The 144179-nt window shown below is 38.2% G+C and overlaps 2 protein-coding genes across 3 annotated transcripts; one reads left to right on the top strand and one right to left on the bottom strand.

Annotated features, from left to right (window-relative positions):
* Nucleotides 1-34905: 34905 nt before the first annotated feature.
* On the top strand, nt 34906-82415 carry ptprb (protein tyrosine phosphatase receptor type b). Its single transcript, XM_084408192.1, has 29 exons — nt 34906-35164; nt 35285-35573; nt 44229-44492; nt 50585-50854; nt 51473-51745; nt 52092-52358; nt 54598-54858; nt 56991-57254; nt 58027-58290; nt 58758-59021; nt 59165-59434; nt 61242-61505; nt 62413-62661; nt 63071-63340; nt 64268-64546; nt 66959-67108; nt 67228-67489; nt 68667-68773; nt 68980-69085; nt 69165-69245; nt 69332-69413; nt 73421-73511; nt 74163-74239; nt 75148-75282; nt 77335-77457; nt 77990-78153; nt 78253-78388; nt 81487-81596; nt 81928-82415. Exons 1-28 carry the CDS (start codon nt 35111-35113, stop codon nt 81592-81594), a joined length of 5424 nt encoding a protein of 1807 aa, XP_084264318.1. The 5' UTR covers nt 34906-35110; the 3' UTR covers nt 81595-81596; nt 81928-82415.
* Nucleotides 82416-115128: 32713 nt separating this feature from the next.
* trim24 (tripartite motif containing 24) lies at nt 115129-142480 on the bottom strand. 2 transcript variants are annotated; one of them, XM_084408421.1, is made up of 19 exons: nt 142404-142480; nt 141945-142306; nt 138813-138931; nt 138471-138618; nt 136429-136561; nt 132668-132784; nt 131020-131134; nt 129278-129424; nt 128934-129048; nt 124100-124500; nt 122870-123001; nt 122660-122774; nt 122428-122482; nt 119214-119349; nt 118882-119105; nt 117670-117802; nt 117488-117562; nt 116746-116892; nt 115129-115659 (listed from the first exon to the last, which is right to left on the bottom strand). In XM_084408421.1, exons 2-19 carry the CDS (start codon nt 142201-142203, stop codon nt 115327-115329), a joined length of 2904 nt encoding a protein of 967 aa, XP_084264547.1. In that variant the 5' UTR covers nt 142204-142306; nt 142404-142480; the 3' UTR covers nt 115129-115326. The 2 variants fall into 2 exon arrangements, with proteins under 2 accessions (XP_084264547.1, XP_084264546.1); XM_084408420.1 differs by having other exon boundaries at nt 141945-142476.
* Between the last annotated feature and the right edge of the window lie 1699 nt (nt 142481-144179).

Raw genomic sequence — 144179 nt, 5'->3', positions numbered from 1 at the left:
TTTCTAAAACATGCACAGATGTGGAATGTGTCTTCATAGAATACAACGTGGATTATGCCAGTACTAACAGTACTTACAGAGACAGAGGTGCTTGGTGTAGGGGCGCTGGACACTGCTGTGCTGGGCTGGTCAATAACCTGAGACGGTCTCCTAGCCACACTCAGATTTGGCTTTGCAGCAGATATGTGGGACCCACCAAATCTTGGCTTGGTAAACTAAAAAAGGGCAAAACAAATTCAACGAAAAGACAATTTAATGTAACAGCACATTGGCAAAAAATATATTAAAATGTTAAATTAGTAAATGAGAAAATATCTATTCTTCCTATATTTCATTGTATAACTAAAGGAACTGCTTTCATTCTTTGTCTTAATTTTTTTCTGTGTATGACCACCCTCTGCTATTTATACAGATTGAAATAAGCACAGTTAGAATAGAAGAATGTGTGGGAAGGTATTGCTAGAATGTGAGTATATTGTAATTCAACAGGAACCTTTTAAAATGACTTAAAATCAAATCTAGTTTGCTCATAGTTTGTAAGAGAAAGCATTTATTAACAGTAATGAAGGTTACACTTGAAATGGCTACAAAGCAGATGCATGATGACTTAATTAATAATAAGTGTATAATTAAATGTGCATAAGTGGAATATTACCTGAGAGATACAGAATGAAAGACGTAGCTTCAATAGCCAGTTGAAAAAGATCAAGAGAGATGCCATGACGGACGTGAGTGTCCTTTAACCAATAATGGCAGAGCCCAGTGAGAGAGGAAGAGGAGAATACGAGAGCAGAGCTCAGAGAAGAAAGAGAGATCACATAGGTTACATTGTTCTTTCACCACTGTGCTTGATCATGTGACCAAACCCACCTGAGACGGTGAAACTGACCAATAAGCAGACTACAGTCGCCCCTGAACAGCTGGCAGGTAGGTGTAAAAACATACCAGCCATTTCCACTGAACTTAAAGCTTTATACTTTAAAATGCATATTAAAACTACAATTCTTTTTAAAAAATGTTATTACCTTTGACAAACTTGGTATTATTTTAGATGAAGTGGGCTGGGGTGGGAGCTGATGCTGACTCTGCTCCATGACCTCCTGTGCTGGTCCAGTAGTGGCAGACTGTTGTTCCACAACCCTTGGTGCTTGTCCACTAGAGGCTGTGGCCTGCTCAAGACAATCACAAAAATACATAGGATACAATCATTTTTGAACGAGAAAACATTTTTCAGTAAATTATGTATAAAATAAATAAATAATACAAGTTACATCTTCACATTATTACCTTTTGAGTGTGAAAACCACACATGCACTTTGGGACCGCTCCGAGCAAGGTCATCTGGCCGCGAGACTGCATCGGACATCTTTCAATCTGTAAACATTATGACACATTTAATACAGAATACATGCATTTCTAATTTATCAGAATGAATGGCAAATGAATGTATTGTCATTTTCCAGGATGTGTGTCATATTTATTTCTATTCATGTTCTTTGAAGGAGAGATACAAACTGTGAAATTAGAGAGAAAGAGAGAGTAAAGTTTGTATTCTCCTTTAAAAGAACAAGAGAGAAACATCTCACACCTTCAAACCATCCATTCACTTAACTCAAATCTCTGAATCTACCAGTGCAAAAAAAAAAATATCTTTAATGTAGTTTATTAAATAGACTAACATAAATCTCAAATGCCTGCAACATTATCTACATACATATCTATAAATAATAATGCCATTGAATGAATGATTAGAATTTTTACATGAATCATTGAATTATTTAAAAGGAAGGAATAAATAAATGAATAAAATTAATTAAAAAATCTCGGGTGCACATTATTTTTTCTTACTTATTCTGTCATGCAAAGGTGACAAAAGCACACTCACCTTTTGATACACGTCATGCCACTTTTTCTGTCTAGGAGCTGGCCTGTTGCCCTCATTTGATGGCCAAACTCCTGTGCTGGCAAACTTTTTTAGCCTTGAAATCCAGTCAGCATCCGACATGGCTTTATGGGATTTTTTGCCAGACATTTTTCTTTTTTTTTCGGTTTCTTTTTTTTGGGGGGGGGAGGGGGGCTAGGCTAGGTTAAATCGTTTTGGACAAAACTTGTATTAATAAAAATGATTTTCTTAAAAAGAAAGCACACACGGCATATTACATTATGCGCTCTTACCTGTTGTACCGAAAAATATGTTTCGCGGTCCGCCGTTAAAATGATGCTGTCTGACCTCCGTGACAGTGATGCTCGGCGTCTACTGAACTATTTGACCTCTGACACGCCCCCGAGGATTATGTCATTACTTCGTACACCTTCGGCTCAGTTCGGCAATTTGATTGACACTTGGCTAGCTTACTGACTTCACCTAGCGGTGATAAGCGTAAACGTGCCGTCAACATTTCCTTGTACTCTGATTGGTCAAATGTTGAAAATGATAAGAAAATCTTGTACTCTGATTGGTCAAATGTTGAAAATGATAAGAAAATGTTAAGAATGGCGCCCTCTGATTGGCTGCAAATGTTATAGTGCCTCGACGTGATTGGCTGTTGCGTTCAACATTGTTCAACATTAGCCCCATATTGTCGGACTATCCTTCGGCAGCTGGCGTTCAGGTCGCAGTCTCCCCTGGAGGCGTGGGTTCGAATCCCACTTCTGACAAACCCAACCTTTGGCTGCGGGCTCAAGCTAGAGTCTTTAACCCTCTGGCAAGTTTACCCACAAATGCATGAATGTTGACCAAGCACTGCGTTCCAGTTCATGCTAGAATTGACCAAACATTGCAGTAACACGGACCTGCGTCACATGGACTTTAAAGTAACACTTTAGTGCAACGAATGGGATTCTATGGCATTTTCGTGCAATTCTCTTGGAATTTCAAGTCATGACATTTCATGAATTTAGACATGTTTATAGGATGGAATTCAACGGAATTTCATGGAATACCATGTTGTGATGTTTACCGGAAGAAGAACCTGTTTATGAAAGGCTATTCGTGTTTTTTTGGGGGGTGGGGGATGCAATGTGATTCTGGGAGTTTGACTGTGATGTCATGGGCTGAAGTTTTGGGGATGCAGTAGAATTTCCTGGCAAGGATTCTTGGACATTTTCTTGGAATGAAATGTCATGGGTTTTGGGGCATGGGGTGGAGTGTCATGGCATAAGATTCAAGGAATGTCATGTAAAACATTACATTAGCATTGACAAGACATGTCATTAGAATGAAAGAATTATATTAGCCTTAACAAAACATTGTGACGACACCGACACATATTACATGAATATGAGAGCAATACTATTACTGCATTTGTTCAACATTAGTCCTACAAAAACACTGGATTTCAATTACATTGCATATGAAGAAATGAACAAACGCACAAAAGGGAACACAGAAAGCAGCTCTTTTATTTACACGCTCCCCTGTATCAAAAAAGCACCAGACTGCCCCGTGTGAGGGTCGAACTCACGACCTTCAGATTATGAGACTGACGCGCTGCCTAACTGCGCCAACGAGGCATGCGCTGGGACTCGGGTGAGCGGTGAAGCACTAGCTTCTAGATCATCTGCCATCCGGGGCAGCTCCAACAGTACTGCCCAACCCTTAGCTGTGGTAAGATCCAATTGCAGTTTTAATAGGGTAATCCGTAATCGTAATCCAGTCAGGCAAAGGGTCAAAATCCATATAACGACAGGTCAAAACAAGAAACAAACAAGAACAGAACATCAAAGTGCAACGTGACATTAAACAAGGACTCCATGACAATGACTGAACAGACAGGGTATATATACACACAAATACTAACAAGGTGACGGGAAACAGCTGTGTGCAATGATCAATGAGTGACAGAACAGGATGATGGGAAATGTAAGTAAGTAAGCTTTATTTCTATAGCACTTTTCACAGACAAAAAGGTCACAAAGTGCTTCACAAAATTAAAATATACACATAACAGATATACACATACACATAACATACAAATATACACAAAAACATATTGCTAATTAAATGCTTGTCTAAAAAGATGCGTCTTAAGGCGTTTTTTAAAAGCTTCCACAGAGTCCAAAGCTCTCAAGGCTAATGGAAGAGAGTTCCAGAGCCTTGGAGCCACCACACAGAAGGCTCGGTCACCTCTTGTTTTAAAACGTGTTCTAGGAACAGTTAAAAGGTCTTGGCCTGAAGACCTCAAAGAGCGACCAGAAGTGTATACATGCAGTATATCCTGGATATAAGAGGGAGCCTGATCATGCAAGGCTCTGTAAGTAATGGTTAAAATTTTAAACTGTACTCTAAAACTAATTGGAAGCCAATGTAGAGCCTTAAGTATAGGTGTAATATGTGTTCTCCTGTTGGTCTTATTCAAAAGTCTTGCAGCTGCATTCTGTACCACTTGCAATTTGTCCATGGAGGATTTGTTTAAACAAGTGTACAGTACATTGCAAAAGTCAAGACGAGAAGAAATAAAAGCGTGAATAAGCATCTCCATCTCTTTTTTAGAAACCACAGATCTAATCTTAGCGATGTTCCTGAGATGGAAAAAACAGGAACGAACCACAGATTTAACATGACTGCTAAAACGCATAGATTTATCAAAAATGACACCCAAATTTCCCACAACATTACAGTCCGAGGATGATTTAGCTCCAATTGCCTGCCTAATCCTAGGAATAATGTTGTCCGGTGCAAAAATCAGCACCTCAGTTTTGTCTGGATTTAGTTGCAGAAAGTTGTCTGCCATCCAATTTTTAATGGAGGCTAAGCAATTGTGCAACAAGGACAGTTTGTCCAACCTATCAGGGCTAAAAGATAAATATAATTGAATATCATCAGCATAACAATGGTATGATATTTCTCCAAAGCTACCAATAATCTTCCCAAGAGGAAGCATACAGGCTGAACAGCAGAGGGCCAAGCACAGAACCTTGGGGCACACCACAGGACAAAGGAGCAGAGTGTGACATATACAGTGAGGAAAATAAGTATTTGAACACCCTGCTATTTTGCAAGTTCTCCCACTTGGAAATCATGGAGGGGTCTGAAATTGTCATCGTAGGTGCATGTCCACTGTGAGAGACATAATCTAAAAAAAAAAAATCCAGAAATCACAATATATGATTTTTGAACTATTTATTTGTATGATACAGCTGCAAATAAGTATTTGAACACCTGTCTATCAGCTAGAATTCTGACCCTCAAAGACCTGTTAGTCTGCCTTTAAAATGTCCACCTCCACTCTATTTATTATCCTAAATTAGATGCACCTGTTTGAGGTCGTTAGCTGTATAAAGACACCTGTCCACCCCATACAATCAGTAAGAATCCAACTACTAACATGGCCAAGACCAAAGAGCTATCCAAAGACACTAGAGACAAAATTGTACACCTCCACAAGGCTGGAAAGGGCTACGGGGAAATTGCCAAGCAGCTTGGTGAAAAAAGGTCCACTGTTGGAGCAATCATTAGAAAATGGAAGAAGCTAAACATGACTGTCAATCTCCCTCGGACTGGGGCTCCATGCAAGATCTCACCTCGTGGGGTCTCAATGATCCTAAGAAAGGTGAGAAATCAGCCCAGAACAACACGGGAGGAGCAGGTCAATGACCTGAAAAGAGCTGGGACCACCGTTTCCAAGGTTACTGTTGGTAATACACTAAGACGTCATGGTTTGAAATCATGCATGGCACGGAAGGTTCCCCTGCTTAAACCAGCACATGTCAAGGCCCGTCTTAAGTTTGCCAATAACCATTTGGATGATCCAGAGGAGTCATGGGAGAAAGTCATGTGGTCAGATGAGACCAAAATAGAACTTTTTGGTCATAATTCCACTAAATGTGTTTGGAGGAAAAAGAATGATGAGTACCATCCCAAGAACACCATCCCTACTGTGAAGCATGGGGGTGGTAGCATCATGCTTTGGGGGTGTTTTTCTGCACATGGCACAGGGCAACTGCACTGTATTAAGGAGAGGATGACCGGGGCCATGTATTGCGAGATTTTGGGGAACAACCTCCTTCCCTCAGTTAGAGCATTGAAGATGGGTCGAGGCTGGGTCTTCCAACATGGCAATGACCCGAAGCACACAGCCAGGATAACCAAGGAGTGGCTCTGTAAGAAGCATATCAAGGTTCTGGCGTGGCCTAGCCAGTCTCCAGACCTAAACCCAATAGAGAATCTTTGGAGGGAGCTCAAACTCCGTGTTTCTCAGCGACAGCCCAGAAACCTGACTGATCTAGAGAAGATCTGTGTGGAGGAGTGGGCCAAAATCCCTCCTGCAGTGTGTGCAAACCTGGTGAAAAACTACAGGAAACGTTTGACTTCTGTAATTGCAAACAAAGGCTACTGTACCAAATATTAACATTGATTTTCTCAGGTGTTCAAATACTTATTTGCAGCTGTATCATACAAATAAATAGTTAAAAAATCATACATTGTGATTTCTGGATTTTTTTTAATTTTATTATGTCTCTCACAGTGGACATGCACATACGATGACAATTTCAGACCCCTCCATGATTTCTAAGTGGGAGAACTTGCAAAATAGCAGGGTGTTCAAATACTTATTTTCCTCACTGTATGTTCCTACGGACACAGAGAAAACCAATCCAAAGCTGATCCAGTAATGCCAACGGTTGTTTTCAGTCTATCAATCATAGTGCAGTGATCCACGGTATCAAACGCTGCACTAAGATCTAATAGAACCAGCACAGAGCATTTACCCCCATCAGCAGCCATCAAAATATAATTTGAAACCCTAAGGAGGGCAGTCTCAGTTGAATGATTTTTACGAAAACCAGACTGAAACTTATCAAAGATATTATGAGAATCCAAAACATTATTTAGCTGGTTCGCAACAACCTTTTCTAAAATTTTAGAAAGAAAGGGCAATTTAGAAATGGGCCTGTAGTTTTCAAATGAAGCTGCATCATGATTGTTCTTTTTCAAGATAGGCTGAACAACAGCATGCTTAAAGCAGCTAGGAACCTGGCCCAGCTGAAGAGATCATTTTAAAATTGAAACCAAACATGGGCCAAGATGATTTATGGATTTTAAAAGTAAAGTAGTAGGTAAAATATCAACAGGGCTTTGAGATGGTCTCATCGTGCCCACTAATTTAATGATGTCATTCAGGGTAATAGGGCAGAAAGAGTCCAGTATTGAAGGTCTGTGATCTTTAACTATATGATGGTTAGCTGATGGAACCAAGCCTGCCCTGACAGCTCTAACCTTGTCCGCAAAATGAAACAAAAAGTGATTGCAGTCAACATTTGAAAACACAGGGACAATACATGCAGCAGGAGAAACAATGTTGTTAATAGTTTCAAATAGAGCTTTTGGATTCTTTTTACAGGCAGAAATCAGATTAGTAAAATAAGAGGCTGTAGCCTCTTTAATCATTTTGTGTAAGTCCATAAAGAGTTCTTTAAGAAACAAGCGGTGAACTTGAACCTGAGTCGCTTTCCATAAGCGCTCAGTTCTCCGACAGACACGCCTTAAGCTGCGAATGGCATCATTCATCCACGGTGATGTATTGACAGATGAAATTTCTCTAGTTTTAAAAGGTGCCACTTTGTCCAACAACACAGTACAGTGATCATTAAAAGCCTGTGCACAAGCGTCTACATCATTCGAAATAAGAACCAGGCTTGAGTCGAATGCGGCTGAAAGTTTCTCAACAGTACGCTGGTTAATCAAACGTGAACAGGACTCTCGTTTATCAGGGAGAGGATCCTCATCACACACAAGATCAAATAAGATGCAATTGTGATCACTAATAAGTACATCTTCGATACAGACATTATTAATATTTACACCATAAGAAAAGACAAGATCGAGCGTATGTCCCTTGTTGTGCGTAGGGCCAAAGACATGCTGAGTGAAGTTAAAAGATTCAGTAATATTTACAAATTCAGAAGCATTTTTACAAGTATCATCATCCACATGGATATTAAAATCGCCAACAATAATCACTTTATCCAGCTTAATAATAGATGATAGGAAGTCAGAAAAATCAATAAGAAAAGAGGCCGCTGGCCCAGGTGGCCGGTAAACTAGAATACAATAAAATGAATTCGAGCGACCCACCTTAGTCATCTGTAGTTCAAAAGAAGAGTACGTGTCAGTGCTTACTGACTGGCAGATAAAACGTTTTTTTAAAACCACAGCAAGACCTCCACCCCGACCTGTGAGTCTTGGCGTGCTGATAAAATTACAGTCCATAGGACAGAGTTCATTTAAGTGATAGTATTCCATATTCCAAGTCTCCGTAAGCAACATGAAGTCCATGCTTTTGGAAGTAAATAAATCGCTGAGCAGAAGAGACTTGTTTGCAATTGAACGGGCATTTATCAGACCCATCCTGAGCGGTGCAGGAACACCCGAAACAGAGAAAGAGGCTCGTGGCAACGACCTCAGATGCACCAAACACACCACGACCAGAGGTAGAGTTTCTCTGGTACACCGGAACCGCTCTGGTCCCATCATCACATATGCAAATACTTTACAAATCAAATATGTAAAATATATGAATGTGTGGATTTTGCTTTTCCTAAGGAATGCCTGTGATATGAGAGTCATTCGGCTCCTGTGTGAGCATGGCCTAGGCAACAGTCCCACGCGGGTCATTAAACAGCTACGTGAGAACCACAGCGAGGAGTGGCTCCAGCGTCTGGCCCGGGACACCACCCAATGTGTGGACTTCCTCAAACGACCCGGGGTGTTGCAAATAAAATTCCAGGAACCCCCAGAGCCTCCAGTGGTGCCAAGCTGCTGCTCAAATGGCTGCTCACCGTCTATAGCCAAGACATCCTGACAAGGCTGTAAGTATCATATTCTACATGGTGTGATCTTTCATTACATTGCATGTTTCCTGTCATCTACTACAGATCACTAAGAAGCTGGCTGTGACGGCAAGGGGAATGGGACTCTGGCTTACCTCTGTTGGCAATGAGTTTGGTCAGGTGCTCATAAGTGTGCTGACAGGCAGGGGTGCCGCCAGAAATTCTGGGCCCTATGGAAACCAAAATTTCTGGGCCCCCTACATTTTTTACAGATAAAATTTAACCCAATAAACATGCCCTGTATACTTTAAAAAAGATACTTAGCACATTGCGTAGTTAAAATGTCTAAAGATGAGTACAAAGCCTACAAAAACAAGAAAAAAAAATTATATTTATACAAATTTGACTTATAAGTCAAACACACACGTAATAACCATATTATTTCTATTGGCCTATTTAGTTTTCATAATATTAAAATATCTATTTTGTAAACTCCTTATAGCCAATGGTTACTATACAGACACATGTTTTATTCATTTTTTTATATTATTTTTTTCTGGGGCATTTTATTCATATTACAGTTTTTTTGTTCGTTTTGGTACTATTTTCACAAGTTAGGTGTACATTTTCCAAACTCTTAGTGCTAATATCACAACAGATCATCAAAAGTGCACTTTTTTCAAACATTTCATTATGTTTTCAATTGTATAAGTACAATACACAAAATCACAAAGTATCCTTTCCACAACACAAAATAAGTGTTTCATCTACATAAATGTTTCATTCACAGTAACTGCCTTTCATAAAGCTCTTACTACCAAACTTTTGATTTGCATCTCTTCTTGTTCAGTTTAATACATTTGTATATTATTTAATCCAACTGATCTTAATGGTTAATCAATGAATCATTTGGTACACCTATAGATTTCACCTATAGATACCTAAAGATAGTGTGAGAGAGAGAAAGATACAGAGAAATTTGCCATTTGTGAAAATACTGTAAAGCAGAATAGAGTATAAGGGAGAGGAAACAGTCAATGACTGTAAAACATCAGATTGGTCAGAGATGCTTCAGTAGAAGGGAGACAGATGGCATCAAATACAGCATTTTACACTACAGTATGTATGCCATGTGATACTGTAAACATGGTAGAGACATGGTAGTTAGATTACTGTAACTCAACCTTCATCTGTAAAGGTCCACTACAGTAAATTCAGTCAAATAGTCAAAATCATTTAATGTATTCATTGCCAGCAAACTCTGTTCTAGCACAGAACATCATGGCTGTGCTTCATCACACCTTTTGATAACACACTGGATAGATACTATTACAAACATTATGGATAAAATTAGAGTTAGGTTATGCACGTGTATTTTCTAATGTGGCATAGCCTGTATTACTGTAATTAATTCAGCAACAACGGTGATTTGAAACATGTATCTTGCATTGTTTGCTGTTGAATGAGCTGATTGTTAAAAGTACTAAATTGAAAGAAGATCATACTGTTATGTTTCTGTGATTAAACCAAATGTTCTCATTACATATTACAATAATCTTGTGTTTGAAACACTGATTATGTGGACTGAAAACATGTGCAACTGACTGAAAGCATTACATCAGATTTTGAAAGAATGACTAGCTGTGTTACAAGTGTGATCAGTTTGGATTTTTGTACTAAGAGTTTTGAAAATGTACACCTTACTTGTGAAAATAGTACCAAAGCGAATAAAAAAAACTGTAAGAACGTCAAGTTTGACATAATCGATTGTAGCAGCAACACTGTCACTTCACAGAACACACGACACACACGGCAAACTGATTTTGTGATTTTTGAAGCGTAGGCCTATAGATTACTTTTTGTTTTGTAAAGTTATCATCATGTGGCGAACACAGTAGAAGACGTGTTGAGAGGCTTCAATCTTCGTGAAGTTTCGCGCTCAGGCTCACCTTGTTCGGCTGAAGGTTCTTGCACACTGAAGCCGAAATTTTCGCATGCGTTTTTTGTAGGCCTATTTATTTTTTAACGTGCTAAAATATCGGACGCGAATTTCGCACGGGGGGAGAAGGAGGACGTGTGTGTGCAGCAGCCGCTGAATCTGTGTAGAGCTATTTTTTACAGTCTATGGTGTAGAGACATGATAACCCAGAGATGTTATTATTGTTGGATGTAAATCATAATTCAGTAATTATTTTACTAAGCTAGCTAGATAAAAGCAGGTCATGTAGCAACAAAAATAAGTAACTCTGAAAGTTTTGGAATACAGGAATAGGGCAAGATACCTTTCTTTTTGAAAAACTGTGTGACATACTGTCGACTTCAGCGTTCTCTGTCTTCTCTTTCCTTTCCCTTTTTGATGCCCTAACTTTTGATGTGACATGCCTGCGTGTGTCACTGTCTGCGCTGCATCATAGCAAGTGCAATAAGGAAGAAACGTTACACTAGCGATCGTAGCTCGGACAGCGCAGGTGGAATTAACCATTGTAAGGGGGAGGGGTGTGACTGAAACAGTAAATACATTATTTGTTTTTTAAATATTAAATCTATGGTCAAAACGGACAAAATACACATTTAGTGCATGAGGGGCCCTAGCACATTAATGTATGTATAAAAAAGAGAAAAGAAATAAGAAAAGAAAAAGGGGGTCTGCTCTTCTGGGCCCTATAACAGCCTGGGCCCTTAGAATCGTCCTAACCTTCCACCCCTTTACGGCGCCCTTGCTGACAGGACAGGAAGGAGCAGGACTGGACATGATGGTAGATGGTCTGTTGAAAAGGTACCAGCAGGCTAGTGTGGATCCACCTGCTGTTTTGTACGTGGACTGTAGCTGCTGCACTGATGCGGGTGAGACCAAGCTGAAAACCAGATTCAGAGGTTGGCCTGATCTCATGATTCACTTGGACATCTGGCATTTTATGCGCAGGATTGCCATGGGGTGTACAACTGATGCCCATCAGCTGTATCCCATCTTCATGTCACGGCTGTCAGCGTGCATTTTTGAGTGGGATGCGGCTGATGTTTCTATGCTTCGCAAAGCAAAGAGAGAGCTGTTGATATCCCAGGGTTGGCCTGCGCTGACAGATGAAGATGTCATCAAGCATTTTACCAGGGATGAGCTGGCACTCCATTGCCGGAGGAGGACCTGTGGAGAGGAGACTACCATCCTTCTCCTTGAGCGGCTGCTTACAGAGCTCCTGAGCAGCAAGGGCAAAGACTCCCTGGGTGTTCCTCTCCTGGACCGAGAAAGGATGGAGCACATCTGGAATGTCCAGAAGAAGCATGTGAAATGTATTCAAGACCCCCCTGGTGTTGTGCTCTATACAGAGTGGGGGAACGGATTCCGACAGCTGTTTTTTTGCCGTCGGATTCCGTTCCCCCTTTGTTTCTTACACAATAAGGTTCTAATATTTATTAAATTGTAGCATTTTGCTAGCCTCAATAGCCTAGTGGTCAGTCCCCTGATAATATTTCTTTTTAGCTTTGGGGCGACCCGAGTTCAAGTTCCGGGTCATCGAACTTTCTTGATACTATACTTTCCTATCATAATAAAAGGCAAAAAAAATATATTCTTTAAACTGTTGCAAGTTAAGCTCCATCCACATACAAAATAGAATCAGCATTTTTTAAGCCAGTACATCAACACCTCTCAAAATGGGAGTGGGGGAACGGATTCTGACAACTGTTTTTCTTTTTGCCGTCGGATTCTGTTCCCCCCATATTTCCGACACACTGAGGTTCTTATATTTATCAAATTGATGCTGTTTAAGCTCCATACACTCACAAAAATAGAATCAGCCTTTTTTAAGCCATTACATCAACACCTCTCATAATGGGAGTGGGGGAACGGATTCCGACAGCTGTTTTTTTGCCGTCGGATTCCGTTCCCCCTATGTTTCTTACACAATAAGGTTCTAATATTTATTAAATTGTAGCATTTTGCTAACCTCAATAGCCTAGTGGTCAGTCCCCTGACAATATTTCTTTTTAGCTTTGGGGCGACCCGAGTTCAAGTCCCGGGTCATCGAACTTTCTTGATACTATACTTTCCTACCATAATAAAAGGCAAAAAATATATGCTTTAAACTGTTGCAAGTTAAGCTCCATCCACACACAAAATAGAATCAGCATTTTTTAAGCCATTACATCAACACCTCTCATAATGGGAGTGGGGGAACGGATTTCGACAGCTGAACTATTTGCCGTCGGATTCCGTTCCCCCTATGTTTCTTACACAATAAGGTTCTAATATTTATCAAATTGAAGGAAGTTACTAGTCTCAATAGCCTAGTGGTCAGTCCCCTGACAATATTTCTTTTTAGCTTTGGGGCGACCCGAGTTCAAGTCCCGGGTCATCGAACTTTCTTGATACTATACTTTCCTATCATAATAAAAGGCAAAAAATATATTCTTTAAACTGTTGCAAGTTAAGCTCCATCCACACACAAAATAGAATCAGCATTTTTTAAGCCATTACATCAACACCTCTCATAATGGGAGTGGGGGAACGGATTCTGACAACTGTTTTTCTTTTTGCCGTCGGATTCTGTTCCCCCCATATTTCTGACACACTGAGGTTCTTATATTTATCAAATTGATGCTGTTTAAGCTCCATACACTCACAAAAATAGAATCAGCATTTTTTAAGCCATTACATCAACACCTCTCATAATGGGAGTGGGGGAACGGATTTCGACAGCTGGAACTATTTGCCGTCGGATTCCGTTCCCCCTATGTTTCTTACACAATAAGGTTCTAATATTTATCAAATTGAAGGAAGTTACTAGTCTCAATAGCCTAGTGGTTAGTCCCCTAACAATATTTCTTTTTAGCTTTGGGGCGACCCGAGTTCAAGTCCCGGGTCATCGAACTTTCTTGATACTATACTTTCCTATCATAATAAAAGGCAAAAAATATATTCTTTAAACTGTTGCAAGTTAAGCTCCATCCACACACAAAATAGAATCAGCATTTTTTAAGCCATTACATCAACACCTCTCATAATGGGAGTGGGGGAACGGATTCTGACAACTGTTTTTCTTTTTGCCGTCGGATTCTGTTCCCCCCATATTTCTGACACACTGAGGTTCTTATATTTATCAAATTGATGCTGTTTAAGCTCCATACACTCACAAAAATAGAATCAGCATTTTTTAAGCCATTACATCAACACCTCTCATAATGGGAGTGGGGGAACAGATTTCGACAGCTGAACTATTTGCCGTCGGATTCCGTTCCCCCTATGTTTCTTACACAATAAGGTTCTAATATTTATCAAATTGAAGGAAGTTACTAGTCTCAATAGCCTAGTTGTCAGTACCCTGACAATATTTTTTTTAACTTTGGGGCAACCCGAGTTCAAGTCCAGGGTCGTCGAACTTTCTTGATACTATACTTTCCTATCATAATAAAAGGCAAAAAATATATTCTTTAAACTGTTGCAAGTTAAGCTCCATCCACACACAAAATAGAATCAGCATTTTTTAAGCCATTACATCAACACCTCTCATAATGGGAGTGGGGGAACGGATTCCGACAGCTGTTTTTTTGCCGTCGGATTCCGTTCCCCCTATGTTTCTTACACAATAAGGTTCTAATATTTATTAAATTGCAGCATTTTCCTAGCCTCAATAGCCTAGTGGTCAGTCCCCTGACAATATTTCCTTTTAGCTTTGGGGCGACCCGAGTTCAAGTCCTGGGTCATCGAACTTTCTTGATACTATACTTTCCTATCATAATAAAAGGCAAAAAATATATTCTTTAAACTGTTGCAAGTTAAGCTCCATCCACACACAAAATAGAATCAGCATTTTTTTAAGCCATTACATCAACACCTCTCATAATGGGAGTGGGGGAACGGATTCTGACAACTGTTTTTCTTTTTGCCGTCGGATTCTGTTCCCCCCATATTTCTGACACACTGAGGTTCTTATATTTATCAAATTGATGCTGTTTAAGCTCCATACACTCACAAAAATAGAATCAGCATTTTTTAAGCCATTACATCAACACCTCTCATAATGGGAGTGGGGGAACGGATTCCGACAGCTGTTTTTTGGCCGTCGGATTCCGTTCCCCTTATGTTTCTTACACAATAAGGTTCTAATATTTATGAAATTGTAGCATTTTGCTAGCCTCAATAGCCTAGTGGTCAGTCCCCTGACAATATTTATTTTTAGCTTTGGGGCGACCCGAGTTCAAGTCCCGGGTAATCGAACTTTCTTGATACTATACTTTCCTATCATAATAAAAGGCAAAAAATATATTCTTTAAACTGTTGCAAGTTAAGCTCCATCCACACACAAAATAGAATCAGCATTTTTTAAGCCATTACATCAACACCTCTCATAATGGGAGTGGGGGAACGGATTCCGACAGCTGTTTTTTTGCCGTCGGATTCCGTTCCCCCTATGTTTCTTACACAATAAGGTTCTAATATTTATTAAATTGTAGCATTTTGCTAGCCTCAATAGCCTAGTGGTCAGTCCCCTGACAATATTTCTTTTTAGCTTTGGGGCGACCCGAGTACAAGTCCTGGGTCATCGAACTTTCTTGATACTATACTTTCCTATCATAATAAAAGGCAAAAAATATATTCTTTAAACTGTTGCAAGTTAAGCTCCATCCACACACAAAATAGAATCAGCATTTTTTAAGCCATTACATCAACACCTCTCATAATGGGAGTGGGGGAACGGATTCTGACAACTGTTTTTCTTTTTGCCGTCGGATTCTTTTCCCACCATATTTCTGACACACTGAGGTTCTTATATTTATCAAATTGATGCTGTTTAAGCTCCATACACTCACAAAAATAGAATCAGCATTTTTTAAGCCATTACATCAACACCTCTCATAATGGGAGTGGGGGAACGGATTTCGACAGCTGAACTATTTGCCGTCGGATTCCGTTCCCCCTATGTTTCTTACACAATAAGGTTCTAATATTTATCAAATTGGAGGAAGTTACTAGTCTCAATAGCCTAGTGGTTAGTCCCCTAACAATATTTCTTTTTAGCTTTGGGGCGACCCGAGTTCAAGTCCCGGGTCATCGAACTTTCTTGATACTATACTTTCCTATCATAATAAAAGGCAAAAAATATATTCTTTAAACTGTTGCAAGTTAAGCTCCATCCACACACAAAATAGAATCAGCATTTTTTTAAGCCATTACATCAACACCTCTCATAATGGGAGTGGGGGAACGGATTCTGACAACTGTTTTTCTTTTTGCCGTCGGATTCTGTTCCCCCCATATTTCTGACACACTGAGGTTCTTATATTTATCAAATTGATGCTGTTTAAGCTCCATACACTCACAAAAATAGAATCAGCATTTTTTAAGCCATTACATCAACACCTCTCATAATGGGAGTGGGGGAACGGATTCCGACAGCTGTTTTTTTGCCGTCGGATTCCGTTCCCCTTATGTTTCTTACACAATAAGGTTCTAATATTTATGAAATTGTAGCATTTTGCTAGCCTCAATAGCCTAGTGGTCAGTCCCCTGACAATATTTATTTTTAGCTTTGGGGCGACCCGAGTTCAAGTCCCGGGTAATCGAACTTTCTTGATACTATACTTTCCTATCATAATAAAAGGCAAAAAATATATTCTTTAAACTGTTGCAAGTTAAGCTCCATCCACACACAAAATAGAATCAGCATTTTTTAAGCCATTACATCAACACCTCTCATAATGGGAGTGGGGGAACGGATTTCGACAGCTGAACTATTTGCCGTCGGATTCCGTTCCCCCTATGTTTCTTACACAATAAGGTTCTAATATTTATCAAATTGGAGGAAGTTACTAGTCTCAATAGCCTAGTGGTTAGTCCCCTAACAATATTTCTTTTTAGCTTTGGGGCGACCCGAGTTCAAGTCCCGGGTCATCGAACTTTCTTGATACTATACTTTCCTATCATAATAAAAGGCAAAAAATATATTCTTTAAACTGTTGCAAGTTAAGCTCCATCCACACACAAAATAGAATCAGCATTTTTTAAGCCATTACATCAACACCTCTCATAATGGGAGTGGGGGAACGGATTCCGACAGCTGTTTTTTTGCCGTCGGATTCCGTTCCCCCTATGTTTCTTACACAATAAGGTTCTAATATTTATTAAATTGTAGCATTTTGCTAGCCTCAATAGCCTAGTGGTCAGTCCCCTGACAATATTTCTTTTTAGCTTTGGGGCGACCCGAGTACAAGTCCTGGGTCATCGAACTTTCTTGATACTATACTTTCCTATCATAATAAAAGGCAAAAAATATATTCTTTAAACTGTTGCAAGTTAAGCTCCATCCACACACAAAATAGAATCAGCATTTTTTAAGCCATTACATCAACACCTCTCATAATGGGAGTGGGGGAACGGATTCTGACAACTGTTTTTCTTTTTGCCGTCGGATTCTGTTCCCCCCATATTTCTGACACACTGAGGTTCTTATATTTATCAAATTGATGCTGTTTAAGCTCCATACACTCACAAAAATAGAATCAGCATTTTTTAAGCCATTACATCAACACCTCTCATAATGGGAGTGGGGGAACGGATTTCGACAGCTGAACTATTTGCCGTCGGATTCCGTTCCCCCTATGTTTCTTACACAATAAGGTTCTAATATTTATCAAATTGGAGGAAGTTACTAGTCTCAATAGCCTAGTGGTTAGTCCCCTAACAATATTTCTTTTTAGCTTTGGGGCGACCCGAGTTCAAGTCCCGGGTCATCGAACTTTCTTGATACTATACTTTCCTATCATAATAAAAGGCAAAAAATATATTCTTTAAACTGTTGCAAGTTAAGCTCCATCCACACACAAAATAGAATCAGCATTTTTTAAGCCATTACATCAACACCTCTCATAATGGGAGTGGGGGAACGGATTTCGACAGCTGAACTATTTGCCGTCGGATTCTGTTCCCCCTATGTTTCTTACACAATAAGGTTCTAATATTTATCAAATTGAAGGAAGTTACTAGTCTCAATAGCCTAGTTGTCAGTACCCTGACAATATTTTTTTTAGCTTTGGGGCAACCCGAGTTCAAGTCCAGGGTCGTCAAACTTTCTTGATACTATACTTTCCTATCATAATAAAAGGCAAAAAATATATTCTTTAAACTGTTGCAAGTCAAGCTCCATCCACACACAAAATAGAATCAGCATTTTTTAAGCCATTACATCAACACCTCTCATAATGGGAGTAGGGAACGGATTCCGACAGCTGTTTTTTTGCCGTCGGATTCCGTTCCCCCTATGTTTCTTACACAATAAGGTTCTAATATTTATTAAATTGTAGCATTATGCTATCCTCAATAGCCTAGTGGTCAGTCCCCTGACAATATTTCTTTTTAGCTTTGGGGCGACCCGAGTTCAAGTCCCGGGTCATCGAACTTTCTTGATACTATACTTTCCTATCATAATAAAAGGCAAAAAATATATTCTTTAAACTGTTGCAAGTTAAGCTCCATCCACACACAAAATAGAATCAGCACTTTTTAAGCCATTACATCAACACCTCTCATAATGGGAGTGGGGGAACGGATTTCGACAGCTGAACTATTTGCCGTCGGATTCCGTTCCCCCTATGTTTCTTACACAATAAGGTTCTAATATTTATCAAATTGAAGGAAGTTACTAGTGTAAATAGCCTAGTGGTCAGTCCCCTGACAATATTTCTTTTTAGCTTTGGGGCGACCCGAGTTCAAGTCCCGGGTCATCGAACTTTCTTGATACTATACTTTCCTACCATAATAAAAGGCAAAAAATATATTCTTTAAACTGTTGCAAGTTAAGCTCCATCCACACACAAAATAGAATCAGCATTTTTTAAGCCATTACATCAACACCTCTCATAATGGGAGTGGGGGAACGGATTCTGACAACTGTTTTTCTTTTTGCCGTCGGATTCTGTTCCCCCCATATTTCTGACACACTGAGGTTCTTATATTTATCAAATTGATGCTGTTTAAGCTCCATACACTCACAAAAATAGAATCAGCATTTTTTAAGCCATTACATCAACACCTCTCATAATGGGAGTGGGGGAACGGATTTCGACAGCTGGAACTATTTGCCGTCGGATTCCGTTCCCCCCAAGTTTCTTACACAATAAGGTTCTAATATTTATCAAATTGAAGGAAGTTACTAGTCTCAATAGCCTAGTGGTTAGTCCCCTAACAATATTTCTTTTTAGCTTTGGGGCGACCCGAGTTCAAGTCCCGGGTCATCGAACTTTCTTGATACTATACTTTCCTATCATAATAAAAGGCAAAAAATATATTCTTTAAACTGTTGCAAGTTAAGCTCCATCCACACACAAAATAGAATCAGCATTTTTTAAGCCATTACATCAACACCTCTCATAATGGGAGTGGGGGAACGGATTTCGACAGCTGAACTATTTGCCATCGGATTCCGTTCCCCCTATGTTTCTTACACAATAAGGTACTAATATTTATCAAATTGAAAGAAGTTACTAGTCTCAATAGCCTAGTGGTCAGTCCCCTGACAAAATTTCTTTTTAGCTTTGGGGCGACCCGAGTTCAAGTCCCGGGTCATCGAACTTTCTTGATACTATACTTTCCTATCATAATAAAAGGCAAAAAATATATTCTTTAAACTGTTGCAAGTTAAGCTCCATCCACACACAAAATAGAATCAGCATTTTTTAAGCCATTACATCAACACCTCTCATAATGGGAGTGGGGGAACGGATTTCGAAAGCTGAACTATTTGCCGTCGGATTCCGTTCCCCCTATGTTTCTTACACAATAAGGTTCTAATATTTATCAAATTGGAGGAAGTTACTAGTCTCAATAGCCTAGTGGTTAGTCCCCTAACATTATTTCTTTTTAGCTTTGGGGCGACCCGAGTTCAAGTCCCGGGTCATCGAACTTTCTTGATACTATACTTTCCTATCATAATAAAAGGCAAAAAATATATTCTTTAAACTGTTGCAAGTTAAGCTCCATCCACACACAAAATAGAATCAGCATTTTTTAAGCCATTACATCAACACCTCTCATAATGGGAGTGGGGGAACGGATTCTGACAACTGTTTTTCTATTTGCCGTCGGATTCTGTTCCCCCCATATTTCTGACACACTGAGGTTCTTATATTTATCAAATTGATGCTGTTTAAGCTCCATACACTCACAAAAATAGAATCAGCATTTTTTAAGCCATTACATCAACACCTCTCATAATGGGAGTGGGGGAACGGATTTCGACAGCTGAACTATTTGCCGTCGGATTCCGTTCCCCCTATGTTTCTTACACAATAAGGTTCTAATATTTATCAAATTGAAGGAAGTTACTAGTCTCAATAGCCTAGTGGTCAGTCCCCTGACAATCTTTCTTTTTAGCTTTGGGGCGACCCGAGTTCAAGTCCCGGGTCATCGAACTTTCTTGATACTATACTTTCCTATCATAATAAAAGGCAAAAAATATATTCTTTAAACTGTTGCAAGTTAAGCTCCATCCACACACAAAATAGAATCAGCATTTTTTAAGCCATTACATCAACACCTCTCATAATGGGAGTGGGGGAACGGATTCTGACAACTGTTTTTCTTTTTGCCGTCGGATTCTGTTCCCCCCATATTTCTGACACACTGAGGTTCTTATATTTATCAAATTGATGCTGTTTAAGCTCCATACACTCACAAAAATAGAATCAGCATTTTTTAAGCCATTACATCAACACCTCTCATAATGGGAGTGGGGGAACGGATTTCGACAGCTGAACTATTTGCCGTCGGATTCCGTTCCCCCTATGTTTCTTACACAATAAGGTTCTAATATTTATTAAATTGTAGCATTTTGCTAGCCTCAATAGCCTAGTGGTCAGTCCCCTGACAACATTTCTTTTTAGCTTTGGGGCGACCCGAGTTCAAGTCCCGGGTCATCGAACTTTCTTGATACTATACTTTCCTATCATAATAAAAGGCAAAAAATATATTCTTTAAACTGTTGCAAGTTAAGCTCCATCCACACACAAAATAGAATCAGCATTTTTTAAGCCATTACATCAACACCTCTCATAATGGGAGTGGGGGAACGGATTCTGACAACTGCTTTTCTTTTTGCCGTCGGATTCTGTTCCCCCCATATTTCTGACACACTGAGGTTCTTATATTTGTCAAATTGATGCTGTTTAAGCTCCATACACTCACAAAAATAGAATCAGCATGTTTTAAGCCATTACATCAACACCTCTCATAATGGGAGTGGGGGAACGGATTCCGACAGCTGTTTTTTTGCCGTCGGATTCTGTTCCCCCTATGTTTCTTACACAATAAGGTTCTAATATTTATCAAATTGAAGGAAGTTACTAGTCTCAATAGCCTAGTTGTCAGTACCCTGACAATATATTTTTTTTAGCTTTGGGGCAACCCGAGTTCAAGTCCAGGGTCGTCGAACTTTCTTGATACTATACTTTCCTATCATAATAAAAGGCAAAAAATATATTCTTTAAACTGTTGCAAGTTAAGCTCCATCCACACACAAAATAGAATCAGCATTTTTTAAGCCATTACATCAACACCTCTCATAATCGGAGTGGGGGAACGGATTCCGACAGCTGAACTATTTGCCGTCGGATTCCGTTCCCCCTATGTTTCTTACACAATAAGGTTCTAATATTTATCAAATTGAAGGAAGTTACTAGTCTCAATAGCCTAGTTGTCAGTACCCTGACAATTTTTTTTTAGCTTTGGGGCAACCCGAGTTCAAGTCCAGGGTCGTCGAACTTTCTTGATACTATACTTTCCTATCATAATAAAAGGCAAAAAATATATTCTTTAAACTGTTGCAAGTTAAGCTCCATCCACACACAAAATAGAATCAGCATTTTTTAAGCCATTACATCAACACCTCTCATAATGGGAGTGGGGGAACGGATTCTGACAACTGTTTTTCTTTTTGCCGTCGGATTCTGTTCCCCCCATATTTCTGACACACTGAGGTTCTTATATTTATCAAATTGATGCTGTTTAAGCTCCATACACTCACAAAAATACAATCAGCATTTTTTAAGCCATTACATCAACACCTCTCATAATGGGAGACAGGGAACTTAACCAAGGGAGGCGTGCTTCTGAAGACATACAGATGTGCCTCGAGTCCTTTCATTTACACTTGAACCGTTTCATCCCAGCTATGTCTTTGTCACACACACACTGTGCATGTGTAAAGAAAGAGCATTAAGTGTCTTTGGGCCCTATCTTGCACCCAGCGCAATTGACTTTGTACACCGACGCATGTATCATTCCTATTTTGCACCCGCGCACAGCGGACTTTTCCCTCCACAGACGCACGTCGGTAAATCAGGAAATTAACTTTCGCTCCCGGGGGCGGTTCAGCGTAAAGAGGAGGCGTGTTCCGGTGCAAACGTTCCCTGGTGCTATTTTGCAGGTTTAGAAAACAATTCCGCCACTGACCAGGAAAAACCTAGTCTAAAGTCAGTGGCGCGTTGCACATGTTATTCATATGCTATTTTAAGGGCGCATGCTTGGCCATAATCAATGTAGTGTGTGCACAACGCGCATGCACTTTTCTTATCTCATCTACACACAGACGCAGCAGTTCTCATTTTTAGGAAACCATACATTATTACAAGGAAAAATATTAACACACGAGGGAAATCATAGTTGTGTCCATGAAGATGTGAAAAAATAGGCATAAATCTAGCTTACACATTTACCCAAATTTTTATACGCCTGTTTAACCGAAGATAATTTGGGTGGGTTTCTCCCATCCCCATACAATGTCCCTTCTCTGTGTTTTAAGGCCCTGACGAGAACGTCGGTCTCCTTGTAATGAAAATTACAACCAAAAAAAAAATTCATTATAAGAAAATTATATATTTTTATATATTATATATATTATATATTATATAGATTATAGATATATTATAATCAATATATCTCATTACAACTCAATGGGCCTCATTCACCAACCGCTCTTACGAAGAAATGTGTTCTTAAACCCCACTTACACACTTTTTACGAAGATTCTGACATTCACTAATGTTTTCTTATCTTGGATTTGTTCTAAGCTGAGAACAAAATCTATGCACATTCAAGAGCACTCTTACGCACATTTGAGTGATGACAGTTTGCTCCAAATAATTGGTTACTGCATTTTATTTAATTCTACAGTCGTTTACAATAATAGTATTTTACTGTAATGTATTTCTGATCATTTGTTGAAAAAAAAATCATAGTATGCAAAGAAACACTAACACTGCAATTTACATCAGCAATTAAGCTGATTAAATCAAATATTATGCCTCTTTTGGCATTTACCTGTTGCAGTAGAATTTCTATTTCAGAATTACTGAAATTCTTTTTTCGTTTGGTGATCGGTGGTCCACCACCGTCCGTGCGTCTTTTGGACATTCTCCAACTTTTCTTGCACACGGCCCTAAGTGTCATGTCCTTATATAATAATAATAATAATAATAATACATTTTATTTATAATGCGCTTTACTAAACCCAAAGCGCTACAGACAGTAAAAGCAAATAAAATACAGAAGTACAAGAGTAATACAAAAATAATCATTACAGTACAACACAGTAAAATACTAATCATGACAATCTATATAAGCAATTTAAAAAAGATGAGTTTAAAAAAAAAAACTTCTTGAAACTGGCTAATGTGGGAGCATCTCTAACAATAAGAGGAAGTGCATTCCATAACCTGGGTGCAGCAACAGAGAAAGCTCTCTCCCCCATAGATTTTAATCTACAGGGAGGCTGCTGAAGAGTAAGCGAATCAGTAGACCGAAGGGAACGGGAAGGTGCGTACAGGCTAAGTCACAGATATAAGAAGGGGCTATTTCGTGCATAGCTTTGTATGTTAGTGTAAGAGTTTTAAAAGCAATACGCGACTGAACAGGAAGCCAATGCAAGCTATAAAGCACGCCTGTAATGTGCTGACGTGGTGAAGTGTATGTAAGCACACGTGCTGCTGAATTCTGGATGTACTGCAGCTGTTATATAGATTTAGCAGGCAAACCAACAAATAGTGCATTACAATAATCAATCCTGGAAGTAAAAAATGCATGAATAAGCCTTTCAGCGTCAGGTAGAGTAAGATAGGGCCTAATTCTTGCAATGTTTCTGAGATGATGGAATGACGATTTTGTAATACTCTTAATATGAGAGTCTAGTGTTAGGTGAGCGTCAAAAATCACTCCGAGGTTACGAGCATAAGAAGATGGAAATAAAACACTATCATCCATAATAAAATGTAAATTTATCCCTTTGTGAGTAGCCGCAGGTGTGCCAATGAGTAGAATCTCTGTCTTGAAAGAATTCAATTTTAAAAAATGATGGTGCATCCACGTTTTTATTTCCTGCACACACTCCGAGAGAATATTAGAGGTGACAGTAGGATCAGATTTGGAGCTGAGGTAAATTTGAGTATCATCAGCATAAAAGTCATACCCCAAACCATATTTCCTAATTATTTGCCCCAAAGGAAGCATATAAACACTAAACAATATGGGACCTAGGACAGATCCCTGAGGAACACCATGGCGGACTTGTCCAATTTCAGATTTGTTGTTTCCCAAGACAACAAACTGGAAACGATCAGTGAGGTAAGAATTGAACCAGTTAAGCAAAGTACCAGTGATACCAAGCCAGCTCTCCAGCCTATTTAGCAGGATATAATGGCACACTGTGTCAAAAGCTGCACTGAGATCTAACAAGACCAAGATGGTAGAGGCTCCAGAGTCAGCTGAGACAAGCAGGTCATTCATAACACGAACCAAGGCTGTCTCTGTACTGTGTTCCTTTCTAAACCCAGACTGAAAAGCTTCAAAAAGCTTGTTGGATGACAAGTGTTAGTGGAGTTGTGCCACAACAACACATTCCAAAACCTTAGCAAGAAAGGGTAGATTTGAGATAGGCCTATAATTTGATAGGTCTGACTTATCACATCCAGGCTTTTTAAGGACTAGTGTAATAGCTGCAACCTTTAGGGCTTTTGGAACAGTACCAGTTGTAAGAGAGGTGTTCACAATGCTACAAATGAGGGGACTAATTGAAGAGAGACACCCCTTAAGAACAGATGTTGGGATTGGATCGAGGGTACAAGTAGTTGTATTTATTGCCATCACTAATTTTGAACTACAATCAGTTTACAATGCAATGCAGTTTCAGGAAAACAAACTGGATAGGTCTCAGGAATTGCAGAGCAAGGTACCAAACTGATAGACTTATAGATGCTTAAAATTTTATCCATAAAATAAACTAAGAAATGTGTTACACTCCTGCACAGAAGAACAAATTGATGGCATAATTGGTGCAAGAATTGTATTGATAGTCTTAAAAATCTTGTTGGGATTTGCAGCACCATCACTAATAATAGACGAGTAGTACTTTTTTTTAGTACTTCTTGCTGTCTTAAGTGCTTCAGCGCATTGACTCAAAAGTTTATCATACATTAGCTTATTTACATCCTGTTTTCGGTTGAAGTCCACAGTCGATTGTCGAGTTCACGCGCGTGATCATAGGTACTAAACCTATGTGCGTGAACTCGACAATCGATTACTGTGGACTTCGACCGAAAACAGGATGTAAATACAGGTATGTGCGCTGGCTGAATAAACATCATTTTTTATATATTTCTTTCACATCTACTGCAGTCAGATTCACCCGCGTTCACTCAGAAGGAATCACTCACATGACCTGTGCACTTGTAATGACACATCAAGGATGTTAAGAGGCTAAAAGCAGGTTTAAAACTTGCCCCATTGAAGTCAACAGGGTGCAAATTTTAAAACGAGGATAACACGGTGTAGGCAACACCGATTTTTGTCGTTGTTCTCTGTACTGACAGCACTCCAAATGTACAAAAAAATGAGCTCAATGTTAAAATTGACCGGAGTTCTCCTTTAAGGGCCCTAAGCTCAAGGAGATGATTTAACAAATGAAGCAACACGTTCTCTCCTAGGGGCCAAAATGTCCAAAGCAGATGACAAAATAGAATTATAGTTTCAACTGTAGAGTGCTCTGAGATCATACATGAAAGACTTTCAAAATTAATATTCTTGACATTTCTAAAACTAATGACCCTTTTTTGAGCATTTCTTAAAGATGGAACAGTGAAATTAAAAGTGAAGTCACTGCTGTCTAGCTGGTCAATGTCCACCCCAGCAGGACACACCAGATCAAGTGTATGACCTTTATTATGAGTGGGAAATGTCACATGCTGAGTCATGTTAAAACAGTCTAATACCTCCATGAATTCAACAGTTAGATTACTATTAAGATTATCCACGTGGATATAAATGTATCCAGTGAGAATCATTGATGGACAGACAGAGCTAACAGATATAAGTAGTTCTGTGAGTTCATTGAAAAACAAAGAATTAGGTTTTGGAGATTGATAGATGAGTACAATAAGAACAGGAGAAGTACCGTTCATTTTGAAGGCAACACACTCAAATGATGATACGCAAGGAATGGTAATTTCCGTAATAGATATATCATCTCTGTAGTAGATAACAGCAAGACCGCCACCTTTACCACTTAGACGCGGCCTATTGATATATGAATATCCCGGTGGAATACTCAAATTTAAGTTTATGAAGTCATTTGGTTGGTGCCCAGTCTCACAGATACAAAATAAATCCTGTGCATTGTTCAATATGGTATCGTAGAGTAGAGCCGTCTTATTGTTCAAAGAATGAACATTTAGATGTGCAAATCGCGCAGTGTCGGTTGTTCGGATGAGTCAGTTGTGGATAACGCAAGTTTGCATGGCAGGCACCGCGTAAATAATGCTTTTTTGTTTCTGTGTCCATAGACCGAGAGCATAAAGCTTTAATGCCAGTCCCAGTAGTGTGAATGTTCCGCGACCCTCTGTGTAAGTATTTCGGCTGACGTAGAAGTCGAGACGATTTCAGGATCTTTTGAACACAGACATCAGGAAGTAAATGATGTTCCAATGAGAGAAGTTCAGAGAAAGAGTACCTAATCATGATTAAATCCAAATGTTGAAGGACCCGCTCTCCACGAAACCCAGACAGGGTCAAAATTATGATGACAATAGATAGCAGGAAAATCCGCATGATAGGAACAGAAATATCAAATTTGATTTACTTGAGAGAGAATCCAGACATGTTGTGGTCACACAGCAGCAGAGATAGCAGTCATGCAACCCACAGCGTTCCCAGTTGACAGGATCAATGATCCCACGGTGTTAGACCTGATCAAATAGTGGCACGCACATAAAGACTCCACAATTGAACTCCAGTATCATTAAAAGCATTTAAATAAATTAAAATAAAGAAAGCCGGACGGAGAAGCGGCAGCCAACATGCGCCAGTGTTCTCTCCACCGGAAGTCAATAGACAATGGGAATGGGATATATGGGAATTTGCGGGGCGTTTTCTTATGCTAATTAGGAACAACTGGCACGCGCTTTCAATTACGAAGACGTAGGATTCATCAATCCTAAGAACACAGGTGCAAACAATTCTGTTGTTTAAGAACATGTCATGAATCTGACGTAGACTTTTCTTAGGAAGTTTATTAAGTACAAAGTTAAGAAAATTCTTAGGAAGATATTGGTGAATGAGGCCCAATGTATTTATGGGTTGTAACCCTTTTTGCTAAAAATTGTATTTGGTTTATTTATTCATTTTTGCAGTTGGTCTGCTGCTAGCTTCGTTGTTTGCTTGGCTAATTGCTGCTTGCTTTTTTTTTTTTTATAATTGGCTTTATTCCGCCTGCTTCCCGCACATATACACATCGGTACCACTCTTGGTTGAGACTTTCCCTGGCCATACGTACACTCTACTTTAATATGGCTAATTTTGAGTTTGAGTATACAATCACAGTTAAAATATATAACATTTTACCTAGTCAAATCGTTGTATTTTGAGTGTCATAAACTTTTTTGCTTTCTGTGGAACTTACGCCATTATTAAGATTACTCTTTTGATGTGCATGTTCACTAGACATCTTACCAATTACCCCTTCCTAAATTTTAGGTTATTGGAGTACAAGGCGGGGCAACAGACAGATTGCCACAGACAACTATAGCATCCTTTACCCAGAGAAAGCATGTCTACATCCAACAGACATGCTTTCTTGGTGAACCAAGACAACAAGCCATCAGTGAAGCCATTATCAAAGATTTGATAATTGGGTGTTGTCTGTCTCTGTCGATTGTAGTGAATGGGCATTTTTCTGAGATTCTAGATAGTAAGTGCACACCTATCTCTAGAAGAAACATTTCTGAGAAACAGATACCAGTGTTGGTAAGCAGGGTCAAGGAAACTGTTCTAAAGGAGCTGGAGACCCAATCGTTTATGTCATTAATCACTGATCTCTGGTCTGATGATCGCAGACTACGCTCTTTTCTTGGGGTGACTGCCCATGTGAGCTCCAAATCAAATGATTCCTATGCACTCAAATCCTACTCGTTGGACTGTCAACGTTTTACAGACATACTGGGGAACAAATTGCTTCTGCCTTTGAAGAGATCACAGATGAATATGGTATCCATCAGAAGATAATTACATCATCACAGACAATGCTGCTAATATAAAATGCGCTTTTAAAGTTCACATGCCACAGCAGCAATCTGATGACACTGAGAGTGAGCAGGAGAATCTCTTAGATGATGAGAACTTTTGGGAGAACATGAATTCAGTGGAAGACACAGAATTACCCTGGTCTTCAGGTTAACGTCTTTCCTGCTTTGTCCACTCTCTGTAGTTAGTTGTAAATGATGGCATAAAGGAGGTTAGGGCCATCTCTCGCACCATAGCTTAAACATACAACTCTTGTTACATATCAGCTCACAATTCAGAGACAAGTTTGAGGTTATGTTTGACACTAACAAGACTGTTCCAGCAGCAAACACAACTCGTTGGAAAGCCCTCACAGCTTTGGACCACAACACTCTTGACTGAAATGTGCAGCAAGGACTATGAAGATGTGGCAGTGTTTAGTGCTCATGAGTGGAACCAGCTAAAAGTTCTTGCACCATTCTCTGAGGCAACAGACCAGACAGAAGGAGAGAACTCAGTGACCATTAGCATGGTGGTTCCAACAGTCCTGGGGCCTCATTTATAAAACTGTGCGTAGGAACCTTACTAAAAGTGTACGTACGCACAAAAGCCAAAAATGGCGTAACTTAAACGTTATCACGTGGATGAATAATCATATGCAAATGATATAAACGGTACAAGAAACATTACATTAATACAAATCAAGTAGTTATCCTTGCCTTGTTTTTGAATAGCCTACATAAATCAAATAGTGTAAAATACATTTCAGAGAAAGTTTTTCTCAATCTTTTCCACTTGCCGAATTGTATTTTTAATTGATTTATATTTTTAATGGAAACAGATAGGCCTTGGGCATTATTTGCACGAAACTATTTTCTCAGACAATCTGGTATTATCATGATAAGCAATTATCTCTGTGGTTAAAACATTAAAACGCAGCACGCCACAGGAAAAGTGTTCAAAAACAATCGCATCCACAACAAATATTTCTATTGATTGAATTGAATATAAAAAAATGTTGTAACTTTTCAGTATGATTTCATGTTTAAGTGTTTAACTCCATAATTTGAATGGCATATTTAATCTAAATGTTTATATCAGAAGTAAAACATAGTTTAAATCATTATTTTATTTATTTAAACTGCGTCAGTTTCACTAAACGGCCCAACGCGCTCGCTGGCGCGGACATAAGAAGGAATGGATATTTGCTTCAAGTGACAGGCTTGGTGAGGGAAATTATATTTGTATTATCTTTCTGTATTATGTTTAATTTTAATTCTAAATTCTAAAAGTGACCAAAAAGACATTTAACTCCAACTCACCATCGGTGTCGCCAAACTGCTCCGTCTCCAAAATGTGCGTACGCATGGGTCAGAGTTTGCGTGTAGGTGCGCATATTTTCACGTCAAGTTTTTCTTCATAAATCCCACCTTTTGCGCAGGAACTGGCGTACGCATGTTTTCAGCCCCGTTTTGTGCGTACGCAAGCTTTATAAATGAGGCCCCTGGACTTGAATACACATCTCATAAAGATGGAGGAGACATGTATAAATTGCCGGCCATTAATCAAGTCCCTCCGACAGTCTCTGTTGAAATGATTTTCTGGAATCTTTACAAAATTGAATATGGTCAAGAGAGCAGAAGAGAAGAACATTTTAACCACAATGTGTACCTTTTGGCTACCATGTTGGATCCACAGTTTGGCCTAAGTTGGGTGGATCAGGATGTTAACAGTGGGGGAGATGCAACATCAGTGAAGAACTTCAGAGAGGAACGTAAGAAAAAAACTGACAGGTTAGTATACATTTTATCCTGTGAAATAATTCTTATTTACAATACTACAAATCTTAATGTGCGTTGCCCTACACAATTAAAACTACAGAGCTGTGATCATAAAATTAAGCATTTAAATCTCACTAATATTATTGGGAGATATAGGGCCCTATTTTAACGATCTAAGCGCGTGGTCTAAAGCGCACGGCACAAGTCCACTTAGGGCGTGTCCGAATCCACTTTTGCTAGTTTAACGACGGGGAAAATGGTCGGCGCGCTCGGCGCATGGTCTAAAAGGGTTGTCCCTATTCTCTTAATGAGTAATGGGTGTGTTTTGCGCGTAACGTGCTATAAACTAATCAGAGTGTCATACTCATTTCCACTTCCCTTTAAAATCCAGTTGCTCTTGCACCATGGTGGATTGCTATTTACATGGCAGAATTTGCAAACGGAGAGACTGAACTCTTCTCCAGAGAGGAAACGGATCTGCTTGTGTGCGAGGGTAAAGTGTGCAAGCGCACCATCTACGGGACAAGCTGGATTCTACCATATCTTTATGTACACAATATTAATCTTTTACGTTATAATCTTTTTATTTTGAATATTTGGCAGGTTTGTGTGTTGCTGCGTGTCCCTGTGTGTGTAATAAGCAGAGTGTACACGTGTTATGCACCCGCCTATCGGCGTATATTACTAATGTGCCCTAAATAGCAAAAATAAATAAATGCTGCACCATTGACTTTAGACCAGGTTTTTGTTGGTCAATGGTGCAGTCTATTTCAGTTGCCTCAAAATAGCAACGCGCCAACAATGTGCCCGAACACACCTCATTTTCAGACCAGTACGCCCGGCCCATGTGCACACAAATAGGCGCAAATGCATTAGCTATTTAAACAACGTGGCGCAGGACGTGAAAAAGATAACTGTGTCGGGCTGAAACTAGCAAAAAACATTGCTTTGCACCGGGAGTATGATTGGGCCCATAGAGTGACAAATGTATGTGCATTTTATGCAAGCAGTATGCTATAATGTCTCATTGATTTACATCGTAATAAGAACTTCATATATATATCAAATATCTACTATTGTGTTAACATTTTATTGACTAAAAATGCGTTAGAACACGTTCATCTCAAAGACGAGTTCATTCAGAATCAGTTACATATAGCAGGTCGGCTGACTCGATTTCCTTCTCATACATTCCCGCAGCGTCACAGACAGTGCATTTCCCTATTGAAGCCCAGCGTCCATTGACTTCAATGGGGTTGCTTTGAACAGTACGCCGTTCAAAGATGCTGCGATTATGTCCACCAACGGACGCTCAGCGTCTCTGGGGGTGAATGAGGAGTGGGCTGGCCTGGACTGGATGATTGGAGGGTCTGTCGAAAGGCTGCATCTCCTTTTGTTTGACAGCTGTTTCATACAATAAAAAGTAGTGATGGGAAGTTCGGATCATTTTTCTGACTCTCTTCGATCTCGTTAATCAAAATGAACAAATCTTTTTGAGTCATTTCGTTCATTTAAGGGGCTTTAAATGTTATACTTTTAACAGGCAAATTCCCTGAACACATCCACCTACGCAATCTTGATCATATTCTGAATAAAGAAATAATTTCGTTCATTTGTCACGTGACAGACACAATGAACGACTCATGATGCTGAAGCTCGTAGTACGGAGCCCGGGAAGTCACCTGTGGGAGAAAAACAAAACAATCCGTAGCGACGGTTTTGCAATCTGTCCGCTCAGTTTATAAACCGTACTCACGAATTCTCAAACTGTTGTCCCTCGGTTTAACAAATCGTGCCCACGGATTAATAACCCGTACCCACGAGTTTCTAATCCGCGCTCTCAGATTTGTAAACTGTGCCTTCAGTTTTTGCAATCTGTACCCACAAATTCATAAACTGTGCCCACGCTTTCGCAATCCGTTCCCACGGGTTTGTAAACTGAAAAAAATATTTTTTTGGTGAATATACAGTAAAGTGTAATTTATTCCTGTGATCAAAGCTGAATTTTCAGCATCATTACTCCAGTCTTCAGTGTCACATGATCCTTCAGAAATCATTCTAATATGATGATTTGATGCTCAAGAAACATTTATGAGTATTATCAATGTTGAAAACAGTTTTTTTTTTTTTTTTTTTTTTTTGATGATACTATGATGAATAGAAAGTGCAAAAGAACAGCATTTATCTGAAATCTAAAGCTTTTGTAACATTAAACACTACCGTTCAAAAGTTTGGGGTCAGTAAGAATTTAAATTTTATTTTTGGGGGAAAGAAATAAAATAAATCAATACTTTTATTCATCGAGGATGAGTTAAACTGATCAAAAGTTACAGTAAAGACATTTATAATGTTAGAAAATATTCTATTTTAAATAAATGCTGTTCTTTTGAACTCTCTAGTCATCAAATAATTTAGAAAAAAAAATTGTACACAACTGTTTTCAATATTGATAATAATAATGAATGTTTCTTGAGCATCAAATCATCATATTAGAAGGATTTCTGAAGGATCATGTGACACTGAAGACTGGAGTAATGATGCTGAAAATTCATCTTTGATCACAGGAATAAATTACAGTTTAAAATATATTAAAATAGAAAACAGTCAATATTTTACAATATTACTGTTTTTTTTATTGTTTTTTTATCAAATAAATGCAGCCTTGGTGAGCAGAAGATACTTCTTTTAAAAACATTAAAAAATCTTACTGGCCCCAAACTTCTGAACGGTAGTGTGTATATATATTTTGATCTCAGAGGTGGAGAACATAACGAGTGAAGGAGATGAAACGGATTTGGGTGTCATGCATGTGGATCCACCCAGTCACTCGCCACCAATCAATTGCCCACGCCTTCCTTCCCGCTACAAGGCTCACAAGAAGCGCAGCTCAGCACATGATTCATGCATTTCTACACAGATTAACAAATACTTTGATGCCATCCAAGACTCTGACCCTGACATTGCACTCCACAATTTGGCGATAATGGTACTGTTAGTCCCTGCCTCATCAGCACCAGTGGAGAGGATCTTTTGTAGAGGGGGCATTTTAATGGGAACCCATCGTGCACGTTTAGGTCACAGAATGTTGCAGTCTCTAATGTTTCTAAAATGCACCAAAACTTTAGCCTGGCAAGCCAGACCTACATCAAGATGTTAGGTCTGGCAACTCACCATTGGCACGGCTCAATCCGCGGGGCGGGATAAACGGTTGTCTTTCAAATTCCCTCTACACGCAATAGGATAGCGCTACAACCAACCAGAGTGTTTTCCCACCAGCGGAGATAGTTGATAGATTAAACTTTTGCTGTATCTGGTCGGCAAAACTACGAATCTTCCTTTTTTAAGAATGACTTAAAATGTTCTTTGTTCTTTTCTCAAAGAAAAGCTTAACTCCAGGTCCTCCAGAGTCGCGGCCAAAGCCGATTCAAAAGACCGCTGTTCTCCAGCAGCAGATATTCTTCGTTTTCAAGTAGCAGGGAATTCACACGAAACCGTCACAACTCTGTTGTCATTATGTTAAGCCCGCCCACCGACTATACACGATTTGATTGGCCTGACTAGAGTTTGGTTTTTCCAGCTCGAAAGTCAACGGAGAGTTGCTAGACTACCCTGGCTGCAAAATAAATGTTGCTGCCGCTAGGGTGCGTCTAGATTTCTAGGCTACCAAAACTTTACTATAAGCTCATTTCCCATTTGATGTAAGGTCATTTGCTGTAATTTTTGAGGCCATGATTTTATAGTGTTTAGCAACTACCCTCTTCATGAATTTTATCCTTGGTATGCTTGGACTTAGGAGTATTTTGTCAATGTAGTTTGTTCGTCTTGTTTTAAAACAGCTCCAAATCAAAAAAGACAATCAAAATGACAAAACTATTATCTTATGTTGCTTTGAAAACATATAAGCTGAGCTGTTAATACTTCTATTATTATCCTGTTATTGTTTTATTGAAAGTTCACAAACTTCAATATATCTTTGGGTATTTACAGATTTTCTATTATTATCATTTTATATGTTGAATGTTTGGCATTTTTGCGTGCACAAAAATTGCAATGTCTTAGGTGGATGATAAAGCTTTGAATAAAGATGTACATTTTCTTAGTGTTTGTATTTCTTTGCTCATAGAAACCAAAGGAAAATTTCTACACATACGATTCACCTCTGCAACGACTTTTTATTTTACTATGACTTTAGGGTTAGGGTGGATCTTTCATATGAATTTAAAGAGTGCTGATCTGGTGTGGTCTTGACTCTGTCTCACCCTGCCTTGGTCTTGGTTGGGTCTTGATCTTGACTTGGTCTCGGTTTAGGTGGTCTGGACTACAACACTACCTTGACCCTCATTTATATTAGGATTATATTGTTAACTATATTGTAAATTTAATTAAAAAAAAAAAAAAACAATATCATTTAAAAATACAAAATTACAAAATAATTTTAATTTATTTAATTATCCTGATGGAAGAACGTTTACAAGCCTATTATTAGATGAGTTTTCTCTTCAACACATCCTTCTGCAGGAGCAATGAGGACACAGGAAGGAAGTGGGGCTGGGCTGTATTGAGTGTTCATGGAGCCCTCAGTCATTGACATCTATTGTTCCAGCAAAAGTTCCAATTCACTGGCATTTATGATCTAAAAAGCTTTTAGTGGAGGGTGTATGTTGAAGAAATGCATTTTCTGTCGTGAATGTTATGTCAAGTCTTGTAAAGTTAGGGTATTTTAGGCAAGAAAATTGCCAACGGACAGACTGTACAACGCGTATCCACTGGACTACCAAAAACAAAGCTTCTGTAGACTTTTGATTGAGGATATCCTTTGGAGACAGAATTGTTTTCCTTAACACATTCCTGATTGCTGTGGGCTAATGAGTGAAAGTGAGCAGTTCCCACAGAGGTTCTCCAGACTGGATTTTGCAGAAAAGTACTTTAAAAGAACTCCTGGATTATACACCAAGGAATTATGTGACTTTTCCAACTGGATTTCTGTGTATTAAACAAAAACATCAAAAAACCAACATTAACAATGCTGGGAAGCAAAGCCATTCATGTAGCCATTTGGGTAGCATGTGGAATATTGGTAAGTCTAACTAAACTACACTTGATTTCTTACACAAAATATTTTTCTGTATGTGTGACTTCTGTATGCTATATGTATCAGCCCAGTAAAAAAAAAAAAAAATCCACCTTTTGTTTTCAGAGTACCATGGTGGCAGACACATGGGAATGTAGCATCAAAGTTGTGAAAGCCATTTCTACCACAGACTCCATACGCATCATGCTGGATAACGAAGATGTGAAATGTAAATACACAGTTTCTGTCAGGGAGAGGCACAATGACTCGAAAGACTGTCATCAAGACCAGGAACATTTCTCACATATTGAATGCAAAACTGAGAATTTAGATCCTGGAACATGGCATCACCTGGAAATAACGGCGAAGTTGGGTGAAAACCAACAGACTCAACACAATGTCTCCCTGCCAACTAGTAAGAATCCTGCTTCTTTGCATAATTTTCAGTTTGATAGTCAAGAATCACTATTATTGATTTTCACTGAACAAACCTCTAAACAGTAATTATTAAACTTGCATGTGTAATTCCAGACATGAATGATTTCTCAAATCATGTTCTTTATTGAGAAGTCAAGTCAGTCAAGTCAAGATGAAGATCATATATATATCGCTTTTAACAATGTAGAAGAATGTTTTTTTTCCTATGTGACAATACTTAGTGATTAACTAAAGAGATGCGATAAAACAAAATCAAAACACTGGTGACTTTAAAGGAAAGGCCATTAAATCTGAAAACTGAATAATCCATTTAAACATCATAATCCATACTCAAAAACAGCCACGGACCATACTTTCTTCTACTTTTCTTGATTGTAACTATATAAATTAAATACAGCTGTAATTACATACAGGTATTTTTTAATTTAAGTACAATGTAAAAATATATGTAAACAATAAGTGCTACTATCAAATGAATATTAGTACATAGTCGTTAAAGACACTTATAAAGTGGGACCCAATAATTTTTTTGATCTTTTAAAAAATGTCAACGTTTTTAGCACTGTTATAACTCATATTGTTTCTATATTGTTTGTTTAATCCTTCAATATAAATTAAAAAAGGAAGATTAATTCAACAAAAAATATGTATACATAAAGTTTATTTGTTTATGTTTAGTCATTTTGCTTCCACGTTTGTTGTAAAATGAGATGCATCACGTGTATTTTTATTACAGAGATGCATTATATAGAAAACAAAACATTTGAATGCAGATCCACAATGTTTTAGTTGAGAAGTAAAATAAATAAATAGTAGTGTAGAATGAGCATTGCTTTATGTTATTATAATGATTTATAAATAAATAAAAATACAACTATATAATATAATATTGTATGAAATATGTCATACTCCCTGGTGTCCCAACTATTGGGTACACGTACACACCATATAATTCTGCAGTGATTACATATTTTTGTAGGCCAACCCGAAAGTTAGCATCCCCCATCACTCCCTCAAAAAAAGCCAATAGGATTTTTCCATTGGCTTTTGGATTACTGCAGAAAATAAGGTCTGTGGCAAATGTGGCAAAGGTTTATTAGATTCTTATATGTTTTGTTTAAGATGATCTTTTATTAACTTTGAAGCCTAAATACAATTGGCAGAAGTAAAATGTTAAAGATAGGTTATAAATAATAATATAATTAAATGTATACATACATTTATAAATAATAAAATAAATAAGTGTAAGGCTATAAAAATGAAAGGGGTCATAAACTGAGACATTCCCCTGACATGTACAGTATGAGGTGTGATAGATTCATTTCCCCTTTTGTTATATTCTGAGATGATTCAGACACTTAGTTGACTGACTTTTACCAAAGTGTTCTAAACATTTAGGTTTCAAAAGCATAAAAATGTTATTCCTGAAAGGACTGTGATGTCATCTTATCAGATTCAAATAAATATGATGCAGTGCCACTGCCAAATACATTTGATCAGACAGTAATGTCGTAACACACAAGTGTGAGTAACAGTGTTTTTACACTTTATGGGGTTAATGCGTTGGATTATCGGATACGGAAGAAAGCACACAGAGAACACTTCTTTTGTTATTGTTTTGATCTATGCCATTCGTTGTAATCCTGAACAAAAGTTTCACCGAGCAATATCTTCTGTTTTGTCACAAATAAGACATTACAACATGTTTAATTTTATTTAACACACAACACTGCAAATGACAATGTATACGTTTTACACTTGATCAAATAGGATGAATAGGATGGTTTGGCTTGTAAGTCTGCAGCGATCTCCGTTGACTTTGAACTATATAATTTGCATTTACTCACCTGCATTTCTCCTTTTACCATCTGTGTCAATATAAATACCTACATTTGGATTCGATAACATCTCTGTTTCTGAGTCTGGTATTGAAGGCCAGACCAAAACCATGAACCTTGCAGGACCTGACCCATGTACTCAACACACAAGGGGTGCTTGTCAATATCCCTCCTCGTTTCCTCGCTCCTCCGTCCACCATCCTATGACCTGGAAACCGATCGAGCTCAGCCATCTTGAAAGACATCTCAATTCTCTAATTGCACCGCGTGGAGGCGTGGATCGAGGAGTGAGGAGGCTTCCAGAGGAGTTATGAGCGAGGATAGATGTATCCTTTGCGGAAGAGTTTTGTCTACCAAATGTGATGCACGTATCAATTCTCCTCCCCCTTCACGTCGGTCACAATCATTTTAATTTATACTTTACCTTTGCAGTTTATATAAACCACACATCTTACATATTTCAACAGGGTATCTTGCTTTATTATTATTTATTCTGAATTTCATAACCAAACTTTGACAACATAAGGGCTGATCCTTTGAGCGCAGCTGATGACGCAAGGAAGTGATGCTCCAATGATCAAGTATTGCAATGTATAAATAAGCTTTACTTCGATTCCTCCGTCCTCCTTCTCTTTCCTTGCAGCCTTCCCTCGCATCCTACAGGGGGTGGAGCTGAGACACGAGGAAAGGAAATGAGGATGCACAAATAAGAAATGAGAAGCACCCAAGGATCCACTTCTGCACCAGACACCTCCGTCACACACCTGAGTACTTCTTCACCACCTGTTTACACCGCCAGTCCCATGGTCGATCCAGCGCCCTACTCTGGCTCGGCAGAGGACTGGAGCAGGTTTTTAGTCTAGTGTTCGCTTACCTTAGAGATAAAGTCTCATCGTTTCCCCACTGAACGGGCTAACATTTCGTTCATCCACTACTCATGGGAAGAGTGCTGCAATGGGCAGGGGCAGTCTGCCAGCAAGCTGGACCTGTCATTTAATCACAAACCACTTTGTGGGCTTTGTGTAAGTGAAAAACTTTACCAATTACATCAGGAAAAAGTTCAATAACTGACTATGCGCAGAAGTTTCAACCCTAGCAGCATCCTTTGGGTGGAACAAACTCTTCTCACCACTTACTGCCTAGGGCTTGAACCAGCATTGTGGATGCATCTCTCTGCATACGATGACTAAATGAGACTAGAGGGTTTTATCCAATTATCCATCTGAGTGGTGATTGTATGAAAAACTGCCTGGAAGACTCTCCCTGCAGTCCTCCCTATCACACAGCCAGCCAGTTCATCCCGGCACTCAAGACAGCTGACCTTGTCTCTATTGTAGCTCAGGGGGACACATTATTGTGATGAGTCCCAATCGACCACTACACACTCCTAGTTATGTCCTAATGTCAGTACATCTCTGCTTCCCACTTACCACTATTAATACGCTTACGGCCTTTCATATCTTAATTCTCAGCCCTCCTCGACTCTGGGTCAGCCAGCAACTTCATTTCCGGGGAACTCTGCCGTCATCTCAACCTCAAAAAGAGGCCCATTGAAACCTCCAACAAGGTTCAATCCAAAATTGGAAAATCGCTGTCCGTGGCACTGTCTCTTATTGTGTGGGACCCATCCAAATGCAAGTGGGCTGTCTTCACATGGAGAACATCATCCTCCTGGTTCTGAAGAAGTCAATGTCGATGCCGATGTTAAACATCTAATTGCCCTGTAAGAACTCCTGACTGTCTCCATTAACTCCACCTCCATTGAATTCCATCGATTACCGGTCCCACAATCTTCCCAAAGCTGGACTTCCGAAGCTTATGCAACCTCATTGAGATACACAGTGTTGGGGAGTAACTAGTTACATGTAACGGAATTACATACTTAAATTACACAATAAATTTAACTGTAATCTGTTACAGTTTCTGAGAAAAAAAAAAAGTGTAATTAAATTAGTTACTTATGAAAATGAATGATTACAAAGGTGGTTACATCTGAATATTTTCTGTAAAAAGCTCAGATATGTTGAATAATATTATTTTGTTGCTTTGCCTGTTTTTTATGTGCATGATGCCTAAAAAAATGCCTTTAAAATTAAATTATTATAATCATAATTCAAGTGATGAATGATTTAGAAAGTCTGACAGTAATTAGTGTTGAGTACTATAAGGTTAACCCTGTCTGATAGTTGAAAACATTCGTTAGAAATTAGAAAAGTGATAAAAAAATAATCAAATGTAATCAGTTCCATTACTTGAATTAAGTGATTGGAATAGTTACACTACTTATTACATTTTAATGTAACGGTACGGTTAATGGTATGGTAACTGTAAGGGTAATCTGTAACCATTACATTTCCAAAGTAACCTTCCCAACACTGGAGATACGGAAGAGGGACGAGTGGAAGATTGCCTTTGTGACAACTACAGAGACTTAGGGTAAGTCTCTGTACTGGACCCAAGAAGCCACCCACACCTTTCGGCACCTAAAAACAAGCATTCAACTACTACTACTACTCTCTTAGTTAATCCTGATAAATATTTTGTGGTTCATGTGGATGTTTCTACAACCTGCATGGGGGCCGTCTTGTCTCAGCAGCAGGGTAAACCTTCCCAACTCCACCCATGCACCTTCTTCTCCAAAAAATAGCGGAGCAAAATTATGCCATTGGCCACCACCGATCACTGAAATGGAGAGTATCTCTGAGAAGCCATTGACCCCAGACAGGCAAGATGGGCCCTCTTCTTCTCACAGTTTGAGTTCTCCATCTCCTATCGTCCAAGGATGACAAATGTGAAAGCCGTCTCTACTTTCCAGAAGAAATTCCAGAGAATCCTGAAACCATCCTGCTACTTAATGTTGCCGTCAGTCCCATTCATTGGTCCCTGGATGCTAGACTCACTGCAGCCTCCACCACCAAGCCTGCTCCGCCAAGGCCACCCTGCCAACTGTACTTAGGTTCCTACATCCCAACGTATTCCTCTCTATACGTTTTCCAACCTTTCCCGGATACATACAGTACACTCACATTAAGCTGAATGTAAAATATAGCAAATCTCAACTGATTGTTACATCATCGGAAAATATAAACTGAATTATCGCCCAGTGATATATTAAAAGTTGCATATATAGTACTGTATATCCTACTTTACTTGAGTATATACAGTATACTCACATTAAACAATATACACTATATAGCAAATCTTGGCTGGAGATATATGTTGCATATATATTTGTATACAACTTTATCCACATACATACAGTATACTCACATAGAGTGATATATAGTATGTAAAATATAGTATCTCAACTGCTTGATTGATTGTATTGTCACAAAATGTAAACTCCTGTGCATTATTGCCCACCTCTAATCTGCTAAATGCGACTATAATGCATGAATATATTAAGATGTTATAAACAGTAACATCTTGATTTTCAAGCTGCCTTTTGTGAATTGTGAAACACCCTCAAAAAATAGATTGTTTACAAGGACAGATTATAAACACAAAGTAGACTAGTGAGTAGATGAGTTCACCTGTCCCCGACAACCTCTGTAGTCCCATTTAGCAACTTATTAACAACCTCCTTTTTCAAGACAAGTAAAAGCTATTTAAAAAAATCTCAAGGGTGTATTACTGATATATTTTGTTGTAGAATAAAATGTGTTAGCCACAGACCTAATTTCAGACATTTAAGAAATTGACTTCAGGAAGATGGAACAAGAAGTGCTAAATGTTAACTTGTTTATGGGTTTTGGCATTGCAAAATACTTCATCTCTGCAGCACTCTAAACCTCTGAAGTAAAGTAACCCTGCTCTAGAGCAAGTAATGTTTGGAGAATGAATTGCTATTGCGACTTTTGTATCCAGGTATGTTGCATAATCTGCTTTCTGAATAGCTCCCAGGTTAAAACACCACACCCTTAAATCTAGCCAAGAAAGGCTCTCTAAAATGACTTGGGACATTCGTCTGCATTGACCCATTGGAGAAATTCAGTAGTCCATAAAAAGTAGCCGCGTTTCCATTACCCTTCAAATTGCGCAAATTGAAATTCCGAATTGAAAATACGCCCAATGGAAACACGTCAATTTATCGCAAAAAAGTTTTTATGTTCGTGTGAGGTGGTTTTTCAGGCAATTCAAAAAAGAAATATTTTGCAATACTGCAATGGAAACAGTTTTTGCGCATTTACAGTTCACCTGACGTAGATGACGTAGATTCCAAACCTCAAATAAATGCCACAATCAAGACCTCGAAGCAGATATGAGGGAGAAACACCCAGAAACACCTCATATGTGCCGCTCACAAGTATAATAAGGGTCGTTCCTTACCATCAATGCTTGGAAAACACATACATCTCCTTCAATTAATAATAATGGCTAGTGCAGTGGCTGGGATATAGTACATAAACCTACAAACGTTCGTTGGCATGGTTTTTGCCATGATTTTACTTATAGCAAGAGGAAAAAATTAAGTCTTAGTCGCATTACATCGGTTAATGGAAACGCCATCATTTCGCAACAGTTTTTTGTCGACATTTAGAAGAAAAAAAAAATTGCAAAAGATTTGCGCAAATCTGTAATGGAAACGCGCCTACTGTTGCAGTTAACAAAAAAAAAAAAAGGATTTTGTTACACAGTTAGACTGTGCATCAACGGTAGTTATTAATACACCTTTGCGCTTTAAATCTGCTTTATGGGAACAATGCTGTTCGTTGCGTCATGAGGTGGAATAGATGCCATTAAGTAGCTGAAATTGTGAACTATTTTCAGTGGTGAAGTAAATTTAGGCAATACTCTGGCAATATTCTGTTTAAAATGTAAGGTATTCAATGTTAACTTATTTTTTGAACTAGTTTATTGTCTAAAAAGTAATATCTCACTCATCACAATCATACTCTGAATATCAGTGCTGTTATGATTATCTGTGGTCGATTGTATCTGTATTACCGAATCACAGCTGATAGTCAGAACAACAATGCTCTTGATTGTGTGATATTGCTTGATTATCCAATTTTATCAAAGTAAACAACAATGAACAATAATATATTGGATATTTCACTGATGCTATGTAAAAGAACTTTAAACTGTGTGTACACAGATTATGTAAATCTAGAGCTATATGTGCAGGGTAAATCCAAATGGCTAAGTGTCAAAAGCTTCTCTAAATATGAGGAAAGGTTGGATTGCGCTGATAATGTGCCGTTGTATACGTGTCTGGGCTAAATTCCAAAACAGGAGTTTGACTGTAGGTCAGTTCCTTCAGACTTTTCTCCCCCTCCCATCCGGCTTATTGTTCTTTTGTTCTAATATATACAAAGACTCATTAGCTCTCAGAGGTCAGTCTGATTACAGTGACACTTATATAATGTACAGTGGCCCTCAAATTAATTTGGACTCTTAGGCTGTACTTATTATTGCAGTTGAGAACAAAATATCTAAGTTAGTGAGTAAAAATGATGTACAAAATAAAGTGTTACTGTCACACTAAGTAATTGGCAAAGGACCAGATTTACTAACAGATTGCTCCAGCAGAAGCCCTCTTTGGTGTTAAAATATTACTGTCAGGATTTACTAAAGACACACAGTGAGAAATTAGCGCTGAAAATGTGTGGACAGGGTTATTTTTGGGGCTGACCTTATTGCATATGCATTTGTAGGAGTTTCCATTTCAGAAGTATAATTTATGGGAGAAGAGTATTTAAATGAATCACGCATGGTGAATTACTAAGGTTTCCACTTGTCAATTTGCTGGTATTTGTGCCATTATTTATTGCCCAAAAAAAGTCTTAAACCAGAAGCTAATTTGTGATGCTCTTGGTAGATTGCATTGGTCATTATGGAAATGCAATCATTTCCATGATAAAAAAAATATATATTTTCATTTTCTATTTTAGCTATTTAATAGCTATTCTATTTAGCTATTTAGTCTTGAAAAGTGACTTTTTAAATGGGTATGGGTATGTGATCATGTAAAAATCTATGATACACCCATGGTTCTCAAGGAGAAAGAGAGTGAAAAAAGTCATTAGAAGAGGTTGCCTGAATGTGACCTTCAACCTTAATGGTTTCTTATCCTGTTCTCTCACAATACCCTTTCAACAAAACCTCATCAGGAAGAGCTTTCTTTAAAAAAGCAAAGAGCAGCGCTATCGTGTTTTCACATATAGGTTGTTAGACATTCCGCTGCTTTCACTGAGAATAATTCACAGCAGGACCCACTGAGTCCACACCTTTCCTTTCTGCGAAACAGAGTTCTCACAGAGAGCACTACCATATTAGAAGGACTGTTATGATAATGTCTGTCTAAGGCTACAAAGCTGACCAAAGAGACCACAAACTAATCTTGTGTTTATTTGGTATGAGGACCTTATTTAGCTATGTGAATGCAAGATTTAAAGTATACATTTACATTACATTTAATCATTTAGCGGACGCTTTTATCCAAAGCGACTTACAAATGAGGAGAGCAATGGAAGCAATCAAACCAACAATAGAGCAGCAAATATTCAAGTGCCATGACCAGTCCCAGTTAGTCCAGCACAGTAGACGTAGCAATGTTTATATATATAGAATAAATGTTAAAAAATAAATAAATATTGCTTCACTTCATTGTGATAAGTTTAAACGTGTCTTATTTCTCTCTCTCTCTCTTTATATACATACACACACACACACACACACACACATTGCATGAACAGCCCCTGTCTACCACAGACAGATTGAGAAATTTGAATGCAATTAATTATAATTATACATCTACACAGTTGACCGTATTTTATATGTCTTTTGGTTAGGACCTTCGGCAGTGGAAAATCTCGAGGTTTCTGGGGACGTGAACAGCCTGAAAGTTTCATGGCAGCCTGGTCCAGGCAAAACAGAGGGATATCGAATCATGCTCAGAGACAGCAATGGCCTGGGTTCAATCTGGAATGCAACAGTTGCAAGCACGACCACATCTTATACAATAAAAGGGCTTATTTCTGGACGACTCTACAACATCACTATCATTACAGAGGTTGGAGAGCTACAGAATTCAGCATCTAGAGAAGCACAAACAGGTATTTTGTATTGGATCATCAAATAATAAATTAAATAACATATGAACAAATTTGTTTAAAAATGCAGATGCTATGCTCATATATCTGTGCCTATATGAATTCCTCTGCTGTATTTTAAGCAGATATGTTAACACCCTTTCCTGTTTTGAGCACTGAAAGGTCACCTTTGTCCACTTGTGTTATGCCACATTATGTCATGCTGTCTCAATCATAAGACATGTTGCATTAATTATAAATTCCTAAATTTAATGAATCTGTGTGCCGTGTTATTTCACTGACTAAGGCTATGTTCCCACTGTCAGTCCAATTCTGAATATTTGTGTATTTGATTGAAATCTGATCTAAAATTATTGACTGTCCACATTGTGTATTGCAACTCTTCAGATCCGATTTGCGTGTCCACGTCGCTCTTTTGTTTTCCGAAATATCTGCATTGTTTTCTATGGCAATGACGCATGCGTTGGTAGGTATATGCCAAAACAACAACAACAACAACCACAAAATGGAGGGACTTGTACAGATCTGTTGTCTTATTTACAACATGACAATGTGTAGCCACCATGCTTGGCAGAACTGTAGGCGGCTGGTATCCATGGCTTTTTTCCGTGCTCGTCTCCTCCGGTTTCAAAACATATATCTATATATTCTAAATGTGACCCCTAGGGGGCACTCCGACACATACAATTTGAAAACCCAAACAGCGCTCCCCCTTTGAACTATTTAGGCAGGTTGTATCCAATGAAGGGACAGAAATGGGACTGATGTAATCAAATATAATTGTATTAAACACTAGACAATAATATACTGATTGGCAATCAGAACAGACAAATGTTCCCCGCAGGTAACAGTGAACAATTCTACAATAAATAAATCACAGTGAATAAAAGTCTCATAATAAATGAGTTACAGGATATAAAGTCTAACAATACGAATAAAGTCAAATAAATAGACACTGTTCACATACACACTCCAACACTGCAAGAGACACTTCAAACCAAATCGGCCGTGCATACATACACTAACACGGCATTTCACACTTCACACTAGTGAACATTGCAAAATAGACACTGTCCCCAAAGGAGATATTGCACAATGCCCATAGGCCGAATATTGGAGTATAATGATTGCCAGGTGGTCCCACTATATAAAGACGGTGATAAGCATATGTTTACAAATTATAGACCAAGTCCTTGAAAAAAAATTTGAGCAAAATTTAGATGAATTTATTGAAAAAAAAACAGTTGTTAAACGAGAGCCAGTATGGATTCCGTTCAGGTAGATCTACAGCTTCTGCGACCATGAATATAGTTGAGGACATAGTAAATGCAACTGACAACAAGAAACACACAATAGGTGTGTTTATCGATTTAAAGAAAGCATTTGATACAATTGATCATTCAATCTTGTTATTAAAGCTACAATTATATGATGTGAGAGGAATAGTATTGGATTGGTTAAGTAGTTATTTGAACAAAAGACAACAGTATGTTCAGTATAATAATAACAAATCCAATAATATGCAAATTCAATGTGGTATACCGCAAGGTTCAGTTTTAGGACCAAAATTATTTATACTTTACATTAATGACATTTGTGATGTATCTAAGTTATTGAATTTTGTTCTATTCGCAGATGACACAAACATTTACCTCTCAGGAAATGACTTAAATGAATTGATAATTAGTATGGAACAAGAAATGGTTAAAGTGAAGGAATGGTTTGACATTAATAGGTTGTCATTAAATCTCAAGAAAACAAAGTTTATGATTTTCGGTAATAGAAAAAAAGATGAAAGTATTGTACTATCAATAGCAGGAATAAAAATAATGAAAGTTAGGGAAATTAGATTTTTGGGTGTGCTACTAGATGAAGGGTTGACTTGGAAACCACATATCTCACACATACAAAAAAAGATATCTAAGAGTATTTTTGTACTAAATAAGGTAAAACGTGTTAGATTATAAGGCATTGAGAACTTTGTATTGTGCACTGGTGTTGCCCTACATCAGCTACTGTGTGGAGGTGTGGGGAAACACATCCAAAGCAACACAAAGTCACTCTTTCTATTACAAAAGAGAGTCATACGAATTATATTTAAAACAGATTATAGAGAGCACACAAATGCCTTATTTTTTTTGCTCTAAACTGTTAAAATTTAAAGAATTGGTCGAATTACGGACACTTATTGTTATGTTTAGAGCAAAGGATAAAGTATTGCCCATAAATCTTCAACACTTGTTTATCCTTATAGAAAATGAAGGAAGAAGAAAGGGACATTTTAGGTATCAAACTGCAAGGACAACAGCAAAACAAATGTGTACTTCAGTGGTGGGAGTGAAAGTTTGGAATTCTCTGCAAAATGAACTAAAGCAATGTAAAAATATATTTCAGTTTAAAAAAAGATTTAAAGAGAAGACAATGGATTTGTATGAACACTTATAGAAATTGATGATGATGGTTGTGATCATGGTTTGCTTTTGCTTTGGAATTTGTTTTAGGTTGATGTTTTGGTTTCTAGTTTGTTTCATTTGTTATCGTCATGCATTGACGGGGACTTGATATGTTGAGTTTTTTGATATGTTGAGTTTTCTTTTTTTTTTTTTTTGAAGGGGCAGGAAATATAAGATATTCTTCATCCTGCCTCCTTTTCATCATGGTTTTATAAATTATATATATGAGGATGATGAAGTAAGTTTTGTTGGAAAAATATCCATGAATGAAATAAACATAATTAATCAATCAATCAATCAATCAATCAAAACCAAAAAAAACTCCATCCTAGGCCCACCTAGGTCCAGGTCATCACAGAACGGTGGTAGCAGATCCCCAAGACACACACACAAACACACACACATCCAAAGAAATAAAAAGTAGAACCGAATGATTAAACCTAGGAAAAACAGTGGCTAGTGACAGACGAAGGCAATCCTCCTGTAATCACAAGCATAAGTGGTTTATGATGCGATGTTTGATAGCATTGTGACAATTTAAAACAATATTAAATCTCTAATTGGAAAATTAGGACTAAAAAAAGGATTAGATAAACTTACATTTTTCTTTGAACACCAGCCTAGATGAATTAGAGCTATATGCCCCGTAACAATAAAGTTAAACGGTGTGGATGACTAATAGCTGTGCACTCTACCCAGTGTTGCTTGTTGCTGTAAACCCGTATAAAATCACTACTCGCTATTATGTGAGCAAGTTTCTGTAGACTCGTAACTGCTGGTACCATTTACTGGTCACCATACACGCAGACGCCAGACCGAGGTTCTCCCGTTTACACAGCCAATACACCAAGAGGCTCACTCTTCAACTCACACCGCATTAGGTAATGTTTTTCTGTTCATGTCTCACGACACATTTAAAGGGACGCGTCACTCACGCCACCTGATCCAAATAATCAGTGCCAGTGAGCAGGCCTTAAAGGTACACTTCCCATCTCAACCACCCTACCCGCTACATAAACATATATCTCCAATATATTGTCATTTTCTGCTCGTCCGGCACTCTGCAAAAACACAACCTTTGTTTCTGCAGCGACTTTCAGCATGTTTCCTATAACAACTCATCTGATAAACCATGACAAATCCAATCAGAGCAGTAAGACTGAAAAAGATTTCCAGAAATGCCATTTGAATAGGATTTCAAACCACATACGAATGTAGCTCGAAACAGATTTGTAAAAATCACATTTCTGTCAGGACCACTATCGTCAAATACGATTGGCAATTGCATACAGTTTGGATTGGTGGTATGGTTCTGTTCTGGGCAAGAACTCCCTGCGCATCCATGCAGCCTAGCATGCATAAGAGCAGGGAGAACAGCAATAAATAAAAACTTAGGATAAACAGAACAGAACCAACATAAATGTATTGCAGATATCATTAATTCAAGATTTTAAAGCACAACATAATTCAAGAATTTATTCTGATTCAAGGGGAATCAGAATGCCAAATCCTGACTGACGAGAGGAGGAACTGGATTTGGAGGAGGGTAATCAGCTCCCGAGAAACGTGATAGCTGAATAGGGACAATCCTTTTAGACCATGCGCCAGGCGGGCCGACCATTTTTCCCGCTTTAAAGTCCAACTGAAATCACAATTGACCCTATTTACTTTGTTAGCGCATATTACTAGTCTTGTGGTGAACAATTAATCCGTGCAAGTTAAAACACAGAAAACATTTTTTTGGCTTCGTAATCTTTAATCAAAATCTGAAAATGCCCCTCCCCTCTGCATTGGAGGACCTTCCCTGATGACGTAGGTTTGACGGTTTGGTTTGGGAAACGCTTAACCACTCCCCTCAAACCGTTAGTCTGTAATGAGCGAGAGATGGAGAGGAGGAGCGCTAGAGTAAAACCCTGCCCTCTGTTCAATATTCCTTTTCACTGGGAAATACGTCACAGCACTGGAGAAAAGTCGTTTGCAACTTCCGGTTCACGCGGACTTTAAACTAGCGAAAGTGGATTCGGACACGCCCTAAGTGTACTTGGTCATGCGCTTTAGACCATGCGCTTAGATCGTTAAAATAGCGCCCAAGGTGTCAATCAAAAGTGTTAAATGTGTTTCTTATCTACTTATGATCTGGTCGACCAAAACACATCTTAATACAGGGCGTAAACAGGGTCTGTGTGGTGAGCGAACAAAGTCAAATGCAGGAATCTACCACATTTAGAACTAGAAGACCCCTAAACACTGGTCTTAGAGAAAGCAAAAGCCCTTAAAATGTCACCCAAAGAGAAGCTCAGCTCTTCAAGCACTCTCAAATGAGAATAAAAAAAACACAACTCCAAACAAACAAAGGGGAAGTGTGTTTCCTCCCCTCTCTTTCTGCCCGACTCTCCAGCCTTCCATTTTAAAGGTGCATTGCGCAACATTTCATGTTAAAAATACCCGTTTTTCTAACCCATACATGCTTAAACAATTGCCTGATGGGCTGAATGAGCCCTTCTATGGTCACTGCGATTGCCTCTATAATCCTGTACAGTAAAATAAATAAGAGGGATTCGGGTCGGAATCGACTGGGCGTGACGTCATGCGCGTTCACGCTCACCTGGCTATGTCTGGCAGGTTTGTGTATTCGCCGCCATTATCCGCATCAGCGAAGACAACTCAAGCGACTTTTGCAAAAGTAGAAGATGGATTCAAAGAGACCGGCTTCTAGTTCATCCCAAACCCCAACGCAAACTCCATGTAACCGCGTGCACAACTCTGGTTGCAGTTTCGTGTGTCGCCAGAAGGGGGCGAAGAATAGTTCTGCAAAAACTCAGAGACTTGCGCAATGCACCTTTAAACAAACAATTTAAACTCATTCCCCTTTCTTTCTTTCTTTCTTTCTTTCTTTCTTTCTTTCTTTCTTTCTTTCTTTCTTTCTTTCTTTCTTTCTTTCTTTCTTTCTTTCTTTCTTTCTTTCTTTCTTTCACACTGGAGAATAACAAACTAAGGGTGTGTTTACAAGAACAACAATGTACTAAAAACGGAAAGTTTTTTCCTTTGCGTTTTTCACGCATAGACGACAACATTGTCAAAACGATCGCTGTTCACACAGATCCACAAAAATGACTAAAAACGCTGAATTAGTCAGCCAGGCCAATAGTTGCCCATGTCACTTTGTAAAGAAACACTACACGCCTATTCTGAACACATAATAAGCATGCGCATGACGTCACCATTTTCACAAATTTGCATTTTTGTAGTTTACACAGAGACAATAACGGTATCGTTTTCAAAAAGTTGCATTTTTTGAAAATGGGTTTCAAAAAATGCAACTTTTTGAAAACGATACCATTGTTTCCAAACGAAGGCCATTTTCAAAAGTTTGCATTTTCAGGCCCCCAAAACACTATTGTCATGTAAATTAATACATAAAAGACATAAATGCATGAAACTGTGTTGAAAACAGTGTTGCCCCTAAGGATTTTTTAAAGACCTCTTGTTAATATAATTAGAACAATTATTTAATTATACAGATTGTATTTTATTATGTTTATTATTATTATTATTATTATTATATAATTATACTAACTATGTATTATATAGTTTGTAGTTAGATTTTATCATTTGTATTGAACATTGTTTTTTCCCTATTAGAACCAGGGAAGGTGTCAGATCTGGTGATGGAGAATCTGTCGGATCGTGGCTTGCTAAAGATCACCTGGACACTTCCTCCCGGAGAATGGGAGCACATCCGTGTGGTGCTGTCAAATGGAAGTGAAATCCTGGTTAACCAAACTGTGGAAAGAATGGCAAAGGAAATACTCTTGTCAGGGTTACACCTGCAGCCTGGAAGAGTGTACAGCATGGCAGTCAGTGTAGAGAATGGCGGCCTGGCTAATACTGTCTATTACCAGGGGGAAATAGGTAACCATTTGTCAATACTCTCAATAGCTATAAATGATCTAAAATACAAGCAGGAGAAGACACATTAAACCTGTTTTAAAATTGCTTACTATTAATTATAATTAATTGTAATATTATATGCATGCCCCTCAAAACACCTGAACTCCACTAAGTCTTAAATCCTGTTCACACCAAGACAGTGCAATATTCATGGTCTATTGAAAGTAATTTGTTAATACTTTTACACTTAACTTTCCTTTTGATGTTTGATTGTTGAGGGGAATAACAGTATTGCACCTAGTATTTGAAAAGGCTTATAATCATTGTAGTTGCAACTGAGCATTATAGCTAACATGTGAACAAGATCAATGATAGTTGTTTACAGTTCAATGGAAGGTACTCTTATTAATTGCACAGAGCATCATGGGGTCTAGGAAAAAGGTGGATAGATTGGCTTTTTACAATGGCTTTCTGCTTTATTGTAAATTCTTAAAAACTGCTCCATGCAACCTCAATTTTTGAAATTTTGAAAATAATACTGCCTGAAAGAAATGTAGTGTGGTTGTGTGCTATTCCTAACATAGCTTTATTACCAATTGTATTTTGGGTAATGTAACATCTTGGTCTTTTTCTTTTCAGGTCTTCCACCAGTATCTGAACTGCACATCCGTCACTCAGATGAGAGCTCCCTAAGCGCTCTGTGGACTCATGCCTCTGGCTCATCATCCCGTAATGGCTACGTCATTAAGCTTTTCCAAAGCAACACGTCTACAGTTATTCAGACACGCACCTTGAGCCGTGACATGAGAGAGTGCACCTTTAATGTCCTCACGCCTGGTCGCCTGTACGACATTACTGTAACCACCATCACACAGAACATCCATAGTTCTGCTACACTAAAGGGAAGAACATGTAAGGTTCTCTTGCCATTTTCGAAGAAAGATTACTCGTTTAATACTAGAAGTGATAACCGTGTTTACTTTCTGAAGGTCTAGGTTACAGAGGTTGTATGTCTGATGAAACTTCTTTGGACAATTGTGACAAATGTTAAGACATTTTACAGGTTTTCTTGCCTGTACAAAAAAATCTAAAAAGCTAGTTAATGTATTATGAACTAACAACAATTGAAAAACGTATTAACAAAAATATTCAATTTCAACGCATTAACAAATGTTAACGAACAGAACAGTGTCTTTATATTATTATAGGAAATGTTTTATTTAAAGAATCTAATTGTAATCAAATTGTGTGTTCTCAGTGCCTTTAAAGGTGAATCACCTGATACTAAGTAACAAGGGAAATACAGACAGTCTGAATGCAAACTGGGAGAAACCACATGGGGATCTGGATTTCTACCACTTGCTGCTGTTACGGGTCGAACAGACGGTGCACAACGTTTCTGTTTCAGCAAACACAACCTCCACCCTGCTCCCATTCCTCAGACCCGGTGCTTTACACAAGTTAATGGTTACCACAGTCAGCGGATCACAGACCTCCAAACTAGCCGAGGCTGAATGCCGTACAGGTACAATTCCGTGTGAAAGTATGTAAAAACCAGTTAAAAACCTGGTTGAAATAAACATTACTCAAAATAATGCAAGTGTTTAAAAGTGTACAAAAATAAGGTTCACACTTTCCATTGTTAAAATGCACTCCATAAGTTATAATGCATTCTCTTGTTGAGCTGGACTGTTGATGCGTTTTTTAATGCCTATTCTACATTATACTGAGATTCAAATGCATTCATAAAAATTAGTTGAAAAAAATAGTTGTTTATTATTTAAAAAAAATGATTACCACATTATATATTGTAATCCTTTTCTTATGTATTAACCCATATAACAAAAATGAGTTTTTTGTTTATAAAATGTTTATAAAAATTATTTTAAAATTAAGTTATTTCAGAATATACAAAATATGTATTATGTCAAATAAATTGCTAATGTAGATTTTAAAATGGATTTATGTATTTTTGATACATTTTATTTACTTATATTTCCTCATTTATTTTTTGACCATCTTTTTTCCACTAACTACTTTCCCACATTATAATCACAACACCATCTCCGCCAAAACTATTCACAGTAAATACAAAGGGGATTTGTGGAATTTCAGGAAGCTCTGCATAAAAGCAGCAGGTCATTTTAAACACATCCTGCTGTGCTCAAATGATCTTTCTATTTTCAGCCAGTGTTTAATGAACTCTTGTGAAGTGACCCAAACAATGGAAGACAGTTGCACAATCTACTGCAGCTAGACACAATACATATCACATAAAAACATTTTCATTTTCAGTTTTATTTATCATGTAATTGTCATATGCATTCGCTTTTGGAATGTTCTGAGTTGGATTTGAAAGTTTCCTGTGCTTATGGATTTTGAGTTTACCTGGAGATACCTGCATTTCTGTTAATGGAAGTTTCAAGTTTGAAGTATGGATTGAAGTTCATGTTGACTGTTTATTGAAAAGATTGTTCTGAGAAACCTATCACTGGCTTTGATTAGATCGATCCAAGCCTATATTATTTAAGTTTTAATACTTACCTGTTTACTCACCTCAAACTACTTGGGCCCTATCATACAACGTGGCACCAGGTGTGACGCAAGTGTTTTTTGCTAGTTTCAGCCCGACGCAGTTATCCTTTTCATGTCCTGCGCCACGTTGTTTAAATAGCAAATGCTTTGTGCGCCCTTTGTGCGCCCATAGGTGTGATGGTCTGAAAACCAGGTGTGTTCAGGTGCATTGTTGGCGCGTTGCTAATTTGAGGTAACTGAAATAGACTGCACCATTGACCAACTGAAACCTGGTCTAAAGTCAATGGCGCAGTATTTATTGATTTATTTTTGTTATTTAAAGGGCACATTAGTAATGTATTTGGCTACTCTTATTACACACACAGGGGCCAAATATTAAAAATAAAAGGATTACAATGTAAAAGATTATTACTGTGTACATAAAGATATGGTGGAATCAGGCTTGTCCCGTAGATGGTCTAACTCGGACACGAGGAGATTAGTTTTCTCTCTGGAGAAGTGTTCAGTCTTTCCCCTTGCAAATTCCGCCATGTAAATAGCGAATCTGCCATGGCCTGAACACAACTGGCTTTTACAGGGAATGGGAGATGAGACTCTGATTGGTTTATTGCACGTTACGTCCAAAAGACATTTGAGAAAAAAAAAAACATTTTTCCCGTCATTAAACTAGCAAAAGTGGATTCGGACTTGCGCCGTGCGCTTAGAATGTTAAAATAGGGCCCCTTGCCTGTTTCTTTAGTTTTTTGTTAAATGAACTCCCGCACCTTGGGTCATCGCATTTCCCGTGTGTTATGTTATGATATACGGCATATACAGACAAGGCGATACAAGCGTTGCTCCGTTTCTGTTCTTTTTATTAAGAACAGCACAACAGCTAACACAACATGGATGCACTCTGTGTATCGACTCACTCTGTCTACATTATTTACCTTACTTGCTATGCATGTCACAAACAGGTATAAGTCGTTGTATATATTACTATATCCGAAGCTTTCATTACCATTTCATTTCATTCGTTTGTGTGTCGTAATGTGTCATTTCCAAGTTTGATCAAGAGGGCCAGCTATGACTATAAGTTTATTTCTCTAAAAGTGTAACACTCTGACTATAGGATGCTCAAACAAAACATTGATTTGAAAAATAAATAAAATAAGTTTAAAGTACAGTGAGCACCATTATTCGGCTAACCTATTGATCTCGAATATTTATTATCTCTCTGTGGTTTTCAGTGCCTGCTCCGGTTTCTGACATCACCATCACTAACAGTGGTCCAGACTTTCTGAATGTGTCGTGGAAGGCAGCAGAAGGAGATGTGGACAATTACATGGTGGTGTTGAAGCACCAGGAGAAGATCGTACACACACACACTGCATCTAAAGCAACCACAGAGTGTGTATTCAGAAGCCTGGTTTCCGGCCGACTGTACACCATCTCCATCTCCACATACAGCAGCAGTTACAGCAACCAAACGTTTATACAGGAGAGAACACGTAAGAAACAATATTAGCTCTGTTGTATCATATCATAGTTATCAGTTCTTAAATCATTTGCATTTCACTGCAAAATGAAATAAATCTAAAGAAATGATATGTGAATTTTGACTTTTTTTCCATCACAATCAATTGTTTCCCCTAAATCTGCATGACAGTAATGAAAATCATCAATCATAAATTAAAAAGTTGAAAATGTATCATTATTTTCCCCACATTGCAATATTAACTTTACGCTAATGAGAACTAAAAGGACATTAATTGTCTTTCCAAGTAGTTTATTTGATAAGTTTAGGCCCGGTTTCACAGACAGGGCTTAGATTAAGCCAGGATTAGGCCTTAGTTCAATTAGGACATTTAAGTGTATTTTTTTTTTATATATATATATAAATCTGCCTTAGAAAAAAACATCACTGGTGTGCATCTTGAGACAAAACAATGGCACTGACACATTTTAAGATGTGTGACCCTGAACTACAAAACCAATCATAAGGGTAATTTTATTTTTAAATTGAGATTTTATATGTCATATAAATCATATATGAATAAATAAGCTTTCCATTGATGTATGGTTTGTTATGATATGACACTATTTGACCGAGATACAACTATTTGAAAATCTGGAATCTGAGGGTGCAAAAAAATCTAAATGTTGAGAAAATCACCATTAAATTTCTCTAAAGTCCTTAATATTTACTTAATATCCTAATGATTTTTGGTATAAAATAAAAATCGATAATTTTGACCCATAAAATGTATTGTTGGCTATTGCCACAAATATACCTGTGCGACATATGACTGGTTATGTCAGTGGAAGTTGCTGGAAACATGCATTTTAGTCTGGGACTAGCTTAAGCCTTGTCTGTGAAATCGGGGGTTAATATTAAACCTTTTTAAAGGGTTAGTTCACCCAAAAATTCTGTCAGTAATTACTCACCCTCATGTTGTTCCAACCCCGTAAGACCTTCGTTCATCTTCGGAACACAAATTAAGATATTTTTGATTAAATCTGAGAGCAGTCTCACTCCTCCATAGGCTTCAAAGGGAATGAAACTGGCTGGCCCAGAAAAGTTATTAAAGAGATCGTTAATATAGTCCAAGTGACTACAGTGGCTCAATCTTAAGTTTATCAAGTGACGAGAATACTTTTTGTGCGCAAAACGAAGACAAATGGCTCAAAAGGAAAAAATCATTAATATAATCCACAGATGAACACAAGAGAAGCTCAGGGGAAACCACAACCACGTTACATAGACGACACAGAACACAGAACTGAGAAAACTCAGGGCTTAATAACACACAACACCTGAGTAACTCAATCAGCAACTATGGCAACTGATAAGGCAAGGAAAGACTGTCACACAGAAAACAATGAGGACTGAACCAAAACTCAAAAGTAAACTAAACAGTGCATAACCCTGACAGTTATATAATGTCCTAAGTATTTGGCCTCATCACATACTTTGAGAACAATACCAGACAGAGAGAAGTCAGGAAATGATGGTTCCTGCCTCCCCTGCTCCTAACAATCATAATATTACTCTTCTTTGCATTGTATTTACTTTTTACTTTTCTTTTCTTTTTTTTACTGTCTTAATGAACAACTTTAATGTTAATCAGAGAATGCTGTTGCAGATTTATCCACAAAATGAGCGTACTCGAATAAGAAGTGAGGGTAACACTTTATTTTACAGTGTCCTTTTTACATATGTACTTACCATAGTAATAACAGTAAATTATGCATAATTACATGCAACTAACCCTCATCCAAATCCTAATCCTACACTAACCCTATAGTAAGTACATGTAGTTAATATTACTCAGTACTTACATATATAATTACACTGTAACAATGACACCTTAAAATAAAGTGTAACCGTACTGAGTTATATTAATTAACTACATGTACTTGCTATATAGTTATGGTTACTTACTTGTAATTATGCATAATTTACTGTTATTACTATAGTAAGTACATGTAGTAATGTGTAACTACGTCCCCTTAAAATAAAGTGTTACCCATTTAATTACCAGAAATGAACATTAAACATTAAAGATGTCATATGTATTTTTTATGGTATTAATATTTTTGAAAATATAAAAATAATGAAATTGCATTATTCCTCTTTCAGAGCCATCGACGGTCCAGAACCCCACTGCCATCCACTCAGCCAGAGATGACTTTCTGAAGGTTTACTGGAATCATGCCTCTGGGGATTATGACTATTATGAAGTGGCGATTGAGTATAACAGCACACGTCTTCAAAATCAGAAGCTCAATAAGACACAAAGTGAGTGTCTGTTCAGTGATTTGGTTCCAGGACGTCTCTACACCGTGACCATCAGCACTTGGAGTGGGCAGTACAACTCAACAATTTCTATACATGGCCGAACATGTGAGTGACTGTTTGTTTTAGAATCTCTTTTCCCTATTATAAGGGAACAAGCATTGATGTTTTTGCAAACTCTCATTAAAAATCAATAATATCACTGATCACAAATCAGTCATGTCAACACCACTTAACTTTTGAATCAATATAAAATGAAAGTTTTTTGATATACCAAACTATTTGCATGTATCACATCAATAAATCTGACCTCTAATGTACCACATCTTCACAATGCTTCACAATGGTTCCTCTGGTGCGAAAGCCCCTAAAGAGTCAATGTGAAATTTGAAAGGCGAGCTAAAAAAAACTACATTCTTATTAAATCGTTCAGGCATGTTGTTAAAAATAAACTTCAGTCATGCATTTCTAATAGTTTTGGAAGGATATGCACAGTTTTCAGAGGTGCAGTTTGTCTACATCGAGGGACAGGATAACGTTAACGTAACGTCTTACTCAACAGCAGCATCACTCTTGTGATTGATTGGACAGACAGAGTTAAGAAAAATACACCTTCTGAATTAACATACACATGTCAGGGGTGTGTAGAGCAAAATCATTACATCACAAATGGGGTGATTTAAAATCCTTGCCTTTCAGAAGGGGAGTTACCTTTGAAGTTGAGAAAATCAAACTTGCAGTATGATTTTATTGTGACACATTTTGATTGTCCATTTTATGACCCTTATAAATGACATTGTTTTTTACTTTCTAGTATGAGAAAAGATGTAATCAGTGGACCACAATAAAATTAATCTTATGTCACTCTTGTGTTCTTCAGTCCCGGGTGCTGTGGGTAATTTGTCCCTGACGGAGTGTGGTTGCAGTTTTTTGAGGGTGAAATGGACGTCTGCTCCAGGAGATGTTGATAATTATGAGGTTCAGATTCTCTTCAATGACACGCAGGTGTCACCAGCTGTGAATCTAAACAGCACAGTTAGGGAACACCTGTTCTCTACGCTCACACCAGGCCGGCTCTACAAGATGGTGCTGTCTACTCACAGCGGGTCATACCAGCGTGCCGAGATCCTTGAGGGCCGCACAGGTACTGCAAGATTTTTATTGAGCATGTACAACTGCTTGAACGTAATCTCAAAATGGAGCATTCTTTTGCTCCAAAATCAAAAGAATAAAGAAAGTGAAGAATATTTGTGTTGAATTTGCATTGTATGCAAAAAAATATTATTTTGATGAAATAATTTAGTTTGACTTAAAAGTGGAGCAAAAAAAGAATCTGGACATATTTTTGTAAGATTCAGCGTTAAATATAATACGTTTTATTATGATGCTAAATATTATAGCATTGCATTAAGCATGTAAATGAAAAACCAATTCATTTGTGATCAATTTGACCAGAAGAATCAGAGATTTTACACATTACATACACTCAACTAGGTGTTGAACCTGATAGGATTTGAGTCAAGATGCATCATTATCATCATCACCACAGTTGTATAACCTTTGTGTAACAGCTGCTTTCTTTTCTTTCTTTTTTTTCATCGTAACACCCAGTGCCCAGTCAGGTTCAGAGTGTCCATCTGAGCGCTGGCACCGTAGACAGCAGTCTCAGAGCCTCTTGGTCTTCTGGTGATGGAGACATGGACTTCTACTCAGTGTCTCTGTTTCAGGAGACACATGTCAAGGACACCAAACAAGTACCTAAACACATCACACAGACAGAATTTTACAACCTAGAACCTGGTCAACTTTATTCGGTTACTGTGCAGTCGGTCAGTGGAACTCAGACGAACAACAGCACAACCAGTGGCAGAACCGGTGAGAAACACACATATTAATGGTGGTTTGGACAAGAACTTCTAGTGGAAAGACAACACTTCATGAATTTGATTCATTAAATGATATTGTAAAGTGCTTGAAACCAGAAACTACAGTCTAATGTGTGTGTGCGTGTGTTTCAGACCCCTCCGCAGTCACCGGCCTGCGGGCAGATAATGAACTCAGCACACACAGTCTGTTGGTGAGCTGGACGGCAGCTGTGGGTATTTATGATGGATACAGTCTCCAGTTACTTGATGACAGTGACAGAGTGATTGCCAATGCCTCTGTGCCCAACGCCAACAACAGCTACCGGTTTAAGAATTTAACGGCAGGAAGGTGGTACAAAGCACACGTTCAGACAATCAGTGGCACTGCCAAAAGCAAGGACGTCACCACTAAGGGACAAACACGTAAGGCACCTTTTTTGTGTATTACTTTTACAATTTTTATTTGCTTTAGTGGTATTTTCACAAGTGATAGTAATAATTTCACTCTTAGTAAGTTATGCAAATGAAAAGTTAAATAGTATTATGAAAGCTATAGCTACTGCAAATTAAAAGGTTGAATAGATTAAACACTTATCTGTAGTAAAAAGGATGCTTTGTGATTTAGTGTATTGTACTAACATAATTGAAAACATGCTGATATATTTGAAAAAAGTTATTTTTTTATGTTGTGATATTAGTACTAAGTTTCGAAAATGTACCACTGCTTGTGAAAACAGTACAGAAGCAATTTAAAAATATATATATTCTTGGTCCTATTGTGCATATTTTATCACTGCGCATGGTTTTTATCCATAATAATATGTGTAAGATGCTATTTATTTGCAATTTGAAAATGTAATAACTTGAACCAAGTTAATTCCACAGATAAAACCAAACCCTAGCATTTGAAGCACCGATATTACAATTGTTAGGGCCAGATTTACTAACAGCTTGTGCCAGATCTTTTGGTGTAAAAAAGAAATTATGTCAGGATTTACTAAAGACATACAGTGGAAAAAAAGCACAAAAAAGGCGTGGACAGAGTTATTTTTGCGCCTGGCCTTATTGCAAATGCATCTGTTGAAGTTTTCCTTTCAGATGCAAAATTTGTGGGAGGAGAGTATTTAAATGAGCCACGCAAGGTGATTTACTAAGGTTTGCGCTAGTCAATTTACTTGTATTTGCACCAGTATTTAACACCCTAAAAGAGCATGTCTTAAAGTTTGTGTTGGTTATTATGAAAATGAATGGCCGATATTTAAAAAAAAAAAAAAATCATTTTGTCACTGTAACAAATTGCTGTAAAATTTACAGCAACTTACTGGCAATTTTGGTTGCCAGTAAGCCTGTAAAATGTCAAAAAAAAAAAAAAAATGTAACTCATAAACTACAATTATACTGTACAATTATACAGCACACCTGTAAAAACAGCAAAACAAGAGCAGCTGTGAAAGTCACTGCCTTTAAATAAAGCAACATGCAGCACAACATCAGTGTTTCTCTGCTCATCCTGGACTGAAGCACAGGCTCTACTCTCCAGCACAATGGTGACCCACAAAACTCAACAGAAACCCTTTAAATCCCAACAGAACATTAAACACTGACAGATCCTCACTATATCATTATGTGCAAAACCACATGCATGAGACGAAAAACTAAAGTATACAAACACAGTATAAATATGAAATGGCAATTGACCAATTTAAGATAATGGGTTTGCTCAAATGAAATGAGTTTACACAAGTTTTAATTCATACTGTTAAGATTACAGTAAAGAACTGTAAATTCACAGCTGCTCTTGTTTTGCTGTTTTTACAGGTGTGCTGTATTTTTAAAGTTTAATTGTAGTTGATGATTTACGGTAATCTTGTAAAATTTACAGGCTTACTGATAACCGTAAGGTAAGTTGCTGTAAATTTCACTGTCATTTTTTAAAGTGTACATAAAAAAAAAACAGTAAAATCATTTTTAAATCCTAGAAACAATTATATAAACTGAAGTGTATTGAAATGCATTATGTGTAAGATTACTTTTAACTCAGTGTTACATGACAGCAAAGGTAATCTGAATGTAACAAAATGAAAACCGAGCATGCACAGTTGATGATAATAATATACACATACACACACGTATATAAATACAAACTAACACAGAAAAAAAGAGATTCCAAGTCTTTACTGATCAATGATGACAAGACAGTTTACAAAACCTGTTCTCCAAATCTCCTCAGTTCCAGCAGCAGTGACCGGGCTACACACATGTTCCAACACAAGCAGCGAGCTTTCATTCTGCTGGGCTGCAGCAGAGGGCCAAGTGGACGGGTATGATCTTGATCTGTACGATCAGGACAAGACCCTACAGTCTCACATGAAACTGGGAAAAGATGCTCTGAACTGGTCCTTCACACACCTGTTGCCAGGAATTCTGTATAAGATGATGATCCTCAGCAGGAGTGGGAAGCTGAGCAGTCAGTCATCTATATGGGCACGTACAGGTGAATACTGAAGCTCTTCTCAATATTAATGAATTATGAATGTTTCCTAGTTAAAATGCTTCACAACATTTCCCTGCTCTCTCCAAAAAACTTGAATGAGTTTGATTTTTTAGGGACTTTTTTACCTTCATTATAGCACAAGTTTAGCACTTCAGTCAGTAGTTATAACCCCATAAGTGGATCAAATATATTATTAGACTATTACAATAACTAAAATTAGAACTAAAATATATTTATTTAACAAAAGTAAAACTTAATACCAATAGGAGCTTGCAAAAGAATAAAAAAATCTTCAACTGTAAATGTGTGCTAACATATGTATGAAAATGTCTTAGGTTACACATGTAACCCTGTTCCCTGAGAGGAGAACAAGACGCTGCGTCATGACATTGATGCTTATGGGAATGCCACTGCAGGAGCCGATGTCTGAAGTATGTGTCTAAACGCGCCAATCTGATTGGCCAAATGAATGGACGTCATGACACAATATAGTGCGTAACCAAGTCCATAAATAGAAACATGCGTCGACAGATTTAATTGTCTGAAACTTACCACCAGAAGATATTAATTCTGCCACGTTGAAACTGAACAATTCATGTAGATTAAATCCTTAAATTCGAAGAAATCAATCAATCATCTCGACCCTGACATGATGGCAGCATTTCTGGCATCTATTTATGGACTTGGTGACGCACTACGCTGTGTCGTGACGTCCATTCATTTGGCCAATCAGATTGACGCGTTTAGACAGGCCAGATAGTGTCAACATCACGGCTTCAAGTTCCACTCGAAAGGGAACTTATTTTTCAGTTACAAACAAACTAAAATCTAAATCCACACTAAACTAAACTAACTAAAACTAAACTGAAATTCAAAATATACAACAAAATAATTTTTGTTTCCCCAGCTCCTGCCTCAGTCATAGACCTGCATGTTGAGAATCAGGGTCAAATGGACACTCTTCTTCTGAGCTGGACACGTGGCCCTGGAGCACTTACTGGATATTCAGTCTCTGTAGATGGCTTTGAGCAGCATTTGGGTCCAGAGAGCACTCAGGTGGTCTTCCACAGACTAGTGGCTGGTCGGCTTTATCCTGCTACGATTCAGACCTGGAGTGAAAATCTGACCAACACTACGACTGCAGTAGGGCGCACAGGTCAGTGCTGCTGCAAGTCAGAAAGCCCCAAATTAACGTTTCACATTATCTCTTATCTAATGCAATAGTGATGGGTCAATTTCATTTAGAATTTTTAAATATTACTTGATTTAAAACAGTATATCTTCTGTACTGGAAATCCTCTTCTCTTCTCCACCGCACCTCTCCTTTTTTTGTGAATAATTACTTAAACTTGGATCTGATCCTCCCTTAAAGACTTGAAATATAGTGACCAAGTAATTTTAATGAAACTTTAATGACACTTTTATCACATAATCATGCTTATACTGATTTGTGACCTTTTTGGAGCTTTCATCAAATAAAGCAGCTTGGACATTTTGCTAAAACCAAAGCACAAGCAATGTACAACAGGTTTGAAAGCTAAATTACTCCTATTATATCAAAACAGTTCCTGCACCACCATCATCAATGTCCGTCAGCAGCTCTACCAGCTCAGTGGAGATAAAGTGGCATGTCCCACATACAGGAGACTATGATGATTTTGAAGTGACGTGGTTTCCTCAGGACACACTTCAGGTTTCTGGTAATCATTCCACTCAGCGTATCCTGGAAGGACTTCATCCAGGCCGGCTCTATAATATCAGCCTCCGGACTGTCAGTGGGATGACAGACAGTCCTGTGACCTACAGCAGTCCTGTTTACCACACTGTGAGATCCCGTGAGTGTTTATCCAGTTTAATATCATACAGTATTTAAAAAAATAAATAAAAAAAACTTTAAAGTTAAGCATGTGATTAGCCTGATGAAAGAAAACTGTGGGTTTTGTTTTGCATATGGCTCTTTGATTTCAGATTTTTTTTGAATCAGCTCTGATTTTGATTACAGGTTTTCAGAATCAATTCCTTGAGTCAATTCTTTAAATTTATTGTCATGATTCTTAAGAAAAAAAGTAATAATAGGATACACTCATGATACTTAAAAAAAGACTGTATTGATGTACCCAACAAGAGTAACCAAATGAAGCCGAGAATAAATCTTAATGAGTGTTTTTGGTGAACAGAATCAAGTGTCAAGTCACTGGGATGAACCAATCCCATCCCAGCTGTTCTGAAATGTGTAGTAGTTTGGTAAATAAATGTAATGAACACAGTTGATTACTAAGCACTGAAAAATAATCTGTTCTTTGATCGACTTCCAGCCCTAGTATATGGGTCATAGAGCTCAGAAGGTTCGAGTGTTCATTAAAAAAAAGGGTATAAAATTATTGAACAGAAAAGTGTGGGTGAGTTCTGGATTGTGCATTGAGGTTTTAGATACACAAACATGACTTGCAAAGAAATTTACATTTAGCATGTAGTTACATTTACATTTAGCAGACGCTTTTATCCAAAGTGGCTTACAAAAGAGGAACTAAATAATTTAGTGAAAAAGCCAACACTATTTGTGGTTAAGTGCTTGCAGAAGAGGTGTGTTTTCAGATACTTCTTAAGTTCTTATGGTCTCAGCAGTTCGGCTGGAGGAGCTGAGAGGGTGAAGCTTTCAGAGAGTGAAGCTGTGAATATTTGCTAACAAACTCAAATATTAAACTTTGTAAATTGATTTAGATACGTCAAGAGATTAATAAGATATTTCTTTTTCTCTACAGCTCCACATTCAGCTCAGAGCTTCCACTGTTTCCCCTTAAGCTCCACCTCTGTCTCCTGTTCCTGGATACCTCCAGAGTCCGATTTTGACTCTTATGTTGTGGAATGCCACAAACAGGGCTCCAGGACACCAGTGTACTCTTACACACTGGGACACAACTCTCTTTTGCAGCATTTTGACAGGCTGGAACCCTTCAGAAACTACACCCTTTACATCACAGTGATTTCTGGAGATAAGCAGAGTTCAACCTCAAAAAACAGTGTTATCACTATGATCGACAGTAAGTGACAGTAGAACGCAATCTTGCTCATTCTAACTCTCATGAATGACTTTTGTTCACTTTGGTGCATATTACTGTATAATGTGATCTCAATATGGCAGCCCACTTAGTGTAAAATAAAACAGCTGTTAAGGCTGGAAAACACTATACTTTTGCACAGATTTCTACCCTGATTTGCAGTCTAGACGAGTCAATGCTAGTTGCCTAAGGTCAGAGCCAGTTTGCAGGTTTTGGGAAGTCGGAGTTGACATTTCACAGAAAATCGCAGACTTTCATTTTTTACTTTAAGACTATGATTCTGTTCAGTGGAAGGATATCAAATACGTTTGACATTTTGAGTTGTTTTAGAACACATTCCCCTAGTTTCACACACAAGGTTTAAGCCTTAATTGTCCAAGACTAAAATGCATGTTTGAGAAGTTGTCACAGTTGTCGTGCCAGATTGTCACGGTTGGCGGCTGTAATGAAGCAGCCAACAAAGGAGATACTCAAAATAAATCTTTAATCCAAGAATTACATTTATAACCAGGAGCGAAAACACAAACACACTAACATCAAATAACAACAGCAATGCAAGACAAGGAACAAACAGAATCTGAGGGCTTAAATACTTGAGTGCAAACAAAGGAGCTAATGAGTTAATTAATGAGACACACCTGAATAGAATAGTCGAATCAATCAGAAACCATAGACACAAACAGGCACGATGAGGATGACTGAACTACAGTAGACAACAAAGCTATACATGAATATTTGACAATACCCGTTCTTGTCTTAGAACAACTTTGAAGACCTTTTTTGATCCACTTCAAATGTTGACTACTGTAATTAACAAACTGGAAAGCTATGGCTGGGCATACACTGTGCGGTTTTCGTCCTATTTTGAGCCAAATTCTCACTTGTGCTACTCTTTTTTTTGAGTCGTGCAGTGTACAGGGTGAAAAAAGAGGCGATAAACCTCTTCTGACTGGCAATCGGATGGTCGGATGAATTTCTGGCATGTCAGAAATTTTGGTCACCTCTCATGAGGGTATCGCACAGTGTAGCGAGCTACGAACCAATTGCCCTAAACTCAGTGTTTTTTTCCCTCAATGCACCTGCGTGGAAACCGAAGTTAAACCATTTCATCTTTAATGCAGCGAGAAAGGATAAACCATATTGCCCACATCTTCCAAGTCACCTGCGTGCTCATGGCTATACTCCGGCGCCTCTTTTATTAATTTACTTGATCATTAAGATTCTTTCACTTTTCACTTTCACTTTATTTACTCATTTATTTAATATTTGCTTAATTTTTATTATCACGGGAACCGTTGTACATCATCTGGCAATTGGTGATAAAGAAATGTCACGTTGCAATATTGGAAAAGTAATGTGCAAACTTTGCGTAAGAGTTATGCCGGTAAAGAAGACAAACCCCAGTCAGTTATTCACTAATTCATACTAATTCCATCTATTAATTTATTTATTTCATTAGTATATTTACTTCAATCCAAAATAGCATGTTCTACTGTTTCACTTACTCCACATTCTTGACATAAATTTGTTGGATGCAGTGTACTATTTAAACCTGTGAGTCCTATTTCGAGTCTTGATATTAAACACTCTTCTCTCCTATTACCTCCTGTCCTGAACTCCTCCTTTTCCCCACTTGTGATAGGATTGTGTAAAGACGTCTGCCTTTTTGGTCTTCTAGATTGATAAGTGCAGAGTTAGAGTCAGAAAGAAAAGAAGCATTCTCTATCCTCATTTCATGTAAGAAATCTTCCCATACTGTATCACTAAATTTAGACTACACTGGCTACACTACCCCATTCAATATAAGATACTTCTTACCATAATAATCTTTCCGCTCTGTATATCTCTGATCTCATTCTTTCCTACACCGCAGTTTGCACATTAAGGTTTTCTAATTCTGGCTTATTACCTGTCCCACGGCACAAAATAACATCTTTTGGTGGCAGGGCCTTCTGTATATCTGGCCCCACAATCTGGAATTATATTCCCCAACACATCCGTGACCTCACATCTTTACGTGTTTTAAAACCCACATTAAAACATATCTTTTCCCCGTATTTTCCAGACTTTTGCTTTTGATCTTTTTCATATTATGTTTGCTAATCTGTATCTGTACATTTTCTTTATGGTTGCTGTCATGTTGTTTGTTATTTCATTGTAAAGCAACCTTGAGTTTGCAGAAAAGTGCTATATAAATCAAACTTATTGTTGTTTAGGTTTTTTTTGGCAAGGGTATGATGCCTAGTGTTTTAAAATCTGTTCCAATTTTAAAAGACATGTAGTGTATTCAAGCCTTTACAGTATATAAATAATACTTCTAAAATATAACTCAGAAGTACCCAAGTTGCCAAAATGCTACAACAGAATCTCAGCAGGTTAATATATATTTTTCAGGGCCCCCCGTCCCACCGGTGACAGTACGGGTCAGTGAGCGGTCCGCGGTCATCACCCATTTCACCATCGTGTTTAATTTCAACTGCAGCTGGTTCAGTGATGTTAATGGGGCCATTCGTTTCTTCTCCGTAATCGTCACAGAGTCAAATGGTACCAGTCATTTTAATGTCAATTTTCCCTGAATTTGAATTTATGCAATCTATTAATTATCCATGATTATGTCTAAATGTAAGAAACCAAATCCAGTCTCATTTAAGTTTCATTTACAGCTGTTGATAATGTCTTGCCGGAGCAGAGACATCCTCTGCCATCTTACCTGGACTACAGACAAAACCAATCCATCAAAACATACCAGACAGGCTACTTTCACAGCCGGTGTGCAGAGGGATCTGACAGCAAGATCCGTGTTTTTGAGATAAACCTCGGAGCAGGGATGAAACATTTGGGGGGAGCTTGCAAATGGGATCCAGAATCTATCCAGCATGGAACGCATCTTTGTGACGGGCCACTCAAGCCCAGAACATCATATCGGTACTGCTGAATTGTTTTATGTACTATTTGTTGTAGTTTCTGTCTTACATTTAAGGTTGTAAACTGTAAAGTGGTTATTAATCTCATCTTCAATGTGTTTTAGTACAAAGAATTTTATCTTTGCTTGTTTTTTTTGTTTACAATGTAGCGTAACAAGTTTGTCATTTAGCATTTAAATTGCTTTTTTTTTTTTTTTTGTGAATATCACTCCTTAACTGTCATAATTTACTCACCATCATACTTTCCTTCTTCTGTGGAACACCAGAAAAGATGTTTAGCAAAATGTTCATGGTGCACTTTTTCGTAGAGTTAAAGTGAATGGCGATGGGTCCTGTAAAATTATAAAAATTATAAAAAAGTGATTTAAATGTTATATAATTGAGATTTGTCCCCATTCACATTCAGTGCATGGGAGGCGGGCACGCTAACAAGGACACTAAAGATCACAGCCTCTAGCATAAGTCACTAGTACATGATTTTTCAAAACACCTATTTAATTATTTAATGCCTAAATAATTCATTTTAATAAAAATAAATAATATAAAACAATTTTACCGTATTAATATAATTTACTTTTATCTATTATTGTCTCTCTATATTTTAATGTTATAATCAAGTAATGATTCATAAAAAAACATTAAAAACTAGAACCAGCCTAAAATAAACGTTGAAGCAGAAAGAAAGCATCTCTCGTTCAAACTCACTCACTCCCGCTCTTGTGCGCACTCTCTCAGTCCTCTTCACATTGGAATTTGGGGAAATAGTGCTTCAGCGAGTGTACATCAGATGTACGCTCGAAATCAGAGTGCATTGTGGGTGTAAACGAGTGAACGAATGTAGGGAATGAAGTTGTTTGCTTAATCAGACATCACTACAAAATGGCCGACACCTGATATAGTGCACTATATAGTGCACATAGATTTCTATTCAAATGACTGCATTTCGCTAAGCAAGTTGCAACAGTAAATGTGACTGCAACTTAAGAGCAGCCTGAACATTCTGCTTAACATCTCCTTTAATGTTCCACAGAAGAAAGAAAGTCACAGGTCTTGAACAATATGAAGGTGGGTTAATGGTGACAGAATTCAAATTTTTAGCTAAAATAATTGTTTAAGTTTCAATTCAGGCAGGTTTAAGATCATGTAATTCTAAATATATTCACACGTTACTGTCTCAGATTAAGTGTTCGTGCCTTCACTCAACTGTTTGATGAAGAAAACAGAGAATTTGCACATCCCCTTTACACCGACACTTACCTCTCCCTCCCACTATTAACTCTATCAGGTAAGACACTGTTATCTTTATTTATATATGTGCTTTTTAGTGTTTAGAATCGACAGCACAGTTGAGTTGAGGGTTGCTGAGAAAAGAACATGACACAGGCCAGACTCACACCAGGTTCCATGTCTCATTGTGTCACAACTCAAACATATTTTTTATTTTTTTTATTAAATAGTGACATTTTTGTCATTTATGTTTTTGTCACTCAGCACCACGAAATGGCCTCACAGGAGGAATCACGGCTGCTACATTTCTAGTCTCTATGGTGCTCGCTGTGACTGCCTTACTGATGTACAGAAAGAGGGCTCACAAAATGTGAGTACACACACAGACACTTGTTTTAACCCATCTTGTTGTACTGTGCTGATGAGTATTTTTGTCTGTGTGTTTTAAGAGCTGTGCAGGAAAGTCCAGTGATGAAAATGTGCATGTGGAAGGCCTTGCCTACCTCACAGATGTGCCCAGGCATAAGGAGGTACCAAAATACTTCTGTTTATATTAATGATTTATTATTATAAGCATTAATGTTATTGATTATGAATTGTCTCTATTATGTACTAGCCCAGTCCAAGCAGCCCACTTTGAGTCCCATCTTGCTAAACTGCAAGCTGATTCCAGTTACCTTCTATCTGAAGAGTTTGAGGTAATACACTGCATATAATCAAACACTAAATATTAAGTCTATCAAAGCAGTAATGGTACAATTGCAGACTTGGCTTTTGGCTTGCTTAGTTGGGGACATTAAAATTGAATTTAATATTCAACAATAATATTGATCTGCCTGCACTGACACCATTATACACTCACCTAAAGGATTATTAGGAACACCATACTAATACTGTGTTTGACCCCCTTTCGCCTTCAGAACTGCCTTAATTCTACGTGGCATTGATTCAACAAGGTGCTGAAAGCATTCTTTAGAAATGTTGGCCCATATTGATAAGATAGCATCTTGCAGTTGATGGAGATTTGTAGGATGCACATCAGGGCACGAAGCTCCCGTTCCACCACATCCCAAAGATGCTCTATTGGGTTGAGATCTGGAGACTGTGGAGGCCATTTTAGTACAGTGAACTCATTGTCATGTTCAAGAAACCAATTTGAAATGATTCGAGCTTTGTGACATGGTGCATTATCCTGCTGGAAGTAGCCATCAGAGGATGGGTACATGGTGGTCATAAAGGGATGGACATGGTCAGAAACAATGCTCAGGTAGACCGTGGCATTTAAACGATGCCCAGTTGGCACTAAGGGGCCTAAAGTGTGCCAAGAAAACATCCCCCACACCATTACACCACCACCACCAGCCTGCACAGTGGTAATAAGGCATGATGGATCCATGTTCTCATTCTGTTTACGCCAAATTCTGACTCTACCATCTGAATGTCTCAACAGAAATCGAGACTCATCAGACCAGGCAACATTTTTCCAGTCTTCAACTGTCCAATTTTGGTGAGCTCGTGCAAATTGTAGCCTCTTTTTCCTATTTGTAGTGGAGATGAGTGGTACCCGGTGGGGTCTTCTGCTATTGTAGCCCATCCGCCTCAAGGTTGTGCGTGTTGTGGCTTCACAAATGCTTTGCTGCATACCTCGGTTGTAACGAGTGGTTATTTCAGTCAAAGTTGCTCTTCTATCAGCTTGAATCAGTCTGCCCATTCTCCTCTGACCTCTAGCATCAACAAGGCATTTTCGCCCACAGGACTGCCGCATACTGGATGTTTTTCCCTTTTCACACCATTCTTTGTAAACCCTAGAAATGGTTGTGCGTGAAAATCCCAGTAACTGAGCAGATTGTGAAATACTCAAACCGGCCCGTCTGGCACCAACAACCATGCCACGCTCAAAATTGCTTAAATCACCTTTCTTTCCCATTCTGACATTCAGTTTGGAGTTCAGGAGATTGTCTTGACCAGGACCACACCCCTAAATGCATTGAAGTAACTGCCATGTGATTGGTTGATTAGATAATTGCATTAATGAGAAATTGAACAGGTGTTACTAATAATCCTTTAGGCGAGTGTATGAGAACTGAACTGAGCTGGACGATGTAGCGGCTATATAATGAACTAAATTAATAACTTTTTACAACAAAAATTAAACATCACTGAACTTACTTAAGCTGGACTGTGACACAATTTTCTTCTGGAAACAAACTTTGTTGCATTATTTTCCTGTTATCTCTGTAAAGCTGCTTTGAAACAATCTGTATTGTAAAAAGCGCTATATAATTAATGTGACTTGATTTGACTTGAAAGCCCAGTCAAGTCATCATTCCACTTTAATCTACATTTTGTATTAGCAAATAAGCTGAAATGTACAGGCAACTCCAGAATTATTGGCACCCAAAGGTGGCTGTGCAAATAAATCTGCATCGTTTTTATCTTTCATTCCAAAAATTCACAAAATTCTAACCTTTCATTGAAGTAAAACAATTGAAAGTGGGGGGAGAATATTGCCACAAATATTGGCACCCCTAGAAATTCTTATGAGTAAGTTATCTCTGAAGTATATTCCCATTCATATTTAAGTTTTTTTTTTTTTTTTTTTTTTATTGTCCAGCCATGATTTCCTGTTCCACAGGAGTATAAATATGAGGAAACACAAAGGCCAAATTCCCTTAATCATTCATCACAATGAGTAAAACCAAAGAATATAGTTCTGATGTGCAGCAAAAAATTATTGAGCTTCGCTGTAAGAAAATAGCTAAAGAATTGAAAATCCCATTTCCCATTTCCACTGTCAGGGCAATAATTAAGAAGTTCCAAATCCAGTTAACTAAAGATGTTACAAATCTGCCTGGAAGAGGACTTGAGTCTATATTGTCCTAATGCACGTTGAGGAGGATAGTTTGAGTGGCCAAAGACTCTCCAAGGATCACAGCTGGAGAATTGCAGAGATTAGTTGAGTCCTGGGGTCAGAAAGCCTAAAAAATGTATCAAACAACCCCTACATCACCACATGTTTTTCCGGGAGGGTTCCAAAAAAAAAAAATTCTCCTTGTTCATCCAGTAACAAACTCCAGCATATTCAGTTGTCAGACACAACTGGGCTGCGTTCCAGTCCACTTTTAGACACGCACTTGCGAACTTCCCTAAGCACTTCCCCTCGAGGGAATCCTTGCCGCCATTTTGAAGTGTATTCCACTTCGTGAAGTGGACAAGGGAAGTTTATATGGACAGACCCTCGTTCCCTCAATTTTGACCGAGGGAGCGAGTCTACTTCATACGTACACTTCAGGCACCTATATGTCCAGTACGATGCAGTGCGATTGTGACATCACCACAGATCTCGTCTAATCACCACCAGAACCAACTCTATGATATATTACTTATATATTTTTTTATTTAAAACAACCCAAACACACCTATATACATTTGGATGCAGTATTAAACAAATTCTTAAAGGGAAATTTTTTTTAATAATAAATCAACTCCATAGCTGATTCCAAGTGATCAAGGGCTTAGGACGTTCCAATTCAGCCCATTGCAGTTTCCGCTAGTAGTGGGCACTCATGCAACGTGGTGGTGGTGATGGCGCAATGGATAAGACACATGCCTTTGGTGTGAGAGACCCGGGTTCGAATCCACTGTGAGACACCAATGTGTCCCTGAGCAAGACACTTAACCCCTAGTTGCTCCAGAGGCGTGTGACCTCTGACATATATAGCAATTGTAAGTCGCTTTGGATAAAAGCGTCAGCTAAATGAATAAATGTAAAATGTAAATGCAACGTAAGCAATGACGTAGATCCGAGTGAACGAGACGGAGGGAAGTTAGCGAGTGAAGGGCATGACAATTTTGGACTGGAACGCAGCCCTGGAACTTCAAAAGGGACCTGGTTCTATGGTCAGATGAAACTAAAAAAAGAGCTTTTTAGCAGCAATCCCACCAGATGGATTTGGTGCTAACAGGGATAAAAAATACCCACGGTTAAATATACCGCTTGATCTTTAATGTTGTGGGACTATTTTTTTGCTGGAGGTCCTGGACATCAGATACATGTCTAATAAGATCATATCATGGATTCTAGCAAATACCAACAGATAAAAAATCAAAACCTGACCACTTCTGCTAGAAATCGTATAATGGGCCGTTGTTGGATCTTCCATCAGGACAATGATCCACAACAAACATCAAAATCAACACAAAAATGTGTCACTGAGTACAAAAAGAAGCTTCAGCCATGACCATCCCAGTCCCTGACCTGAAACAGAAAATGAGTGGGTTGAACTGAAAAGAAGCACCAACATGGAGCTGGGAATCTGAAGGATCTGGAGAGATTTTCTATGAAGGAATCTCTGATCTCTTGTCAGGAAAAACTCATCTGGCATTATATTATAGAAGAAGACTCAGAGCGGTTATCTTGGGGAAAGGATGTTGCTATAAGTGCCAATAATTGTGGCCAACGTGAACTAGAGAAAAATATTTATTTCATAATGAGATTTCCCCCCACTTTGAATTGTTTTACTTCAATGATAGGTTCGAATTTTGTGATTATTTTTTTTAAAAGAAAGATCAAAAGGATAAACAATGTAGATTTATTTTTAAAGCCCCCTTTGATCATATTTAACAAGGGAGACAATAATTCTTGAGTTGACTGTATATATAATTTGGATGTGTTTTGCATTAATCTTTACCCAATGTTAAAAAGGGCCTAAAGGAGGTGGGACGGACCCAAACTCAGAGTGCTGCACGTCTACTTGGGAACCGAAGCAAAAATCGATACAACAATATACTTCCCTGTAAGTAGAGACATATGACATTGTCATAAAAATACATTCTGAGTATATTAGACCTGCCATGATATCACAATTTTCACTCTGATGTAGAATAGGCGTCCAAATCGATTATATCAGTAGATGGACGCGAGGTGGTCCTATGGGAGTCATTTTCGCTGTGCAGTTGCCTACCCCTACACAATAATGCAAAGCATCTTTATTCCAATTTTTTTTTTATTTTTTTTTTTATTGTAGCTAAAATTTTAAAGGAAAATGTAAAAATTAATCAAAATAAATTATTAAATGTATTAATAAATTATTAAATGTATTAAAATTATTAAATGTATAAATAAATTATTACATTTATTAAAATTAAATGTATACACACGTCACTTCCCAACATTTTATTTAAGGCTATTAAATACATTTATTATATTTATATAGGAACTATTGTTGTTAAGTAAGTTTAATTAAAAATACTATATTTGCACCTTTCAAAAATGTTCTATTATTTAATACCGGTATCATCCTTCATACGAGTATAACCGCTATAGCGTATACTGTGGCAAGCCTAGAATATATTCGTAGTTCTTTACTATGTGTGCTCAGATTAAACAAGAACTATCGGTAGTTTAGTCCCTCTTCTCATTAACCACTTTAATGATTAATTGGCAGACGACTCAACGCGTGTAAGACTGTCTTGCTTGAAGGACGACCCCTGCTCAGACTACATCAATGCTAACTACGTACCTGTGAGTTGACTTATGTTTTTCATTTGATAGTTCATTGGCTACAAACTGTGTGGAATCATGAGTTGTCTGGTTTAGGATTTAAAGGTGGAGGTTCATGGAAGTTGTGGATTTTATACTATTACTAGCAGTGACTATTTTTAATGTTTTTGAAAGAAATCTCTGATGCTCACCAATGCTGCATTTATTTGATAAAAAATATAGACAAAATATTATTTATATAATATATAATATCATATGTATATTTTCTATTTTTAAAATATTATTTATTAATGTGACGCAAAGCTGAATTTTCATCAGCTATTACTCCAGTCTTCAGTGTCACATGATCCTTCAGAAATCATTCTAATATGCTGATTTATTATCAGGGTTGGAAACAGTTGTGCAGCTTAATATTTTTTTTATAACCTGTGATACGTTTTTTTCAGGATTCTTTGATAAATAAAAAGCATTTATTTAAAATATATATTTTTTGTAACAATATACACAACTCTTGGAATCAGTCATTTTTTCTGATAAACTAATAAAAAGTGACAGTAAAGACTTATATTGTTATTTTGAATAAATGCTGTTCTTTTTTCTTTTAATATTAAGCAACACAACTGTTTCCAACATTATCTAGGCTATAAATGAGACAGATGACATATCTCTCTTTTTTTTTGTATCATTAGATATTTGAACAAGTTGAAACAATACTTTTTGTTTGTATTGTTAAAATGTCAGCTTCTGGACCTTCAACAAGCACTCTATGTGAAAGTGTCTCTACTGTATCTATTGTTTGTTTCATTTTTACTAAAAATTTCTTATAAAAAAAAAACAACTAAATATTTGTCCCCCGTTCATGAACCTCAAAGCAGTCAACGGTCCTTTTTGTCCACAGCCTCAAAAGTATTTCTGTATCTGTTCAACAGGGAAACAATTTCAGATGGGAGTATATTGCCACACAAGGGCCTCTCCCAGGTACCAAGGATGATTTCTGGCGTATGGTGTGGGAACAAAATGTTCACAGCCTTGTAATGGTAACCCAGTGTGTGGAGAGAGGCATGGTAAGTTTGTTTTTGTTTGTTTGTTTACTTTTATTGTACCCCTTAGCAGAAACTAGTTTTACAGCAGGGAGGTAACAGACATACAGATAATACATAATACACAACCCTAGTGAAAAAAACCTATACCAAAATGTTTTTGAAATACATTTATTTCATACCAAGTGTACTACAAATCTATTTACTTATTTACTGACATACCGCTTGAGACTTACTAATCTAAATATTATAATTAAACTTTATTTTGAGCACTTTATTGCACTATGCAAATTTTTTCAATATTAAGCCTAAAATGTGTTTTCATACCACTATTGGTAAGGATAGTATGATCACTTTATAATATCAGTCTTTAAATGCAATATATTTAAAGTGTACTTAAAGTATACTTGCAATAGTTCCACTTTAGCACAATCAAATATACTTAAAGGTATAGCGGAGGATTTTCTTTTTCCGGGTGGATCATCAAGACTATTGGTCCTCCTAAGTGTCAATCATTCTGGTGATATGTTTATGTAAGGCCGTCGTACGTGCTCGTGCACACGATTCACACAATGGCGTGCGCTCAAGTGGGCTTCCCACTGATGCCTCAGTCGCGAAGTTTCTACTTGACAGGTAAAGTTTGGCATGCTATTTGGAGAAATCCATTTAATACTGCTAGTAAAAGTTAATGTAAGCTATGATTAGCTCGTGCATGCTCTCTCATGCACACGTTTAATAGGCGTTCCCTCTCGGGAGCAGGTAGAGTGTTGCGCATGTGCATTTTTTCAAAAAGTGGAGAGGGCGGTTCTTTTCTAAAATTCGGGAAAATCCTCCGCTATACCTTTAAGTATATCTTTAGTTGGACCTCAGCACTACTTCCGGATAACTAAAGTCCACTGAGTATTTTGCAGACTTTAAGTATATCAATTTAATATAACAAAAGTACAATTGCAGGGTATTTACATTAAGTACATTGTAACGCGGTATGTTGATAAGGGAAGAAGGAGGCGGAAACCGGCAAACGTTCAAACACTTTAATCATGTAAAATAAACAAAACACAAAACGAAAGTAAAAGCGGCAGCCCCTCACGACGACTGCCGTACACACACAACAAAACATAACATAAATGTCCAGACCTGGTCCTCTCTCGTCCTTCACTGTCACCGCTCCTCCTTTTATGCTTTTATGCGTGAGATACGAGGCTGGTGCGGCCCGCAGGTGACATTCATTATCAATTGCCACCGGCCTTGTGTCAATCTCTCACGGCTCTCTGCCTCGCCCTGCTTGCCACATACGCAAATATGTAAATGTATGTGTAGTATACTTAGCATAAAATAAATGTATTTCAAATACATTTTGTTATATTTATTTTTACTTTAAAAAATAACAATGTTCTAAAATCATTAAAATTCATAGGCACACTATTTTTGGCACTGGGACTATATTACATTTCTTCCATTTTCTTGGGAGTTTTTATACCTTGAGAGAAAAATATGGTGAAAATTTCCACATGGCTGTTCTGCACTTTAATACCCTGCCTTCTATTTTATAAGGAGCTGGACTTTTCTTTACATCTATATTTTGAAAAAGACATTTAACCATGTGAAGCTCAAAATGTTAACAGTTACTATATCTTGTCCTCTGTTTAAATCAAACCTTAAATAATACTCATTCAATTCATCAGCAAAAGTCAAATCTGAGTTAAAACCATCCAATTTAATCTTATTGGTATCCTTCCTCTCAATACCTGCCAATGTTTTAAATCTCATTCTCATTTTATCTGATCTTCAATCCTATTTTTAACATATCCTTCTTCATTTCTCCTCTCAGCATTTTACTGATCTCTCTCATTGTGTGTCCATCTGAAAACCTTTTTTCTTTTTTTGCTAAATCAATCCAGTCTTTGCAATCAAAACACCCCTGTAGGGTCAGCAAACTGTCGTCCGTCCAAACTTGGACTCTTATTTTCTTAACTTTCTCTCTATGCAGCACTGACTTATAGTGAAGAGGCTTCTAGTACTATTTTTCTAGTGATGTGTGCTCATGTCATACTTTTGTGAATGTGTATGATTCAGGTGAAGTGCGATCGCTACTGGCCGATTGACAGTGAGCCTTTGTATTATGGTGATGTTGTGGTGCAACTGCTTTCTGAGAAGGTCCTCCCAGAGTGGACCATTCGAGACTTCAAGATATCATGTGTAAGTGTTAAATAATTGGATATATTATACAACAGAAATACAATTATTCATTATTTTTTCAAAAGTAAATTGTGAAAAAAAATCTTCACTGTTTGTTTTTTGTACTGTTTGTCTATAGTAATTATGTGATGTAAAGTACAGTTGGATATATTGTGCATCAACGTATATACCAAGTATATACATCATCATTGCCATTGTATTTGCTGTGCTAAATTAAATTTATGCTGAATTAAATACTAAAATATTTGCATGACTGTATGACAGTTATGACAATGAAAATATGAGGAAATGGAAATGTGCTGAAATGCAAATGATTGTTGTGGTCCTACAAATAGGATTAATTTAGAATTTGGACATTTATTTGCAAGATTCACCAGTTTGGGAAACCTCTTTGGAAAGGAATTTTGTAATTTGCTATTTAGATGCCGTTCGTGGCATAGAAACCCTTTTTAAGCATGTATGAGGACAGAAAGTGCATGACCGAATGACTATAAAATAGCAACAAGCAGTAGTTCTGAAATCTTTTTTTCAGGAGGGTCAGTTGAGATACCCCAGGATGGTGCGTCAGTTCCATTACACCATTTGGCCAGATCATGGAGTACCGGAGACAACCCAATCGCTCATTCAGTTTGTGCGCATAGTCAGAGATTACATTGACAGGACAACCAGTCCTGGAGTCACCGCAGTGCACTGCAGGTATCTGTGTGTCACCTCCTAAAAAAAATGTAAAAGACATTTCAGACTGTTCACGCTCAAAATCATATTTACAATAGATATATGTTTTCTTTCTCTCAGCGCTGGTGTGGGCCGAACTGGCACTTTCATTGTGCTGGATCGTGTTTTAAAGGAACTAGACAGGAAATGCACAGTGGACATTTACGGCTGTGTGTCTGATCTACGTCTGCATCGCTCATACATGGTACAAACTGAGGTATGAGTCTGTCACGATATCAGCAACATTTACAAATGGCAACAATGGAACTGAGTTGATCAATTTTGAAGGGTTGAGCCAAACCCATCCGTCACAGGACAGATCACAGTCTACAGTCCATTCATTCACACCAAGAACGATAACTAAAAAGATATTAGCGTCCACACCAACAGACGATAATGTTATGTTGATGTCTGCTGCAATAAATGCACAAACTTTTTAAACACTGATTGGTGGATTCTGATTGGCTATCAATGAATTTATTGTTCATCAGCTAGAAAAAAATTGCACTGATAGTGATCGTTATTGTTATACAGGGTCCCCCCAGGTCCTTAAAAAGTCCTAAATTCAGTTTTAGCAAATTTAAGGCCACAAGTCTTCAAATCTTAAACTGTATAAGAAAACAGCACGCCAAAAGAGAAGTATGCTCAATGCATAGTATTTAAAAAACAGTAGTCGAAAAGTACATGGATGACCTACTACTTCTGCCGTTATTCTGAAGTGCGTATTCGATGGGCACTTTACTATCCCATGAGGCAACAGGAGAGGATGTGGTGGATGAAATACGTTGAATTTCATTCATTCTACCCATGTTCATACTATATAGAACATACTTTTTTAAAGATAAATTAAAATGTAGTAGCTACTCAGACAGTATGCAATTTCAGACGCACGAATAGTGTACATTCAGCTGATTGTTTTGAGAGAGAAACCTCTTCAGGTTATTCAAGACCCCACTGTAAAATTATCCCGATTATTATATGGCTACTTTCCACATAAGTAAAAAAACTATTTAACACAAAATATTAATTTGACTTTTTATTACCTCAAAATGATACGCAGTGGTGGACGCACTTGAGTGGTCTGTTATCACTTGTAGCGGTTGTTATCGTGGAATACCAGACCGCTAGATGGCTCGAAGAATCCAAATTATTGCAATAAAAATATGTAAAAATGTAAAAATATAAATGAATGATGCATGGTTGAAATAAGCATGGGCAAGTTTGTGAAAGGAATGCCAGTGCCATGTAAACGTAAAGTAGACGATGAATCTACTTCGATTCCTGATAGTAAACTGATGCCCCGTTCTAATTCTGACATACTCCAAGCATTCGCGCAACTTCTGATATAAAGGACAAATGGATTTGTAACGTCAGTTTGTCACATCCAGTGTAGATAGGCATATATCGCCCTCGGGTTTACCAGTACAGGTTCGGAGTAATTTCAACCTAGTGTTCTTTGCACCATGACCTCGAGCCAAACACCCCTTTTTTTCCCTTGGTCGAACATTATTAAAGTTAGAGTTTATTTAGAGATATCAGCCAGTTTGGTACCATTCTGGGTATTATTAGTAGGGTAATTTACGAGATACAACCTTGGATCCATTAGCGCCTGCAATAAGCCATTCGGCTGATATCTCTAAATAAGCTCTAACTTTAATAATGTTTGACCAAGGGATTGAAAGCTTCTGGGGGGGTGTTTGGCTCAAGGTCATGGTGCAAAAGACCCTAGGTTGAAATTACTCCGAACCATCCCTTTAAGAGAGACTACAGAGTGTTTTGTGCCTAAAATATTAACTTCTGACAGTATGAACCTGAACAAGTTAAGATGGGGTGGGGGTGAAAATATTTTTCTCTACAAAAGGGGAGACCAGCAGAAAAAGTTTGGGAACCACTGGTTTAATGCCTAATAAAGTAGTATTTATAAGCACAGCGCTGCTGTGTTTACAGATGTAACCAGAAACCGATATATTTCTGCCATTTCATAGGTGCCATCTACTAGCAGAGAATTAATTTGCATTATCATTTAGTTGTTTTTGTTCAGGCCAATGTGAAAATTGGCCCATATTTTTGTGCAGCATACACATTCTTAAATGTTAATTGGTGGATCGACAAAAATGTGTCGATTTTGTATTGAGAAAGGGTCTGTTAGTGATTGTGATTTCGACTTAAGTAAAAATTTACACTATTTACGCCGTTAGATGACGGCAAAGTATCAGTAGCAAATACTTATATATTTAAAGGGACGTAAACAAGGACATTATTTCTACTTTAAACAACACCTTATAAGATGCAACTGACAAATGCAATGACTAGCACTGTTATGGGAATCCTCTTAACCGCTAAAAGAATACTAAGAAAAATATCAGTGGACATTCAAACTGATTGTTTTTATGAATATAAAATCTATACACACTTAATATTGACCTGAAGAATAAATGCTATATCAGATGTAGGTAATACACTCTCTTTGTCATACGTCTCTCTTATAATAATCTACTCTTCATAATACAATAAGCTTTAATGAAGCAACTAGGCTTTGGCTCAACTGTTAAACTAAACTTGAAACCTTGGCAGAAGGAAGTAGTTCCACACAAAAGAGGGTTTTTAAAGACAGTCTATTGTTGTTTCTTATTTATTTACATAATTGTGCCGTTGAACTGTTGTATTAAAGCAATTTCACACATGTAGATATAGCTCTATTACAACAAGGCTGTGATTGCCTCCGCATGGCCTAATCATAGCTGTGCTGATATTGCAATATCGCACTCCTACTCTTGTGATATTTCACATTTACAGTTTAAAATCATAAACGTTAGAAATAATCATTTATCATTTTGACTCATTCCTTTTCTAAAAAATGGTTTAGGCTGAAATGCGAATATTATTATTTTATAAAACTGATGTACTAAAGTTGTTTAAATTGCATTTTTTACAGCCATTTTACAGTTTAGAATGTTACCATAAACATCGCTCTACCCTGTTCATATGGTATTAATTTTTATTTGTGCAGGCCTTAAAAAAGGTATTAAAAATACTTAAATTTGATTTTAAAAAACCCTGCAGATACCCTGGTTATAGTTTTAGTGTGGACTTCCCTATTCTCACTGAATTAGAATGATTATTAAAACTTTATAGTTATTGTTATAGTCATTGTCTTTGGTGTGAACGGGCCTTAAGACACTTCATTTCAGTCAGAAATCAATTTACTAATCGTGTATTTACTTACTGTAGTTACTGTATTGCCTCTGTATAGTTTAAATTAAATGTGTGAAATGGTTTATAAGCACCCTAATATGCTGGGTTTGTCTTCTGCAGTGTCAGTATGCTTTTATCCATCAGTGTGTGCGGGATGTTTTGAGGGCTCGTAAACTTTGCTGTGAACGAGATAACCCTCTTTTCCCCATCTACAACAACTTGTTATAAACGTAAGTATTTTATATGCCTGTGTTTCACTTAGACATTGTATGAATGCAGTTTAAAGCACAAAACCATAAAATCTAAATAGCTAGACGAGTTTCAATCCCTCTCCTCCAGTCACTCAAATAAAACACCCTTCCATTTATTTGCAACACCCACTTCCAATCAATTCTCAAAGGACAAAATCTAGACACATGCTATTTTTTTTTCTTGTGTCTATAGCCATTAGTAATAAAGGGGAGGGGAAACAATTTTTATTTAAAAATTTTAGCATAGATGACCTGTTCTTATGTATGTGTGTATCTGAAAATTCCATGTATTTTCTTTTTTCCCCCACAGAGTTTGTGTATACAGGATATCAGGAAGACTTTTCCCCTCATTGAACAAGAACAGAAGATAAGCTTTTGTATTTCATCAATGGTTTTAATAGCTGTGCATAACAAAGATATATGCTTTATTTTTATACTACTTTTTCATGGCATACTGTACTGCACACTGTTTGTAATTATTTATGTTTTATGCTCATTTTGTTTAATAGATCGTGTTTAGACTACTGGCATTTTCTGGAATTTAGTATTGATTTTCTGAAATGGGTCAATGACGTGACATGTCAATTCTGGTGTCCAAAGCATATTCATAATATTAAAAATATATGCATTTTTAAATACACTACATTAAATGACTTGACTTCCCCCTCTTAATTACTCATGCGAGTATTCATTATAAATAATTAATCTTTAAGGAACTATTGAGCTCAAAAGTCCCAAATGTCATTCCGGGTAACTGTCCCAGCTTAAAATCTCAATACAAAAATATGACAGAAATGTAAAAAAAAAAAAAACATATATGAATAAAAGTATTTAAAATCTACTTGGGCAAAATTTGTGTTGATTTTTTCAATGATACCTACAAATACAGTGATAATACTATGCTTGTTTACATTTTTATGACAGAAAGTAATAAATAGTCATAAAGGTCCAAACTGTGATTTATCTAATGTCATTTCTGGATAACAGACATCAATGACCATTTTGGACCATAATGCATTTTGGTTTGTCATGTTCAACACGATCTCATGAAAATGCGTATCTATAGCACAAATTTTATTTATCATGCAGTTTATAGCTACGCAAAAAATAAAAATAAAGTTCTATGTGCATACTATACGCACTGTAAACCCCTTGGGTAGGATTAGTGGTGTGGAGTATGTGCGTATTACATACCATAAAGTGTGTATCATATGCACGTAAAAACTCTTTTTTGCATATAAATTGCACAATAAATACAATTCGTGATATAGATACGCACTTTCATGAGATCGGGCTGTCATGTAACATATTGTATCAAAAAGAAGACACTGAAGGAGCCCCAAAACATGTGCAAAGGTCAGTAAGCGTCTCATAAAATGATGATATTTTGACCTTTTTGGTCACTGGTGCACTTTGTTGCAGTATCATGTGTCCTTTTGGATAACACAAATAAAACATTTCTAATGTTTTTATATTAGAAAACGATCTATTTGATCTAAAAGATTGACTTAAAGTGATGATAGCTAAGGTGTAGTTTTCCACTGGTGGTTAAGTTAGTCATTCATGAGTTGTCAATCCTGGATAACAACCTGTCATTCTTGGATAACAAAAAACCTCTGTTGGCCAGGACATGTCGTCCATTATCCAGAATGACATATTTCTAACAATCTAGTTGTTAATTAATATTTGTAAACTTTTAGGCATAGGTATTATAGCTATATTAGCTATATTATAGCTCGAAGGACCTTCGCCTGGACCCGATGACAACGCAGTGCTGAAGTGCCAACTAGTCTCTCCCTATGGAGGATCCCTTTACCACTCTACAGATAAAGTGTTTTCGGGAAATTCGTTTCGCGTACCTACCCCGAAGTGATAAAATAAAATAAAATTCTGTATCAAAATTTATAAGGAAAGACCAGTACTTTGTTTAGGCTTGGTTTGTAGGGAATGATACAGATACACATACAGTGGGTACGGAAAGTATTCAGACCCCCTTAAATTTTTCACTCTTTGTTATATTGCAGCCATTTGCTAAAATCATTTAAGTTCTTTTTTTTTCCTCATTATTGTACACACAGCACCCCATATTGACAGAAAAACACAGAATTGTTGACATTTTTGCACATTTATTAAAAAAGAAAAACTGAAATGTCACATGGTCCTAAGTATTCAGACCCTTTGCTCAGTATTTAGTAGAAGCACCCTTTTGATCTAATACAGCCATGAGTCTTTTTGGGAAAGATGCAACAAGTTTTTCACACCTGGATTTGGGTATCCTCTGCCATTCCTCCTTGCAGATCCTCTCCAGTTCTGTCAGGTTGGATGGTAAACGTTGGTGGACAGCCATTTTCAGGTCTCTCCAGAGATGCTCAATTGGGTTTAAGTCAGGGCTCTGGCTGGGCCATTCAAGAACAGTCACAGAGTTGTTGTGAAGCCACTCCCTCGTTATTTTAGCTGTGTGCTTAGGGTCATTAGCCGCTTTCCGACCAAGTAGTTCTAGGAACTTAGTTCTAGGAACTGTCCACTTCTAAACAGTTCTAAGAACTACTCTCCCCCAAACTCGGTTTTGCTGTTTGCGTTCGCACTGGCCAAGTGGCCATAGGAACTGGTAGGAGGGGTAAGGGAGTGACGCAAGCACGGTGACTTTTATTTTGACGGCGCGACCCACCTTTATTTTGGCGGCGCTGAGAACACCAGAGCAAACAATGCTCGCATTCTCTGTGTTTATTAGTTAGTGATCTGTCTAACAGTACTGTTTAATATGTTATTAGATAGAACTGTTATAGAAAGTAGACAGTATATGAAAAAAAGGTTATTAGCCTATGCCGTGTGGTTGATGTCCAGTGTTGCTAGCTGGGTAGATAAACATAATCATGTTTGGCTTGGTCCCCTCAAAGTTGCGTTGGATTTTTCAGCATAAAGGTTTAGAGACCCATCTATCACTGTTTTCCATGTTAGTATAGTTAGTTTATGGAGTAAATATATAGGCTATAATCTGTGTGTTTCCATTCTAGCTGTTTTAAAAATGGCGGGTGCTGGTGCTCCGCGTGCGTTCGGTCAATCAGCGTACACTAACGTCACGGATAGTTCCTATAGTGCTGGTTTAGACCCTACTCTGAAGTAGGACCCAAATTAGTTCCTACAAATGGAATTCCTAGAACTAAAATCGTTCCTAGTTCCTGCGGTGCGAACACGCCGACATCCGGGTACTTTAGCCAATAGTTCTAGGAACTGTGAAAAGGTTCCTCCGGTCGGAAAGCGGCTATTGTCTTGTTGGAAGGTGAACCTTCGGCCCAGTCTGAGGTACAGAGCACTCTGGAGAAGGTTTTCGTACAGGATATCTTGGCCGCATTCATCTTTCCCTCGATTGCAACCAGTCGTCCTGTCCCTGCAGCTGAAAAACACCCCCACAGCATGATGCTGCCACCACCATGCTTCACTGTTGAGACTGTATTGGACAGGTGATGAGCAGTGCCTGGTTTTCTCCACACATACCGCTTAGAATTAAGGCCAAAAAGTTCTATCCTGGTCTCATCAGACCAGAGAATCTTATTTATCATCATCTTGGAGTCCTTCAGGTGTGCTTTCATGCTTCCGTCGGGCCACTCTGCCATAAAGCCCCGACTGGTGGATGGCTGCAATGATGGTTGAATTACTACAACTTTCTCCCATCTCCCGACTGCATCTCTGGAGCTCAGCCACAGTGATCTTTGGGTTCTTCTTTACCTCTCTCACCAAGGCTCTTCTCCCCCGATAGCTCAGTTTTGCCGGACGGCCAGCTCTAGGAAGGGTTCTGGTCGTCCCAAATGTCTTCCATTTAAGGATTATGGAGGCCACTGTGCTCTTAGGAACCTTAAGTGCAGCAGAAATTTTTTTGTAACCTTGGCCAGATCTGTGCCTTGCCACAATTCTGTCTCTGAGCTCTTCAGGTAGTTCCTTTGACCTCATGATTCTCATTTGCTCTGACATGCACTGTGAGCTGTAAGGTCTTATATAGACAGGTGTGTGGCTTTCCTAATCAAGTCCAATCAGTATAATCAAACACAGCTGGACTCAAATGAAAGTGTAGAATCATCTCAAGGATGATCAGAAGAAATGGACAGCACCTGAGTTAAATATATGAGTGTCACAGCAAAGGGTCTGAATACTTAGTGATATTGTGATATTTCAGTTTTTCTTTTTTAATAATGTGCAAAAATGTCAACAATTCTGTGTTTTTCTGTCAATATGGGGTGCTGTGTGTACAATAATGAGGAAAAAAAAATGAACTTAAAAGATTTTAGCAAATGGCTGCAATATAACAAAGAGTGAAACATTTAAGGGGGTCTGAATATTTCCGTACCCACTGTATGTGCGCAGGCGTTTAGTCCTTTCCTACAAACCAACCCTCAACAAACTACTTGTCTGTCCTTAAATTTTATAATTCAGAATTTGTATCGCTTCCGCGTAGCCACGCGAACCGGAATTATCCCGACAACGCTTTATCTGTTGAGAGGTAAAGGGAAGGGAGGGAGGTAAAGACATAGAGGAAATGATTGAGAAATGTGACATCTGCCTCAGACACCACTACAAACAAGTCAAGGAGCCAATGCTGATGGTTGACCTTCCCACTGCTCCTTGGCAAAAGGTGGGCACAGATTTATTTCATCTGTATGGCAAGGACTATCTTCTTGTTATAGACTATTACTCAAACTACCCTGAGATTGCGCAGTGCTGAAGTGCCAACTAGTCTCTCCCTATGGAGGATCCCTTTACCACTCTACAGATAAAGCGTTTTCGGGAAATTCGTTTCGCGTACCTACCCCGAAGTGATAAAATAAAATAAAATTCTGTATCAAAATTTATAAGGAAAGACCAGTACTTTGTTTAGGCTTGGTTTGTAGGGAATTACAAACCTGCGCACATACAGTGGGTACGGAAAGTATTCAGACCCCCTTAAATTTTTCACTCTTTGTTATATTGCAGCCATTTGCTAAAATCATTTAAGTTCTTTTTTTTTTCTCATTATTGTACACACAGCACCCCATATTGACAGAAAAACACAGAATTGTTGACATTTTTGCACATTTATTAAAAAAGAAAAACTGAAATATCACATGGTCCTAAGTATTCAGACCCTTTGCTCAGTATTTAGTAGAAGCACCCTTTTGATCTAATACAGCCATGAGTCTTTTTGGGAAATATGCAACAAGTTTTTCACACCTGGATTTGGGTATCCTCTGCCATTCCTCCTTGCAGATCCTCTCCAGTTCTGTCAGGTTGGATGGTAAACGTTGGTGGACAGCCATTTTCAGGTCTCTCCAGAGATGCTCAATTGGGTTTAAGTCAGGGCTCTGGCTGGGCCATTCAAGAACAGTCACAGAGTTGTTGTGAAGCCACTCCCTCGTTATTTTAGCTGTGTGCTTAGGGTCATTAGCCGCTTTCCGACCAAGTAGTTCTAGGAACTTAGTTCTAGGAACTGTCCACTTCTAAACAGTTCTAAGAACTACTCTCCCCCAAACTCGGTTTTGCTGTTTGCGTTCGCACTGGCCAAGTGGCCATAGGAACTGGTAGGAGGGGTAAGGGAGTGACGCAAGCACGGTGACTTTTATTTTGACGGCGCGACCCACCTTTATTTTGGCGGCGCTGAGAACACCAGAGCAAACAATGCTCGCATTCTCTGTGTTTATTAGTTAGTGATCTGTCTAACAGTACTGTTTAATATGTTATTAGATAGAACTGTTATAGAAAGTAGACAGTATATGAAAAAAAGGTTATTAGCCTATGCCGTGTGGTTGATGTCCAGTGTTGCTAGCTGGGTAGATAAACATAATCATGTTTGGCTTGGTCCCCTCAAAGTTGCGTTGGATTTTTCAGCATAAAGGTTTAGAGACCCATCTATCACTGTTTTCCATGTTAGTATAGTTAGTTTATGGAGTAAATATATAGGCTATAATCTGTGTGTTTCCATTCTAGCTGTTTTAAAAATGGCGGGTGCTGGTGCTCCGCGTGCGTTCGGTCAATCAGCGTACACTAACGTCACGGATAGTTCCTATAGTGCTGGTTTAGACCCTACTCTGAAGTAGGACCCAAATTAGTTCCTACAAATGGAATTCCTAGAACTAAAATCGTTCCTAGTTCCTGCGGTGCGAACACGCCGACATCCGGGTACTTTAGCCAATAGTTCTAGGAACTGTGAAAAGGTTCCTCCGGTCGGAAAGCGGCTATTGTCTTGTTGGAAGGTGAACCTTCGGCCCAGTCTGAGGTACAGAGCACTCTGGAGAAGGTTTTCGTACAGGATATCTTGGCCGCATTCATCTTTCCCTCGATTGCAACCAGTCGTCCTGTCCCTGCAGCTGAAAAACACCCCCACAGCATGATGCTGCCACCACCATGCTTCACTGTTGAGACTGTATTGGACAGGTGATGAGCAGTGCCTGGTTTTCTCCACACATACCGCTTAGAATTAAGGCCAAAAAGTTCTATCCTGGTCTCATCAGACCAGAGAATCTTATTTATCATCATCTTGGAGTCCTTCAGGTGTGCTTTCATGCTTCCGTCGGGCCACTCTGCCATAAAGCCCCGACTGGTGGATGGCTGCAGTGATGGTTGAATTACTACAACTTTCTCCCATCTCCCGACTGCATCTCTGGAGCTCAGCCACAGTGATCTTTGGGTTCTTCTTTACCTCTCTCACCAAGGCTCTTCTCCCCCGATAGCTCAGTTTTGCCGGACGGCCAGCTCTAGGAAGGGTTCTGGTCGTCCCAAACGTCTTCCATTTAAGGATTATGGAGGCCACTGTGCTCTTAGGAACCTTAAGTGCAGCAGAAATTTTTTTGTAACCTTGGCCAGATCTGTGCCTTGCCACAATTCTGTCTCTGAGCTCTTCAGGTAGTTCCTTTGACCTCATGATTCTCATTTGCTCTGACATGCACTGTGAGCTGTAAGGTCTTATATAGACAGGTGTGTGGCTTTCCTAATCAAGTCCAATCAGTATAATCAAACACAGCTGGACTCAAATGAAAGTGTAGAATCATCTCAAGGATGATCAGAAGAAATGGACAGCACCTGAGTTAAATATATGAGTGTCACAGCAAAGGGTCTGAATACTTAGTGATATTGTGATATTTCAGTTTTTCTTTTTTAATAATGTGCAAAAATGTCAACAATTCTGTGTTTTTCTGTCAATATGGGGTGCTGTGTGTACAATAATGAGGAAAAAAAATGAACTTAAAAGATTTTAGCAAATGGCTGCAATATAACAAAGAGTGAAACATTTAAGGGGGTCTGAATATTTCCGTACCCACTGTATGTGCGCAGGCGTTTAGTCCTTTCCTACAAACCAACCCTCAACAAACTACTTGTCTGTCCTTAAATTTTATAATTCAGAATTTGTATCGCTTCCGCGTAGCCACGCGAACCGGAATTATCCCGACAACGCTTTATCTGTTGAGAGGTAAAGGGAAGGGAGGGAGGTAAAGACATAGAGGAAATGATTGAGAAATGTGACATCTGCCTCAGACACCACTACAAACAAGTCAAGGAGCCAATGCTGATGGTTGACCTTCCCACTGCTCCTTGGCAAAAGGTGGGCACAGATTTATTTCATCTGTATGGCAAGGACTATCTTCTTGTTATAGACTATTACTCAAACTACCCTGAGATTGCGCAACTCTCCAGCACCACCGCACAGTCTGTTATAGGGCACATGAAAGGGTTCTTTGCAAGACACGGAATCCCACAATGTGTTGTGAGTGACAACGGTCCGCAGTATGACTGTGGAGAGTTTAAAGAGTTTGAGAAGCACTACGGATTCAAGCACGTTACCTCAAGCCCATTGTACCCACAAGCCAATGGTCAGGCTGAAAAGGGAGTACAAATTGTTAAGAGACTACTGAAGAAAGCCAAGGACGGTAAGACTGATCCTCACCTTGCTTTACTAAGCTACAGAGCTGCACCTCTGGAGTGTGGAGCTTCCCCTGCTGAGCTACTTATGTGTCGCAAGCTCCGCACCACACTACCGCAATTGCAACCAGGACGAGACAATGACAACTGGATTAACAACAAAAAGATACTCAAAATCAGACAAAAAATGGCCTATGCCAGAGCTACAAAAAGTCTGGAACCTCTTTGTGAAAAGGACACTGTGAGAATCGAGGGAACTAATTGCTGGGACAGAAAAGCGACCGTGCTCAGTGAAGTCGGACCTAGATCTTACGTTGTGGAAACCACCTGAGAGACTTATTGAAAAAGTATGATGCTTTACATTGTTGTTTAGAGTAGAGTGCCTTGTTATTGTTATTTCTTTATGAGGTACTTGTATTGTGCAACATGTTGACCTTTTGCAATATTCGTAAGGCTTTATTGCAAGCAAAAGTTAAGTTTAAAAAAAAAAAAAAAAAAGAGCTGTTTAATTAACCTTTGTTTTATAACTTTGGAAAGGGGATGTAATGATAGGCATTCTATTGAGTAACCACAAGGTGGCAGTATAGCCTTTCCTTCTGTGTGATGCTACATGTTGTGGATAGACGAACAAGTACACACAATGTTGTTGGACATACCATGCTGTGGATGTCTATAAAATAAATATAGCTTGCAGCTCACAGAAGCTAGCAGCACAAATGTTCATGCGTGACTTCTTGAATAACAGAAGGCCGAACATTACATTTTCCAAAAATGCACTTAACACAGTCGCACGTAGCCGTGCTTTAAGTGCCTCTTAGGAGTCGCTATCCGTTGGTCAAGTGCTGAAATGCCACGCTGCAGAATGGCTCGTCATTGTTGCACATGCTGTTATAGCAATCTATCTAATTTATTTCCGTTTCTTCTTTCCGTTTCTTCTTCTACTTGTGTGAATGTATATTCAACTCGAATAACATAAAAAGTCCTTTAATTTCTTCTTGAGCAAGTTTAAAAACATAAATTAACTGGAAATGTTGCACTGTAAAAACACTGTCTTGCTCCAATCTTGCATAAAACTAATTCTAACTGTCCTTGCCGGAAATGACATCAGCATCATTTTCGATATTTATTTGAAACCTTAATTATTTAAGTAGAATTACTTATCAATTTCTTTATCAACAATTGCTTATCTCACATCAAAATAAGTAAGTAAATAAATAAGCTCTTACATTTATTTTTGAAAAAGTTTAGCCTAATTGTCTTCACCTGATGTGCATTTGCTATTAGGAGAAAAGTGTAAATAAGCACATACCTAGGGGTGGAGACACTAGCAAAATGGCTGAAACCAAAAAACAAAGAAAAGACATCTTTCAAAAAGAGGAAATTTATATTATTTTAGAGGAGGTGGAGCTACAAAAATATATAATTTTCAGCAGGTTTAAGGGCAGTCATACAAATAAAGAAAAACAAAAAATCTGGGACGATATTGCTACAAAACTTACTGCAACAAGGGGCATTAAAAGATCAGGGAAGGAGGTCAGGAAGAAGTGGCAGGACTATTCAAGCCTAGCTAAAAGAAAAAGGGCACTGCAGAGGACAACGATTAATAAAACAGGTGGTGGACCTAATGACGCCCCCCTTCTTACAGCAGAGGAAGAAAAGGCACTGTCAATTCTTGGAACAACTGCCGCAGATGGGATTTGTGGTGGTATTGACCTCCGTGGAGGAGTAGTGTTGCGTCAACCTGAACCTGAGCAAGGTCCATCATGTTCACAAGAGCAATCAGGTTCACCTCCTATTGACAGACACCTACGATCTCCCAGTCCTCCCAACAGTCTATCCATGCCCCAGCCTCTATCTTCAATTGTTCAGGCTACAGCCACAACACCTCAGCGATTTGAGAATGTCTGTGGTTATAGTCAGGACTTAGTACAGCTGGAGCGAGAGAAACTACATGTTCTAAAAGACATCAGACAATGTCTTAAAGAGGCCAATGAGATGAGCAACAACTTTGAGAAGCAAACCATTGAACTCAAGAAGGCCAAGCTGGCTTTGAAAGAGAGGAGACTTTCACTGGAGGAGATGAGATTTGCAAGGCCCTCCATTTCAGTGCCCATTATCTTGCCAGATGCGTCAGGTAACATTGTTCAGTGTTGTTTAATCATGAATAATTATATGTTTTAATATAATATGTTGTGCAACATGAAATATTCTTTTCCATATGTACACTCATCACATTTTGCAATGTCTTTTGCAGATCCTGGGGAACAAACTACAAACTTGAATCAATAAAAACTGTTTACATTCAACGTTTTGATGTTTGTTAATCCACTCAAAGCCTAAGGCTCAATGAAATACTGTAAAGCAGAAGAACTCTTATTATAAGTGTTTCAAATTTAAATGGCTACTTGTAGTACCTTTAAAAAGAAATATATATATATATGCATGCAAGCCCTATGCGCTAGTTTCACAGACAGGGCCAGGATTAGGCCATACTTCAATTAGATTTAAGTAATTATTTGTATAAATGTGCCGTAGAAAAAAAACATTACTGGTGTCCATCTTGAGACGAAACAAAGGCACTGATATATTTTAAGATCAGTCAGTGCAAGTGTTCTTCATTTGAAAAAGCTCAGACTTACATTTTAGTCTGGACTAGGCTTAAGCCTTGTCTGTGAAAAGAGGGGTATATATTTTACTACAGCTTGAGTCTTGAGGGTGTGTGTGGCAATATAGTATTAGGGCCTATCTATTAGCCTATCCATATAGGTGCAGATGTTAAAAATGTTTAATGTGCACATTCTTTATCAGCACTGCTGTATATAAATGGACTCTCCATATATATTTATAAAAGCACAACCTTTGACCATGATGAACATAATAAGAGAATAAATTCAGAGAAGAGGTAATTAATGTAATTTGTAAAATCAGTGATTCAGTTTCTTCAAGTGGGGCCTTCTGCAATTAGTGAAATAGATGACAATCAGTGTGTGACATGTCAATATTATCACAGCCTGAAAAACTTTAATCATATGGTTCCTGTGAGCAATTTTAGGACAGTATATAAAGTTCACACTTCAGTAGTCTTGCAGAGAAAATCATGGCTGCACTACAGCGAGTTTTCCAGCTGAGAGTGAGGCAAAGAGAAAGGCGAAGACAAAGACAGAGACGACCACAGAGTACACTATGTACTATAAATTCCTTCATCAGGCAGCATCAAAATCCTCTGGATATGCTTGATGATATGGCTGTCATTGACAGATACCGTCTGCCACGAGGAGAAATAGTCCAATGTCCCCAATGTCATTGGGCCTCAGCTGATACGTGCTACAAAGAGGAATTTTGCCTTGTCCCCTGATGTGCAACTCTTAGCTGCTCTGAGATATTATGCAACAGGCAGTTTTCTTCAGGTACTTGGAGATGGAGTTGGACTAAGTAAAGCATCTGTGTCCAGAGCTGTACAAGCAGTCACCTATGCACTGCTTCCACTTGCGGCTGAACACATACAATTTCCAGCATCAAGGCAGGCCATGTCAGACATACAGGAGTATTTTTTAACACAGTACCATATACCACAAGTCATTGGAGTGATTGATGGTACTTTAATTCCCATCAGTACGCCTTCTGTGGATGGCCATATATATGCCGCAAAGGTTATTCAGCAATCAACTGCCAAGTAATCTGTGATCATAAGTGTTTAATCACAGACATTGTTGCAAGGTGGCCTGGGAGCACACATGACTCCTATATCTTTACCAACTCATCTGTGGGTCAAGAGGCCCAAAACTCGTAAGGACAGTGGAGGCTGCTTGGTGACAGTGGATATCCAATGAGGCCATATTTGTTCACCCCTGTTGCTAATCCTGTCAGTAACAGTGAGGCAGATTTCAGTGAGGCTCACCGTGTTGCCCGAAGTATTGTGGAGCGCACTTTAGGGATGTGGAAGCTACTCTTTCGGGCTATTCACAAGTCCAGTGGTGGTCTTCTCTTTGTGCCACAAAAGTGCTGTGCTGTAATAACAGTAACAGCTATGTTGCACAACATTGCAGTGCGGGCAAGAGTGCCCTTGGACATCAGGGAGGAAGATGAAGAGGTGGAGGAAGAGAATGAAGTTGAGATGCGACTTCATGATGATCAACCAAGACATGTTCAATACATGGCTGGGTTTCATGCACGCCAGCAAGTCATTGACACATTTTTTTGAGTTCCTCCTTTATTTGTGTCATCTTTAAAGCACATTAAATATTTTTTGTTAAATACAACATTTGTAGTACCCTTGAAATGTCCATATACAACAGTGTACTTTTTTTCTTTTTTTCATTCTAACAATTATTCATGTTCAGTTATGTCATTTTTATTTTATTACTTTATTCGTTATTATTTCTATATTGAATTGTGTAATGAGCAAGGTTATAATCGGTAACGAAAACGAACGAAAAAAACGAAAACTAGGTGGGAAAAAAAACATTGTCGTTAACTGAAATAAAAATAAAAACGAGGCATTACAAAAAAACGATAACTAACTAAAACTGTAATGTGTGTTTGGCAAAACTAACTAAAATAAAATAAAATAATAGAGTAAATGTCCTTATAGGTTTCGTCTTTGTCAAGGTCTTTCATTTTTTAACGCTATTTAAAACACGCAGCGTATTCATTCAGCTGCATTTCCTTTCCCTGCTCTCCCTCCGTCTCGCTGTCACTCATGCGTCTCTCACATGCGCGCACACACACGCACAGCCCCTCCCCTCCGTGCACACCGCGTCTCCATGAGAACGAGTTTTCGTTCGACGTTGAAAGCAAGGTCGCGAAAGGTTGGTATCTCTATCTCGTGAACACCTTTACACAATCACACATTAAAAAGTGGTATAAAAATATTTTAAATTCTGAATATAATTTTGTCAGTGTGTTAATGTCGACCCGAGAAGCGATTGCGCCTTCTTTAGAAAGTTAACTAGTCGCAAGTTTGAGGTAAAATGCACTTTTTGGTTGTGGTTGTCGATGTTAAAACACTATATAAGCTGTGATTCAAATATTAAATAATGTTATGTCATTTTTTTACCTTTACCTGAATGTTTGCTGCTTCACTCCAGATGAGTAGGCTATTGGCTGCATAGGGTGTGAAAATTGTACAGCTGTGGTATTTGTAAGTTATAGGGTGTGAATTCTGTATAGAAGATGTGTAGATTTCTGGTATGGCGTGTGGATTTTGTAAGAGGTAAAGGAATTTCAATGGGGTGTGATTTTTTTTCTAAAATCGTATGATGTTTTTGTTGAGTTATTATTACACAATACTTTTTCTGACCTTTTTGAATCTTGCCCCTGACAAATAACCCAAATTACAAAAAAAGACTAAAACTAACACTAAAGCTAATAAAAACTAAACTAAAACTAAAACTAAGCATTTTCAAAAAATAAAAACTAAACTAAACTAGACTAGCAAACCCACTTTAAAAACGAATTAAAACTAAACTGAATTTGAAAACAAAAAGTCAAAACGAAATAAAAATAAAAACTAATGAAAAGTGCAAAACTATAATAACCCTGGTAATGAGTAGAAAATATAAATGAAAAAATATATATGTAAAAAAAAAAAAAAAGAGAGAAATGACGTGCAATTTGCCGGTTGTCCAGCAGGTGCCCTCATAACTCTGTCTCCTTACGATGCACTTAAGGCTTTACGATTACTCCAGAGCACTCATAGATCTACGAAGATTTTCAAGTGCTACTTAAGTTACGACGCTTTTGGGAAACAGACCGTAATATTAAGATTATTCGTACGATCATTTCTACGAACTTCTTAGGCTTACGATGCTTTTGAGAAACGCAGCCCTGATTTGTGAAAGGTTTTTCACAAAAATGTCCCTGGGTGTTTAAATTAACCATTCTGATTTGTGAAAGGTTCCACAGTGCTGTTGGGGTCAGTTAACCCTTCATTGAGTCCTTAATTTGTTAACAGTCAGTTACGAGACAAAATCCAGATTGGAACCAAGACACTAGTGAGTACTGGCAAAAAAGTTTTCCAACAGAACTTGAAAAGTCTGAAGAGATAGGCACATGGAACATGAGTAACACAAAACTAAACTGACGTTGAAACGGACCAGAATACAGAGAATATTAAAAAGTGATAATAAAAGGACAGTAGACAGCGACATGAATGGAATGTAAACAAAAACAAAGTTTGTAGCGAAAAGACAGATTAGTCCTGATAGAGTCCTGACAAACCATTATCATATAACACATGGGGACTGTCACATTCTTCACCGTCTGTCTCTGCACTACAGTTCCCAGAATCCTCCTTCATCATCACATGCACCCGCTGTTCATCATTATCATCATTATCATCATCTCCCTCACCTGTCTTGTGTTCATCTGTCTGTGTATTTAAGTTCCCCTTCTCACCCATGTCTTTGCTGGTTATTGTTTGTGTTAGCACTCTGTTTGTGCACGCACACTGTTCTGTATATTCTTCAGTTTAAATAAATATTGAGTATTTAGTATCTTTGCCTACCTTCATCTTCTTCATCAACCCTGAGACGTTACAGAATAACCGGCCAAGAAAGGAGTCAGCATGGGAATTATTCTCACCCCGGTTTACCCAGCTCACTCACTACTCACCACTTTTCAAGATGGACTTCCAATAGAGAATTACATCGCCGATTTCCTAGATCTCTCTGCTGGGGTAAGCTGGTCAGATGATGTCTGTAAATCTGTCTTTTGGTTGGACTTAGACGATCATCTGTACCAGCAAGCCCCAGCAGCAGCTTTTCCAGGAACCTTCGCCAGTTACCTCGATCATGTGTTGTGGTTGAATGGGTCAGCCCTCACCGTTGGTGAGGCTGAAGATGACATCACCACTCAACCACACACACCAGCCATCTTCACCACGCCACCCATCATCCGGAATTCAGTCACCAGCACTACCGAGCCTGCACTTCACGCCAGTCCAGCCGAGCCCGCACATCACGTCAGAGCTGCCGAGACCAAGGCAGTATGGGTTGTGCCCACCGCCTCTGAGACTGTGAGCGTCATGCCCGCCGCGCCTGTGACAGTGAGCGTCATGCACGCCGAGCTAGAGACTGACAGTGTCATGCCCGCAGAACTTTTGTTTTCTTTTATCCCGCCGAGCTTGAAGCTCCCTTCGTCGCTGGTTCCGCCCAGCTCAAAGCCCTCTTCGTCGCTGGTCCTGTCCAGCTCAGAGCCCTCTTCGTCGCTGGTCCTGTCCAGCTCAGAGCCCTCTTCGCCGCTGGTTCCGTCCAGCTCAAAGCCCTCTTCGCCACTGGTCCTGCCCAGCTCAAAGCTCTCTTCACCGCTGGTCCCGTCCGGCACAGAGCCTTCACCACTGGTCCCGTCCGGCACAGAGCCTTCACCGCTGGTCCCGTCCGGCACAGAGCCTTCACCACTGGTCCCGTCCAGCACAGAGCCTTCACCGCAGGTCCCCTCCAGCTCAGAGCCTTCTTCGCCGCTGGCCCCGCCCAGCTCAAAGCCTTCTTCATCGCTGGTCCTGTCCAGCTCAGAGCCCTCTTCGCCGCTGGTTCCGCCCAGCTCAGAGCCCTCTTCGCCGCTGGTCCCGTCCAGCTCAAAGCCCTTTTCACCGCTGGTCCTGCCCAGCTCAAAGCCCTCTTCGCCGCTGGTCCTGTCTAGCCCAGAACCGCCTCCGTCACTGGTCCTGTCCAGCCCAGAGCCGCTTTCGCCCCCTGCCTCATCCAGCCCTGTGTATTGCCTGATAGCCTGATAATTTCCCCAAGGAAATTTTTGGGGGGGGGGGGGGCTATAAGTCCTCTGAGGGTTCCCAATGTCGCCATGACCGCCCGAAGGGAAGTCTCCGCCATGGCCGCCCGAAGGGAAGTCTTCGCCATGGCCACCTCCTCAGCCTGCTTCGCCATGGTCAGTGATACCATCCTGGAGACTCCTGTCTGTCGTCTCCCTATCCACCCTCCGGTCACAGACTCCAGGATGCCCACCCCCCCTCCCGTGTTCTGCATTCTACGGCGCGGTTCGCGCCTAGCGGGAGGGGGGAGTAATGTCACATTCTTCACCGTCTGTCTCTGCACTACAGTTCCCAGAATCCTCCTTCATCATCACCTGCACCCGCTGTTCATCATTATCATCATCTCCCTCACCTGTCTTGTTTTCATCTGTCTGTGTATTTAAGTTCCCTTTCTCACCCATGTCTTTGCCGGTTATTGTTTGTGTTAGCACTCTGTTTGTGCAATTCTTCAGTTTAAATAAATATTGAGTATTTAGTATCTTTGCCTACCTTCATCTTCTTCATCAACCCTGAGACGTTACAGGGACTGGTGGGAAATGACAGTACCCTAAAATTATTTGCTTTATTTAAAAAATGTTTAATGTTTTTCCATGTCTTGTAAATTAAAATGAATGGTATTGTTACTTTTTTTTATCTCATTGTCTCTAATTTGATGTATTCATGTATAAAATAACGTCTTGTTTGTTATACTGCATTTGCTGTTTTGTGTATAAGAAATGAGTATTACAATTTAATTTATTGTTAGTAGTAATAATAATGATAATAATTAAAAATGAAGAGTTCAGATGCAAAAACCTCTAAATGCCATCTGAAATTTCCTCCTAGAATGATCATTTTTATGAAGCTCGTATATTTAAGTTAAGTAATTTCACTTAAATGGCAATGAAAATTACCTATTAATTGCCATTTAAGTGAAATTATTGAAATTAAATATACGAGCTTGATAAAAATGATCATTCTAGAAGAAAATTTCAGATGGCATTTAGAGGTTTTTGCATCTGAACTCTTCAAATAATAATAATAATAATAATAAGAGAAAGATGATAAATTGGCAGTGCTTTGAAAATAATTGTGCTTTTTTCAGTATTAGTTTTATAAACAATTCCATTCCAAAATCTCAGAACCTTATCCCTTGCGCAAATGTACAAATGTATACGTTGTGCACCTAAATCATAATCTTTGAGCGAAAATATGCATAAAATTCAAGTACTTCATTTTTGGTTAAAATAATCATTTAATCATGTAAAATTATAATTTCCTTTTCATTATTTTAAATTTAATTTTGAAGTTAAAATAAACAAAAATATTTTCTTTTTAGAATTAGAGCCTTAGAATGACAGCATTGCATTGCGTTGGCAGTTGTGCAATGAAAATGACCCTTAAAGCACCACCTAGTGCCCATCCGTTAGACTGTTATAACCTGTTTAAACCTGAGTAGGCCTACTGTAACTGCACTGGGGTGAAAATTATGATATGGCAAGTCTAAGCCATATGTGTCATTTCACCACAAAGCCTACTGTTACTATTTTGGGGTCTAAAACAAGAATAAAAGGCATTGTTTAAATTTAACTATTATATATATTATTCTACAAAAAAGTTATTGAGTGAAAATATATATTTAAAAATATATATATTCTTTTTGTTGAAACAGAAACATAGAAGACTGGAATATTTATTATTGACACAGAGATCCATCCATTATTATACAATGTTTCAGGCTTTTTTCCTGGATTTTATTCATATTTTTACCACAGGCAAGGCAAAACAATACCCATCAAAAGACCACATTAAAGATAAATCCAGCACATTAGATTCTGAAAATTCATGCAAGATTAACCCGTGGATTAGACCAGCATGGCCAATCCACATAAAAAAGAGGTATAAAGCATGGTGCTACAGACATTTGGAGTGAATGTGGAGGGATTGAAAGACTAGTTGAACAGTTTTTAAAAGCTGAGGTGACTCTAGAGAAAAGGATACCATGGAATACCATCATAGGGAGTAAGGTAGCCCAAAATATTTTTGAAAGTGACACACTTAAATACCGAAAGTGGCTCTCAGTTGTATGGCACAGTAACCGGAAAAATGTGCAATCAGCAGTTTTTAAACATTTCCGAAAACCAATGAAGCTAACTGACCACCTGGATAAGAATGAGGAAGACAATACAGATGTGGTATCAGATCATGATTTTCTGTGCAATGACATTGAATTACTGCTTTGAAGTCATTCCTTCACCTGAAGAAGTTGTAGAGCCTGAGGATGATAGCAATAGTGGACCAGAGAATACAGGACAAAATGAAAAGAGCCATTGGAGACAAGCAACACCAGGTAAAAAGAAATTCAAAATTCACATATGTAGTAAAGACTGGAACAAAAAAATAGCACCTAAAAGGAGGACAACTAAAACTCAGAACACCTTGGACTCAAATAGTTTACAAAGTGTTCAGGAAAAAAAATCCATCATGTCCAATTGCATTTAAGTACCAGAGAGTTAGATGTCCTCAAAAAAAACATGGACCATATATGAGGTTAAAGGCAGTGTGCACATTCTCGGACTGCAAGGCCAAATATGTGTTCACATGTAATAAGCCGGCACAACAGAACAGAAAAATCACCATCTCTGTCAACCAATTTGGCCGTATTAGACATGCAGAACAAAAATTGCGTAGGGCAAGTTACACTCGCAGAGGCAAAATTACAAAGCAGATAAAAAATGGAATTTCCAATTTCTACTACTGAAAACTGAGTTCCACTTCAACTGAAGAGCTCATGGCTGGGAACATTTCGAAATGCCTCACAAGGAAGGTTCTCAAAACTATATCCTCTGAGTTCAAAAGGAGTCCGCGGTTTCATGACAATGTTGTCATGGAACTGATGATAACTCAAAAAATACTCAACAGCCATGGGTATATACAGCATTTGCAAGTTGACCCTTTTGCAGTGCAAATGTACACAGAACAGGGAATGGAATCCTTGTGTCCCACATCCGGAAAAACCATAACACATCCCTCTATCTTGATGCGACTGGAGGAATAGTGAGCAAGATACCCAATCAAGATAAGAAAGTACTCTACTACGCTCTTGTTCTCCCAGGAGATGGTTTAAACAAACCTCCGCTTCCAATTTCTGAGCTGTTGACAAATGAATACAATGTGCCAAATATTTCAAGTTGGCTTCTGAAATTTGTGCACAGTGTCTGCAAGTTGACTTGAGTCAAAATACATCACATCGAGACAGATTTTAGTTGGGCAAAGTGTGCTGTTATCATTTAACAAAGAAAATGTTGACACTTCCTTACACAGGGCACACAAAATCTGTCATTACAGACTCCAGAAGAAGGACCTAATTAGATTATCAGTGGTTCATATCTGTGCTGCACACATGGTGAAAACCATCTCAAATGCAGTCAGCAAAGTGTCAAAAGACAAAGGATTGCACAACTTTGCTGTGTTCTGCTTTGCACTTTTGCAAAATAGCACCAGTCTTGAGCAAGCTAAAGCAATCTTTCTGCAGTCTTTTTGGCTGAAAAAAAAAAAAACACACCAACTGTAGAAGCGGGAGTTGAAAAACTCAAAAACGACATAAAGCAAATCGCTTTGGATGTTGAGGATGACATTTCCCTCAAGGCATGCATCCCTGCAGAAGAAGACATTCCAATGTCAAAAACACAATAATTATACGCTCCCAGTTTACCTCTGAGTTTGGTAAAGTAAGGGAAGAGGTTTTGGAGCTAATGGAGAAAGAAGACACACTTAGCAGTGTGGAAGACAACATGTACAAGTGTGAAGGGATTGTCACTCTCCTGACAGGGCACTACTTGGGCCTCTTCCCACTATGGAGTGGCATTTTCCTTGGAAATATGGAACAGTATGCCTCAGATTCCAAAAAACAACCCCAACCAATAACACAAGATTGTAAGAGAACCAGGGAAACAAACAGCCATGTAGAATGTTGGTTTGGAATTTAAAAAAATTCCATCTTACAAAGATGAAGAGAAAAAAATTCATTCATCTTTATGATGATGCTACAAGGAACACATGATTGGACATGGTTTGTCAGTTGGATCCAAATGTTCTAAAGAAAAAAGAAAAAAGGAAGCAATGGAGCTAACTGAAGAGCAGTGGGCCAAAAGACTTGCCACACCCAAAAAGTCCAAGTACTATAGTGTCCCTCCAATCATGCCTGTCCCGAAAAAACGGAGAAAAAAAGGACATTTCTGTTAGAGATAGCAAAACTGACACAGGCAAAACAGACACAAAAGCAATTCAAACAGAGGTATTTGAAGTATGTCAGGAAGATGTCCAGCAACTTGATAACACCAAGCACCTAAAGACATCAAAGATCCTTAAGAAAAGGTAATCTTCTTTTCATTTAATGTTGTGAAAAATTTGTGTTCTGAGAAAAACATAACATGCAAATAAAAACTTTCTTATAGATGCATGCTCTCTGGGAGACAGACATCGAAGAAGCTGTCATCGCTGCACTGCCCTTAAGTCAAGAAGACCACAAGAACACTTTGGTTTTAAGTAAAAGACTTCAAAACACTGTGTCCCCAACATTGGCTATGTGGAGAGGTAAGATGTTTTAAGTAAAATAATGGACATAAAATAATGGACTGTAACGAATATCGGGAATCATACCTAATGATTTACACAGAGACCTGGCTCCAGGAGGATTTTCCGGACTCATTGATGCAGGTACAAGGCTTCTCATGTGTGCGTATGGATCGAAACAATGACTCAGGGAAGATGAGGGGGGGCGGCATCTGTGTTTTTATTAATGACTCTTGGTGCAATAACTACACAATAAAAGACAGGGTGTGTACTCCTGATCTAGAACTTATTCGCATCAGTTTAAGACCATTTATCTACCTAGAGACTATGGGAACATCTTTATACTGTATATATATATATATATATATTTTTTTTTTTTTGCACCCACTAAATGAGTGACCATTGACCATTGAATTCTACCTCTGGATGGTGAAAACTCAACATGAAGCAGGAAAAAAAGTAATGATCATTAATAATTACACTGCTGGTGTAGTAATGGATGGGGAAGTTGAGGTGGTAAAGAGACAGTTAATGTCAAAGGTAAGGACTTAACAATAAAAATAAAACATCTTTGATGTGTGATTTAACAACATATTTGCATGCATGCCAATCCATAAATGTAGCACTAAATGATTTTAAATATTGTTGTATATTAATGCCATGTCTCTTTAGATGTTATGTTATGTAAGTGTCTTTTTTATATATTTCATGTTGTATATATTTAATTTTGTATATATTTCGCACTATTTGAAATAAAACTACACTTAAGCTCAATTTATCTTCCGAAGCAAGACACACGCAACTTGACGCAAGTGACGCAACCTACAGCAACGCTTTGTGGCAACAACACCGACCTCAGATTGACAGAAATGTAAAAATAAACGTGAAATGAGGCTACTTTAGTTTTGTACACATTGTAATGTTAATTATAATCAAATGCCTTTAGTTTTATTGACCACAATAATTAACATTGATATTTTTTTGAGAGGGGCCATTTTGAAAAAGGGCAGGGGCTTGAGCACCCAAAGTAATTGAGTGCTGGTAGTTGCGCCCCTGGACTTGTCTTATCACTGGCTCTTTGTAGGGTGTGATCAAGAGTGGGGTGTCTAAACAGGGATAGCCCCCATCACCCAGAATAATGTACCACTGTTGTGCCCTATAAAATGAACTGTTTTTCAGTATTCGTGTGTGGTGAACTGACCCTAGATAGCCAATAAATACATCTAGGAATCGTCCACTGGAATCACATATTGCTTGCATGTTGATGGAATAAAAGATGCAGATGCAGGCCAGATGCAGCAGATGTTTCCTTTGCAAGGAAGTGGAGCAGCCTGATGTTGGTGTAGCTGTCTGCAATGTACTTAATGAGAAGGAAAATATGATTGTTGTATGGTTCTAGGTTGAACGTGTGTCTCAAGTTCCTTAAATGCAGAGCCACCATGGAGTTCCAGAACCTGTGTGGATAGCCTGGTTTTAAATTTGCTGTCCAATTCTGAGACGTGCCTTGTGAGTAAGTGCTGTTGAATACACCTCTCAGCTGTTTTGCAGATTTTTAGGACACTGTCTGATGGTCTGATAAGTCCACCTCAAGACTTCATGTTGATGAGGGTGTGTCCAAACTCATCTTGGATTGAGCTCTCTACACTGAGTCCTGATAAACAAGTAGGGCAGTGAATCTTCTTTGTAGCTGTTCTGACTACGAAGCCAGCTATGTATCCGACCACAGCCTCTTTAAACATGGACAGACTGGGAAGGCTTGCGGTGATATTTGTTTCCGTGTTCTCTTTTGCTTCAGGTTGCATGTCGCTTCGCCGAAATGACAACATATTAGAAGGTGTTTCCTCCAGTACCACTGTGCTGTCCAGTGGAGAGCAGTTGCCACTGGCTTTGATGGCATGTGGCAACTCATGCCATTTTTTTGAATGCTGACTTGAACTGCCTTGCTGTGGGATTGTTGTTGCATCCATTAGTTGAGCGAATGGTGAACATGCTGCAACAACAATCTCACAACACAAACACAACATGGTGTTGGTGTTTTCATTAACAGGCCTCAGGGGACTTTTAAATCCCCTGGCGATGGGATTTCTGGAATTCATCAAATCAAAAAGGCGGTCAAATGTCTCCAGGAATTTACATGTTGGCTCACAGCAAGCAAACTGGGGGAGCTGCAGGTATCGCTCTCAGAACTGGAGGGCATCTGCCACACTGGCGCTTAGGGTCTGTGCAGCAAGGTTTACCTTCATTTTTTGACTTTGCCAATCTATATGAGCTGATCTCAGGTTGTTGCCTAGATGTAGCCCTTCGTCCTTTTGCAGTCGGTGTAAAGACTTGATGTATTCCCATTTTATGCTCTTTCCACAGGGATCTACAATAATGCCACATGACACAAGGTGTTGCGTACCAGCTTTAGCATATGACAGACATCTAAGATGGCATGGATCCTTCTGTGGCTGTGCGATGGATCTGGGAAACTGGGGTTCAGGTTTGTGAAATGCAAGTCTGCTTGAGCCTTGAACATAGAAAAATGTGTTGATGGACCATCACACATCAGGGACCCTCACTACCACATCTGGACCCTCACTACCACATCTGACAATTTATGGACGCATTGGCGCACCAGAGTAGCCCTCTCTGACTGCACAGCATCTGAGAAAAGCCTGACTGTCTGTCCTGTCCTATCAAAACACTCAGCAGTGAAGTGATCAGATCATAGGCGGGAGTAAGCAGATGGCCTGAAGTTTTGCCTCCTGAGCTTTACAACCCATTCTCTCCTCCTGACAGGATCTTTTGGAAATCTTCAAAGTTGTACACAAAAAGTTTTTTTTTTTTTCTTTTTTTTTTTTTTTTTACACAACATTAAGCACATGGTTTGACAGTTTTTTTAAAAAGAAGCAGTAGCATTACTCTTGCCTCGGAGAAAACAACACAGAAATAGCGACAATTGTGTATATAAATTACTACTTTATACCTATAAAATCAAAATTTTCAAAACTTTCAAAATAATTTGAAAAGGTCAAAATGATTTAGGTCATGGAATTGATAATGCTGACTGGTCTGCCATATGTAACAATTTGTATTTTAAGTGTACTTCATTGGGGGTTCATGAACTTAATTATAAATTAATTCATAGAATTTATCTCACACCATTACGTCTGAAGAAAATTTTCAGAAACTCTTCTGGTCTCTGCTATATAAATGCAAGGGAACATTTCTTCACTGCTTTTGGTACTGTGATAAAATCATCCCTTTCTGGACCAAAATACATAACTTCCTACAAGATCTCCTTAAGTTGCAATTTTGTTTCTCTTTGGAATTGTATCTGTTATCTATCGGAGTGGAGACAATGTTAGACTCTGTAAAGCCTGCCCAATCGGTCCAACGACAGTTCCCGATAAGCAGGTGAAGGTCTCTGCGTGATAGTCTTTTCCGTGTGGCAAAGTAATTTGATTCTAATTAAGCTTTTATCTGACTCTTATCTTAGAATGCCAATTTGTTATTGGTCATTTATATAATAGTTTAGCAGCACAAATTCTTTTCAACTCTTTACTTATATTTTACCCATTCATATTAGAAAGCGTCACTATGAGGTCCTCACGCTTACTGTTTAACGTGGGTCTCACAATCACAAACTCGCCAGCTTCGGTCACTAAACAGAGGTAATTGGCTATATATCTGAGATGGTCGCATTCACGTTTACACAATCAAAGATATTTTGTATAGCCCCCCGTGGTTTGTATACACTTGAATTTAAAGTAACGTTTACTGACGGTTTCCGGTTCTGCTAGCGAGAGGATGGCAGCTTAATTTGTTAGCTCCCGACGGTGTCTTAAAAATATACCCCTAAGTTACTCTTTTTGCTAATACCTGGGAATTTTTGTCAAGATGGAAATGGGGGTTTCTACCAGAAGTAGGAAAACCGCAAATTTGGTTGAGGACGAGACCACTTCGAGCCATGGTGACCGAGGCTACACCCCGGAGATAAGCCCTCAGGGCGGCGCCGGCGACACACCTGAGCCCAGCCTGCAACGTATCCTGGATGAACTACGTGAATTTAGAAAAGATAATAACGTGCAGCTGGCGGACATTAAACAAGAAATACAAGGCGTGAACGACAGATTGGATGAAGCGGAGGGAAGAATAGAGGAAACAGAGACGGTGCTACAAGCGGCATCGATGCTAATTAAGACCAGGAGGGTCGTGCACGTAGGGAGAATCTGCGGATTTACGGTATACCCGAAAATAAGGAAAGGGCCGATATAATTCCTTTTCTGGATAATTTGTTTAAAAAAGCGCTAGACCTTTCTGAAGACCGGGATCTGGGAATTGAACGAGCACATCGAGCACTGACTCAAAAGCCGGACAGTGTGCAAGAGAAGCCCCGCTCTATCGTGGTAAAGTTTAGGAGCTACCGCACAAAAGAGGAGGTTCTCCGGAAGGCATGGCAGAAAAAAATAAGTATTCTGTGATGAAATGCGTTTTTTTGTTGACCATGACTTTCCAGTTGAAGTGCTTAAAAAACGCAACGAGTACGCGGGTGCCAAAAAAATACTGAAAAATGAACGTATCAGGTTTCAGACCCCATATCCAGCGAAGATGAGAGTGTTTTATGATGATGGCACCCGTCTCTACCAGAAGCGACGAGAGATATGGCAGCTCGCGGGTTCCCCGTCGCCGTCGTACCGTCCCCAGCAGTCCCGGATCATGAGGAGATTCAACTCTTGTCTTCGTGGCAGACGGTGAGAAGACGATGACATGTGCGGAGCGGCGACCAAGAGCTCGGTGCAACAGGGGACAATACACAGAAAAGCCATCACGCACGATTCAAGGAAAAGCTCAAGGGATTCAGAAGACTAAGGCTGTGTCTCATTTCTCTGTCTTACCCCTTACTCTTACCCCTTCCCCTCGGTTTTGCGCGTTCATGTGAGGGAAAGTGGTGTCCCAATTCTCATTTTGATTAAGGGCTAGGGCCAAGGCGTAGGGCTACATAGCCCTTGAAACGAAGTTTGCGGAGGACCACACTTGAAAGAGAGGGGTAGGAATTTCCCAGAAGTGAGTCGCACAAATGTAAGTATTTTCAGCAGTTTAATGACACTCGTGTTTTATTTACTTTTAATAAAATGTTCAAGCGGTTTTAATTGTAATGTTTTTGTTACCTGTTGAGGACTGATGCTTCAAGGTTACCTCATAAAGTCGAATAAATTTGATTAGAGGTGTAGCAACAATGACATCTGCTTTTCGATTAAGTAGATCATGTGATGGCAAAACACATCGTCTTTGTCCTTGCTGGTTAATAATTGCCCCACGAGGACCAATTTGCCAGCGCCAGTTTGGCTGGTACACCCATGTGACTCGTATCCCCCGACTTTACAGCCTCGTGACATTCCACACACACACACACAAACACCCTTTGTGTATAACTGAGAATAAGAGAAATATCTTTTATTTTATTTTCCAATGTATGTACATTCCTATATGCATGTGTGATTAGTTTTACCTTATAATAGAGGTTTGGTTTTCTAGTGTGTAGTTTTGAATTCTAAGTGTTTATCGAAAGGATGTTTCTCCCAATTTAGGGTCTCAAATAGAATCATGGTTTGTAACCCTACCCCAGACCATAAAACTTTACGACCCAGGAAAAGGCAAACATTCCAAGCGAGTCACATCCCAAACGCACCACACACACACAGATTTTTCATTGACTTTCCCACATAAGACATTACCAAAATGTTGATATATTTCTGAGGTGCCTTTTGTTATGACCATGTCATATTGGGGTGTCTATGATTTTGTCATGTGGTAATCACAACTTTAAATGTGTGTAATTCTGGATATCTCCTGTAACGTTGCATTTCTACAACCTTCATGTGATGCGTTTGATATCTCTGAAATTCTCTCAATCTAACAGAGTCGAATTCCAATAGCAGAATGCAGTAATATATATTGTTTACACACTTCATATTTCTGGAACCGAAAGGTTTAAGTCAATCGACACTGTAACCCGAGCCAGGAGACTGTTTCAGACAAACAAAGGGATCTTCCCGCTAGGAAAAATCTCGACATCTGATTCGTCCTCCACGAAGAAGGGGACGGTACCTGGGACACTGATAAAAGTCCAAACCTTCAGTTTCCTCGCTCTCTTCTCTCATCGATGGCTCCCTTCTCTCTTCGATCGCTCTTCACTCATCAATCGCCCTGACCTCCTCCTCTTCTCCCCGGCTTCAAGAAACATCTGAAAGGCTCAGGCCTTCTCCTCGGACCAACACATGTTCGAGTCGTAGCTGCCGTTCTTTGCAACTAAGTTCCTACTGGCCTTTCCCCTCCACAAGGGAAATGATCTACATTTTCTCGGTAACGTTACATTCAGTAAGCCTTTCAAGCTTCCCGCGACACCAGAAGACGCAGCAGAAACAGGACACTGTCCGCGCTTCCTTCCTGTCTCAGCCTCACCTGAACAGAGAACAGACTTGAAAGTATCTTTTGATCTCTCTAACAGCTGATTCCTGGTGTCTAGCTCGTAGGTCTGTGAATTAAGTTACCCTCTATCTCTTATCTCTTTATTTCTTTCTTGCTTTCTTTCTTTCATGTCATTCATTCCGATCACGTCATGTTTGTTTAAATGTTTGTTTGTTTTATTGTTTGCATTTTACGTACGTTTATATCTGTAGCTTATAATCTCTAGCATGTGCCATTTTATTAATAAACCCATTTATACTTTTAACTGTCTCTGTGTTTGAAAACCCACTTTTTATGAAGTCCATGAAATTAAAAGATCTATAAAGCTACAGGCTCTATATTATAAAACTACTTTGAGTAGTTTTAATTTATAAACCCAAAGAGGTTTTATCTTCGTGGCCAGAAGATAAACTTTCTTGGAGTTTTGTAAACAGGAATACTTCTTCTTAACTGTGATAGTCTTACATTTATTCGCTGGACGAATAACGGATGACGAGACCAGTTACAGAACGAGGCATTTCCTATAATTGATAAAGTAAATGCATATGCGATTTATGAATTATGACCATGAGTTATGATTATTAATATTTCTAGAATTCCCTATATCCTTGAGCTAATTCGCATTAACCCAGAGGCATTTACGTTACAGAGGTATGAGTGACTTGTCCATTTTTATTTACTTTTACAATTATAATAGAGTAGGGCTACAGTTATCTTTTTTTTTTTTTCAGTTAATCCAATTAAAGGGTTCCTACTTCCCTTTTTTATATTATTTATAGTTAATATAATGAAGGGTCGGGACAACTAAATTTTGAGTATGCTTATGTTTTTTTCAACACAAAATCTTGCTAGTGTGTGGACAATATATAGGGCCCCATATCCGCGACGAGGTGGGACTTCTCCCTATTGGGACCTAAGACTATTCAAGGCATTGAAGGGCTCTCTTGATACGATCCTCAACCTTGGAAACACGTGTTTTATTTTGGTTTCATCATGACAATGTCGTCATTGTTTACTTTGTTTGTTATTGTTCAATACATGTTCTATGGGAGAGATTTTGTTGGTGCATAAGCTTTATAAAACTGGACATGGCGCATGGGGGAGGCCTTATACAGGGTTACCAGATAAGAATAGTATGAATATACAGGACGTTAAGATAGTATCACTTAATGTGAAGGGCATTTCAAACCCAGTTAAGAGAAGTCAAATTTTATCAAAAATGAAATGGGAAAATGCTCAGATTGTCCTCTTACAAGAGACACATCTTTCTTTAAAAGAAGATGAAAAAATTTGAAGTTTTGGATACACAAGGGCTTATTATTCATCCTATAAATCTGGTCGAAGAAGAGGGTAATAATATTAATCTCACAAAAAATACCTTTTGCGGACATATCAGAGATATCCGATAAGGAAGGGAGATATATAATGGTTACTGGAAAGATAAATAATGCAATAATCACAATATGTAATGTTTATGTTCCTCCTGGAAGCAGTTTTGGTCTGTATAGGAATATGTTTGATTTAATGGTGAAAGCAACAGGACTTGTAATTTGCGGGGGTGACTGGAACCTTCGCCTCAACCCTGAATTAGATACATCCAAAAAGGTACCTACTACATCATTACATAAGAAAGTTAACAATCTCATGGTGGAATTGGGGATACTAGACCTTTGGAGAGACTTCTATCCACTAAGACGTGACTACACTTTTTATTCATTCCCCCATAACACATATTCTAGATTAGAAAATTTGTTTGTGTTTAAGAAAGATCGCTCCAAAATAAGTTTTTGTGATATTGGCTCAAGGGACCTGTCTGATCATGCATCTGTTTCTTGTGGGGTCCATATCAGTGATATTCCACGTAAAACATTGTGGAGATTGAACACAAGTGCTTTAAACAATCCACAATTTGTGACTCAGATGAGAAAGGAAATAAAACAGTTTCTGGAGGAAAACGATAAGGGAGAGGTTGATGCGGTAATAGTGTGGGATGCCTTAAAAGCAGTTATTCGCGGGAAAATTATATCTTGGTGTGCTTACAATAGAAAAAACAAACAATTAAGACTTACAGATCTTAACAAAGAATTAAAAAACCTTGAAGTGCAACACAAAAGGGCACCAACCTCTTTGCTGACCAAAATTAAGAAAATCAGAAATGAAATTGACATTATATACCCAAGAAATAGAAAAAAATATGATTTTTGCTAAACAAAAATACTATGAATCCGGACCTAGATCGGTAAAAATTATTGCAAGGAGGTTACAAAAACAAAGAGCAGATAATACCATATACAAAATAAAGCATCCAGCTTCCAATATTTTACAGTATAAACAAGAAGTTACAAAACTCATTTGAGAAATACTACAAAATTCTGTACTCACAACCGCCGTTAGAGAATGAACAACAAATTGAAGCCTTTCTTAAATCTCTTAATTTACCAACTGTCCCAGAAGAGCATAATACAATTTTGACTGCTGCAATAACTGAAATCGAATTAAATGGTGCCATTTCCAGGTTGAAGGCAAATAAGTCACCTGGCCCAGATGGCTTCCCTTCAGATTGGTATAAAGCATTTCGAACTGAGCTGTTACCTAGCCTTCTTAGGGCCTGCAATACTGTTCATTAAGATTCAAAGATGCCGCCCACCTGGAGGGAAGCAGTCATCTCTATTATTCCTAAGGAGGGAAAGGATCTTTCAGACTGTGGATCATACAGACCTATTTCGGTGCTAAATGTTGATTAAAAGTTATTTACGGCTATTTTTGCTAAAAGATTAGAAAAAATACTACCCCAGCTCATACATACTGATCAATCGGTACGGATACATCGGTTTTATATTACAAAGACAGACGCAGGACAATATTAAACGCTCATTGCATATTATGGATCATATAGAACAGAATAAATTAACAGCCCTTTTGGTAAGCCTCGATGCAGAAAAAGCCTTAGACTCAGTCAGTTGGGCTTTCTTATACAAAGTTCTTGAACGATTTGGCTTTCATTAAAATTTTTCTAATGTCATACGGACACTCTATGATAAACCATCAGCTCAAATAAAAATTAATGGCAATCTTTCAAACACTATTACATTACACCGAGGCTCGCGACAAGGGTGCCCCATCTCCCCTTTACTCTTCGCTCTCTATATCGAACCCCTCGCACAATGGCTGAGACAGACAGAAAGTATCAAGGTTAGTTAATATAGTATAGAGTTAATATAAAAGGGGAGGATCATAAGGTAGCTCTATACGCAGATGATATCTTGATATATTTAAGTGATCCTTCTAATACATTTCCTGATTTAATGAACCTCTTACAAAAATGGGATAATCGTTCATTGAAATATTTAGGTATACACCTACCAAATAATGTTTCACGGCTTGCAGAGATGAATTATGGCCCCCTTTGGATAAAAATTAGAGAAGATATCAAAAGGTGGAACTCTGTTTCCTTTCTTAGTCTGAGTCATAGAATTGATTGCATGAAAATGAATATCCTTCCACGATATCTTTATTTATTTCAAGCCCTTCCGGTAGAAATCTCCTTAAAAGAATTTTCAGAAATAGATAAAATCATCTCCCGGTTTATTTGGCAACCTAGGGTGAAATTTAAAACATTGCAGCTCTTGAAGGAGGAGGGGGGAATGGGGTTACCTTATTTTAAAGGATATTACTACGCGGCCCAAATTAGACCCTTTATTAACCTATGTTCTCCAAATTTTCAGGCCAGGTGGCAAGATATTGAACTTTCAATCATGAAGGACCCTCCGATTCACGCATTACTGGCCTGTGCGAACCTAGACAAGCTTATAAAGGATACTCAAAATCTGTGGATCAAAACCCAATTAAAAATTTGGAATAAAGTAAAAGGAGAGTATCAGTTAAATGATAAAATACAGATGGTGTGCTTTTGATCCTGGCTTCAGGCCAAATTTGACGGATAATCGTTTTAAATCATGGATTTCCAAAGGTATAACAACTTTCTATTCACTCACAGAAAATGGAAAATTAAGGGATTTAGATTTTTTCCGATACCTGCAAGTACGCAATTATTTTGAACATAGTATTAAACCTAATACAGACCTTAATGACCCAATATTAAAAACCATTTTGACTGCATATAAAAATGCTACTGTTAAGGGGGTTATTTCTAAGTTTTACAAAGGTTTCTTGGTGAAAAATACCCACTCCACAGACTACATAAAAGAAAAATGGGAAAAGGAAAGCAATGTGTTAATATCTACAGATGACTGGTTGAATATATGTTAGTTTCAATGGAAATGTACAAACTCTCATACATGGCGTGAGCTTAATTGAAAATGTCTTATTCGTTTTTTTATAACACCAAAGCAAAAAGCACATTTTGACCCAGGTGGTGCTAAATGCTGGAGGCTGTGTGGCGCTCGGGAGGCTGATCACTGGCATGTGTTTTGGGAATGCCCAAAGATCAAACCATTTTGGGCAGAGTTTCACAAGATCTTAACTACTATACTCAATAATAAAGTACCTTTACAGTTTTCCTCTCTGTTTTTGGGGAATTGTGAGTTCTTGGCCAGAACTGCCGATAAGTATTTATATGCCATTCTTACATCTGCCTGCAAAAAAGCATTTACAAGACGTTGGCTGCTTCCCGACCCTCCCACAGTCTCAGAATGGATAGATATTGTAAATGAGATCTATGTAATGGAAGCAATTACCTTTTCCATTCGTCTAAAGAAAAGTATATTTGTAAGTCTGTGGGCCAGATGGGTCAAATATGTAAGGCCCTTGTTCTGTTTGAAAAAAAAAAAAAAAAAAAACGCAAATGGACAGGATATTACTACTTTTATTCTGTAATTCTATTTTGCTGACTGAAAATAAAGAATATAAAAAAAAAGTAACGTTTACTTCAGACAGAGGTATGGCCACTACTACAGATATAAGTCGACCAACATTACTTTGGATACATAGCTTTGGATTGGCCATGCCGTGGTTTCCCATGTACACTTTTGTAAAGTAACATTAAATTAAAACAGAGGTTGGTCAAGCAGCATTTTACTGTCCTAAACGGAAATTCACTCTTGTCTTTACAAAACCAAGTACAGCCAAATATTAGTCATCATTAATCTGACGCAGATTTTGCGGTAACATACGAATTTGTTTAATCTACTTGGGAAAACAATTTCAGAGTAAGTCAGAATAAAATCAAATGGTTACAATTTTATTATGTCAGGTAAATGTATCATGTCAATTTCATACTCAGTTCAAAGACAATCAATACAATAACATCAAATGCTCAGAGATAAAGAGTAAAAGATGTAAACCCGACATTTAGAAAAATACATAATGCTGAAGTCTTTGAGGACCTTCAACATTATGGGCTGATCTGAGTTACAGAAGCCGGTAGCGTCGAGCCTCTTGTGCTCTTTCTCTAAATACACAGACCGAGACAGAAACTTATTTCACATGGAAACATTTGCTAACAATGGGAATTTGAATTTGCATTCAGAGTTTACAACTTTTGAGGACAGGATGCCATTCGCCTGGAAGACACACCCTCCTCTGTAAGCAAGATATTTCTAAACTCTTAAAAACTGTATTACCTTTTGGTTTACTTCTGTGGAGAATGAGACCTTTGTAACAGTCGCACTGGGATGTTTCAAATGATACCAGACATGTATAGTGTTGTATGATAATTGTTCACATTAAACCATGTAGATGTTTGGGTGAATTTTGGTGATATCAGCATGAGAGAGAGAAGGAATGGGGGAAGAGGGAAAGAGATGTAGATTAGGATGATACTCAGGTGAGACTTGCATCTCGAATGGTGATGCTAATTTCACGAGAGGGTTCAAATGTTAATTTCCTTTGTTTTCTCAGAGAGTTGCCCTCTCTTCCAGTTCTTCCAGTTTTTCCAGTCTTACAGCTTAAACACGTTTTTAATTTTGGTTTATCTGGCAAAGAAATGTATATTGTAACTGTGGTCATCCCCTCAGGTGCCTTCTTTCAAAGTGTGGATGTGTCAAATATCTGCATTACTACCACTCGAGAAACTCACTTATGATACACATCAAAAGTCTAATGACTTTTGGCAGATATGGACACTTCTTCGGCACTATGACAATAACCTCTCCTGACTCCCTAGTCTACTGTGTATATTTAATGTTCTGCCTGACGTTTTTTTTTTATGCATTTCTTTTTCTCCCTTTTTCCCCTCATCTGTATGCTTCTGGACATTGGAGTAACCAAAAAAAAAGCAATTAGGTACAAGAGGCTGTTCTGTATTGTGAATAAGTCACGGCTAACTCAGCCGTGACGTATTCAGCCAACTAAACTCTAAACAAATGATTCTTTGTTTTTATACCTTATTACACAACTTTTGAGTTAATCAGCCAGGACACAAATAATAATAGGCATTTTGTGATTGACACATGCCAATAACCTTCTTTGGTTTGGTGATTAAAAATAACTATTTGCTTCCCCTTGATGAAATTAAATTGTATTTTTTTTGTGTACAAGTAAAGCTCTTGAACAACAGAAAAATAACTAAAGTAAGAAACCAAATGGTAACACTTTATCTTAAGGTGTAGTTACAAGTTACATGTACTTACTATAATAATAACAGTAAATGATGCATAGTTACAAGTAACTAACCCTATCCTTAACCCTATATAAGTTCATGTAGTTAATATTACTTCATATTTAATTTGTGCTATTACACAGTAACATCACCTTAAAATAATGTAATCAAATAGACAACAAAAAAAAAAGTATTGTTTATTTTTGAGAGGACTATAATTTTAAAGTAAATTGAATGCATCTTTCTTTTCACTTTTCTTACTGCACATCAACAAAATGAAAATTTGATGGGCCATATTTCAGATATTTATTGTGCCTATATTACACACTGCATCGTTATAATACATTTTTAGTATGTTTTCTTTAGCTTGTTTTCCAAATGCTTAAAACAATTAAAATATACAGTATAATTATTGCAATTGAACCAGAGATTTCACGCTCTAGAAAAGTGCATGTCACCATCCAGTCTTTAGAGGAAAAACAAGTAAGATTCTTTCAGGAAGTTGGTTCTTTAGTCGCATTACTGTCCGTTTCAGCATTTACAGGACTGGATCCTGCAGGAGAGCTCAAGTTCTCCGGCTTCTCCTCAGTGTCTTTAGCGTGCGGCTCCTCCTGAGGGAGATCTTCACCAGAGGGTCTCGCAGCCTCCTCTACTGGGGAAGTGTCTTGTGGAGGCGTCTTAGATAAGGGACTTGATTCGTCAGGACACAAAGAAGCAATGCTCTCCTCCTTCACGCCAGGAAACGTCCGGTCTGGATACAAGAGCTTCAACAGTTCCTCAAAGTAACTCTCCAGATTAGCACCCACACTGGCCATTTCAGTGTCTTCCTATAAACAGCGTGAATACACAACATTAGATGTCACGTGCGTGTTCTTCAATTATTTGATTATTTTTAATCTTAAAAACGTTAACTATGTTAGACCATTTATCACTTATTTGATCAAAGCCGAGATTAACATTCAAGCGGGTTTTGGTTAAAAACGGCTCAACACTCATAACACTCAACACTTATCTGTTAACAATGACTTTCATTCCATGTATATCAGATGATATTCATATTCATATGTTCAATTTTAACCATAAAAAAAAAAATCAGAGAGATCTCAGATGCCTTTCCGCAAACAGGCTCTCTTATACAAAACATGTCTAACAACTTTTAGATGTCAGAACACCTCCAGGGCCCAGAAAACACCTCAGATCCTAGAGGGTTAAATTATGAAGTAAAATGCACCTGCAATGTTTTGCATTTTGTGACTTTCAGTCGGATTAAAGACTATTTTTCCAGTCATATTATGCCATTGAAGAATTCTTAAAGGAGCTGTATGTAAGAAATGTATTTCAATTAATCATAAAATGGCCCTGATATGTCACTAGACATTAAGAAATCATGTTCATTTCAAATACTTATATCACTGACAACAGTAGTCCGGCCAGGATATTGTCATTTAAAAAGTGAAGTTGCAGCCCTCAACTGATGTTGATGTTGTCATGTTGTGTTTTGGCCTGAAGCGCCACCCTCCACCTATCTACCAATCACGAAGTCAGTAGTGTTTCGGCATCCGGGTTGCCAGCTCTGCTCTAGTTACCACAGCTACGTAGCAGCCTACGTTCCTGCTGGATCCTGCAGCCTATCTGGCAACCTCGAGTCAGGGGGGAGGGGGAGGGGATACACCGCTCTACAGTAATTTGAAAGTGATTGCAGTACCAGTTTTGGCCACAATCTTACATACGGCTCCTTTAAATATGGTGTTTCTTAAAAATATCTTCTTGTCTTGTCCTCATGAACCCGATATCGTGTTTCTTCTCGTGGCATGAGCTAAGAATATCGTCACACCCCTAGTTTTCACCAAGCACAATCCAGTTTCAAGGGGACATATCTTGAACATAATATGTTAACTTGCAAGTCATCATACCTTGTGGAAAGTTGCACAGTTTTTGAAAATCAACCTGACGTCCGCAACAAAGTCCTCAGTGCTCTTATAACTGCTGTCCCCCAGTTTGCTTCTGATCACAGACAGGTCCATTGGCATCTTTATTATCTCACTGTATTCTGGCATCGACTGCAAATGTGAAGAGTGAACCAGGGTCAGAACAGAAAACAGTCCTTATCATTCAAATGGAAGCTTTGATTCAAACCCTAGTGAGCCTGTCTGTGCCATTTCACCCCAAAATCTGAAACTATTCCATTTGATGGAAATTAATTTTATATTTTGATATGGTGATTATTTGTCATTTTTTATGACAATTAAAAAATCTGATTCCAAACACAATGATTTCTTTATTTAATAATTTAATGAAATCGGCATAAATTGAAGGCAGTGGGAAAACACTACCACAATGTTTTAACACTTAATGGAAATCATTAAATTGTACATGAATAAGAATGAATAATTATTTTCTGTATTACAATAGGCTACTGAGATTTCTGACAGTAAAATGTGCTTTATTATCATGAAAATGGTCACAAAACCCCCAAAAATACTAGTTTTCATAAAATAGGCTTAATTTTTATTGTGCAAAATATTTTCTTCTTTGAATTTGTGGTGATCCAGGCATGTACTTTAATTTTATTTATTTTCCTCACAGTTTCCTCAATGAAAATCAATCCAATCTAGTTCATGCATGTAGAATTCTACGTGAGATGGATGATCTTACCGACGGAGTTACAGGCTCCTGAAAATCTGTGCTGAGCTCATTGCAATAAAGACGAAGCAGTAGTCGCTCACATTTCTGCATGGACACAAATAAATGCAGCCATTATAAAAGTTAAATGTAAAATAATTTAAAAAACCTTTTTTTTTTAAATAAAGCAGAACTGAATTGAAAGTAGTGCATACTCTTCTATCCACAGGAGTGAAAGCCTCAGAATCCGGATCCTGCTTCACACTGTTCGATTCTCCGCTAGCATTGACGTTATACTCCATTTCAGGTGAGGTAAGGTCACGGCAGAATGTACAATACCACTCACCACTAAAGACACACATATACATATTTCAATTATGACAACTCTCTGAATTGTTTTAGCATGTTAAAGGATAAAACAATGTTAATGTATTTGGTCTTGGTGGAATAGATCTGCTGCGCTACTGCTGCTACTTCAGAGCAAGTATGGATATATGTTGCATAAATAGACGTACATAAATCCCATAGCAGATTCTGACAGGAGGGTTTCAGAGGAATTTTGATAGCGCAATACAAGATCTTGACCAAAAATGTATACACCTCTTGATGGAAATAAATGTTGAGATGTTATTTCCATCAAGAGGTGCATACATTTTTGGTCAAGATCTTGTATTGGCAATGCAAGAGTCATGCACTCTGTAAAGCACATCCCAAAGACTTTCAATGAATTTAAGGTCTGGACTCAGAGGTGCCGATTTCATGTGTGAAAACGATTCTTCATCCTCCCAACCATTCTTTCACAATTTGAGCCTGATAAATCTGGACATTGACATCCTGGAATATGGCCATGATGTGTCTTCCTACAAGTTTTTAAAGAAATTAAAAGCTACACTCTCCATCAATTAGAGTTAGAAGAACTGTTGCCAAACATAAAACATGATAAAAACACAATAATCACTGCAATAATGATCCAATCATAGACACTCAAGCATTTGCCTTTTTTAATTCATTTAAATCCAAACAGCAGCTTTTTTCTTTGGCTGGGCAGTGTATATGGTAATGCTTTTTTTTGAGACAATACAACAAATAAATTACTTTTCAAATGACAATCCTAGGTCTCATTTGATTATTTTTCATGGACACAAAACAAAAACACATTCACATGCTTAAGACATAAAAGACTCAATTATAAAGTATAGTTGTGTCTTTAAAATCTGATTAGATAAACAACTAGCCAATGTAACAATGTAGCTATCTTAAACGTCCTAATTGAACTAAGGTCTAATCCTGGCTTAATCTAAGCCCTGTCTGTGAAACCAGGCCATTAGATGTGAAATCTCTACAGATTGAATTGTCTAATCGGTTTAATTTAATAATTTCTTATATTCAGTGGGGGTTGTTTTAGCTGCTTTCGATATTTCCGTTACCTTGGAGAAGCAGTCAGAGTGGGGATATGGCAGCTAAGATGGAAGACTTTGGGACATTTGTCACAGCAGAGCAGTTCTCCTCCGTTCTGGCACACTGCGCACCAGTCCTCATTGGGGTCTTCGTCTGCTTCTGGGGTCTTCTCTGTTTGCTGCTCACCCTGCAGTGGCGTTTGAGACTGAACCCCTGTGCTGTCTGGAAGACTGGCTTTAGCACTAGTGTTTACCTACAGTAGCACACACAAAAAAAAAAAGAGGAATATTATATATAAAATTTAGTCTGACGTTCAGATCTATTTCTTCTCTGATCTGGTGCAGAATGAGTAAAAGCTTACAAAATGAACTTCATCATCATCCTCTGGTTCATCTTTGATGACGATGACCGGTCCTGGAGACAACCTGCGTCTTCTTTTGGTGGAGGGGTTTGATGGACCACTCTGAGGGGCTTCTGCACGTTTCCAGGAGACAGAACTAAAAAAAAAAAAAAAAAAAACAGGAAAACAACAAAATGACTAGAAGCCCATTTCGTGAAGGAAATAGCAAGGTAGTAAATGTATTAAAAGAATGGACATTTTTTCAAACTGAGATAACGTATTTCTGATATTACTAACTATCTAGCAAAGTTGTTTTTTACATACATATATATGTATATACTCAGTTCGTTCAGCTTAAGTCATTCAAATCCATTCCCTCCCCCGTCACTACAGGTGTGCCCCAGGGCTCTGTCCTGGGGCCCCTTCTCTTTATCATCTACCTTCTTCCCCTTGGCAATATTCTCCGTAAATTCAATGTTACTTTCCACTGCTACGCGGATGACATCCAGCTCTACCTCACCACAAAGCCCTCAGTCACTCTCCCACCCACTACCCTCACCGATTGCATTGCTGAAATAAAATCCTGGTTTGCCCTCAACTTCCTTAAACTTAACAGTGATAAAACCGAGGTTCTCCTCATTGGCACCAAATCCACATTATCCAAAACCAACACTTTTTCCATCACAATTGATAACTCCTCCGTCTCACCTTCTCCTCAGGTTAAGAGTCTGGGTGTCATCCTGGATAGCACACTATCATTTCAATCACACATCAATAACATCACCCGGTCAGCCTACTTCCATTTACGTAACATTAATCGTCTCCGCCCCTCCCTTACCCCCCACTCTGCCGCCATTCTTGTCCATAGCCTTGTCACCTCACGTCTAGACTATTGTAATTCACTTCTCTTGGGCCTCCCTCACAAATCCCTCCGTAAACTTCAATTAGTCCAGAATTCAGCTGCCCGAATCATTACCCGAACCCCCTCCATCCATCACATCACTCCTGTCCTCCAGCAGCTCCACTGGCTCCCTATCCAGTCCCGTATCCAGTTCAAAGTCCTCTTGCTGACATTCAAAGCCATCCACAACCTCTCACCCCCCTATCTATCTGACCTCCTCCATGTTCCCACTCCATCTCGCTCTCTCAGATCCTCCTCCTCATTATACCTGTCCGTCCCACCTGCCCGTCTCACCACAACGCCTTTGGAACTCCCTTCCACCTCATCTCAGAAATATGGACTCATTCCCTCATTTCAAATCTGGACTCAAAACCTATCTGTTTAAACAAGCCTATTCATTGTAACATCCATTCATCTGTAATTCTAATTGATTTTAACTGGTTTTTAATTTATTTCTTGCATTATTTTATCATTTGTTTTATGTATTAACTTTTATGTATGCCTGTACGGTGACCTTGAGTGTCAGAAAGGCGCCTTTCAAATAAAATGTATTATTATTATTATTATTATATATATATATATATATATATGAATTTAAAACATAAAAGGCCTGTTTTCATAGACAGGGCTTAGATTAAGCCAGGATTAGCTCTTAGTTCAATTAGGACATTTAATTCGCTTTTATAAACGTGACTTAGACGAAGAACATTACTATCTTGAGACAAAAGAATGGCACTGACATACTTTTGAAGATGTGTCAGTGCAAGTCGGTTTCAGTTAAAACAGCTCAAACATGCATTTTAGGCTGGGACTAGACTTAAACCTTGCCTGTGAAACGGGGGTATTTTACCTTAGCGGTAACTAGTTAACATGTGAGGGTCTCTCTACTGACTGCTGTAATCAATAGGTCTCATTCGCTAACAGTGCGTACGCACAAATGTGTGTGTGAAATCTGCATACAAACCTTTTCACATACACACACACAAAAAAAAGACTTTTGTACTAAAATGTATTGTAAATTAACGTAAATTTAGTAACACCTGAAACCACTTGTACACAAAAATCACATGGATGGCCTTCTAAACGCGTTTAAATATATTTAAGATATAAAATTGTATTTTATTTAAAAAAAAGTTTTAGAATTGTATTAATATTACACTTTTTAATTAAATTCAATATTTTTATTGAATGTGAAATGAAAAAAATACTAATGAAAAAGCTAATAAAGTAGGCTATAGTCCTACAAAGCTATTGTAATCAGAGCATGTGAGCAGATAGCGGGAAGCAGATCAGTGAACAAGAGGATAGCGTCATTTTACCAGTGAAATTTCGGTGCATCCCTAGTTTTTATTTCAACAAATAAGTGGGGCAGTGGGTTGGTGGCCAAGTAATATAATCGGCATACAGCCGAACAGCGTGTAACACCGATAGCACAGAAAACCGCAGCAAGCCTAGTCTGTATAAAAGGTGTTTACTGTGTTTAAAGTTTCTGTGAAAAGTTCTCCTGTGGGTATAAATGCGAATAATCCATGTAATTATAAGTGAAAGAGACCCAATCTATCTATATTATTTTCCTCTTTTGGAGAGTTCAAGAAATCATTTTATCATTGTCAATTTCACACATCCCTACAACAAGAGTGCACATGAGCTACAGCAGTGAAAAGGATATGTCAGGGTTTTTTTTCCAACTAATTGTTAGTTTGATGGGTAGAGTCAAGCTGGCTAGTTAAAGCGACAGAAATGAAAATTCTGTCATAATTTACTCGCCCTCATGTTGTTCCAAACCTGTATAAATGTCTTTGTTCTGTTGTACACAAAGGAAGATATTTGGAAGAACGTTGGTAACCACACAGATCTCAGGCCCCATTGACTACCATAGTAGGAAAAAAAAGTACCATGGTAGTAATTGGGGTCCGAGATCTGCTTGGTTACCAACATTCTTCCAAATATCTTCCATTATATTTCTTTACATGCCCTAAAAGTAAACTTCACATCACTCCCATTATAATGAATGAATCTACACATGCTCACAGTGTTAACAGATTTATTAATTGTAATAGGAATGATTAAATGTTCCAGACTGATCCGTTGATAATAAATAACCATCTACACTATGAGACACTTTCATTGCCTCTCGTTTACATCCTTGAAATAGTCTACAGACGGTTTGTAGATAAACGCAGATCAATCAATATGCAAATATCACAAAAATATCCATATTGATATGATACATAGCATTTTAGGATGAATTAATTACAGAAGAGAACAAGAACATAATGACTTAAAAGCACTCAAAACCTTCAATTAACAGAAAAATATTGCTAAAATATTTACCTGGTCTTTGGTTCTGATGAGGTGATGGACATCTGAGAAAACTGCCTTCCTTGTGCTAAAAGTCAGATAAAATCAAGGCAATATTCAGTTAGTACTGTAACACAAAGCAATTGACAACACAGAACAAACAGTATAATGAACTGGATAGCAAGCCTTTATTTCTCCAATTAACAAGACAAGACAAGGTGGTTACCAATGTCAGGCATTTGTTTTTTTTGCTGATTAAGCATACCAGTTCGCTCTGTTGGCGTGGAGGGGTGACTGGGCGGATAACTGGGCCTTTGAGCCGGCAGCAGCGCGCTTGGTTCATATCTCCTGTTCAGGTATGATGTTGCCTGCATGTTTTGCTTAAAAAGCCAAAACAGAATTGTGCATGTTATATATATATACTTGGCCAGTGCCAATATTACTGTATATGGTGGAATACGATGGCCACACTCACCTGATGGAGCGTGTGTGGAGAGGGAAGTGAAGCTCCACTGGAAAGAGCAGCACTGTGCGGATAGCGGCTTCTAGGCAGCACCTCCATCGGTTTAGGAGGGAAGGTGGGATTGCTGATGAGACCCCTCAGAGTCTTAAAGACAGAAAAAAAACAGCAAGTTCAGAGTTACACAACTGTTTTTCCATTCATAAGTGAACAGCGTATTAACATACGCTACCGTTAAAATGTTCGGAATATTTCCTTTCTTTACTTAAAATTTCCAATTTTCATGTTTTGAAAGAAGTCTCTTCTGCTCACCAAGGCTTCATTTATGTGATCAAAAAATACAGTAGAAACAGTAATATTGTGAAATATTGCTACAATTTAAAATAACTATTTTCTATTTGAATATATAGTAAAGTGTCATTTATTCCTGTGATGCAAAGCTGAATTTTCAGCATCATTACTTCAGTGTCACTTGATCCTCCAGAAATCATTCAAATGCTGATTTATTGCTCAATTATTATTAATGGTTCTTACTATTATCATTATTAATGTTTACATTTTTTTAGCAGCTTAATATTTTTGTGGAAACTGTAATAGTATAGCTTTTTAATGCCATGTCAGCATCTCAGGCTATCGTCAAGGCAAAAACAAGAGTTGCATAAATACAATAAAAATTAAAACCAAACAAAACAGCAGTTAATAATATACAAGATGTTTTACATTAACATATGATAAAAATTCTAAAACTTTTTTTGGTTCGTAAACCGTAATATGTTTTTTTTTTTTTTTTATCTGTGATGGATAGAAAGTTCAATAAACAGCAATTATTTGAAAGAGAAATCCTTTGTTTTGCTTTTATCACATAAGACACTTTTGATCAATTTAATGCATCCTTGCTGAATAAAAGTATTAATTTCTTTTTTTTTTTTAAATCTTACTTACCCAGAACTTTTGAATGGTAATGAAGAAAATAAGAAAAAGTGTTTCTTGAGCAGCACATCAGCATATTAGAAAGATCATGTGACACTGAAGACTGGAGTAATGATGCTAAGAATTCACAGGTTTTATAAAATATATTCCAATAGAAAGCAGTTCTTTTCAACAGCAATAACATTTTAGTGTATAATAGTGTTTTTGATCAAATTAAAGCAGCCTTGGTGAGCAAATATTTAATCATTCCAAACTTTTGACATACGTGTCCTATGATTTACAGTCACTTTCTTGGAATATTAAGTCACACTTCACCTGAGGAGGTAAGTTAGAGGGCTGAAGCATAGGTGGAGGGCTTCGCGCGCCATATCTGCGCCCGTGCTGAGGCATGCTTTGTAACGTCTGAGATGGCGAGCCACCCTGTAGGGGTCTATGTGGAGGCGGCCCCGGTAAGCGCATACCGTGGTACCATGACCATTGATTGGGTGGTTGGTGGCGGTTGGTTTGCTGGGAGAGTTTCTCCACCTGCATCTGCAGTTGGGCCAGTGTGCTCTGCCGCTGCTGCTGCTGTTGCTGCTGCTGCTGCTGCTGGGACGGTGAGCTCCGGAACCCTGCCTGAAGACCATCGGGTCTGGGGCCTGGGTTCATTTGCTGGAAAAGGAATTGCTGGGGACCGCTGGGATGACGGACCGGAGTTTTCTCTACGACTAAAGAACCTGGGAAAAGATAGAGGAACATCTCCATTTGAGAAGCTGTAGATTTGCAAGAATTTCACTCTTTCACACACGCAAGCCACTCAAAGTACACTCCAATGACAATGAGCGCAGATGGACACATTCAGCACGTGCACTACTTTTTTGAGCGCTCAAATCACTTGAACATGCGCCGTTGTCAGTGCGGACCAGTGGATGCATTAAAGGAACACTCAACCGTTTTTTGAAATAGGGCTTATTCACCTTCTTTCCTTCATTTAGATAGGTGGGCAAATGCATTTTTGTCTCAGTGCATGCATTGTTTTAGTTTGACAGGGTCGGCGCTAGCTTAGCTTAGCACAATGAATGGAATCCTTTGTTGCCAGCTAGCATGTCCTGAGTAAAAGTGATATAAAAAAACAAAAAAAAAACCACCTAATTACTTCTTGTGGCCTGCGTATTCACAACAAGTACAAATAGCGATGCAGATTAACACTAGGCGATTTCCTAGGCAGATATTGACTTGGGACTATATTAGGGGGAAGCACAGGCAAAGCACTGCTACTTGGGCGCAGAGATATCACGCCCAAGTAGCAGTGCTTCGCCTGTGCTTCCCCCTAATATAGTCCTTAATATATAAGTCAATATCTGCCTAGGAAATCGCCTAGTGTTAATCTGCATCGCTATTTGAACTTGTTGTGAATACGCAGGCCACAAGAAGTAATTAGGTGTTTTTTTATTAATTTTTTTATATCACTTTTACTCAGGACATGCTAGCTGGCAACAAAGGATTCCATTCATTATGCTAAGCTAAGCTAGCGCCGACCCTGTCAAACTAAAACAATGCATGCACTGAGACAAAAATGCATTTGCCCACCTATCTAAATGTAGGAAAGAAAGTGAATAAGCCCTATTTCAAGTGTTCCTTTAACCGAATATTTCCCGTCACTGACTGAATACGTGTCCTCTTTCTTTTGTGAAATAACTGTAAATACCACTTTATTTCTGTGACTAATGTGCAATCTTGACACAAATTAAATTCATTTTATTATAAACCTGTGGTAAAACATCAATGCTTGGGTTTTAAATCTTTAAGTAAACAACAGAAATGCCAACAAACGGCCGCTTTTATCATGTCCGTTTTGTGATCGCACTAGTTTCCAGTGATTTCTTTATGGTTATTTTTCTGAGAAAACTTCCATTTGTTGGTGAAATTATGGATTTGTGTGACGTTGTTCCAGAGACGGGTGTTACGGGCGTGTTTTAGTGAAGCGCTGCGGAGCTTCAGGCACGACGGTGGAAACACAGCGGTGCTGCAGGCCCGAGGCTTTTAGCCCTGCCCGTTTAAAGCCCTGGCTCGGACTGGCCCGATGGTGGAAATGCGGCTATTGCCTCCATCCCCGAGGACACACCAGGGCCAAGTTCAGCAGTGGATGAGCAAGACGAGGAGAAGCAGCGCCAGCACCAGCCGAGAGAAAAAGAGACAGAGAGGATGAGCTGATAGAGCTAATAGGGAGGACATGAAGTTTCAGAGAGAGTCAGAGGAGAGGAGATCGCAGGGAGAGAATGGACAGACTTGTCGTTCATTATTTTTTGACAGATTACACTATGGTCCTGTTTACACCTGGTATTAGGGCTGGGAGAAAAAAAAATCTATTCACCTAGGTATCACGATTTTTTTTAACGATTTTAAAATAGATTTTTTTATTACAGAATCGATATTAATTCAAATTAAATCGCTTTATTTTTGGCCTTGCTTATAGATGAGGTTGACAGAATTTAGCCACTTTCGTTTCAACAGAGGATGAAATGTGTCGTTATCTTTGAGTGTTGAGTGACATCAAATAAGTGGACGCGTGAAAGCATTTTAAGTAGTGTGTCTCAAGACTATGTTTCCTCAGTACAGTAGCACAAAAGTGTTGTTTACATTTTCCCATAATGCAGTCAGACCTGGAGTTTGACTACCAACACGTGTGAAATGAGGTTTGAACAATATTTAATGTAACAACACTCGAAGCACACATGCGGTTTCTGCGTGGAATGACACGAGGAGTTTAGCAACGCAGATCACAGGTCATTTCCGAACTGTGTTTCAACGTTTTCTTGACATATTTCATATACTCTAGTGCTCCAAAAACATGAGCAAGCACCGTAAATGCACACATTTTTCCTCATGTCTTCTTCAAATGAAATGTATATGTTGCAATAAGGACACTGATACAGCCGTACATCTGATCATGAACAATGAATTGTTCTGATACAATGAAGACAATCATGTAGACTGAAAATTAAAAGAAAAATGGACAAAAAAAATGCCTTTACTCTTTCTGTGTTAAACTGATGCGGAGTCAGTTGTTCAGAGATTTAGTGCTGGTAAATATAATGCAAATATTATTAGACCTTTTAAATGTTCTTCCACATTTTTTATATAATGTTGATTTGTTGATATTTCTAAGAATTATTATCAAAATGTTCATGAGTCTCTAATGATAAGAGTTTGTTGTCATAGGTTTATATTTTTAAAATACATCAAGGTGTCCTCAACTCTGTTGGTTTTTTAATGAGTGTAATGAGTGTGTTGCAGGTCTGTGTTGTATTGGTTGTTTTTACCCTCTTCCCACCCTCTACACTCCCACTTTCTTCAGTTTTACGCAGCCTTTTTCAGTCTTTTTCAAAAATGACACAGTGCTTAAACAAGGGATTTCATGACACTTTAAATTAATGACATGATACATTTCAGTAAGTTGTACTGTATCTTTTAACATGATGTTCACACATGTTTATTTTGTGCTGAAACTAGTAGTAAAGAGGAAGAGATGACTACAATGATCCTTCACGCCACATTAAAGTGTGTCAAAATGACCAAAATTGACCAAATTTGTTTCATATTGAAAGTATCAATGCTTATTGTGATTATTGGATGGCAACAAATAATGTTTTTAGAGAAGTATTGTTTATGCATCAACTAAAAACAGCATATACTAAAAGATCTCAGCTCATCAAAATGGAGATCGACTAAAAAGGAGAAATCAATATAGTTAACCCAACCTTAGTTTCCACACTGCTGACTAGGGCTGGGTATCGTTCAAAAATTTTCGATATCGATACCGACACCGGTTCCTGAACAATACTTTTTTCGATACAAATTTTATGAAATCCGTTTTAACAAGATTACATTACATATTACCTAAAAAACAACAACTTTGGTTTTTTTTTTTACAGACTCAAAGACTCATAAAGGCCACTGGGGACGGAATATATGCCTCGTGCAACTGAGGCTTATTGGCTCATTGATGTTGACGAGATTAACCCCTTAGCTATCGAAATTTGGTACCAAACGACAAAACATTTTTTGATACTCGATGGTATAGAGTCAATTCGGTCAGTGCCTAAAAAGTATCAAACTCATTCCCAAGCCCTACTTCTGATGTTCACCTGTGGATTTACGTTGTGCATAAGCTACAACACATGCAAAACGTGCGAAACGCTATGAAACGTGCCATCGGAGAAGCACTAATTAAAGCAGAACTCGGCAACTCTAGCGAACTCTAGTCACTTCTTCGCTGATTTTCCCTTTTGTTGTCGCATGTTTTCCCCACGAGCTCCCCCTACAGCTGTGGGGGGGCGTATATTTCACAACACTGTCGTAAAAAACTCACTTGCGGCGGCCTCCTCCCCCTCTCTACCGCTGCTCATGTGCGTTTGTTTTGATCGGAGCAAGCCAACTGTATCGTGTGGAGCTATGTCTACCGAGGTGGGTAATACATCATACACATTATCACAGAACATTGACATGTACATTTTGTCGTAAAGCAATTCCGTGTTTCGCGCTCGTTCTCGCTTCTCACGAGACTTCCAATTTCTATCTTGCCGGGACGGTAGTCCCCAAGTTGCAAGGTTGGTTTTCCGCCTGGGAACGCTGGGGGGAGCGGGGAAAGTCACCAATATCACCAGAACAGGTTGTTTAACCATCCAAATGATTTCTAGACAGTTTTATTAAGTTAAAAAAGTTACCAAGTTCTGCTTTAAACGTCAACGTTTTGGCTGAAACCAAAAATTTCGGCTGAATAATTTAGGTTGGCGAAATTTCGGTGCATCGCTATGTAAAATGATGTTCTTGGAAGCCAAATATGAATATTGTGATGAGGGATTTTCAGTGTATAATAACTTAATTAGCTCTGTTCATCACAAGGCTACAATATCACAAAACTTCAGAAGACTTGTATAGCAAATGGTAATTTCAGCACTTTATTTCTTTACTAAGGTTTTTTTTGGGGGGGGGGGCTGTGAATGGTTATTGAATACCTATTGTACTGATATGGATTTGCTTTTCTTTTAGCCTAACGAATATTAATTTCAATCATGCCAAAAGTGGGTAAAAAAACAAACTAAAAAAACACCTCTGGTTGAAAACCACTGCCATGAATGTCTGTGAACTGATTCTGTAAGCGTCTTACCAAGATCCACATTCGAGGCCCAAAAAGCAGATCGACACTGGAACCGAACCAAGCTCTGGGGAACATACGAGATGTTGCACTTTGCTCGCATGAGGTACTGGATTTGACATGTTATCTAAGAGGAGAAAAGGAATGTGAGAGACCATCAGCCAAACAGCAGGATGACCAGACCTGTCATAATAATTACACTACGTAATTTGTGATTATTTGAGATAACTGAGATCATCACTTGACATTCAAACACAAAGTTTAGATTAATAATAAAAATCACACAGGAGAGATGCCTTTTTTTTTTTTTTACATGCTTCACTTTATACTCGTCTTGACAAGAGAAAGACACTTACCAACCGCTTACAGTACAGGAGGGCTGTTCCACTGTTACTGGCTGTGGCCCACTTTGTGAAGTTAATCACATGTTCGAGATGTGTGGAGAGTGACGTCACATCCTGTTGCTGCTTTTTCAGGAGGGTTTCATGGTCCTTCGTGATGGCCTAAATAAACATGTATTTTACGTTTTATTAGCTTATGTAACACCACACTACTATGTTATATTCAAAGTTGTGAATTTAACTTGTGGGCAAAATTGGAATATTGTATAAAAATAAAAAATTTGAAAGCGAATAAAGCAGTTTGCATCCCATGTTTTTAAGAGAACATTGGCACAAAACATCTGTAATAAAAATGGAAGTTGCTGCAATCGGGGAAGAAACTGAGGCTCTTTTTTCCTACATCATATAAATGACTTCGAAATAAACGCTTTCATGTTTTTATAACTTATCCACATCCTGGCGTTTCCATTTAGCAGTTGTTGTTTTTTTATACGATATCCCAAAATGCGCATCAAAATAGGTGAATGGAAACACAGCTATTGTACTCTACACCAATCAAATGTGACAGCGATACTTCTCAACTGGTTTTGCTCCAGCACATAAACTTGACAATGGACATCAATTGGCAACCCCCAAAAAATTCCCAAAATTGTATATCATATTGATAGCATGTGTTTTGCTGCAAGGGAAGCTAATGTAGTCTATTTTTATTTGACCAGCTTCAACTAAGTGATTTAAGTCAAGTCAAGTCAAGTCAAGTTTATTTATATAGCGCTTTTCACAATACAGATTGTATCAAAGCAGCTTCACAGTATTAAATTAAATTAAAATAATACATCAATGTTTGTTTCTAGTGGAAAACGTCCACGTTTGGTAATGCTGATCAATAGTATTGTTGATTGATTAATTAAATTAAATATCCCCAAATATCCCCAACTGAGCAAGCCAAAGGCAACAGTGGCAAAAGGATTTTAAAGGATTGTTCACCCAAATATCAAAATTCTGTCATCTATTGCCCTTAAAACATTTGCAAGTCAAGAACCCTCATGTCGTGTTCATCTTCAAAACAAATGAAGATCTTTTCGATGAAATCTGAGAGCTTTCTGTCCCTTCATTGACAGCTACACAACTGCCGCTTTGACGCTTAAAGTTCATAAAGAGATCGTAAACTAATCCATATGAATCGAGCAGTTTAGTCAAAATCTTCTGAAGATCCACATCTAAACATTCATCAACTCACACATCAGTTGAGATAAACAGAAGCTGAAGCATATTCACACATCAAGGAGGTTCGGTTGAGCTTCTGTTCATGTTCGCTGATCAATGTTTAAATGTGAATAAAAGCATCAATTTAATCTGCTCATCATATAAAGCGATTGAGTCTCTTCAGAAAATTGGGACTAAACCGGTCAATTCATATGTATTAGTTTTACAATCTCTTTATAAGCTTTTTGAGGCATTAAAGTGGTAGATGTGTAGCTGTCAATGGAGGGATAGAAAGCTCTCAGATTTCATCATCAAAGGATTCTTCATTTGTGTTCTGAAGATGAACGTAAGTCTTTCAAGGTGAGTTTCCATTTTTGGGCGAACTAACCCTTTAAGGTTGATATCAATATTGTTAAGTCAATTATGTTGTACAATTGTATTACTAGCATTTGTTTTTCCCTGCTGTACATAACCCATAATTGCACACCTGGCTGAGACAAACCAGTTGTAAGCACTGCTCTTGATGATGATGAAATATTGGACACTAGTACCTCAAGTTGATTGACTAATAACTTCCCCTTCCTGTTGATCTCCATTATGAGATTGCAGATGGACTTTTTAATCTCATTAGCCACAGTCTTGCGATTTTCATCCACTTGCTGAAGACTGACAAAAACAAGAAAAAAATAGACCATTACAATAAATATAAATCAACAGTTTTCACATACTATATATCTTAACAGTGTACAGGGTTCCCAGTTTTTGACAAATTCATTTTTGTGACTTCTACTTCATGTAATTTCCAGATTTTTAAAAGTCATCAAACAAAAAGTTAAAATCAAACAGAAACATTTCTAGTGAAATATATCTAACTGAGCACAACTAGAAGAACTGTATATCCACTATAGCATGGCTTCCCAAACTTTTTTTGCCAGCCGAACCTTTTAGAAGTAAAATATTTATTCAAAGTACCCCCTGAGATTTTATGTTAATATTTCAATAATTTAATGACACATTCACGTTCATGGTTTCCTGATGTTATAAAATGGTGAATGAATATATTATATATTAAGTGTGTATGTATATGTAAGTGTGTTTGTATATTTATTAAGTGTGTATGTATATGTACATATATATATACACACACACACACACACACACATATATACATACACATACATACATATATATATATATATATATATATATATATATATACACACACACACACACACACATACATATACATACATATATATATATATACATATATATATATACACACATATACATATTCACATATGTACATACATATACATATTCACATTTATACATACATATATATATATATATATATACACATATATACATACACATATATACATATACACATATATATATATATATATATATATATATATACACATACATATATATACATATACATATATATACACATATATATATATATATATATATATATATATATATATATATACACACACACACATTACACTTTATATGGTAACAGTTTAATGTTGTTTAAAATATATATATATATATTGTGATTTGACCTGTGTTATGACATTTAATTTCATATGAAAAGTAAAATGTCTCATATTGCCACTGCTGAGAAATCCAGATACTAAGAACAAAGACTCTGATACTTACTTTTAAGGGTGTTCACACTTTACAAGAACCAACTAACACTACAAGTTACATTACAAATATGTATGTCTTAAATTCGTGACTTGCAAATGTTTTAACGGTAAGTCCTAAAGCTTTTTTTGGAGGAAACGCTGTAAACCTCTGTCAACAAAAACATAGGAAAGTATGAGAATTTACACAAAGTAAACCTAGCGCACTGCGTTCCCAAATGCATGTTAAACTCAGTGCTTGCAAGATGGAGGTCGTGAGATACAGCATTCAACTTAGTCGCTCTGAAAAAATATATATTATAAGCTGCATGCGTGTAAATTGCCACTCTTTACTCTGAAACATGCAGCACAACTATATTCTTCTTTAATTAAATTGCAGCCTTTGATAAGATAAGATGTCACTGTTTCAGTTCTATTTTGATAAATTGTGCAGCCCCTTTTATTTATTTCAATGTTTTTTGAGATTAGGGAACCCTGGCTTTAGATTTTGTAAATACACATAAAAAAAAAGAATCAAAAATACATATAACATAAAACATACCCATTGTTTATGGTATTAGATACATCCTCTATAGCTTTCTTCTTTTCTTGAAGTTGGCAGGTCATATTTTCCAGATGTTCCTTGTGGTTCTTATACGCATCTTCTAGAAATTGGTAACTGTATTGGAAAATCCTGTGTTAGCTGTAGTGTTCAGTTATTACAGAGACTGATGATGTCAGTGATATTTGCATTTATGTTGAAGCAATAAACATCTATAGGGCAAAACACTGAACAGGGACAGATATTAAAATGCACACTGCTTCAGAAGTACAGCCTAAAGACTTTCAGATGACCCAGAAATTAAAATTCTGTCATCATTTACTCACCCTCAAGTTGTTTCAAACCTATATTAATTTCTTTCTTCTCGTGAACACAAAGGAAGATATACTGAAGAATGTTGGTTACCAAACGATTTCGGTGACCACTGACTTCCAATGACAAAAAAAAAAAAAAAAAAAACTCAAAATATCTTCTTTTATGTTTGATAGAAGAAAGGATGTCACACAGTTTTGGAACAAGTAAATGTTTTGTGAACTATCCCTTTAAACAGAGGTCTTCAACCCTGGGGACCCACATGAGCAATGTGCTTCACACCTTGTTGAAATTGCAGTAATTACCAGATTTCAACTTGTAAAAAGCATTCACGTCATCGTAGAGCTCATAATTACAGCTTGTAAGATGGGAGTTTTCTAAGAGCTCCTACTTGTACCACATGACCGCTGTACCACCTGTTACGCCCTCGGACGTATATGGTATTAAACTGTGGTTTTCTTTTCTCTCTCTCTCTCTCGAGTTTTTCCTCTCAACTGCTCCAGGTTCCGGCTTCTAATCACCTCGGAAAGCGGATTGGCTCCTCTGTTGGCATCACATCTTTTAAAGGAGTAGTTCATTTTAGTATTAAAATTTCCTGATAATTTACTCAACACCACTTAATCCAAAATATTCATGCCTTTCTTTCTTCAGTCGAAAAAAGAAATGAAGGTTTTTAAGGAAAACATTCCAGGATTTTTCTCCATATAGTGGACTTCAATGGGAACCAACGGGTTGAAGGTCCAAATTGCAGTTTCAATGCAGCTTCAAAGACTCACGATCCCAGCCGAGGAGTAAGGGTCTTAACTAGCCATAGGTCATTTTAAAAAATAAATAAAACATTTATATAGTTTTTAACCACAAATGTTTGTCTTGCAGGTCCACAACTTCACGCATTACGTAATCACGTTGAAAAGGTCAGACGGTAACCTGACATATGCGGAAAATCTCATTTTCTCCTCCAACTTCACAATCGTCCGACATCGTTGTTTTACCTTTTATTTATTTATTTAGTAAATGGCGTTTTAACTTAATCTTTACACGTTCGTTTTGTAAACTCTAGGTCTGTACTTCCGCCTACGTCACGTGTGACCTTTCAACATGATTACGTAATGTGTGGCGCATCGCAGAGCTAGTGCAAGACGAGCATTTTGTGGTTAAAAAGTATATAAATGTTTTTTTGTTTTTTAAATGAATGATGGTTTGGCTAGTTAAGACCCTTACTCCTCGGCTGGGATCGTGAGTCATTGAAACTGTAATTTGGACCTTCAAACTGTTGGTTCCCGTTAAAGTCCACTATATGGAGAAAAATCCTGGAATGTTTTCCTCAAAAACCTTCATTTCTTTTCGACTGAAGAAAGAAAGACATGAACATCTTGGATGACGTGGGGATGAGTAAAGTATCAGGACATTTTAATTCTGAAGTGAACTAATCCTTTAAATACACGCTTCTGCACAAGACTGAAAACAAGTGGCTGTGTGTGTGTGTGTGTTCTGCTGGGAGGATGTGTTTGTGTCAGCGTCCTTCCCAACTGTTGTTGTAAAGTAAAGATGATTAGAAGAGGAGTAGCCTGGTTCTCATGCTTAATGTTTTTTCCTTCATCTTTTCTTTGGTTATTGTTGCTAGTATTGTTACTATTGTGCCGGAATTAAAAGTTAATCTGTAAATAGAGTAGAGTTTTTTTTCCTTTTTATTATTATTGTGTTGGTATTAAAAGGTAATCTGTAAATAGAAAAATGCCACTATCTTGTATGAAACGGGTGGCTATTATTTGTAAAGGTTTATTTTCTAATGGTTTGAAACAGATAGGGAGTTAGGGAAGTGGAATGTATTTTGTTTTACTTTGACTTTATTAGGCTGTAGTAGTGCTTAAGTAAACTGTTTTGTTTGCTATTTTGGCACCAGAAAAAGGAAAAGACTGAACACAACTGACCACTGCAGATTCATTTAGGCATTGATAGTGGTGAAATAGAAACGCATAATTCCCTGTATGAAGACGTGAACAGCTCTGAATACAGCATCATGTGTTGTCATTTCAAGACTATGGGAATTATGACATGGCAGCATTAGATCCAACTAATTAGTTGATCCAATTAGATCCAACCCTAAACAAAAGGGAACTTAGTTCCCAGGAACTAGCCACCAGGGTGGTTCCCCGAGAACTAATGGTTCCCCTAGGAACATTTTCCTGGTTGCATTCGCACCGCCAGTAGGAACTCTGAAGTGACGTAAGCCGCGCTTGACGGCGCTGAGAACACCAGAGCACACAGTGCTCACTTTCTCCGTGTTCACTAGTTTACGATCTGTCTAACACGTTATTAGATAGAACTGTTAAACATAATTACACAGTAATGAAAAGTTATAGGCGTATGCCGTGTGGTTGATGTCCAGTGTTTGCTAGCTGAGCAGAAATACATAATCATATTTCTCTTGGTTCCCTCAAAGTTGCGTAGGATTTTCTCTTTAGTGTAAAGGTTAAGAGGCCAATCTATCACTGTTTTCCATGTTCGTAAAGTAAATATATAGACTTATAATCTGTGTGTTTACACAGGCTTTTTTAAAAAAGGCGGGTGCTGGTGTTTCGCGTGCGTTCGGCCAAACAGCGTTCACTAACGTCACGGATAGTTCCTATAGTACTGCTTTAGACCCTACTTTGAAGTAATAGTTCAATAGGAAAATAGTTCTAGGAACTATGAAAAGGTTCCTCCGGTGCGAAAGCCCCTAAACACACCTTAAGTATAAATAATACCCTGGAAATCCAGAGTTCTCGCGAGAGCACAAGTTGAATTTGCTCAGCGAGTTACTCTGGCGTCGAGTAATGATGCTCATTAAATATGCCCTTGTATCCGAACTGCACCCATCACATCGGGTTATCTGATATAGGCGGGCCAGAGGCGAGCTAAACAGATGACGACAGCGCTGTGACGTCGAAGTCATTGGTAAACATTGCTTGAAACGGCTTTGGCCGCTACAATGAACGAGTTAGACTTGGCTTTTTATCTAAAAGAGGAACAGAAGATGGCGCTCGAATCGTTCCTTTGCAAGAAGGGCATTTTTGCTGTTTTGCCGACCGGATACGGCAAGAGTCTAATCTACCAGTTTGCTCCGCTGGTAGCTAAGCGTATGGGGCTTGTTGTGATTGGTCATAGTGTTATCCAATTGCGTGCAGTGAGATTTTCAAATGCACGCTTGGTGCCGCCCCTCAAGCTGGTCGATTTTCATTAGTCGATGCCAGACCATTAATCTTTCAGATTTAGGATTTTCAGGTTATGAAAATAACAGGCACGTGTGCCGAATCAGGTTGGAAACAACTTTTCAGGACAGTGGATCCTCAGGAGCAGGGTTGAAGACATTATGCATGTTAATATGAGACTAGAGTGATAAACATTCCATGAATGATTTCTTACTACAGCTATAAAGTCACCACACATGACATGAATGTGGGCCGTACTTATGGTCCTTGTGCTTGAGTAGCTGACAGTCTCTGCACGTGAGGCGGTCGCAGGTTTCACAGAACAGCTTCAACGGCTCTTGTCTGTGGATGTCGCAGAAGACGGGCTTCTGCGTGGAAGCGCCCATCGCCTCTGTGAACGAACGGGAAGACAAGTTAATTTGTGTACCTTCAGAATCGAGTCCTGCAAGTTTGTAAAGTTTAGTTTCTGTAAAAGACCATGAACGGTAGTGTCACCAAAAAGTATTTGGACACTCAAGTCACACACTGATCATATACTGATGAGCCAAAACTTTATAACCAGTCACGGGTGAAGAGAGGGTTGCTCCCAGTCAGCAGATGAGAATTTACCAACAGTGTGTTTTACTAACTGTGGTTGCCAGAACTTTACAGTGAAAAAGTAAAGTAGCAACATTTTAGGATTTACACATTTAGTTTACAGGAAATAAAAAAAGTTAATTTCATTAACTGATATATTAATGTTAATCTAGCCTGCCAACCAATTGAAATGCTGAAATCAGTTTTGTTTCTTTATAATACACTGCTGACAAACATAAAAAAACACAGGTAATGAAGAGAAATCCACATGTAGAAGCACATTACAAGTTGCTTTTCCACAAGCTGAGGTAAATACTAATATACGAGTTCACAACACTCTATGTATGTATATACTGTATATTATTTTTTCACTGTGTGTGAATTTGTTGTTTTTCTACATTAAATGCCCTGTTAGATTTATTACAGTTTAAAGGATTAGTTCACTTCATAATGAAAATTTCCTGATAATTTACTCACCCCCACATCATCCAAGATGTTCTTGTCTTTCTTTCTTCAGTCGAAGAGAAATTACGTTTTTTGAGGAAAACATTCCAGGATTTTTCTCCATATAGTGGACTTCAATAGCCTAGAAATCTAGACGCACCCTAGCGGCAGCAAAATTTATTTTGCAGCCTGGGTAGTCTAGCAACTCTCCGTTGACTTTCGGAGCTGTAAAAACCTCAATTGGGTCAGGCCAATCACATCATGTATAGAGTAGGCGGGGCGGGCTTAACATAATGCCGACAGAGTCGTGACGGTTCCCTGCTACTTGAAAACAAAGAATGGCGGCTGCTGCCTGCGAACAGTCTTTCGAGTCGGCTTTGGCCGCGACTCTGGTGGGACTTGGAGTTAAGCTTTTCTTTGAGAAAAGAGCAAAGAACGGCACTTAAGTCATTCTTATAAAAGGAAGATGTGTTCGTAGTTTTGCCGGCCAGATTCAAAAGTTGAATCCATCAATTAACGTTAGCTCCGCTGTTGGGAAAACGCTCTGGTTGGTTGAAGCACTGTCCTATTGCGTGCAGAGGGAATTTGAAAGACAGCCGTTTATCCCGCCCCTCGGATTGAGCCGTGTCTATGGTGAGTTGCCAGACCTAACATCTTGATGTAGGTCTGGCTTGCTAGGCTAGGACTTCAACAGTTATCGACGGGTTGAAGGTCCAAATTGCAGCTTCAAAAACACGATCCCAGCCAAGGAATAAGGGTCTTATAGCGAAACGATCGGTTACCTTTCAACATGATTGTGTAATGTGTGGCGCATCGCAGAGCTAGTGCAAGATGAGCATTTTGTGGTTAAAAACTATATAAATACTTATTTTTTTTAGAAAATGACAGATCATTTGTCTAGATAAGACCCTTTCTCCTCGGCTGGGATCGTGAGTCTTTGAAACTGCAATTTGGACCTTCAACCCGTTGGTTCCCGTTGAGGTCCACTATATGGAGAAAAATCCTGGAATGTTTTCCTCAAAAACCTTCATTTCTTTTTTCGACTGAAGAAAGTCATGAATATCTTGGATGACGTGGGAGTAAATGATCAGGAAATTGAAATTCTGATGTGAACTAATCCTTTAAGAAAGTATCTTATAAGGTAACTTAAGGTAACCAATTAAGAGGTTTTTACTGTAGCATTTTTTACAGTGCACTTAAAATGTCTAATTGTCTAAATGTTACTAACCCTAACTCAGGTCTCACAGGCTGATATCAATTACAAATGTTTAGGGTCAAACCTGAGGACATTTCCGTTATTTGCCGGACCGTGTGATCTCTGGTGAACTTCACACGCTGATGAGCATCGATGCAGGTGACGCACAGAAACTCCACACACTCCACGCAGAAACCGCTGGCCTCAGTGTTATCGTCGCAACTCACGCAGAGCTGAGAGCAAAAGAGCCAATGTCAACTAAGCATTTCATTTCATCATCAGGACTAGAATGAATAAACAAACACATTCATTTCTTCACAACCAGCCCTGAAAGCTTTAAAAAGTTTTGAGCCGCATAAGTATTGTGGTTTTAAAGGAGCATTACGGCACTGTGGTGTTATAAACGTTGACAGGCGTAAACACACACCTGACAGCTCTTTTCCATCGTGCTGCTCGGCACTTCCACAGAATCCTTGACAAAGAAGTTATCCAAGACCTCGACATCCATACACTCCTGCTGACAGACTGGACAGCGGATCATGTTCACTGATGTAACACAAGAGAGAAGAGCAGGAAAACATATTCACCAGCATGTCACAAGATACAAAAGAGGAGATATTATTAAATAATCAAATAAAATCCATTTATTAGAGCCATCATTATCAATATTGGTATCACTGGCTTTAATTCATAGCAGGCTACTTGTTAAATATATGCCATTAAACAAATATTTATAATATCAACAAATTAAAAGTCTTATGCGGTTTCCTCATTAACTCAGAGGTAATGACCATATATCTATGATTGTTACTGTAGGTGTGGTTAATCACGATTAATTATAGAAACCTGTGTGATTATTTGGATCAATTAAAAAACTAACTTTAGGTAAAAAAAACATTAATTTTCTCATAATGTACATAGCACATCACCTCTTTCAGAATATTTTTTTCTCGACGATTCAGTCTCTCTAAACCCCTCCTTTCAGCGAGACTACTCTGCTCTGATTGGTCAGACGGCCCAGTCTGTTGTGATTGATCTACTCAGCTCTGATTGGTCAGACGGCCCAGTCTATTGTGATTGATCTACTCTTCTCTGATTGGTCAGACGGCCCAGTCTGTTGTGATTGATTTACTCTGCTCTGATTGGTTAGATGGTCCAGTCTGTTGATTGATCTACTCTGTTGTAATTGATCTACTCTGCTCTGATTGGTCAGACGGCCCAGTCTGTTGTGATTGATCTACTCTGCTCTGATTGGTTAGATGGTCCAGTCTGTTGTGATTGATCTACCCTGTTGTGATTGATCTACTCTGCTCTGATTGGTCACACCGCCCAGTCTGTTGTGATTGGTCTACTCTGCTCCGATTGGTTAGATGGTCCAGTCTGTTGTGATTGATCTACTCTGCTCTGATTGGTCAGACGGCCCAGTCTGTTGTGATTGGTCTACTCTGCTCTGATTGGTTAGATGGTCCAGTCTGTTGTGATTGGTCAACTTTTCTCTGATTGGTCAGACGGCCCAATCCCTTGTGATTTGGTCAACTTTTCTCTGATTGGTCAGACGGCCCAATCTCTTGTGATTTGGTCAACTTTTCTCTGATTGGTCAGACGGCCCAGTCTATTGTGATTGATCTACTCTTCTCTGATTGGTCAGACGGCCCAGTCTGTTGTGATTGATCTACTCTGCTCTGATTGGTCAGACGCCCAGTCTGTTGTGATTGATCTACTCTGCTCTGATTGGTCAGACGGCCCAGTCTGTTGTGATTGATCTACTCTTCTCTGATTGGTCAGATGGCCCAGTCTGTTGTGATTGATCTACTCTGCTCTGATTGGTCAGACGGCCCAGTCTGTTGTGATTGGTCTACTCTGCTCTGATTGGTTAGATGGTCCAGTCTGTTGTGATTGGTCAACTTTTCTCTGATTGGTCAGACGGCCCAATCTCTTGTGATTTGGTCAACTTTACTCTGATTGGTCAGACGGCCCAGTCTGTTGTGACTGGTCTACTCTGTTCTTCGCACCGCCTCGATAAAGATACGGAGCAGTGACTGCACAGCAAGTTGAGTTGACAGAGTTTAGCGATTTGGAGAAGAGAAAACTTTAGAATAACGTCATGGAGTTCATTCATGAAGTGTACGGCCGTACATATGTCCGTACACAGTGTACATTCAATTCATGTCGTCCGCGCACTTTGGTCAGAGTGGTAATAATGCGATTAAGGTTTTACAAGCCTGTTTATTGCGATTAAAATTGGTGTACGCCACGAAGTTTAACGCAAACATGGTTACTCTGATTATGAGCTTAATCGCATTAGTTGTATCGAAGTATTGAGTTTACATGAGGTAAAGTTTAATCACAATATTGCCAAAATCCCATTATAATCGAGTGTTGTCGCAGTCAAAGAGACAACTGTTTTTTTCCACGTTTCCAAAACTAATTTGTTTGACCTTCTAAAGCTGACAAGTGGTTAAAATGTATTTTAAACACTGTTCCTGAACATTATAACCCTAACATTTATCTGAATATCTTTTGTAACTTTTGTAATGTATATTTTATTTATATAGCATAGTGTTATTTTACATTTGATTACAGTTTCTGTACCTAAAAATCTTAAACACTGTTTACTTCAGTTATTTGTGTGATTGCTAATTTATTTATTAGTTCTTTTTTTTATGTTTTTAGTGTTTATTTGTCTTTAATAATGCTTGAAATTTATAATAGTTAGGCGAGGCTAGTTGTTTTTGTTAATCTATGGTGTATTTTAACTATAGGCAAAAGTTGCTTGTGTAAGCATTCTTTAGCCTGGTCATTTTTGTTCATAGTATTCAATGGTTTGCAATAAGACTTAGAATAAATGTGAATGATATCTATGTTTTATTTTACCTTATTGGAATCGATAAGCAGAAATCGAATTGTTAAAGATACCCAATCAATCCTACCCATGAATCATAAGTATTCAATTTGAAATGAATAGCAACAAGTCACTCAGGGCCTTCTTAGTTCTTATCCCCAAGGTCTTCACCTTTTCACTTAAAAATAAAAACTACATTTTTTTACTCCACAAATCTAAAAATATGTATGAATGTGTCCACAAACCCCTCATTACACATACACACACACAAAATCAACATAATACAATGTCACAGATCACTATTTCCCAGAGACACAAAATGAGATCACTCAATCTTAAAACTGTTTCGACTGACTAGATCTTCCAAATGTTGACATTCTAATGAAATGACCAAATTTCAAGAATTTTTTTTTTAAGTGGGGTGGGTCATTTTACCCTATATACTTTAGTCATTTCTGTATATTTACATCACCTTTGTGCATATGACAGACAACCTTATTCGAAGAGCTTTACAGTGCATTCAAAGCACATATTTGATCAGTCATGCATTCCCTGGGAATCGATCCCATGCCATGCTTCTACCATTTTGTAAACATCGAATGTTCTTTGTTCTAGCCTGAACTTTTACAGCAGCTTCGGTTCTCTGTATCAGCTCTTCTGTAACAGCCATCTTAAGATGCATTTTGTGAACGAGTAATAGTGAAAGCAAACTCTTACACTGGTTGGCGTTGCCGGCTGTGCTGGCAGGTGTGTTGTGAGCTGGTGGTAAACATCTCTTACAGAAGGAGTGCAGGCAGGGCAGAAGCTTCGGTTCTCTGCTGCTGAAGCTGAGCTTACACACGGGACACACGTCCATCAGAGCCATCATCATCATCATCCTCACACTACCCTGGTCTTCATCATCACGCTTACTCTCCGCCTCGTTCTCCACGACAATCACCACATCATCAGATTCAATCTTCTCACTTCCATCCATCCTCTTATTTCAGGAAGACCATCTCAGATTCGCATCAGTAACCGCTGCTGTGCTGCAGTCCGCGCTGTGATCTTCATAAACATCTGAATAAATCTACACAACGCTGAAGATATGCAAAACATAGAGAATCCCGTTCATTTAGTAGCGCGTTATCAATAGTGAATTAAGTTTAGAAATGTAACACAGCGCTGTGTTGTTACCAGACGCATATGATGATGACGACCAGAGGCCACAGTAATGACGTCCCATGGCCTCCATTGTGACGTGTCCCACGGCAGCCGAGAGAGGACAAATGTCTCAGGGAAAAAAACAAATCAAATCGCATGGTAAAGGTATAATGAGAACGAGCCGTCTTGTATTCGTAAACGCAGATATACTTTGTAAAAATTGTATTCTTAATAGGATAAATAAAAATAAGCAATGAAATACTTTGAAAAGCTAGTGAATTCTACCAATTTGTAAACAATTTACTTTTTCTTGTATTTTATTCTTTTAATTATTTTATTGTAATATAAATGAATGACAGTTCGCACGAAATACATCTAAATAATAATTTTCCCTGCAGTGTGTAGCCTTTTTATTATTATTTCAATGTCTATTTAAAGTTCCCATTTCAAGTTATTCGGGTACAGAGCCCGACCATTGTCATCATGTTACTTTTCTCGGCGATGTATGGATTCACCAATCACAGTTGATTTAATTACTGAGGATTTAGCAATGGGAAAAATACACAAATGATTTAAATGCGGATTAATGGAGGAATCAGTTAAAACTTCCCAAGCAAAATTAACGATTTTAAAATGTCATTAACTGCGGAAAAACCATATAATGGGTTCATCTTTTGCGATTATTTTATGAAATGCAGATCTTTTTATTTGTGAGACCCTTTCTAAAATGAATATTGCTGCACTTCGTATCCAGGATGTTAACACCATAAGAGTTTTTCTTAAAACATAGTTTTGTTCTTGGATAGTGAAAATAGGGGAAAATGTGTTAAAAAAAATCTATTTTCTATATGCTTTCTTGTGAAAATGATAGTTAACGGAAAGTTTACTATATTTACAATCAGAGGAAAGCAAAAATTAGCATTTTTCAAAAATCAGATTGGGTATATAAAACCACATTAGTCATTTTGAGCTAAATATTGCTTTATCCAGTTCATTTTAAATAAATTATTGATAGTTAGGGAGAGTGGGGCACAACCTAACACTTTCTTTGTGTAAATCTAATCGGAGTTCAGAGCATTCTTTTTCTTTTTCTACAATAATTTAATGTCTGGTACAAACATGTGGTCTTGTTTCTATATTACAGTGTATACTTCTTTTCTTTATTTATCCTGAAAGAAGGGAGTGAAATGTGACATCATGCCACAGAGCGGCACATTGTAACATGTCCATATGGCAGCTTAAAATGTGATCTAAAAAAAAAAAAAATCAACTAAAACATTTTGTCACAAAAATAAAATGATTGACTTTTTCATATGAAATAATCGCTTTTTTAATAAATAATAATAATAAAAAATTACACATTCAGAAAAACAGAGCTGAACACAACACATCTTCCACTCCCTCCATGCAGAACAGGACACAAATAGACGAGCCAGAATGCTTTAAATTTCTTCAAATAATAATTTCTGAACATTGAACATTGAATCAGTCTTTATTCACCTGTTTCTCAATAATATTCATAAAAGTTAGTCATGTGAATTACATATCTAATGTCATAGAATAATTATAAAAAATAATAATAAAAGTACATTGTATCTCAGTATCTCCGCACAACTGATTTAAAACTGGCTAGTGTCTTCTGCTAGTTAGCTAAGCATTAAAGAAGTATAGCTTTATAATAAGGTCTCATTGTTAACATTAACATTTAAACCACCCGTGCATCCCAAATCACATACTGTCTAAGTAGGTACTACATTTGAATTTGAACTTACTGACTGTATGAATATGAGCAGTATGAATGAAATTCGG

This window comes from Rutilus rutilus (assembly GCF_951802725.1).
Source record: "Rutilus rutilus genome assembly, chromosome: 4".
NCBI lineage: Eukaryota > Metazoa > Chordata > Actinopteri > Cypriniformes > Leuciscidae > Rutilus > Rutilus rutilus.
Note: the sequence above shows the minus strand (reverse complement) of the source record. Positions and strands in the feature narration are given on the sequence as shown.

Bases quoted from the DNA above. Each gene is read 5' to 3' on its own strand.
- ptprb (XM_084408192.1), top strand. From the start codon at position 35,111: ATGCTGGGAAGCAAAGCCATTCATGTAGCCATTTGGGTAGCATGTGGA. The intron at 63,341-64,267 runs GTGAGTGTTTAT...TTTTCTCTACAG, and splicing joins TTACCACACTGTGAGATCCC to CTCCACATTCAGCTCAGAGC. The intron at 68,774-68,979 runs GTAAGACACTGT...TTTGTCACTCAG, and splicing joins CCCACTATTAACTCTATCAG to CACCACGAAATGGCCTCACA.
- trim24 (XM_084408421.1), bottom strand. From the start codon at position 142,203: ATGGATGGAAGTGAGAAGATTGAATCTGATGATGTGGTGATTGTCGTG. The intron at 138,932-141,944 runs GTAAGAGTTTGC...GTGTTACATCAG, and splicing joins AGCCGGCAACGCCAACCAGT to TGAACATGATCCGCTGTCCA. The intron at 124,501-128,933 runs GTAAGACGCTTA...ATCTTTTCCCAG, and splicing joins GGCCTCGAATGTGGATCTTG to GTTCTTTAGTCGTAGAGAAA.